The sequence below is a fragment of the Copadichromis virginalis genome, linkage group LG16 (genome assembly GCF_057382275.1).
Source record: "Copadichromis virginalis isolate Kocher_CV1m ecotype Utaka linkage group LG16, C_Virginalis_male_GT1.1, whole genome shotgun sequence".
Taxonomy (NCBI): domain Eukaryota; kingdom Metazoa; phylum Chordata; class Actinopteri; order Cichliformes; family Cichlidae; genus Copadichromis; species Copadichromis virginalis.
This window is the reverse complement of record NC_140633.1, coordinates 13,730,946-13,875,124: the sequence shown is the minus strand read 5'-3', so window position 1 is coordinate 13,875,124 and position 144,179 is coordinate 13,730,946. Positions and strand designations below refer to the sequence as shown.

Here is a 144,179-nt window from a genome sequence, read left to right as displayed (position 1 = left end):
TGTTTCTGTACATAGTCACAGGAGAAAACTCTTGACCACTACAGACTTTATTCCTGTGATACAATCTGCTATTTGACGGGGAATCAGTGTTGAATGATAAACAAACAAAGATGATCCAGTGTGGCCAGTTCTTAAGGGAACTGCTTTAAAAATAAGATTTTTGTAGCATTATTAACCCCTTGGTTTGGCCAAACGAGGATTTTTAATGAAATCACTACAACCTAAGTACCTGAAAAGTCTAACGTAAATGAACTTTTTAATAGCTTCATTTAAACATCAGCATTTTAGCATCACATTAATAACCTCTTTGGGACCTGTACTGACTGATGGAGTAATTGCATCCACGAAAAATCCATGAAAAGAAAAGCACTAGTAGAAAGAACAAACAAAACAATCCTTACAGGTCGTTTACATATAGTGTAATAAACACAAGGAATGCTAGAAAACAAATATGTTGTGAAATATTAGAAGGTTGGATTGCTGATCAATTAACCAAAAGTTCAAGAATAACTAAAATGCATTGATCTAGTAATTAAATCAACGTTTTTTAATTGAATATTATATATTTCCCCCATTTGGTTACTTTATTTTAATTATGCATAAGAAATTTTTATCTCATAATTCTTTTCCGGACACTGAAATTCCAATTGGAAGCATTGGGATCGCACATCCACCGACGAACGAACACACCATTTGCGTGAACGTCATCAATATGTGGCAAATACTGTTAAATATTTGTCACTTATTCTACAGAAAACCAAGAAGTATCCGGTAGCTAGAGTTCTGTTATCAAAATAAAATTATAACGCTAGCTGGTGGGTGGAACAGGCAGTGTTGGGGAGTAACGGAATACATGTACCGCCGTTACGTATTTAAAATACAAAATATGAGTAACTGTATTCCGTTACAGTTACCGTTTAAAAAGGTGGTATTCAGAATACAGTTACTTTGTTGAGATAAATGGATTACACGGCGGTATTTTCCTGTTTCATATTGTCGCGGGTCAGGACTGTTTGGGTTTTGTTTGACAGCTACGTTCTGTTGTTCCAGGTGGCAGCGTTACGGTTGCCATGGTTACAGGGTGACGCTCTTTCTCTGAGTGTTTCCTGGGTGAGAGAGTGGCTTTTTGTTGTTGTTGTTGTTGTGCTAAGCTAATAGGCAGAATGCTACTCTAAAGAATGTAGCCTCATGGGCAGTGTAGTCCGTGCTGCAGGGAGAATGGACTGCCATACACGTTATGGGTCTGTGAGCGCGAGGAGGGAGAAAAAGGCGAGTGGAAAAGTACGAGTTGTCATCGAGCAAAAACAGGAGCTGGAAGCATGTAAATATAATAATAACCACTGCAGCCAAGAAGAGTGCCTGACGAGCCCAGTTGTAAGTAAGCTATTAAGACTCGACTGTAGGCTGTGTTCGTGTTTTCCTCCGAAACAATAAGTTCCGTTGGAGCAGCCTTTCAACGCCTCTCTCTGTCTCTCGCTAGCAAAGTTGACCCACACAACAAAGTAAAGCTAGTTTTTGGCTACGAGCCCGACACAGACCCGAGGTATTAGTCAGAGGTCCCTTTACTAGGGTTCGGAGCCCTTCATAAATCACAGCAATAGTGCATTCACGTAGTTGTAAAAAGCATGATAATATATTAAGTAATCCAAAGTATTCAGAATACGTTACTCTCATTGAGTAACGTAACGGAATACGTTACAGAATACATTTTGGGGCATGTATTCTGTAATCTGTAATGGAATACATTTTAAAAGTAACCTTCCCAACACTGGGAACAGGCCATCATAAACAGAATAACACAATGAAATTAGATTAACGAGTGGCTTTCTGAACATACATAAAGTTTTAGTTTTGTCTGTGTGAGACTCAGAGTGTACCGTTTAGCTGCACGACCTTTATTGTGAAGCACAGTAAGCGGAAGCAGCTTGGGCTGTTGTGTGCAACTTGATGCCGGGTCCGAGCCGGACGCTGATGCGGATCTTCATCTCCAGACTTTTGGAAGTTGGGACTCTTTAAAGGTAACAAAGCCGACGCATTAAAATTAATATTGAAATGTCTGCTAAATATTACATGAATATTGGCTTTTGCTTCACCAATAAGACAGCAAACAGCTCCGTGTCGCAGTGAAGCTAACGAGCTAGTTAGCTGAGCAAGTTGTAACAGGAATAACCACAGGCGTGTTAACAATGCATGTACTTTGATGTATCGCCTTTTTGGCTTCGTCTACTGTATCAAGAAAAATATTTTTCACTAGGCTTGTTTTTCAGAATCTTCTGGAATTTTGATTAAAATATCTAAGTGCTATTATTGCTATTTATTTCTCCCTTAATCTCGTAAACAGTTCCCAAATCTACATGGATGCTCTGTTTCTGATCAAGAATAGAGAAATAGAGGCTTTTACTTTGAAAGCTACCGTTTATCAAATGTAATTACCATTTAATTAAAAGGCAGCTTCGTGGAAGCAGATGCAGCTTTCATTTAAATTTTTGTTTGTGTAAGATGTAAAATTAAATATGTTGTAGTATGTTCATTTTTCTCGAGGAAAACTGTTGTACCATAAAAATAGGCGATCCTCCTGGAGTGACCCTGAAAACAGGGAAGAAATCTGCGGATATCAAAGCAACTGTTTGAATAGTTCAAGGTGCAGGAAACTGCAATGCAAAAGACAACGGTGTAAAAAAATGCTCCTCTTTCTTTTATCTGCAGACCACTTGTCCTTCCAAAGCCTGAGGCCATATAAAAGTAGAGATAATGCTTCCATCCTTTAAGCCAATCCAAACAGGCCACATATGTAAACGACACTCCTAAGGTGACATGCTGGCTCTCCTGTAGTGACTGTATTTGTTTTTTTTTCTTGCTGTGGAAAGAAGCTGTTTGCCTCACTTACTGTGATATTAGTGAGGCAAGGGGATGGTAATGGCTACAGGGTTGGGTGGACAGGGTATTTAGAACTGATCTTTGTGTCTTTCTGCCCCAGTTCCTTTAGTTGCGGCTGCTTGTTGACTCATTGAAGGAACATTCCCGATGGCGCACAGGGTTGCCTTAAGGGCCCAACACCCTCGGTCCATCTGGCTTATGGTGCTGCCGATGCTCCTCACCGTCCTTTTGGTGGCAGTTTGGGCAGAGGGCCAGGACTACTATGAATTGCTGGGAGTCAGCAGGGAAGCGACGACCAAAGAGATACGACGGGCCTTTAAGCAGCTGGCGCTCACCATGCACCCTGACAAAAACCCTGTGAGTTACACGGACAAACCACAATCCAGAAACACAAAAAAATGACACAGTAATTCTCTGAAATCTGTCGCGTCTCTATGAAACCCTGACAAAACTGATGCTTATCGACTATTTCAGGGTGACCCCTCAGCCCACGAGAAGTTCCTGCAGGTCAATCGTGCCTATGAAGTTCTGAAGGATGAAGACCTGAGAAAGAAATATGATAAATATGGAGAAAAAGGACTGGACGAGCAGCAGGGCGGACGCTATGAGAGCTGGAACTACTACAGATATGACTTTGGTAAGTAACCAATGGGATGTTACAACACTTGAATGTTTTTACAATTGTTTGTATAGAAATCGTTTTATGAGGATATTGTAAAAAGAAAAGAATAGCTAGCTCTGCTGTGAACAAAGAGTTGTTCAGTATTTAAGTTCGTCTTTCTGTCCAGGTATATATGACGATGATTTGGAGATCATCACGCTGGACAGTGGAGACTTTGGTAAGATATAAAACATATTCTGTTTTTGCTTTAGTGTACAAATGAGAAAAACCTTCATCCTTTTTCGATTGTTTGATGTTTTCCTTTCAGAAAAAGCCAACACGTAAGAACTATGTAAATTTAAAGATTTCTCAAATTTATTTTGATTGGCTTTTGAAATCTTGTTGTTCTTGTTTAATGACAGACATCATACATTGCATAATTAACTTCAGAGGTGTCAAACACATTTTAGTTCATTGTCATACAGAGCCTGAGCTAATCTTAATTGTGCTGGAACAGAAAAACAGTGCAATGGCCCCAAACAACCAATCAACCCACCAAACAAACAAACTGTTTGTTTGTTCTTGTATAAAAACATTTTAGCACATTCTCAAATGTTCACATTTAGTTATCCACAATGAGCAGTCTGAGAGGACTGAAGAAAAATTATTTTGTCTGAAAGACAAAACACAGTACAAAGTCCAAAATCTAATCTGTAGTTCTCGCCCCTCAGTCTTATGTTTGACATCCCAGACGCACATTTATACACTTGTAATTACTATGTGCGGTTCCACACATTGTAATTGTAATAGTCCTACCCACTGTCACATAGACATCAGGTTCCATTCTTTCATGACGGATGTCTTTGTCTTCTTCTGATTTCAAATTCTCTGCTCATGAGTGAAGAGGCTCTCAGTTGTTTGTCTTGCATGCTGGATTGGTTCTAAAATGTTTTTTATCCTGAACTTATTTCATATCTTGTCATCAGACACAAAGAGCCTAATCTGGAAGTAAACCTGTCAGCAGCAAATCAAATTGAAAACACAAAGGGAATGTTTAATGGTTTTCTTGTTTGATTTTAGTTTTGGGTGAGCTGCAGGGTACAATTCAAACTTTGAAGTTTGGGAATGGCTGGTCCAACTCCAGAGTAACTGCTATTTGCTGTCTGTTTTTTTTGTGTGTGTATATATGTGCCGTAAACCTTTTTTCCTGTAAGTCTTCAGACCTTAGCATAAAGCAGAACAGCTGTGCAGCTTTCTCCAAACTGTAGTTTTACCCCACTCTTATCAGTGGGAGCAACAGTAAAAGGATTTCAAAGGCACCACGACACAAACACCGTGTGAGAAACAAGAGCGTAAACAGGTAGTGACTGACGTGTCTGTGTGTCTGCTTCAGAAGCAGCAGTGAACTCTGGAGAAATCTGGTTCATCAACTTCTATTTCCCACGATGTTCCCACTGTCACCAGCTGGCTCCGACGGTAACACTACACAAGAAACACACTAAACACACATCCTCAGTCTTGCACCCTTTTATGATTTTGTTTTCTTCTGTGTTATATATGCATCTGTTAGAAAAACATTCCTGGTTTTGTTAGTTTCTTGCTCAAGTTGTAACTTGATAATAATCACATAGACAGAGTTAGACTCTGTGTCAGACAGAGTGAGTTACTAAAATATGTACGTGTCTGTTTGCTTTGACCTTTGCATGTCACAGTGGAGGGATTTTGCCAAGGAGATGGATGGTGTGATCAGGATTGGAGCGGTGAACTGTGGAGACAACAATCATCTCTGCAGGAGGAAGGGCATCAACAGCTACCCCAGTCTGTACATATACAGATCAGGACAGGTGTGTTTGCTGCTTTTTGTAGCAAAAATGGATATAGCTCAACTTTGAAAAATGAATGTAGTACATGCACATACTGAGTTAGCTCAAGCACCTGAACACTACAAACCTGAGCAGGCACCAAGTAAAAGTTTCAATCGAACGTCGATAAATGAGTTTAACAGACTCATCAAAGTAATGACAAAAGCTTGAAACCAGTTGTATACAGTTACCAGTGTTAGTCCATAATTGAACTTTTCCTATGATAGGCAAACAGCTTATTTATCCTTTGCCTCCTTTGTTTGTTTACACTAAGCAAAAAGTGCATGTTAAGGAAAATCAGTGAGTACGTTCTCATTCAAGGGTACATTTACTTCAACTACTGATGCTGTTGGAGAACCGTGTATAGCTTTGATTGCACTCTGTTGTGGATGCGGAGACAGACAGATGGAGACCCGACAGCCGAGTGGTTATTTCTGTTAAACCTCTTTGATGTTTGCTGCTTGAGGCACATGTTTAGTTGGTGCATTGTAATGTCACTTTTCCGCTGATGAGTTTGTGCATTCACACATTCACAAAGTAAAACCCAGACATAAAAGTTTGCGCTCACTGTTTGAAAGCTTTATTTAACATGTTCCATGTTTTGTTTCTTATAATTTCTTATCAATTCTTTGCATTTCTGTAGAGACCAGAGAAATTCAATGGGGAGCGCAATAGAGACAACCTGGTTCGCTTCTCCATGCAGTTCATCACTACAACCATCACTCAGCTCTGGCAAGGTGAACTACAACCCGCGACCACACTGAGATGAGCTAACTTTGTGTTAGCGAGCAGTCTGGCTAAACTTTCAGTGAAATACAGTCTGTGGAGAGTTTTTCTGTTGTTCGAGTTTATTCCTCATCCTATACGTACTAATGTTTTTTTTTCCAGGTAACGTGTTCAGCGAGATAGAGAGCGCGTTCTCCTCAGGGCTTGGCTGGCTGATCACCTTCTGCTCTGACAGTGGAGGTAACACATGTGCACAGTCAGCTTTTTTTTTGCATGCTAACACACACATACACACACATACAAGACTCTTTATGAAAAGACAGGCAGATGTGTCACAAATCAGTCTACATAACCATGTGCTCTGATACGTGGACACACAGAGTGTACTGGTGTTATCAAGCTTGTTGTTTAAAATAAATGGTGTTTGTCTCTTTTTCAGATTGCCTGGAGCCAAGAACGAGACAGAAGCTGGCAGGAATGTTGGTGAGACAACAGCAGTAATGTTTTTACAGCTGTTTATCACAGAGACATGCTGTGTCTGCTGAATAAATGAATTCACTTTAAAGATTTGAGCCAGTAGAGCATTTTATAAAGCCATGCAGGGAGGGGCACGCAGCTTTGGTTTTCAGTCTCCCACACCCATGACTCTTACACCTGAAATACCCACTCAGAGAAATGCTTAAATCCCACCAGACACACTGCAGTGTGATTCAGAAGAATCCCTGAATCTGCTTTGTGCGCCACATCACTTACATAAAATATTTTTTATGGAAGTTGCTTCAAGCTGCACGGAGCAGATAAGGAGGACAGTAAATCAGGCATAGAGAGAATCTAGTCAAATTATAAGGCCTGGTGCAGACCACATGCTCTGCTTCTAACGATCATTCAGATTTTATGTCATTTGAAGCTGTGTGAAGAACAGAACAAAACTGCTTTAGAGATGTGATATCACAGACACACAGCAGGTGTGTTTTATGGGATTGGTTAAATTGGCCCTGGATGGATTTAGAAATTTTCAAACACTTGAAGAGGTCATTTTTTTCCTCTAAAGTACTTGAGAAGAGAGAAAAGTCAGAGAGAGAGATTTTGAAATGACAAGGAGCAGGGGCATCTTACTACACGTAAAACGGCTGCAAAAAAAAGATGTACAGGCAGAGCACAACGGTCAGCACAGCACAAAATTTGGGTCCTTCGCTCTAGTTAGCGGTCAGCGCAGCGCATGTCGCGTCCTATGTGAAAGGGCCTTGAGGATATATGTCACTAATAATGTTAACACTGTCCTACATGAAAGACAAAGACAAAAAAAAGGCTTAAATGCTAAATTCTACTTATGTGAATGTGTCACCAAAGAGACCGTGTGTCTAACCACAGTGTTGCTGTGTGGCTCTTTATATTTTTCAAATGATAAGCTTTATTTGGGGCTGATGAATGACAGGCAAATGTTTTCTCTGAGGGGTTGTGTGTCATCTTCATGCATTTGTCCTCTAACCTTTTGAAGTGAGGACGTACTTTGGATTTCCAGCTTGTCATTCCAATCTAATAGCTGCGAGGAACAGCCTTGTAAATGATGTCTGTGTGTGACCGACAGACCTATGACAGTTAGTGTCGTCTAGGCAATTTGATTGAATCCTATAAAGGTAGCTCACTATCCTCAAGTTATGTTTCATTTGTAACGTACATTGTGTAATGTTAAAAATCTTTTAAAAAAATCTAACTTTTATTTGTAGTTCTATCATGACAAGTTTATTAGTAGCTGTGATGCTGATGTATGTGTTGTAATAAATACTACAGCGCCTGTTTGATCTCTTTATAACTGCTAAGTGTTTGTGTCTGAATGTAGGATGGTCTGGTTAAGGTGGGATGGATGGACTGCACAGCAGATGAACAGATCTGTGCAAGTTTCCAGGTAAGGGTCAGAAGTACTATAGTAATGGTACTTGCATGAGATATCTGTGTAGTTGGGTTTATATACAATGTAAGTGGGAGTATCATCTGCAAAGATGGGGGTAAATGGTTTCTACATAGTGCTTTTCTACTTTACCTCAGCACCCAAAGCACTTTATACAGCATGCCTCGTTCACCCTTTTTTCCACACATTCACACTCCAATGAGACAACAACGTGGTGTTCAGTATTTTACCCAAGAATAGTTTGACATGCAGACTGGAGCAACTAGGGAACAAACCAAACCTTCCAATTAGTAAATTAGTAGATGACCTGCAATACCCCCTGAGCTACAGCCAGGAGGGAGGATGATATTTTGTCAACACATAGTGCTCTGCTTAGAACTGACTTTAGACTGATTTAGTTATTTCCAGCAGTATCGCCTGCTTGGCTAATCTTTCTGTTGTGTTTCAGGTGACCAGTGGAGCAACTGCTTTATTCCCACCTGGAAGTGCTTTGAATAAACCAGACAGTGTACTTGTAAGACGAAGAACACACTACTGTCTGTGCTAATACTGTGTATAGTACTGGAATACTGACTCTATGTGTATGTGTTTCAGTGGCTGAATACTCTGGACAGTAAAGAAATTTATAATCAGGTCATCAACCATCTACCTGATTTGGAACTTCTCACCAGCGACAGTTTCCAGGTATTCTGACTCCAGATGCACAGTCCACCTGTGCATAATACAATTACTTGTATTGTATTACAGCGCAATTCAATATAATACAGAAGTACAATGTAAAATTGTTCTGATGCAGTGTAACTTGTTTCGTCCAGAGTAAATTGGCCCATCATCGCTGGTTAATCAGTTTTACATTTGGTAACAAAAACTCTGCCTCCAACGAGTACAAGAAGCTACAAGCTTTCCTCCGAAATGACCACATACAGGTATCTGTCTATCTGACTGTCTGTGCGTGTCTCTGCATGTATCTGTCTGCCTGCCTGTCTGACTGACTGTTTGTCCTTCCAGGTTGGCAGAGTGGACTGTATAGCGGACTCAGAGCTGTGTCAGTCTCTTTACATTCATAAACCCTGTATGGCTGTCTTTAAAGGACTGGGAATCCACGACTTTGAGATCCACCATGGTCAGTACTACATTTGCATTGTACTGGGCTCAAAATGTGGTCATAAATATTTTGTACTTGTTAAAAAGATTTGTATGTGTAAAAAAAAATTTGTGCATGCGTAAAAAAGATTTGTGTGTGTGTAAAAAAGATTTGTGTGTGTGTAAAAAAGATTTGTGCGTGCGTAAAAAAGATTTGTGCGTGCGTAAAAAAGATTTGTGCGTGCGTAAAAAAGATTTGTGCGTGTGTAAAAAAGATTTGTGCGTGTGTAAAAAAGATTTGTGTGTGCGTAAAAAAGATTTGTGTGTGTGTAAAAAAGATTTGTGTGTGTGTAAAAAAGATTTGTGCGTGTGTAAAAAAGATTTGTGCGTGTGTAAAAAAGATTTGTGCGTGTGTAAAAAAGATTTGTGCGTGCGTAAAAAAGATTTGTGCGTGCGTAAAAAAGATTTGTGCGTGCGTAAAAAAGATTTGTGTGTGGACTTAGCCAAAAAAACCCCTGAAAGTTACAACTACGAATTTTGACCCTATTTTTCTTCCTTTCATCTGATTGGTGAATGTCATGTCAATCACAAATGTAACAATCCAATCAGAGAACAGATGGGTTTGGCTGTCGGAGGGGCGCTTTTTTTGAACTGCAGGTCTTTGAAGGGAATAAATGCCCTTTTACATGCCAACCCAGCGTTTTCCTTCATCACCACGAAGGAAAACAGTCTGTGGTCGTCCGAGTTTGGTGATTTTTGTGTCACAGGACTACGTGTTTAATACAGGGACTTCCACAGCCTTTTCAACAGCGCTGCGGACGCAGGGGGGGCAGTGTTTTGGAAATGACAGTCTTCATTACAAAGCTTTCTTCGTTATGAATTAGCATACATGTTTTTATTGAACATTTGAAGAACTAGCAAAAAAACCAGAAACTCTTGTAGAGGACATAAAGTCAGAGATAGAAAAGACAAGGAGCAGGTGCATCTAGTACAGGTAGAGCTGCTGCAAAAACCCACAGAGCCCAGCAGCCAGCAACAAATTCTGGATCCTTTGCTTTTAGTTAGCAATTAGCATTAGCAGCACATCCTGCGTCCGATGTGAAAGGACTTTTATGCTGCGCACTGTGACTCACAGCAATGGTCCTGGGTCAGCCCTGACTTTGTGCTAAACTAATCCTAAAGTAATAATGGTATTTCTAACCACTGACATACCACAACTTTATCCTTTCAACAGCTGCTGAAAGTTAGGGGACCTAACTGCTATCGGATATTTATATAGAGATTACCCTTCAAGGACCTGCAGTTCAAAAAAGTGCCCCTCCGACAGCCAAACCCATCTGTTCTCTGACTGGATTGTTTAATTTGTGATTGACATGACATTGACCAATCAGCTTAAAGGAAGAAAAATAGGGTCAAAATTCGTAGTTGTAACTTTCAGGGTTTTTTTTGGCTAAGTCCACACACAAATCTTTTTTACACATACAAATCTTTTTTACAAGTACAAAACCGATTTACAAGTACAAAATATTTATGACCACATTTTGAGCCCATACATGTTGCTCTCCACTTGCATTTTATTTGTTTAAATTAGTTTGAATATCTCTGCATGTTTGAGGAGGACATGTACGTCTTGTCCAACTAGCAGTTTGTTACAAGGTTACAAGGATAGAGGAGTTCCAAAAAAGGGCTCATGTTATTATTTGAGGAGCCAGTTTGCTAAGGTTGGTTGAACAATGGCTTATTAAGTTAATCCGTTCAGAGAAGGTTTGCTCATCTGCATTAACTCGTGTGTTTTGTGTAGGCAAAGATGTGTTGTACAATATTGTGGGTTTTGCGAGGGACAGCGTTCGAGCTTTTGTCACCACTCTGGGGCCGGACAACTTTCCTTCAGACAGAAAGGAGCCGTGGCTCGTCGACTTCTTCGCTCCGGTTTGTATTTGACTACTTTAATCACAATTATGATGTTGTGCTTTATCTTTTGGTGGCAGATTTTCAAGTAGGTGGTTATTTTAGTGGTTAAAATGATTTATTAAGCTGTGACCTCAAAAGTGAACAACAAACTCTTCCCTTATTTATTTATTTACATTTGATTCACTACAAAAGAGTTTGTAGTTGTTGCATCTAAATCTTTTAGTTTTAGTTGATTAAATATTACGAGATTATAGTAGACTAAACCTAAAGTTGCTTCAGTGACTAAAATACAAAGTGTAAACCACTTTGGAACAACCAGTAAATAAATTGAAAAATATATCCATACTGTTCTCTTTCTTCTAAGCGTTGATATTTATGTTATATTTGGCTGAATGCGATTGAGAAGTTACACACAGCTGTGATAATGTGACAATTGACTGTAAAACATTGATAAAAGCCAATCGATGAGGCAAGTTACTCTTATCAGTCCAGATTGACTCACATTGATTGCATTGTCTTTTAGACGGAGTTATTTGCAAAGCTTTGGAAATCTGTCACAACACAAAATCAGGATCAAGAGTCTGAAAGTGAAAAAAAATAAATTTGAAACCCAAAAAAAGAAGTTAATGAAAACAAATAAATTATTTAAAATAAAATAATTATTAAAGAAAAAAATTGTATTTTTTTATTTTTTAAATATAAAAAATATCAGAATTTCACTTTGAAATAGCTTTTGACCCTGATGTAGCTTCACGTGACTGCATCCAGTCTGAGCTGGACTGGGATCGTTTGGAGACACGTCTCCCACCAGGCGAGCTATTTGTGCATTCTTCAGTTGCAAACAATATTCAATGCAATCACTGTTATTTTTTATTTATTTTATAATTGCAGGGTTTGACAGTTTAATACTATCTTTATTCTAGTGTGACTGAGCTATGAGCTAAGGGACCAAACGTAGCACAAGAGTAATCTGCTGGTTGCGCCAAATGTTTTTGGCACTGATGATGCAGCCAGTCAGAGTCCTTGTTTAACTTCAGGGCTGGTGGTGGTGCTACACCTACAACACAAACAGTCACTAACTCCGAGGCAGATATGGACCACTTTGTTGGGAGCATTGTGAGCTTGTAAGAGGCAAGAAAGACCCTGAAACACTGAGAACGCTGTGTGAACAAGGGCTAATTAATCAAGCTTTGTCAACCGTAGTAAAAACATTAAAAACCAAAAGTGAGAAAATGGGAGTTAAAATCAGTTTTAATCTATTACCACTTTGTGAAAACTGAAGTTTGTAAATAGCACTAGTTAAAAACCAAACTACTGACGTGATAACGACCACCGACAGCCTAAATCCTTGGTAGCTCAGATTTGAACATTGGGTAAGAATTGTCGTTGCTACTTATTAACCTCACAAACATTTGGCTCTTGCTTGCAGTGGTGCCCCCCGTGTCGAGCTTTACTGCCGGAACTGCGAAAAGCTTCAATCCAGCTAGCTGGGCAGATGAAGTTTGGCACTTTGGACTGTACCATCCATCACAACCTCTGTTCTAGAGTAAGCACACACATCCGTGTATATTGTTGATTTTTAAGCTTAAGGCTAAAATGTGCCGACCAATTAGTAATTTACTTTTCTCTTTTTTCAGTATAATATTCAGGCTTATCCCACCACAGTGATCTTTAATGGTTCTTCTGTGCATGAATATGAAGGCCATCATTCAGCTGATGGCATCCTGGAGTTTATACAGGTACTACATCAAATACAACTGAAATGGCTCCTCTTTGCCTGGATTTTTGTCATCTGTACACCGTTTGGTCAAAATGTACCTTTAAGAAATTTACAGCTCCAGCTGTAATGAGTAATCTTTTTCAAATGAATCAGTAATCTAATCAAGTAATCGGATAAGAAATACTTGAGTTTCATTTATGAGCAATAATAAAAACTCAAAAGAGATTACAGGTCTTTCAGAATGAACTGCTCATTGGTTTCCATTTTGGAAATTGCAATATTTTAAAGTTTCACTGCATGTAAAAGAAGAAACCCAGCTAAACCCTTTAGCTGTATTTGCATACCATATTAATTTCATTTTTTTTTAAGAAAACGCTTTCTTAAATGCAAATATATATATATTAAACACATTTTTATTGGCTTGTGAAAAAAAGCTTTTATTTTTATATATTTAAATATTAGTGCAATTTAATTGATACAATATTTTATATTATTTCACTTTAATCTGAAATGTTTTATGAAAGCACTTGACGTTTATATGGTTTTTTACACCCCATGTCCCCCTTTAGACTGATCCCTGTTTACTGCAGGTATTGTTTCCATCTAAAATAGGACGGCTGCTGTCAGCCTTCAGAGAGCTGAACACGGGTTCGGACGAAGTTAACGGGTCATCTGAACATTTTAATACAACTTCTGGAGATTTACTGCAGATTTTTCTGTGTAAAACAAACAGCGGTGGACGGAGCAGCTACAAACTTTGCTTTTCTTTACGTCAGAGTTTGATGATCGGGTGTTTTGATGAAGGACTCCCGCTCGCTTTCCCCCACTAAAGATTAATGCCTTTTACCATTGGTGATCACAGGAACAGCCCTGCTGTTTACGTCACTAGAAACATTTTTCTTTCATTCTACCTGAGCTCAATGTCTCAGTAACGGCTCCGTCTCTTTGCTCTTTGTGGTGTGTAAACAGACTCCGGGTCCACGTTAAACTGCCAGCATCATCATCATTGCTGCTGTTGTGTTATCAGTGTTTTTGTTTAAAACTGAGGCCTGAGTGGGCTGAATGTTGTCCGACTTTTTATTCACACGCTGCTCCTAAACACATTTATTCTGAAGGTTTGTTTTAGTCACACCTGTGTTAAGCGCTCACGTTTACATCGTTTAACACATCAGTGCAATACAGAGCCGTGCATTAACCAAAGCATCGAAGCAAAGTTTGTGTTGAGAATTTTTTTATGATCAATTTTTTTTTATTACTCAGTGAATCATTGCAGCTAAAGGGCTCATCACCACTGTCAATATTATTACAAAATAACATTTGATGCATAGTATAATTTTTTTTCATTGCTGTTTTCCTTTGGTTGCCTTTGGTCTCAAAGTGGAGTATTTAAAAGACAGTGAGATCACAAAGGGCTTCTTTCTATCTCTGCAGGACCTGGTTAATCCATCGGTCCTGATTTTGGATCCTTCAAGCTTCACAGAGAAAATTAAAGGTAAAACCTGCTCCTGACAATAATAATGGATTGCATTTATATAGCGCTTTTCGAGACCCTCAAAGTGGTTTACAATTCCACTATTCATTCACTCTCACATTCACACACTGGTGGAGGCAAACCACTGGGGCAGGCTGACAGAAGCAAGACTGCCGCACCATCGGCCCCTCTGGCCATCACCAGTAGGCGGTAGGTGAAGTGTCTTGCCCAAGGACACAACGACCAAGACAGACAGAGCTGGGGATTGAACCGGCAGCCTTCCGGTTACAAGATGAGCTTCCTAACCCCCTGAACCACGGCCGTGACAATAAACTGCTTCTTGCACAAAGGGCTAGTTGCAAAGACTTTGAACAGCACTGTTGTAAAAGAACTTGACAGCTGCAATTGCTGTTTTATGAAAACTACCCATTCCCATCTTTCAGTTTAAAGCACCATAGAGGCCGGATTATTAAAGTTAAAGTCTAACACAGTGGTCTGTTTCTCTGCTGCAGGTCGAGATGAAGGACAGATCTGGGCGGTAGATTTCTACGCTCCCTGGTGTGGTCCCTGTCAGGCTCTGATGCCTGAATGGAGACGCATGGGCCGGGTATAACTCACTTTACATGTGCCATATATAGACCATAGACACAAAATGAAAGAACACAAGAAGGAGAGCTGTATAAACTTTAAAGGTCATCTAGCTGCTTCACTCTACTGTCACCTGATCAGTAAACTTCAGTAACCCTGAGCCACTGGAAGCTCGAGCCATGACACGGCCTCCAGCTTGTTCTGCTGTTGTATGCTTTAGATGAACCTTAGTAGACACTTTTTGTATTTTGTTTTCAGAATGTACAAAGGTCTCAATTTGCCATTCATAATTTTCCTGCTCTCTCTTTGATAGATTTGTTTCTGCAGCATGACCTGTCCTTGACAGTTAATGGCATATTTCTAAAAACTGAGCTGAGATTCTTTCCTTTAAACCCATATTTATTGTATAACATAAGCTTGAATGCGATTTATTAAACAGTTAAAATAGCCAAATTGTGCCCTGGTCCAAAAATATATGAACCTTAAAGGAAAGAAATTCAGTTTAGATGTCAGTTTTAAAATTAATACCTATGACTGAATCTGCACAACTCCACAAAACAGTGAATTTGTGAAGAAAACCAGGAACATTGGGATTTTGTTTATGAGCCTAAAGCAAGTGACAGAAATCAGCAGATGAAAACAGAGGGTCAGGACTCAGCTAGCAGAAGGAGAGAGCAGCCTCTAACCTGACGCCGTCTTGGTTTCCATCCAGCTGCTTTCAGGTCAGATCCTGGTCGGTTCGGTCGACTGTCAGCGCTTTCAGTCGTTCTGTCAGAGCCAGAGTGTGAGAGCATACCCAGAAATCCGCCTGTACCCTGGAAACAGCCGGCAGCCAGATCGCTATACGTATGTAACTCACTTTACATGCTCAGATGTCGGGAAATGAATATTCCCAGGAGATGAGAATATGGATATGAGTTTCATCACAACATCTCAGATGATCAGAATTATTTGTTTTACATTCTTACATCTTCTTTTTACTTAGATTATTGATTACTGATTTCCTTTTCGCCTGCCTGTCTCTGTAGGAGTTATAATGGTTGGCACAGAGATGCCCATTCACTGAGAACATGGGCACTGAGGTGAGATGCAAGTTGCCTTTTCTTGTCTTTCTGTATTTCTTTAGGGTTTTTCTTTCTTTCTGCAGTAAAAGAACCAATGAAATGGGACGTGTACAGTGTTAATAGTTGAGTTATTCTCTTGTGTGTACAGTTTTTTACCCAGAGCCTCTGTGGACCTTACTCCAGAGACCTTCAGATCTCTGGTTCTGTCAGGTCGGGATCACTGGGTCCTGGACTTTTATGCCCCCTGGTGCGGACCCTGTCAACACTTTGCCCCGGAGTTTGAGGTCCTAGCTCGGGTGTGAAAACTTTGCTTCTCTGCATGAATCTTGTTGCTTTTTTTCTGCAGTGACTGATGAGACAAACCGAAAGTAAACTTCTCCAACAGACTGTGGGACGAAGCACAAATTAAGAGTTTCTTAAAAGTATGGTTTTCTTGTAGTCAAGAGTCCTGCAGTCATGCTTTTTGTGTGTGTGCGATTGACAGATGCTTAAAGGCGAGGTCCGGGCAGGGAAGGTTGACTGTCAGGCTCATTATCAGACCTGTCAGTTAGCTGGTATCACCGCCTACCCAACTGTCAGATTGTACCCATACCTGGGAAAAAAGAGGGTAAGCACACACACACACACACACACACACACACACACACACACACACACCGTGACTAGCACTGTCACTTCAGAGTAAGAATGTTCTAGGATTAGACTTCATGGCTGTAGCCTCTTTTTATTTTGTAAAAGTTGTGTTGCTTGCCATGTTTTTCTCCATGCTTCAGTATTTTATGTTTGTTTTTATTTTGTTTTGGTGAATCTGTCTTCTCCCAAATATTTTTGTTAATTAGGAATCAACTCCTGATTTTTCCCCATTCTAACATTTTGTCCATCAAATACCATTTAAAAAAAAGTAAAAGCAAGGTTTATAATCTAATGTTTTATATTCATCACCAAAAAAAGAGCTCAGTTTACTTTTATAAAACAAAAGAAAAGCAAAAAGCACAGCCTTCATCATCAGATTTGATGGGAAAGAATCAGTTATGGATTGACTTAATAGTGGAAAAGATTATAATGTGTGTGTATGTGTGTGTTCTGACAGCATGAACAGAGTGGGGAGCATATCAATAGCCGAGACGCTAACGTGATCGCTGACACCGTCAGACAGCGGCTACAACAGCTGTTGCCACGGTTACACAATAAGCCAAAGGTAAGTGCCGGTTAACTTCAAGCACAAATCAACCCAGCCGCTGAACTGGAGTCTGACACGTTTGTATGTTGTAGGATGAGCTGTGATGGAAGCGGGCGGTACTGTGAGGAAGATGAGCCACCTGATTGGTCAGGTAGAGACAGAAGTGAATTTGATTGGCCCAGCAAGATGATCAATCGGTCAACACTCCTTTATAGAAGCTACAGCTGGAACACTGGGACCGACTGTTACCTGCTGTGCTGAATGTACTGAACACTTCTGCCTTGTTTATGTTTGGTTTATAATTGTCTCCATTGTTTCTATTTACTCTATGAAGTAAAACTTTGGGACACTGTGTATTGATCATGTTACTGACACATACACACACACTCACCGATCCAATTGTTGACATAGTGTTGTATTTTATTGCTCATGTAAAAACAGTTTGAGAATAAAACGGTTCGTTTCTGTTAGATGTGTGTGCATCCCTGTGAGTTTTACAACCATCCCTGCAGGTTAAATTCAAAGTATACAAAGATGTTGACAAGATTCAGAAAAAAGAAATAATCACAAAGTATTAACTCTTTCAATTACTTTGTTTTTTTCTCAAGCAAAAGTGCCAAGCATTTCAATCTCATGGTTTCTCAACACTGTTGCTTTTCTGTGTGTCAAACTGAGTTTTTGGGGATTGGATAGGGGTGCATCCAGAGGGACATGAGGTGGCAATAGCCCCGCTGAAAACATGATCGTCCACCTCAATGCTCTGTATGGACCCCAGAACGTAAACACACAGCTGTAGATGTTTTCTTAGTTATTCACACTTTGACCAGCAGGTGTCACTGTTCACTCACTGTTCACTCACTGTGTCATCTGGCTGAAAACTGTAGGAGACAGGAGCTTAAGAAAAGTTGGATTGACAAGATAAATACGTGCAGACAGGGTTTATAAAGTCTCTGAAAAGAGCTCAGAATATATCAAGGATTGGGTGCCCGCTGAAATCCTCAGTAAAAAAAAAAGGTTTATACTGTTAATGCGTTAAAGTTAATTAGATCATTAATTACTTGTTATATGTAATATGTATTCCCACAGAAAAAACAAACAAATAAAACTGATGCATTTATCTTATGCTCTTGGAAATTTTACACAAATAAAAAACAAAACAAAAGCAACAAACTGTATTGAAATAATTTGGAGCTTTTTAATGGTTTGTAATGGCTGTGTATCTTAAGAAGGGCAGCAGGTGTCACTGTTGCTTCTCTGTGCAGTGACTTCCCCAGAAAAGAGTTGATCAGGAAACAGAACCTGTGCACTGATTCAACTTTTGGAACACGGGCTTATCCACAACGGACCTGAGTCACATTACATTACCATGAGAACATTACATTGTGTCACGGTTCTGTATTATGTGGTCTGAAGAAAACTAATCTACTATACTCAGTGTTGGGGAGTAACGGAATACATGTACCGCCGTTACGTATTTAAAATACAAAATATGAGTAACTGTATTCCGTTACAGTTACCGTTTAAAAAGGTGGTATTTGGAATACAGTTACTTTGTTGAATTAAATGGATTACACGGCGGTACTTTCCTGTTTCATATTGTCGCGGGTCAGGACTGTTTGGGTTTGTTTGACAGCTACGTTCTGTTGTTCCAGGTGGCAGCGTTACAGTTGCCATGGTTACAGGGTGACACTCTCTCTCTGCGTGTTTCCTGGGTGAGAGAGCGCCTTTTTGTTGTTGTTGTTGTGCTAAGCTAACAGGCAGAATGCTACAGGTATAGCTCTAAAGAATGTAGCATCATGGGCAGTATAGTCCGTGCTGCAGGGAGAATGGACTGCCATACACGTTATGTGTCCGTGAACTCGAGGAGGGAGAAAAAGGCGAGTAGAAAAGTACGAGTTGTCATCGAGCAGAAACGGGAGCTGGAAGCATGTAAATATAATAATAACCACTGCAGCCAAGAAGAGTGCCTGACGAGCCCAGTTGTAAGTAAGCTATTAAGACTCGACTGTACACCGTGTTCGTGTTTTCCTCCGAAAACAATAAGTTCCGTTGGAGCAGCCTTTCAACGCCTCTCTCTGTCTCTCGCAAGCAAAGTTGACCCAGACAACAAAGTAAAGCTATTTTTCGGCTATGAGCCCAACTCGGAACCCGCCGTATTAGTCAGAGGTCCCTTTACTACGCTTCGGAGCCGTGGACCTTCAGTAACAATAATAAATCACAGCAATAGTACATTCACATAGTTGTAAACAGCATGATAATATATTAAGTAATCCAAAGTATTCAGAATACGTTACAGAATACATTTTGGGGCATGTATTCTGTAATCTGTAATGGAATACATTTTAAAAGTAACCTTCCCGACACTGACTATACTATACTCAATAAATTAAGCTGTAGATAGCAGCTGGTCTGCTAACCTTGTGAACTGAAGCCTAAAGTTCATCCATGCCTTCGGTAAGACAGAAAAAGGTGGTGATATTAATGTTTCTGTGCATATAATTTTCATCGAATCTGTCTCTGATGATCACACTGGGAAACTGGCCAGGTTCACATTAAAGATTTCTTGATGATAATGAGAAACTCTTCTTTGTCTTCTGTAGCAGTAGGTGAGAGTCTACCTCAAAAGTAAAAATCTACTAAGCAGCAGTGATGCTTATATCTGGCTAATTTGCACCATAGTGTAAAAGATGAATGTAGCCTCTGGCTCTGAGAAGCAAAGCCAATTCAGGTAATGCCTTTTAATGGCCACCAGGGGGGGATACCTGTTGCATGAAAAACCCTGTAGAAGTCTTTGGGGAAAGGGCTCTCAGCTCTGACTGCAGTAAGCACTTTCCTGATGGGCTCACTCATTTTGGTTCATACCTAATATAACATTATTTCCATTTTATACATTTTGGTCATTCTAAGAGTCAGAAAGCAGGATTAACTGGATATACGTCTTGGCTAATGACTCATGATTTTTAAGTTGTTAGCTAACAAACGTGCTTGCTGGTTCCAGTTTGAAAACGCCAACACTGTGATGTGATGACAGTGAAAACTTTCTTCTCAAGGAGTTCACAAACCAGTGACGTCACAGTAGCTACACCCATCTAAATCCATGTGATTCGTGAAGATTATTCTTGATTTTGCTGATAACCTATTTGTTTGGCAACAAATCACATCTTGGGCATAACCAACAATTAATCTCATCCCAGTGGGAATGCGAATTTCGCAGTAATCCATCCAGTTGGTGTTGAAAACAGAAAAAAGGTCAAACATAGTCCTGTGAAAAAAATATTTTCCCAGGGCTCTGTGCGGCCCTGTGAAAGTGCATGCCATGATTCAATTGTTTGTAGAACCACCTTTAGCAGTAATTATAAGTAAGTTGAAGTAATTGCTTCTGTAGGACTTTATCAGTCTCTCATTGTTGAGGAGGAATTTTGGCCCGCTCTTCTTTACAAGGTCCCACTACAGTATTTGAGCTCTGGACTTTGACTGGGCCACTGCAACACCTCGATTCATTGATTTTTCAGCAATTGTGTTGTAGATTTGAGATGTGCTTGGGATAACTGACCTGTTGCATTACCTCATATGGGCCAAGTTTAGCTGTCAGACAGATGGCCTCACATTTGACTCTAGAACACTTTGGTTTTGGTTTGGTTCATGGTCAACTCAGTGACTGCATGGTGCCCAAGCCCTGCAGCTGCAAAACAAGCCCAAATCATCACCCCTTTACCATCGCCACTGACAGCTCCTATGAGGTGTTTGTTTTCGCTGAATGCTGAAAATGTGTTAAGACACCTGAGAATGCTGCACACCTACAAACTGCCAAAACTTCTGATTTTATAGAGTTGTTTTGATTAGCAGGACCTGGTTGCTACTTACCTTATGCGGTAGATGAAACGTGAGAGGATCACTGAGGTTAGCGTGGTTCATTTTATGGGGGACATGAAAATTAAATTACTTTATGTGTCCATGTGATCAGTGACACCTATAAAAAATATAATGCTAGGCATTTGTGTTTCAGGTCTACCTTTAGTAATTCACCTGTTACACAAACCTTACACATTATACTGTTGGACAGCATCACGTCCCTCTCTATATAAATCTGTATATAATTACATACAAGTGTAACCATCAGACATAGAAATTCTCACAGTCTGGAAAAGACCAATAGTTAAAATGTTCTCTATTACTGTAATTACCTAAATGACCTTAGATACTTTCCACTTGAACATTATTAGAGGAGGACATTTCTATGTAGTCCCCCCCTTTACCTCTTTCTCTCTCTCCGTTTTGTGGGCAGTTGGAGGTCAGCATTGACGCAGCACTGCTCCATAAACCACTGGAATCACTTACTGCGTGTGCATTCTATTGTTTCATTATGTGAAATGGAGCAACAAGTTGGACAAACACTCGCTGAGTTATTGTGGGAACCGACCTGGTAGTCCTGTGCGTGTGTGTTTTGATGATGATGTCAGATTACTTTCCGTGTTGGACGCTTGGAGATTTGGCTGGCCATATTTGAGTTGGAGAGCACCGCTTCCTGTGACGCTGTGTGCTGCATAGAACAAACTTTTACATGCCTTATCACAATGATTAACACACAAGAGAAAATCCTGCCAGAGTAGCTCTGTGTACGTTTAAGCTGTTTAATTTTAGCATTAAATAACATCATTAAGAGAAAAAAGATTCCACATTTCCATAATCATTTGTTGATGTTGTTAACACTGGAGAAATTTCATTTAACCTTTAACACCACCAAGTGTTAAACAAGACCCTGAAACCCCTATTAGCACAACTCCAAGACCACTAAATTTAAGACAACATCATGATCTGAAACACAGGAAAAAAGGATTGGACAGAAAAAACAGCGCATATATCAGACCAAATGAGGGATATGTATAATACTGGAATGAACTATAACTGAAGCACTGGTACTGGATGAAACCCTGTTAAAACTAGTGCCCCAACACCAACAAGAAATAGTGGCCAAAAAAAATTCAGAGAAGGTGACTAACAAACAGATATTTAGCCAACTATGCCAAAACATCACAAGATGGAAACACACTAGGGCTAAAAATAATAACTAATCTGAATCAGGACTGCAACATCAAAAGGTTAGAAGACCAAAATATTTGTAAAATTACAAAGTTCTGGTTGCTCACTGTCCAGACTGTCCTGTAGTTTCAAAACAAAATTTTTGTTGATTGAACTGAAATATCTAAATTAGAAAGTAAAACACAGGAAATTTTCTGACATTTAATTGTTTGTCTATTATTTTCTGTCTATTACAGTTTCGGTGTAATATGAATGGCTGTGGGGGGGGGGGTCTTTATTAGCAGAAAAAAGCTGTAAAATGTCTGATAATATAACTTAAAGTCCAAAAATGTATGTCCTCCATCATATTTTCCAAAGCTGTCTAGCGGGCTGGATTGGAGTCTTTGCTGGGTCGATTCGGGCCACCGGGCCTCATATTTGACACCGTGCATCAGAGAGTCTGATAAAACCCTAACCCATTATTGTTGGGTCTTTACCTTACAACCAGACCCCAAACGGTCCCAGTAGATGGCCACCCCTCCCTGAGCTTGATTCTGCTGGAGGTTTCTTCCTGTTAGAGGGTAGTTTTTCCTTCCCACTGTCACCAAATTCTTGCTCATAATATAATTATTGGGGTTTTCTTTGTATTACTGTAGAGTCTTTACCTTACCATACCAATCACCTCGAGGCAACCACTTTTGTGATTTGGCACTATATAAATATTATAAATACTATATTATATTGAATGTTGATAATATTGTATCAGTATCAGTGAAGCTATAGGAAAAGCTAGGGCAAAAACACCCTAGGATATGGCAATATACCAGACTACATCAGATTCATGTTGCATAGAAAAAAAATGAAAAAGGGTTAAAACATTGACGAGAAAATTGACCAAGCTAGCACTGAAACGTTGTCAAGTGCTCTTACAAAACGGGCTGAAATACAACCAAATATTTGACAGCACCAGATGTGATGACACATGAGAAAAGCCAAAGAAACATTTCTACTTGTGCTTTTTAGTTTTATTTCAATGAGTGTTTAAGAACTTGATGAACAGATGTTGGGGGGGAAAAAAAAAAAGGATTTAAAGCAGCTTTAACTTCTGTCAACAAGGTCGGCCGGTGTCAAACTCTCTGCTGTGTCAGCACTCAGGAACATGAATAGAAGCACTCAGCCTCCAGAAACAGACTACACCTTATCCCAGCACCAGGTGTGTTTTCAGTCAGGCAGTCAGCTGAAGTCAACACGGAGCACAGACCAGAGAGGACAAGAGCGTGGAGGACTAAAGCGGAGGAGGATAAGGAGGTGTAATGGCAGTAAATCCATGAAAACATTTTCTCTTCCCTCTCATGGAAACTGCAGCTGAGAAAACACTGCTGGAAATTAGTACTCAGGAACTACTGGAAGCAGTACAAACACACACACACACACACACACACACACACACACACACACACACACAGTGGCTAGTTCATGCGGCTACTGGTCTGCTTTGTTAAACTTTACTCCCATCAATAAGAAACACTGAAATTCTGAGAGTTCAGCTTTATTGCTTTTAATCTGGTGTAGTTCAAGGTGGTGAAGCCCTATATGAGCCTTTATGGTATGAATCAGCCTCAATTTTAAGGCCGATTTTTAAAACAAAACAAAAAAACCCCAAAAACAGACACACTCCAGCTTATCTTGTCTAAATGTTTAATGGTTCACACTGCTACGAGAAGTCCAGAATTCAACATATCAGGGTGTTAGTACAGAGTAGTGTGGCACTGAGTGTTAGTGTGTTTACATGAACAGAGTTACTGTGCGATAATGAGAATACTGTTTATTTGAGGCTGTGTTCAGACAGCAGCAGCAGCAAATTGCAGTTCAATTAAAAAAAAAAAGAAAAGAAAAAGACTTTGCTCACTGATCACATCTGTCAGAGTAGGGACAGCACAGGTGGGAATGGTAACAGTTTGGATGGCTGCTGTGACAACAACAACAAAAAAAGTTTTTCAAATGACTTTAAAAGTAGAGGTGATGCTCATACATTTTTCAGATGTAAGAGATTAACATCCAAGGAAAAGTCTGCAAAGCCTGCCATTCCTCTGAGAAGAAAACCACAAAACACACACACAAAAGGGAATGCTTAAGGCAAATGACGCCAACTTACCTTGGTCACACGACCAACAGTAGAGTATTTTTATTGTCAATCTGTGCAAAAGCCATTATTTTATATGCTTCATCATCATTATATCCATTCCCCAGATTTTGTGGCCAACCCAACAGCACATTATGTCAAGGTAATGCACTTCATGTGTGCTACATGTCAGTATATAGTATGTGAATATCATAATGGGAATACGTTTTTACTTTGCCTCTTGCACAAAGTCAATGGCTGCGTCCACAGAGAACTCCAATAAAAGCCTAGAGTTTAGTCGCAACAAAAATAACGTGTTACAAAGTCCCTTTTTTAATATCTACCTACAATTTTAAACGAGAAATGTTAAAACTGGTTAACCATTCCGTTTTCTAACATTTCCAACATGATTTTTTTTTTTATTATATTTTTGGATTCTACTCAGTTAGCTTTGGATGATTCTCAGCTCAAGATAATCCTTATTTTTCTTGGCCTTGGTGCAGTCTATTTTAGCTCCCTTCGCATGCCATTCAAGATCACCTTCTTCTGATTGGCTGCCCTTCATAAATAGGTTTGGACATAATGTTGGTGGAGCTTTTGTGCTCCACAAGAGATATGTACCAATACAGGATCCATGTAATACAGATTAATATTACCGAATTTAAGAGAAATGCAACAAGCACACATTTAAGGACTTTTTGTCTGCCATCGTGTGTGTTTTCTGACTCGCGACTGTCATTTTATGAATTTATCACATATTCATAATTTTTTTTAGTCAAATGATGAAAGACCCCTTGCAAATATAAAAAAGGTTTTATGGCCCACAGTTGGCTTTCACATGTACTGAGATGTGTATGTAAATGTATGAATATTTTTGGTGCAGAACGTCCAGTTTTGGATATATCAGACATAGAAACATTGACACTACCAACACTACAGTTCTGACGAGGGTGACGCCATCAGCGTTTACATCCTGTCACGAGCAGACGCAGGCATCCTTATGCACGGTGATATGGTGGATTACATTTTATTTTGGGGTGAACTCTCTCTTTAAGTTACGGTCACATTCCTCTTCTATTTAAAATTTTACTTAGAAAAAAAAAAAAGTCTTTATTGGTCACGGTGTGGGTCGCACAAATATAGTACTAATTTTTAACAGGTACCAAAACAGTAAATTCATGTTAGAATATGTTTGCTGGTCAGATTTGAGGGGAGAATAAACATTTGTTAAACAAAAGCATAATGGAACTGATGTCCTACATCTGCCCCCCACCCCCATAATGCCCACGTAAACCATCAGCCAACAAGAAATCATAATACTGAATGCCATATCAAAGCAGTAAGATTTTTGGTTTTATTCTTTACGTACAACTGCTTTAAAAAAACGGTTATAAAAAGCTTTACAAAATGTTTAAAAATGTGTTATTCATGTCTAACAAATTTGCAAAATGTGAATTTTACAGGCAATTTTAAAAAGGGCTTTTCTTTTATTTAAAACAGTGCCACACAGAGTTTTGATAATTTGTATCTCTTTATATGGTTGTTAGTCTTCAACTTGTTATCCATATCTTTGCAGTCATTTACTGTCTTTTTACACATCTATGTGACTGTTTTGAAGCTCTTTGCAGATTTTAAAGTTGGAATTTGCCAAAACAGAAGGCTGTGACCTGTGCTCATGAGGCCCATTCAGTAATCCATTGATAACTGGATCTAATGATATTCAGGAAAACAAGTTTCTGCTGCTTTCTACTCACACTGCTGTCTGAACAAAGCACAGATATCCACGTTTCATTTTCTTAGGAGCTCAGTGGAAGGCAGGTCATGGCTACAGATGTATTCAAAATGTCCAAGTCCAAATGGCTTTCGTATCATTCAAATGTTGTCCATCCCATCACCATGGTAACATGGCCAACATCCAGGATTGATAAAAACTGTAACCATGAAGAGGAGCTGTGTAGCCAACACAGCCACCGCAGGGGGAAAAAGTAAAAAATAAAAGTACATGGCTGCACGCAATTTTAAGCTCCTCCCTCTTAACTGAGTGCTTTAGGTGTACACACACGAACACACACACACACGTATACACACACACGTACACACACACACACACACACACACACACACACACACACACACACACACACACACACACACACACACACTAATTGATGTTTGTGCAAAGGAAGTAAATGACAAAACTGACTTCAAACAGTGGCAGATGAAGAGATGAACTACATTCAGCTACAACAGCCTGTAATAGTGCAATATCTACACACACACGGTCACACGCACACAAAGTCGGAAGATCTCAGTGGCGACTCTGAATTCTCCTGTGCAGCATCTGGTTCCATCTCTGGACAGAAGGAAAGACAGAAAAGTGAAAGATGATCAGCCCCATCTTTGGAGACAATAAGCAACTAAAAATACAATCCCTAATAAAGATCCTTGGTTGCTGCTCTTCACCATTGGATTGATCACTATCGCTGTCAATGTTACTTTTCTAGAGAGGGTACTACAATCAATGTATTAGTCACTGATCGCAAAGTGTGACAGCATTGTAATCATTTATGCTCAAGCCTATGGCGACTAACTTGCTGCAATCTTCCCCTAAATGATACACGTTCAAAGAAAACAAAAAAGGTAGTAAAAACAGAAAACAAAGCAAAACATGAATCTTTGTTTTTAAAAGGTTTCAGCAGAGCTGTTCAGTTTTTCCAACTGTTGAAATCTCCCTCTAAGTCTCTGGGGAATCCCGATGCTCCTGCTCTGGTACATTTCAAACATTAACAACACTACAGTGCGCTGAGCAGTTTCGGTGCATGCTGCCATGTGCAATGACAATGATGGGCGCGTGTTTCACCACAGTCACAATGCCAAATCTTCAGAGTGTGAGAAAACAAGAGCTGCAAGCCTGTTTCCAAAGAAAACTGATGATTTATTTTAAATTGCTGACTCAGTTTTGCCTGAGTAGTAATTTGCTCATAGTTGGCAGAAGATGGGGAAAAAAAAAGAAAAGAGTTGAGAGCAAAGGGTCTGAAACCAGTCAGCACTAGAGACTTTCTATTTTAACCCAAAACCAAAATCAGGTATATTTAACTACGCACCTTGACCTTCCTGCCAATTCTATCCTTCCACTTCTGAGCAATGGACCTGTCAATCAGGAGCAACCTGCAAAGACAAAATTTTAACAATGTTTGGCATAGTTTAACAGCTAGCAAAAGAAGAAACTAAAATATGACTTTTTTGAAAAAAAAGGAAAAAAGTAACATTTGGCTGTGATCAGTAATTTATCACAATAGCACCCTGCAGAGCAAAGGGACAATCGGAAGCTGTCTCAGAAAGTCTGACAGCATACTGGTTCTACGAGTGAGATTTTTCTCTAGATAAAGCACGGGCCCAGTCTCAACAAATTCTGGACTTCTATCTTACCAACTTCTTGTCAATAACTATATTATCAGTTATATCTTCCACTGCCCATACTTTGAGGTTTCACCGTCCTCGTAGCCCATAATGATGTAATCTTCTCCAGGAGTCAGCTTAGGACACAGGCAGGAGGATGAGTAGTAGAGTGTCAGCGTCATCTTGGGAATGTTGACCAGAGAAGACTTGATCACCTCCTTCACGTCCACCACAGCAGTGGGCTCCAGACCGCGATTCCTCACGTCCTTGACCCTTGCTCTGATCACTGCAGAACAAAGGCACCAGCATGGAAACTGAATATGAGATATTCAGAAATTCCTCTTACCAATGCGCACCAACCCATAAAAACACACCCTTTTGTTATGTTTTTTTAAATTCCTGGTTTAAGTGTGAATCATTATTTAATTTTTCTTGGCCTGGTACCAGACCTTATTAAACACATGCATACCACATTTTACTCGTGAAAACTTTACTGGACAGCACAGCGTGGGTAAGGAAGCTAATGGCATTGAGCAATTTGTCCAAGTCAGCAAGCAAGAAACTCAAACACTGACTAATGAAGCCTGTCTGCCTGAAAAAAAAAAAATTAAACTCCGGGGAACCTGAGTTATGGAAGGTAGTTTGACTTTGGATATCAATGCTAATGCTGAGCTATCGTTTTTCTGCCTAATGTTGGCTAATGTGGCGCCAGTGTCCGGCAGCCTTGCCTCTGTCAGTGCGCCCCAGGGTGGCTGTGGCTACAATGTACCATCACCAGTGTGTGAATGTGTGTGTGAATGTGTGTGTGAATGGGTGGATGACTGGATATGTAAAGCGCTTTGGGGTACTTCGGGACTAGTAAAGCTCTATATAAATACAGGCCATTTACAGGCCATTTTACCAATGTTAGCTACTGTAATACTAGCATCAAAGCAACTGCAACCCATCTTACATTGGAATATAGCTACACTGTACAAATCTGGCTAAGTTATAGCTAGCTAGCTAACTGTATCATTTTTGCTAACATTATCACTAGCAAAATGCAAGTGGAGACAGTCATATAATGGTACAAATCAAAAGATATAAAACTGATATTTGCACTTTCTAAACAAATAACCAGCTCAGGGCAGTTAGACAGCTAGCTATGACTTGGGTAAGTTGACCTAAATGTTACAAAACTATTAAAGATACATTTAATATTATATATCAGGGGCTAACATGACCAGGACTCCAACTGGCATGTAGTATGCAACATATGTGGTGTTTGCATGTTGATGATATACAAGTTCCCAACTTTTCTGTTGTGCATTTTATTTTATTTTATTTAAAAAAAAAAAAAAGACTTGACATGCTCACATTAGAAAATCTCAAGCGCTGACACATGAGGCTAATAGAGAGACAGTCAAGAAACGGATCTTCCAAAAAGCCCTGTGGCCTATTTTTCACAATTAAAACGTGTTTATTAGACTTACTGATTACAAACCCGTCACTTCAAAAGTAAAATAAAAAATGTATATATTAATCATCCAGCAGCACCAGCCCAGAGCACGGAATTTGCTAAACTGTCATCCTAACAAAAACAAACCTATGCAGAAGTCTCAGGGTTAACATACCAAAGAATGCAACTAACGCAGAAAAACAGACATCACTGTAAAGCAAAAAAAAAAAAAAAAAAAAAAAAAAAGAAGAAGAAGAAAAAGAAAAAGGCCACTAAACGAGGAAATGGAAGCTACACAGATGGATGAGAAGTAAGCAGAACCAGCACGGCAGGTTGGATTCCAGTGTAATATCAGAATCAGTGTTAATTAGCAAAGGGAGAATGCAAGCAGTAAGATTTATAAAGACCACCTTGTGCACTCTGGCATGCTACCAGGTTTACTAAACTTCTCTGTTTCAATTATATGGGACGGTTTTGAAAGTGGGCTCTTGTTTAATGATTGCTTGGAAAAAAATAAAAATCTAAAAGCTTTCCCAAATGGATTTTGTGGCCAAAAGCATTAGTGAGGACCACATGGAAATCTCTGCTGGATTTGCCAAATCAAGCCTGCGTGCTGTATTCATCAGGAAAAGCCTTTCTGGCCTCAAGCATTTTTGTCTCCAATTTATTTCTAGTTGGAGCACAGAATTGTTTTACTTTTATATTCAGGGAGAAAATATCTGTGTACGAGGTTGTTAAAAACCTTCTTGCGGTTAAGGTATAAAGCAAGTCAAGTACTGATTTTACAGACTTGTGAAAAGGAACAATGGGATTACTCAGATCACATTACTTTAAAGACACTGGTTCATTATTAGTGTCACCAATAGCATCTGAGCATCAAATATGATACAAGATTAGCCACCTGATGAAAGCTAAACAACAAATGACACTCTCTCTCCATAATATAGGCTTTTCCAGGTACTAAACATGAAAAACAAGATCCCAAAATCATCTCAGAGCATCCGATCTGACTTGTATCTCAGTAAAATTATACACACATATATATGAAAATGTGACCTCAAATAAATTATGCATTTACATTAAGTGTAAAAAAGAAAAGAAAAATAATACTTTAAACAAAAACTTCAGATGACTCACCATAGTTGTAGTTGTTCTTCTCATAGGTTCTCATATTCATTCTGACTGACTTACATCTGCATCTATCTATGGACACACAAATTACAACTTTTCAAATAAGCACTGACAAAGGAAAGTTTCTTCCAAGCTCCATCTTAAAAATCCACATTTCCCAGTTAAATTTGCAATGCCACATTTGAGTGAGCCAAGAAAGATCATCGTTGCAAGTTTAAATCCACTCAAGATTGTTGCTTGTCTGAGGGCATCTATGAATTTGGTTGTTCTTAAAACATGGACTGATATGACACATTCAAATTTGTTTACTTTCGTGGCCATTTGGACAGCACCCAGCATAGCTGTTGCCTCATTTTACCAATTTTTATACTTCCAATTGGCCAAATGTGGTCTGACTGTAACTATTAAGCTACACTCAGGGCCAAATATAAATATTATCAATACCACTGGTGCAGAATGATGTAAACTACACCAAAGGTCGGACAATATCTAATCTATCTGTGCTGGCCAAAGTTCTTGAAGCTCTTGTGTGTGAGCAGTTAAAGGAGTTTTTACACACCAATGCCATTTTATCTGAATATCAATCAGGCTTTAGGAAGAATCACAGTACTATCACAGCTGCAATTAGAGTGGTAAATGATATTACTATTGCACTTGATAAAAAACAACACTGTGCATCCCTTTTTATTGATTTGTCAAAAGCATTTGACACTGTTGATCACTGTATTTTAAAACTTAGACTCTTCCAGTCAGGACTCTCTGAGAGAGCAGTGGCATGGTTCTCAAACTACCTCAGTAACAGGACTCAGTGCATTAAATCTGACGGTCTATGTTCTGACTTTGTTACAGTGCACAATGGTGTGCCACAGGGTTCTGTATTAGGTCCCCTTCTATTTATCATTTACGTAAACAATCTTAGTCTACATGTGCCAGATGCAAACTTGCACTTCTATGCTGATGATACAGTTATTTACAGCTGTGGTTCAACTCTTGTCCAAGCCATTGACTCCTTGCAGAAAGCCTTTTCTGCTGTCCAGCACTCATTACTTCAGCTTAAACTTGTTCTCAACGCAGACAAAACAAAGCTCATGTTGTTTTCTAAATCAAGGAGACAAGCCCAAACAATCCCATCAGTAACCACTCTTGAAGGTAATAAAATAGAGTTGGTTCACACCTATAAATATCTGGGAATCTTAATTGATGACTCGCTTACCTTCAAACCACATGTAGAGAATCTTGTAAAAAACCTGAAGTTAAAATTGAGATTTTATTTTCAAAATAAGTTGTGTTTCTCTTTTAATACAAAGAAGCGGCTTGTTGCTGCAACATTCTTGCCTGTGCTGGATTATGGTGATATTCTACACTCAACAAAAATATAAACGCAACACCTTTGTTACTGCTCCCATTCCCCATGGGATGGATGTAGAGACCTAAAATTCATTCCAGATACACAATATAACCATCCCTCCCAAACAGTGGTCACAAATCAGTCCAAATGTGTGGTAGTGGGCACATCTGCCATATTGAGATAATCCATCCCACCTCACAGGTGTGCCACATCAGGATGCTGATCTGACATCATGAGTAGTGCACAGGTGTACCTCAGACTGCCCACAACAAAAGGCCACCCTGGAATGTGCAGTTTTGTCTCACAGCAAAATGCCACAGATGCCACAAGCAATGAGGGAGCGTGCAACTGGCATGCTGACAGCAGGAATGTCAACCAGATCTGTCGCCCGTGCATTGAATGTTCATTTCTCAACCATAAGCCGTCTCCACAGGCGTTTCAGAGAATATGGCAGCACATCCAACCGGCCTCACAACCGCAGACCTCGTGTAACCACACCAGCCCAGGACCTCCACATCCAGCAGGTTCACCTCCAAGATCGTCTGAGACCAGCCACCCAGACAGCTGCTGGAACAATTGGTTTGCACAACCAAACAATTTCTGCAAAAACTGTCAGAAACCGTCTCAGGGACGCTCAACTGCATGCCCGTCGTCCTCATCGGGGTCTTGACCTGACTCCAGCTCGTCGCCGTAACAGACTTGTGTGGGCAAATGCTCACATTCGATGGCGTCTGGCACGTTGGAGAGGTGTGCGCTTCACAGATGAATCATGGTTCACATTGTTCAGGGCAGATGGCAGCTGAGAATGTCCCAGTTCTTGCTTGGCCAGCATACTCACCGGACATGTCACCCATTGAGCAAGTTCGGGATGTGCTTGACCGGCGTATACGACAGCGTGTACCAGTTCCCACGAATATCCAACAACCTCGCACAGCCATTGAAGTGGAGTGGACCAACATTCCACAGGCCACAATTGACAATCTGATAGACTCCATGCGACGATGTGTTGCACTGCATGAGGCAAATGGTGGTCACACCAGATACTGACCGGTTCTGGGTCCCCAGACCCCCAATAGCGCAAAAAACTGCACATTCCAGGGTGGCCTTTTGTTGTGGGCAGTCTGAGGTACACCTGTGCACTACTCATGATGTCAGATCAGCATCCTGATGTGGCACACCTGTGAGGTGGGATGGATTATCTCAATATGGCAGATGTGCCCACTACCACACATTTGGACTGATTTGTGACCACTGTTTGGGAGGGATGGTTATATTGTGTATCTGGAATGAATTTTAGGTCTCTACGTCCATCCCATGGGGAATGGGAGCAGTAACAAAGGTGTTGCGTTTATATTTTTGTTGAGTGTATATATGAATGCTTCTGCTCAATGTCTTCGAATGGTTGATTCTGTGTATCATGCTTCTCTGAGGTTCATCACTAACTGTACCAGACTCACCACTGTGAGTTATACTCTCAGGTAGGATGGCCTGCTTTGGTAAGTCGGAGGAACTCTCATTTATACAGTTTTATATATAAGGCGATACTTGGGTTGCTGCCTTCTTATCTATGTTCCCTGCTTGTAATGAAACATGCTGGTCGGTATTCTCTTCGTCCGCATGGTTACTTGTTGCTTTCTGTTCCATTTGCCTGAACTGAACTTGGTAAAAGAGCTTTTGTCCATTTAGCGCCCTTGGCCTGGAACAAACTGCAGAAGGAATGGAAAATGACTGAATTCATTTCATTAAGTGCTTTTAAGTCTAAACTACGAATCCTTGAGGCCAAGTCCATAACATGTAACTGTTTCAATTAGATTGATTGTCATTTTAACTGACTTTTTTATTTTTATTTGAATTTTATTGAATTTTATTTTTTATTTTATTTGTATTCTTTCACTTATTGTTGCATGTGTGTTGTTGCTGCCTATGTTTGAGTAATTTCTGTAATTCTGAGACACCTGCTGCTGCCTATCTTGGCCAGGTCTCCCTTGAAAAAGAGGTTTTTAATCTCAATGGGATCTTCCTGGTTAAATAAAGGTTAATAAATAAATAAATAAATAACATTAGACAGAAGTTACCTCCATCTGGTCCTCTGCAGTGAAAGTCCATTGAGAAGTCTGGACTGGATTCTGTCAGGGGAATCAAACCCAGGAAAGACATGCTTTTTAGTAAAGTATTTTAACAGGTTCATAGTTAATTCATACCAGTGGTTTTCAAACTTTTGGGGTGGGACACAGAGATCTAGATCCCATTGTGCTGACCTTTTACCCATGTTGAACTAATTTTAAAATTGGTGTGTCAGATTTTCCAGCTTCTGAGGTGCGGCAGAAAACGTTTGACAACTACTGACATCGGGTAGTCTAGTGGTCAGAAAAAAAATGCAGTCGTTTCCACACACACACACACACACACACACACACACACACACACACACACACACACACACACACACACACACACACACACCAATTCATCACCGTTTGGTGTAATCTGGTTGTGAGGCCTCAAGGTCAGTTTTATTTTCTACTTTAGCCAACTTGAGGTTTTGAAACTTGATGTGATGAACGAGGGGTGGATCAGAAATCGAGGGTGACAGCTGAACTCTTTAACACAAGCAGTCATTGACTAATGATCATATCCTGGATAATGCTGGATGTAATACTGACATGATGAATGAAATTTTTTTTTTATAACATTTAGTAAAGATTTTATTCAATAATGACCCAGAATGAGACTGTGAGCCCCAAAACCCAAGTGTTTACAGATATAAGGGTCATTTTCACAGATTTCATAAGACTAGATGTTTTGGGTTTTTTTTTGCAACCCTCAGGTGTTGCCCACTACTGACCATCCTGTAGGCTTAAGGCTTTGCTTTTTAGGCCCTGGAAGATATTTTACATACAGACCATGTTAAGAAAATGGAAATGTTAAGGTTTAGCCTTACCTGGGTTACACCTGGCTGGGTCCTGGTGGTATGGATCTATGGATCAGAAAGATGGCAGTCAGAAATGAAAGAAACTTGTTCTTTTGGTTCGTGATTAAAAATGGTGGTCTTATCGGAATACAACTCAAACAGGTGGATCATTGAGCAGTGTCAGTAATGCACAAACTGCACAGAACAGTCATTATGACTTTGATATTCACTACTTCACCCCCAAGCAGAGAGGTTTCTTTCTGTTAAAAAGGGAGTTTTTCCTTTTGTGTGTGTGTTTTAGAAGCATCATAATTTTGTTAATGTTGCTTCAGAACCAACAGGGGAAGTTTACTTTCAAAAGCTTTTGAGAAAGCACTGAAAGACAGTTTGGATTTTAATGAACCTTTTCACAAAAGTATATTTTTATGAAACTGAAAAAAAAAAAGTAGAAATTGTAAAAACAATGACAATAACAACAACTATTATTATGACGATGACAACTTTATACCTAAACCTAAGTCATCATTACCCCATTGGTTGTCACATGACATGAACTGCAGTTTGAATGTCCATCTCAGTCCGCTTCCTACACCGACTTTGTTGCACATTATCGTCTCTCATCGACTTTCTAAAGCTGTTGTGGGAGCAGATTTTGGTCTTTTTTGCCTAGTTGCAAAGCTATGACATCACCACAATGTGATTAGTCAGTTGCAATAAAAGTTCCAAGAGCAACATTATTTATAGTGTATGAATACCAACAGCATTGCATATATCCTCAAGCCTTAACCTTTTAACCAAGGCACCGTCGACTAAAGTGAATAGCCCTCAGTTTGTTTTGCTTACCCTTTGAGTCAGACATCTGTTACATGTGTAAAGCGAAATTTCCTCCCTTTACACAGAAAGAAGCCAGTAGAGGTTGCTTCAAGTAGGGGGTTTTGTAGTGATATTCAACTGGAAGAAGAGGCTGGAAATTTGCGTCCCACCTGACCAGAAAAATATTTTCAACAAGAAGCTTGTGATCACTGTTACCATTGTGATCTGGACCTGGGCAAAATGGATGGTTAGACTGTCCTGGAGGTTGTGGGAAAAGGTCCAGAAGGAGGGAAAATTAACTTTGGAGATATGTGGGACTTTGGATTTCTTTATTATTATCATTTTTTTATTTATAAATGCTGCCTCCTGCAAGGTACATACGGGCAGCACCCTTCTATAAACCAAACTGAACATTTTCATCCATCTATCTCATCAGAAAGAGCAACTGTGGAAAACGTCAATGTTTCAGAAACTTCCAAAGTTGCTCTGTAAAAACAGGCTTTAGCCTTGGCATCTGTATCGATAAGCCAGGTTCTTAATACAGACCTGAGATGCTACAATAACTTTCTATCTGCAGGGTTTCTGCACCCCCCCCAAACAAACAAACAAACAAACAAAAACCAACAAGGTTATTTGGCCAGTCATTTTTTTTTCTCCTTTTCCCCCTGATATTGTAAAAACTAGATCATTATGGCAGATTAGCACATTAGCCTGTGGTGTGGCATTTAACTGCTCTGGAGGAGGTGAACTTAAAGAGATCAGACTTAAAAACTGCCTGAATGCCTTAGCCAGATTGGCCAGACAACTGCCAATACAGAGATATGTATTGCAGTTACCAATTTTTTACAGTTTACAGTTCTGCACAGAAAGTATGCCACCCTGGCGGCTGCTGTGCTACATCTATATAAGTCTACAGGGAGTGCAGAATTATTAGGCAAGTTGTATTTTTGAGGAATAATTTTATTATTGAACAACAACCATGTTCTCAATGAACCCAAAAAACTCATTAATATCAAAGCTGAATGTTTTTGGAAGTAGTTTTTAGTTTGTTTTTAGTTTTAGCTATTTTAGGGGGATATCTGTGTTTGCAGGTGACTATTACTGTGCATAATTATTAGGCAACTTAACAAAAAACAAATATACCTGTATACCCATTTCAATTATTTATTTTTACCAGTGAAACCAATATAACATCTCCACATTCACAAATATACATATCTGACATGCAAAAACAAAACAAAAACAAATCAGTGACCAATATAGCCACCTTTCTTTGCAAGGACACTCAAAAGCCTGCCATCCATGGATTCTGTCAGTGTTTTGATCTGTTCACCATCAACATTGCGTGCAGCAGCAACCACAGCCTCCCAGACACTGTTCAGAGAGGTGTACTGTTTTCCCTCCTTGTAAATCTCAACCCGAAAAGGCCCCACAAGCTCATCTTTGATGATACCAGCCCAAACCAGTACTCCACCTCCACCTTGCTGGCGTCTGAGTCGGACTGGAGCTCTCTGCCCTTTACCAATCCAGCCACGGGCCCATCCATCTGGCCCATCAAGACTCACTCTCATTTCATCAGTCCATAAAACCTTAGAAAAACCAGTCTTGAGATATTTCTTGGCCCAGTTTTGACGTTTCAGCTTGTGTGTCTTGTTCAGTGGTGGTCGTCTTTCAGCCTTTCTTACCTTGGCCATGTCTCTGAGTATTGCACACCTTGTGCTTTTGGGCACTCCAGTGATGTTGCAGCTCTGAAATATGGCCAAACTGGTGGCAAGTGGCATCTTGGCAGCTGCACGCTTGACTTTTCTCAGTTCATGGGCAGTTATTTTGCGCCTTGGTTTTTCCACACGCTTCTTGCGACCCTGTTGACTATTTTGAATGAAACGCTTGATTGTTCGATGATCACGCTTCAGAAGCTTTGCAATTTTGAGACTGCTGCATCCCTCTGCAAGATATCTCACTATTTTTGACTTTTCTGAGCCTGTCAAGTCCTTCTTTTGACCCATTTTGCCAAAGGAAAGGACGTTGCCTAATAATTATGCACACCTGATATAGGGTGTTGATGTCATTAGACCACACCCCTTCTCATTACAGCGATGCACATCACCTAATATGCTTAATTGGTAGTAGGCTTTCAAGCCTATACAGCTTGGAGTAAGACAACATGCATGTAGACGACGCCATCAACATGGCTCTACACTTCATCCTGCAGCATCTGGACTCCCCAGGAACCTACGCCAGGATCCTGTTTGTGGACTTCAGCTCTGCCTTCAACACCATCCTTCCAGACCATCTCCGAGACAAGCTTTCCCAGATGAATGTGCCTGATCCCATCTGCCGGTGGATCACTGACTTCCTGACGGACAGGAAGCAGCATGTGAGGCTGGGAAAGAATGTCTCGGACTCCCGGACCATCAGCACCGGCTCCCCTCAGGGCTGTGTTCTTTCTCCTCTGCTCTTCTCCCTGTACACCAACTGCTGCACCTCCACCCACCAGTCTGTCAAGCTAATCAAGTTTGCAGATGACACCACCGTTATTGGACTCATCTCGGACGGGGACGAGTCTGCCTACAGGAGGGAGGTTGAACGTCTGGTGTCCTGGTGCAGCCACAACAACCTGGTGCTGAATGCCCAGAAGACAGTGGAGATTATTGTGGACTTCAGGAAGCACACAGCCCCACTCCCCCCCATCATCCTGACTGACACCCCCATCACCTCTGTGGACTCATTCCGCTTCCTGGGTACCACCATCACCCAGGACCTGAAGTGGGAGCCCACCATCACCTCCGTCATCAAGAAAGCCCAGCAGAGGATGTACTTCCTGAGGCAGCTGAAGAAATTCAACCTGCCAACACGGACGATGATGCAGTTCTACACTGCAATCATCGAGTCCATCCTCACCTCCTCCATCACCGTGTGGTACGCTGGAGCCACTATCAGGGACAAACAGAGACTGCAGCGTGTTGTGCGCTCTGCTGAGAAGGTGATTGGCTGCAGACTCCCATCTCTGCAGGACCTGTACACCTCCAGGACATTGCGGCGTGCAGCTCGGATCTCAGCTGACCCTTCTCACCCTGGACACAGTCTGTTTGACCTGCTCCCCTCAGGCAGGAGGCTCCGGTCCATTCGCACCAAAACCTCTCGCCATAAGAACAGTTTCTTCCCCTCTGCTGTTGGACACATGAACAATAACCATATGACTGTTCCCACCACTAACACATGACCCTACGCTGTGTCACTGCATCATTTCATGTTTGGCACTGATCACCACCTGCACTCATGTATATATCTTTCTACGTAGCACTCTTAATTCTTATTCTCATGTATATATCTCATGTATATCTCATGCACATATCTTTCTACGTAGCACTTTTAATTCTTATCCCTACTTTTATTTTTTCATGTCTATTTAAGTGATATTTATGACACTATGTTTGCACTGAAGCACCGCAGCAATTTCCTAATGTTGTAAACCTGCTCAACATTTGGCAATAAACCCCATTCTGATTCTGATGAAGAGGATGATGTGGACAAAATACTCATTTGCCTAATAATTCTGCACTCCCTGTATATGAACCACCTTTTTAAGCTCACATCACAGAATCTCAATCAGATTCAGGTCAAGACATTGACTAGGCCACTCCATAATCTTAGTTTTGTGTTTCTTAAGCCATTCAGAGGTGGACCTTCTGCTCCTTTAGGATGTTTTGGTAGACGGCATTGTTTTATTTACCACAACAAGTCTACCAAGTCCTGAGGCAGCAAAACAGCCTCAGACCATCACACCATGACCACCAAATTTTACTCTTGGTATGTTGTTCTTTTTCTGAAATGCTCTGTTACTTTTTTACGCCAGATGTAATGGGACAGACACCTTCCAAAAAGTTAAACTTTTGTCTCGTCAGTCCACAGAGGAATTTCTCAAGATGTTTTCTGGCATAGCTGAGACAAGCTCCTTTGCTCAGCAGTGGCTTTCGTCTTGGAACTCTCCCACACAGGCAATTTTTGCCCAGTCTCTATCTTATGGTGGAATCATGAACGCTGACATTTACTGAGACAAGTGAGGCCTGCAGGTCTTTGGATGCTGTTCTGGGGTCTTCTGTGACCTATTGGATGAGTTGCTGCTGCTGCACACTTTTTCACATTAATAATAAACACCTTAATTTAGAAACTGCATTTTGTGCTTTCTTATGTCATCATTGTCTAATATCTAAATGTGTTTGATGATCTGAAACATTTAAGTGTGACAAACATACAAAAAAAATCTGGAAGGGGGCAAATACCTTTCCACACCACTTTATGTGCAGCTCTACCGAAAAATCAATAGAGGATAGGGAAAAGAGCTATGTGGGGTGGCATCCAATCACGGGAAAAGCATAATACACTGATAATGACCTGGGAATTAGCTTTATGGTACAAGTCTCTGTTCTCCTGCATCCATGTACCTCTAGACGTGCAAAGGTAACTGGGGTTGTGAGCTGGTGTTTCAATACACTGAAAAACTGCAGCTGCTTCTAGTTGTAGACATACTTCTGTAAAGCAACATGCAGACCAGAGTCCCACAGAAAATCACTGGAATGACTTAAATGATTCACCCCGACAGAACCTCAGCAAACCAACAAATTACACCAAGGGAAAATCCCAAAGCCCCGCTGAGCCAAGCCAAGCTGGGGCAGAACAGAGATATGTGGGTGTATCGTTATGGAGGTCAAGGGGATTGAGATGAAGGTTTTTTCTGGACCTGCTGGTCCTGGATCTGTTTGAAGGAGCAGAGGACAGTGAGGGTTTTATTGAGTGTAAAATGAGTGGGCCTCCTGTATCAAGGAGCTCTTTGAGAAAGTCTGTGGGAGTGAAGTTGGACAGGGAATGACTCATGTTATCTGAGAGGGAGCAGAAACAAACTGCTGAGAGTAGTATAGCATGATAGAAAACACTGATATATACTAAAAATTGCAGTGAGCGATCCTCGTCGGAGTTAGCCTCCATGTTGAGACTCTCGGGAGGGAAAAAAGAAAGAGTGCAGTTCATACCATTTAAGATGTCACTGGTTTTACTATGCAAGAACTGGAGTACGAGTCATTTTCATGTTGTCATAATTCACTCTTAAAGATATCATACATGGTATTATTTATGTGGATCACCTTTGCTATGGTTATTGCCAATGTATATATATTGTACTATTGTAAACCTACAATAACATGGAGAAACCCCAACAATCAGATGAACCCCTTATGAATAAACACTTTGGTGACAGTAGAAGACAAAACTCCCTTTTATCAGGAAGAAACCTCCAGCAGAACCAGCCACATCTGCTGGTCATGGAACATAGCTGCTCTTTATGGCACTTATGTCACTAATCTGCAGAGTCATTTTGTTACTTAATTACACATTCAAAATCAAAAGTTGTGTTGAAATTGACAGAATTCCTAAAAATATCCTGAAACTATGTTAAATAATGAAAACCCAATGTTTTAAATTAAACTCAAATGCTACAAATCTGTGAGACTGAAAAACGCTTGTGTTTAATAGCAATGAAGGGCCATCACGTGAACAAGCTCCCTCTTTGTCTTCACAAAGAAAAATATTTGCTCTTTTTGATTCAGAAAAATCTCAATAGTGAAGCAATATCTGTATTCTGAGGAGACACTCAGAATATCTTTGGTGAAAAGGCTAACCTTCCAATGCAGATAGTCCTTTCATTACTACAGACACTATGAAAGACGGACATAGCTTTCAGGTCTGAAAAATAGAAACCAATGCAAAGCAATTTAAATCTGTCTTCTTTTCTACAAGGGTCGGTGTTTTAGAAATCTGCAGGAAAATTGGCATCAGCCCTGACCTGTATGAACACTTTTCTGAGTTTATGGTTTGAGTCTCTCATTCTGAGTGATATGGAATAAAACGTCATGTCCACTTTGTAATTTTGGTCATTCTAAGTGTTGGAAAGGCAGGATTATCAAAGTCACCCCTTTCTTATCACATCTGGTCTCAAAATACTAAAAAGGCAATGGCAGAAGCAATCAGGGGCTCATGTTACTGTAGCTACATCCATCTTTCACAGTCTTCGGTCATGCTGACAGACACTGGTATGTGGTATTAGTAAGAGGTTAGAGCCTGCTACATTTTACTTCAGTGGTCAAATACATGAATTAAACAGTGTCTGGCTTCAAATAATCATCTTATGAACTTTTTATTCACAAGCTGATGTTCACTGTCCAAAAAGCTTAATAAAGATTACATTTTAAATTTGAATCAATCATTTGGTCATGCTCACTCACACCTTCATTCAGGACCTCTAAAAAGGAGCTGATTTTAAAGTTTTTTTTTATAATGTTGTTTATGATGTTTTTAATGTTTCTGCACGTCAGCCAGAGTCACTGAACAGCTTCCTGTTACCATCCTTTTACTGTCTCTTGCACTTTTAAATGAAGGACATCCTTCAAGTACCAGCATGAACATTAGCATTGGAAATAGGTCTTATTAGTTATAAAAATGGTGATTACTTGCTTAATATTTTTCCCCCCTCTTTGGATTTTGTGCTTTTTTTTAAAAGATTTTTTAATAATCTTTGTCAATGTCAACATCATTTTTGTGATGGTGAAACAAAAACAAACAAAAAACAAAACCAAAAATACAAAACAAAACAGAAACATAAGAACAATTTCCAGAATTAGGCTGTCTCGGGTCAAAATTGGCAGCCACACATATAACAGCAATAATACAAACGAATGAGTGTACCTGGTCCGTCTGCCTTGACGATGGCCTCAGGAGAGATGCAGACTCCACGGTCATAGAGTGGCAGCTCGCTGCAGGCCAGGTTGTCGGGCCAGCTGTGGTTGTAACGCTTCATCACCGGCTCACAGCCGAGCTTCGCCCGCTCGCACACTGCCTTACAGGGCTTGATTGGCTCATGCTGGAAGTCAATAGTACAGATTGGCGCGTACATGGCACATAGGAAAAAGAGCAAATCCGGACTGCAACCAGTACCTTGAAGAAGAAGGGAAACATAGGTTATATGTGCAGTTTCATTAGAGAGCATAAATGATGAGCAGCTGAAATGACAAAATAGAAATCAGTGGGGTGGCAGCTATTGAATTTAGTCCACCCGCCCTGGAGTCACTCCCCCGCCCACACCAGGTGTATCATGTACACCTGGTGTGAACTCTTATGCCATTGTACTGTTTTAAGTAGAACTTGAGATTTTTCCAGGTAAAATAAGGTAAAATAAGGTCAGTGTAGTTTCCCACTCTCACTCTGTGTATATGAGTTCCGTGTACATCCAACACCCTCCCTCCATAAACTCAATACTTTTGAGCATCCAAGCAATCAAGCGGTATAAAGACATTTTTCCATGGATTCGTATATAAAGGCAGAATCGGTGGAAAGATGTCTTTTTGCAATAAAAATAGCTGCAAATAGCTCTAAATACAGATGTTTTGCTAGAGGCAGCTGTAGTCACAATATTTATGGATTACAGCCCACATGTAAATATGCAATGTTACTCAAGAAAGTTACACAATATCTTATATGGTTAAAATAAATAAATAATGAGGACAAATTGGAGCACTTAGGAAAATATGTTGTGAACACCTGCAAGCATTTAAAAAAACAGACATTTTTAGCAAATGGTGTCCATCCTGGAAATATCTTTTTTATTTTCTTTTTAAATCCATGTGGTAGCAACACAAGTCATTGGTGATGCTGACTGGAAGCTCCTGTGACTCCTACTCTGGAGAAAGACGAGGGCATCCAAATCCTCCCAAACTAAGGGAGGATTCAGGATCACCTGGTCCAGCCCTAACTATATGCTTTAGCAAAAAGGAAAGTTTTAAGCCTAATCTTGAAAGTAGAGATAGTGTCTGTCTCCTGAATCCAAACTGGAAGCTGGTTCCACAGAAGAGGGGCCTGAAAACTGAAGGCTCTCCCTCCCATTCTACTTTTAAATACTCTAGGAACAACAAGTAGGCCTGCAGAGCGAGAGCGAAGTGCTCTAATAGGGTGATATGGTACTACAAGGTCATTAAGATTATTCTGCGTCTTTACGTTGTACAGCTGCCTCTTCTCTCATTCTCTCCCCCTCCCTCTCCTTTTGCTGCTTCAATCATGAAACTGATCAATGATCAGCTGATCGGCTCTCTTGTTTGTTTATCGCCCACTTTGCGCCAGAAAGAGGAAACCAGCGGATGTCGCGTTAAACAACAGCAGCACGTTTAAGCTTGATCAGCTGTTGTTAGAATTTATTTCATATTAATTTCTAGTATCAGCTGATGTTTGCTGGAGCCACAGCTGTAAAGCTGCTGGTCATGATGTCGGTTTGGATATGTGGTGAGAGGGAAACATAAAGATGAAACCAGGAGATGTCCTTACTGAATCATCAGAGCTGAACAGGTGATGGAGAAACAGGTTTACCTTTTAGGTGACATGAATGAGTTGAAGTTATGAACTGTTTCTGAGAGACAAATAACACCAGGATCCTTTTCTAAGTAGCTGACAGCTGGTAACTGTGCAGGGGCGGGTCTAGCAAAGTTTTGCCAGGGGGGCAGGTAGGGCATTAACAGGGAGAGGGGGGCACAAAGAAATACTTTTATTTCTTATTCTCATTTAAAATTTCTAGCTTTTATTAAATAATTATCTGAATCTTTCAACCAAAGTTTTTATCTGACGTAAAATGTATAGAAATCATACATATACCAACAAGATTGTACATCACTGTCACAACAGCGTTTGTTTTCATTCAAAGGCTTTATGACTTTTCCTATAATACCTGGTGGGCCGGTCTCTAGTTAAAATGCCCGGGCCGATTTTTGTCCCAGTCCAGCCCTGGGCACGACCGGTTGGGGTGAGAAAAGGAAGACAGAGAGGTTGTCACCAAGTGCTCATCCACTGGGAATTCTTCACCTTTTAAATGGTATTTCAGAATTACCCCATATGGAAAAGATATATATAAATCTTATAAAGTTTGTATCTGTCTTGTGTGAAACTTGTATGAAAAGCATATAAGAGTGAAAACAGATATAAGATCCCTTGAAAAATTATATAATGAAACTTGTATGTTTTGGATACTTACTAAAACAATATATGAAGGTAATGAGAAAGTGGCCACTTTCATGAGTAATCACTTATAAGTTTTTACTATTTCTTTTCCATATGGGACGTTACATGCTATGACCAAGAAGCTTTCATATCCACACTTGTTGTAGAAATATTTAAGGACGGTTGTTCAGTCTCAGCTCACTTAATTTGAGCCCTCTAGATAGACTCATGTCTTCTTCATGTCAGTGAAGACATGGTGCATTCAGGGACCCCTGGCTGAACAAACACTGGACTTTTACCATCTGCCATCCTGCTGCATGTTTCAAACAGGATGAGACCAGAAAGAGTTTAGCACTGGGTAGAGGATGGATCAGTGCTTTTATTGCAGAGTGGGTCTGAGGTTTGGCTGTACCACTTCACAGTGAAGTCACAGAAATAGCTTGAACTTGTGACCTCAAACTGCTTCCTGGTTGTTGGCCCAGAGCTCTTTCATTAGGACATTTTTCTGGTTAAAGCAGAGTCCTTTTTAACCACTTTTTAAAATCTTCATTCCGCCCACCTCAGCCAAGCTCAAAGTTCAGCCAGCACCTAAATGTATTTATTGAAGACAGACATGGATAAATTATGAACTAATATGGCAGGAAATGAGACTGCAGAAACCTCAAATAGTGAAGATTACTGATGAATGTGACCACATATGCAGTTATCAATGCTTGTCTCACATGGAAATGTGAAACGGTCGCTTATTACAAGTTAAACGACTGGGAGAAATGATCCGATTAGAGAAAAAATAAGAATGAACACCTATACATATTTCAAATTTAAATCTACCTTAGCAAAGAATTCAAAATATGGTTGTAGAAATGAATTTAAGTCAAACTGCTGGTTTGAAGTAAGAAAAAGGTTGGCTTTTACAACAAGGACGTTATTATACAGCCCTACTTTAAAGTATCTTATTCACCATTTTAAGTTAGCAAATTTTAGTATGCTAACACACCAATTGTGTGTGTGTGTGTGTATATATATATATATATATATATATATATATATATATATATATATATATATATATATATATATATATATATATATATATATATATATATATATATATATATATATATACACACACACACAATTTATCATAAAACAAAAAGTCTTGAGCCAGCGCATATTTCTGTATATTTTGAAAGATTTTCTTTGCACATTGGCTACCTTTTTCTCTTCCACCACTGCTCTATCCTCTTTCCACCTCATGTCTCATTACCTACACAGTGGTTGGGGCTCTAACACATGAAAATGTGCATGAACGGGTTTATTTATTCTGATGTTGTCACAGTTATTTCAATGGATTCTCACGTGATGACAGTGTATTCGCCAAGTGTGCAAGGATCCAACAGGCTAACAGCAACTAACAGCAGCAAGAAAGCAGCGTTTACTAACAGAAAAGGTCAGGAAATCCTCAACCACTCACACGAGTTGTCTGTCCCACAGCCGCTACCTTAGCTTCAATTAAGCACTTGAAACAGAATTCAATTGACTGCAATATACTGACATCTAGTGGTGACATTTTACACACAGTATCTCTTAAATAAATAATAAAAGAAATCCAGCCTGACACAGAACCTGAGAGCTGCATCTGGCCCTTCCACTGATCCATCTAATTCAGGGGTCCCCAATCCCAGTCCACGAGGGCCGGTGTCCCTGCAGGCTTTAGATCTCACCCTGGGTCAACACACCTGATTCACATGATTAGTTCATTACCAGGCCTCTGGAGAACTTCAAGACATGTTGAGAAGGTAATTTATCCATTTAAATCAGCTGTGATGGATCAAGGACACATCTAAAACCTGCAGGGACACCGGTCCTCGTGGACTGGGATTGGGGACCTCTGATCTACTGTTTGGCTCTTTGAGGCATCATCATAACCGGTCTCAGTAGAAGGGTGGCTGTCAAGAACCCATCCTTAAGGAAAGGGAACAGGGCAAAAAAAAAAACCAAACTGAGGCACGGAAAATTACCCAAGGCCTGGACTGGAAATCAGTGGCAACAGGTATAGTAGAGTAATGAAGACTCTTTGAAGCAAAACATTTTAATTATGGAGTTAATATGTAAGGAGTAGGTCAGGAGAGAGGTACCCTCTGAAAGTTTGGAATTTATGGTTCAAACTGCTGTTAGTATGGATGGAGGAGATCAGCCAAAGTAACCAAACCAAACCTAACTGTGGCAGCCTGCCCAAACCTTTAATCAGAACTCATATTTAGTTTAGTTAGTTTATTTTTAACCAGACAGTGATGGCATGTGTAGAGAACGTGCAGGATTGAAAAGCAATGTTACTTGCCAAATCCTACAGAGAGATAGTAATATTTGATATCCGCAGATATGCTCCGAGGCAGTTCCTGTTACAGTTTACTTAATAAATGTAAATTTTATGCATTTTGACTGAGGCGATTCTACTTCCACTGTCCTCTATAATGACCTATTCCACTTGAGTGGAAGGAGAAAAGACTATCTAAATCTAATTTGCCTAATTGTATTGGTCTGATGGATTAGAAACTTTTACTTAACTGAATTACCACATACATCAAATGGTAGTGAAAATAAAATCATAATGAGGGGAAAAAAGTTAAAGCTATTTTTTTAAGGAGCTAACTAGCCTTGATTAGCAGCTACAGTAAAACTGTAACATTTCATGTGGTTGAACTACTTTTAAATCATATAATGCAAAACCGATGTAAAGTCACCTGCAATAAAAATAACGTTTTTTGTTAACCTGACTTGCTAGAATATATATGAGTGAAATAAGTAGTGAGACGTGGCAATTTCAAAAGACAAAGAATCAAGAATAACTTTTTCTTTAATATGCGAAAGGAACCAATCCTATTTATTTCCACTGTGGGGCTAACTTATCAGGCAAACAGTCTCCCTGATGGGAGACTTTTAGATTTGGAGTTGAACGGTTATTATGTGTGGCTAAATTATTCCAGTTATCACTATTATTATTATTAGTAGTAGTAGCAGCAGTAGTAGTAGTAGCCTTAAAGGCATGCAAGGTAGTAGGGCGCGTTTTTACGTGAACTTAAGCACTGCACCGACATTCAAGTGTAAAATGAATAAGGATTATTTTGTACTTTGAGCCGCACAAAGCTACTCTCATGGAGTCTGGAAATAATAACAAAGGAGCATATCAGTCCCCTTCAATGGAAGAATACCTCCTATTATATCTAAGTAAAATTAACAGGCCCCTTTATCTTAAAAAAACAAACAAAAAACAATCCCATAATCCTACAGTTTTTACAGTTTTGCTCAGGATTTATAGCTCAACAAGCCACGCTTAAAATGAAGAGAAGGTGGTCATTTAAAATAAATGAATAATAACTTCTGTGCCATTTTCCAAGGTTCTCATTATTTCTAGTTCTGAAAAAAGATTTCTGCTCAGAAAACGCAGCACTTTCAAAACTATGTGTAAATGAGTGTTATCGGTACAGACGGCCATACTTCTAATATTTAGAAACATGAGGTCAGAGGTCTAAAGACTAAAATTTGCCAATTGGATGCAATAGGTGACCAGCTGATGTCTGCTGGCATTAAGGTCAGCTTACCTGCTAAGTGTGCAGACTCCACGGCCTGCCAAAGCTAAAACTTTTGAAAAGTGAAAGCCTCCCGGCAGGGTTAAGCATGGTCAGAACTTGCTGTCAATTACTCCACTGATTATGTTCCTGATTGATTTTTTATTTTTGCCTACAATTTACTACCAGACAACTAACATGGCCATCAAAAGTTCCCACAGTCTAAAGTGACATGTTCACAAGTCTTGTTTCTTCCTACAAAGCAAATGGACCGACATTTTGTTCACAGTGTTACAAAACAGAAAATGGAAAGAGCCGAATTGTTTTTGCACTATTTGAATGAGTGTGGTTGTGTTGTTTTGTTTGTGCTCCTTGGTCATTCGGTTATATACCCTGAATATGGAAGAAAGACAGAAAAAGGATTAATTTAGCCGACTGATTAGTTAAAACCACGAGTGTTTGACAGCTTTACTAGAAAAATGACTTTTGCCTCAGGTGTATTGTTGGTTGAATAAAAATATTTAGACTACCATCTTATTCAAAACTGCAAATAATACATAATTACAAAGATGTTTCCATCAGAAATGCCAGATACATGTACACAAGTTTGAACACTAACGCGCTGGTTTAAAAATCAGTCTTTTGTACTACAAGCTTCTCAACCAGTTAAAAATGATGCCAAACGGGCTCATTTTCAAACTTTATTATACCGCAGGTATTTTCCCCAGAAAATGGAAACAGATTTTTGTCAAGAATTTTTTAGGAAATACCAGGAATTCAATTTCCAGTATTCAAACCAACTCATGCTATGATTCTTCACGGTCAACTGGCTGGCTAATTAGAAAAAAATGGAATGTAATCCCTTGCGGCGAAACAATTGAAATTCCTGTTTTTCCTGGACAACGTCCACAGCTCGGAGATCATTTCAGAATCTTGAACGCTCTTGTAACCAAATTCATGTGAACCCAAGAGGCTGAAAATGCTCAGGTTCCTCCTCCTGTAGCCAGCTATAATTCTGATGTGTGCTGTCTTGGATTAGTGCTACAGTCAGACCAGAAAGTGGGTTGTCACTGACCAACTGTTCAAAATATGGTTGCTCCATTACAGAGTACTGCTACAGCAGCCAAAAAAGAAAGGCAGAAAAAGGTTTCCATAATCTCTAAGTGAAGCGATGGTTTCAGTGATCAGACCAGATCCAGCCCTGCTCCACCACAAAACGTCCTGACATTTTTCCTGCAGATCTGCTGGAAATACTTGGCAGTAGTTAGTATTTTATTAGTTTATATTTGATTAGCATTTATTACTAGTCAACATCTGGGGGTGAGAGATCTAAGTCTGAGGGTCAGGTGGTCAACAGCTGATATAAAAATATTACTGAATCCCAATTACATGCATATTTAAGAAGAAAGAAGGTAAATAAAGCAAAGTAAAGTATTTGACACTGATTATACCTACCCACTGCTGTGCATATAATAATAATAATAATAATAATAATAATAATAATAATCATCATTATTATTATTATTATAAAGACATCAATTTAGTTCATGATAACACTCACTAATCAGTATTTTGAGATGTGATCATCTGTTATTGCACAGAAGAAAAACAATATTTATGGTTTCCATAAGTACATTGGAAGGTTGGAAATTTGAATATATCTGATTGGGGGCATATGTCCCCTCAAATATATATGATGATTACGGCCCTGGAAAAAAAACACTTGGTAATTTTAGAGAAGTGACCTATTCAAGTGTCTGTTCTTCACTCCACTTTCTGTATGTACATTAAAGCCTCCTTACTTTAATTTCATCATTTCTGAGTTATGTGCCAAATAACATTACAGAGATGTTATGAGTGGTCAGGTGTTTATGTTAATGTCAAGGCAACGTGCAGATGATAAAAAGGTCATCCCAGGCTGTTTCAGCCTTTGCCCGACTTGTTAACTAATCTGTGTGCCCTAAAATAGCGCTTTAACTGCTTATTAGCGACTTCAAAAATCAAAAATCGTGAACAGTAAGTTAAAAATAAAGTTGTGGGGAAAACGTTTACATGTTTTCATGAGAACCTGAAAAATCACTGTGCGATTGCTTCTACGGTCAGTTAATTACACACCAGGTTCTTCAATGACTTAATTAACTGCCCAATTAAAAAAAAGTTTATTAGGGCACTGAGGGGCAGTAACTCACCCAGCAGCCCCTCAAACTGCTCGATGGCCAGCACCGCGTTGTCCTGCGTGCTGTGGTGGAGATGGTTCGGCATCTTGGTCATGTTCCAGGGCATGGACCGGCACAGCGGGATCCGCACAGTCTCGCAGGACGCCGCCCGGACCGCAGCCGGCCACAGCGCGCAGGACACGGCCAGCAGAGACACGGCGAGCCCCAGAGAGAGCATGTCGGTCGGTTCACAGAGGGTACGGGGGCACAGTGAAGTGAGGGCAGCGCAGGTCCGTGCTCCGGTGAAGACTCGCTCATTCACTTCGAGTTAAATCCCAAATTAGACGCGATTTTCCTGCTGATTGGTGCTTTTCTGCTGCTGCCGTCCGGTCCGCAGACAGCGGGAGGGAGGAGCTGCTTTCTTATGCACACTTCAACGTCCTCCTCTTCCTCTATCCCTCCTTCTCTCTCCAGCTCCCCTCCTGGACTCGTCTCACCTCTCCTCCTCTCCTTTCCCCCTTCTTATCCTCCATACTAAAAGATAGATTCCTTTTAGATGAAAAATAAACACGAGTAAAGCCGTGAAAAGCTCGTAGATGTGTGTGTGTGTCACTACATTTTACGAAATCAGTGGCTAGACCTCATACAGTTAACTTTAAGAGAAGGTAAGAGCGTGAGAAAAGTAAAATCTGTCTTTTTTTTAAATATTAGAAAACACTTGAAGTGTTATCAACGCCATCTACTGCAGAAAGTGATGTCCGTAACAAATGGGAAAATCCTTGTACCTGATCATTTTCAGACGGTAACGCCAACTTTGGATTTTGTGCTTCAGATTGCTGTCAGTATGTAGGGAGGACGCATACAGCGTGCAGCTGTCAGTAAAACACGGTGGAGGCTCTGTCATGGTTTGGACTGCATTACAGCTGATAGTGTTGTCACAACTGATGATATTATGAATGCAGATTTTGATCCAACATGCCATGTAGCATGTGAATGGCAGTGGCTTCACCTTTCAACATGTCAGTGACCCCAAACACACTGCAGTAAAACCTTGTTTAAATACACATTTCTCAAACACTCTGTAAATATAGTAAAGGTACTGTACATTGGAATAGAGAGACACAACAGAACGCTATCAGGACCCAGACCTCAACATCATTGAAGCAGTGGTGGATCATCTTCACAGAACTGAACAAAAGGCAGGAAACGTCCAAAGAAGAGCTTTGAAAGTCTTTCAAGAAACCTGGAGAACCAGTGCTAAAGACTACTTAAAGAAATGAAAGCTGCTGAAGAGAGTTCAGGCTATGTCAGAGAATAAAGGCGGTCATACCAAATGTTGACTTTTAGGATAGTTAAAAATGAACAAACTTTATTTTTGTCATACTGACTGTTCATGTATGTTTGCATATGCTTCAATAAACTGCTGCAATGCCTCAAGACATTTGAATAGTGTCATTTATAACAATATCAAATTCAAACAAGAACAAACAAAGACAATTTCACAAACTAATCTATACTGATATAACTTTCTGAACCCAGGCATTACATTTCCTGCTATGTTTGGAGTTTAGAAGTCTCAAAGTGCTCTCTTTTGAAAAGTAACCTGTGACAAAAGCTATCATGTAGGCGAAGCAAAAATGTTTTCCTCTGAGGTAAAGGGGAATAGAAGCTGAAATGATTAAAAATAAAAAATATGCATTTAAAGTACAAACACAGACACATCTTATCACAAAGTCTACAATTGATCAAGACTAGATTACAAATTGTCCACTGGAAGAAGTCTCTGTAAAACAGATTCTGTATCTGCATATGCAGAACAGATCGTCACCAGTGCATGGGCACAGAAGCATAATCTTTATGAAAATTCAAAATGTTTACAATGAAAAGCTGAATAGAGTTTGATCCAGCTCTTTGGTGTGAGCTAAACTGTGACATCCCCTCATTTGTTGTAGATCAGAGGGTGGAGTGCTACGTTATCATCTAAAGGCTACCAGGTTGAGTTAGAAAGCTCTATGACTCTATGGACACTGTTAAGTAGTACCAAAGGCCATATTATTTGTCAGACAGCACCAAAGTCAAGCAAAGTGGCCACATCCCAAAGGAAAAAAAACCCCATACAGTTATTATGAAGGAGAAAGTTAGCTATAGAGACCTGCAAACAGCCTGCTATAAAGTTTGAGATTTTGGGGACTGATTTGCTTTTGGAGCCAGACCCAGGTGGTCGTTTGAGGAACCACCCGGGTCACTGCACCTTTTTTTCAGCCCTGGGGGAGCTACGGTTGGTACTGCGAGTTAATGAAGTGTGTGAGAAAACAATAACAACAATACAGAGAAGCTTCCAATAAAAATAGGGATTCCCTGTGGAATAACTAAAGGAAACAGAGAGCAAAAGTAGGACCCACACCTGAAATTAGCAAAAAAAATGAATAAAACAAAATTTCACATTCTTTCACGTGGTTGTAGTCTTACACTGTGCTCTTACAGTTGTTGCAAAGACAATCAGGCACTTGATACGACCTGCTAACAGCAAGTACTGGGGACCTGTAACTGGTTCAGTGGTTCACTGGCCGTCGACCTTTGACCTCCGCAGGCTTGTTGCATTAACAGCTCTGTTATTGGTCCAATAAAGCTGAAAATGACGCAGCAAACTACAGCAGTGTGTGTGTGTGTGCATGTGTTGACAGCAGTAATGGTTGTCAGATGTTGGAGGAGCTTCCCATGTTAGGGTTGAGTTACAGCCAGCACGCACACACATGCACACACACACACAGACACACACACACGGACATGGTCTCTCTGGGTTTTGTGACTCATGGATCAACAAGCAGATAACTGAGTCAGCCCTTTCCCTTCTATCCTTCCTTCATTCCTTCCTTCCTCCCTTCTTCCTTTCCACCCTCCTCTCACTATTGCTTCCTTCTTCTGCTTTCTCTCCGAAGTGTGTTTTTTCTTCTGACATAAAACCCCTCTCGCATTTGGCAGGAAAATCTTATCAGAGGAATGAACACACACACACACACACACACACACACACACACACACACACACACACACACACACACACACACACACATTAACTGTTTCTTGCACAGTGAATGCACATTCCAGTGAAAGTGAAAAAACCCTGCTCATTTTCTCTCCTCTCCACTGTCTGAGAAGCAAAACAAACCCGCAACCTGACTCCGTTGCGTGAATGTGTGTTTGCACCTCTGTCCTTGTGGGATCCAGTGTAAGTTTTGGGACAGACCTCCAAAGGGGTTCAGGTTAGAATGAAGTTTAGGTGCGTGGGAATGCGCTGCTGTCACCGATGGTCCTCACAAAGATAGCCACACTAACATGTGTGCTGAGGGAATGAAAATTTCAGCCAAAAGAAAACTCTTTCTCTCTGTATGTGGACATATTCTTGGAAACTACCAGAATCTTTTCCAACAAAAATAAGACTGCAGCTGTCCACACACACACACACACACACACACACACACACACACACACACACACACACACACACACACACACACACACACAGTACAAGGACTGAAAGTAATCTGGAATGATTACTGATTTTGCTACAGAGCCTGAAATTGGAGCTAAAAACGTGAGTATTGCCCTGAGGGTGGTGTTTAAGGAGAAGTCACGGGGGCGTTAAAGGAGAACTGATTTCACATCGCACTCCCATGACACTGTCAGTTTCATGATGGATAGTTTTAAAAAGTAACTGCAGCAGAATCAGAAAAAGTGTCCTTTTTGCTTTCATATGATCTTCTTCCTTGTTGACAGCATTGCCTACATTACCCACAATGCAGTTTCATCTATCAGTGAGATTTAGTCAAAGTCAAATTTATTTATATAGCAGATTTACAGTTTTTTACAGACGCTAGGACACATTTCTCAATACTTAGGTCACTTTTGCAAAACTCTTCACACATTTCTCCTAACTGACCCTCAGCCTGGCAAAGCAGTTCATTTCACATTCAAAATGCACTACAACTACCAAAACACTTCATTCAGGTCTCAAATGAACACATTCCTCCAGAACACTAGCAAAGGTTGACAGCCGACAAACACACTTTGTCACCCACAAAACAATGACCTAAAAAACACTAACAACATGTAGCATTACACAGTGTTTACTTGTGTAAAACAAGGACACATCTCTGTTTATAATTTCAATATATGTTACTGGAATGAATCAGACATCATGTATTTATGTTTATGTATTTTTATTTTTTTGCACTAAGTAATCCCAAAATACAAGAATTTGTATACACACCATCCACTGATACACATACAATAGTAATGCTAATCTACTCGGTCTCCTCCATTTGGCCACAGGTTCTCATCCACATCACATCTTATGTCATCTAGGGCAATACACCTAGGAAAGAATCTTCTGGCATGCCAGAATTGAAGGAGTTGAAAAATTGAAGGAGTAACAACTGTGTAGATGTTCATCCACAATGAGAATAAGCTGTGGCTGGTTAAACTGCATTGTTAGATTTAAAATATGTTTCAATAAAATATTGCTGTTGAATTTTGCTGTCTTTTCAAGTTTTGCATTGTGTTATTGTTTTGACCATGAGTTTAACAGTTTTGAAAACAGTATGTAAGCACATGCAAAATGTCCTGTCCGTACAAAGCTTTTTGGCAGTTGTTGTGTCTGAGTGAGAAGATGATTCATGAAATTTGAGAGATGTAGTCATTGAATGCATTTTGAGCCAAGACAATGATAACTGGTCCTCAGTTTAGCCCACATAGACTTCTGTTGTGCTCACTGTGTGAGGAGTTTTGCAAACGTGACCTAAGTATTGGGAAATGTGTCCTAGCGTCTGTAAAAAATTGTAAAACTACAACTGTTGACCGAAGTGCTGTACATTTAAGACAATCAAAAATATAAAAACATCCAAGCCACAAAATAAAAGTGGGTTTTCAGACAGGTTTTGAAAGTGTCCACTGTTGGGGAGGTCCTGATGTGAAGGGGCAGTTTGTTCCACAATTTAGAAGCAGTCACAGCAAAGGCCCGATCTCCTCTCTACTTTAATCTGGACCTCGGGACAGCCAAGAGCATTCGATCCGCAGACCTCAGTGATCTTGCAGAAGTATACGAATTTAAAACATCAGAAAGGTATGAGCGTGCTAACCCATGCAACGCCTTAAAAACAAATAATAAAATCTTAAAATTAGTTTGAAAACTAACTGGCAGCCAGTGAAAGGATGACAGTATGGGAGATATGTGGTCTCGCTTGCGTGTGCCAGTTAGTAACCGACTGCAGCGTTTTGGACCAGCTGCAGTCGGCTAACAGATGACAGACTAACATCAGAGTAAAGTTGCAGTAAACTGTCTCTTTCGCTGGAAAGTGTAGGCAACACCAAAGAGCCAAAAACCTTCTTTATGGCTGGTAGACAAGCTGAAAAAGCAGTTTAATGTTTAATGTAAGTGTGAAGGAGGGCACACATTTTGGGATTTTATCCGTACTTTTATATACTTTAGAGATGTCCTATAGGTAAAGATGTCTGTGAAGGTTCTCAGTCATCCAGGTCATCGTAGTCAAAGGAGCTTGCAAAGAAAAGCGTCTGGACTTCTTTAAGTTGCTTGAAGACGTTTCACCTCTCATCCGAGAAGCTTCTTCAGTTCTAAGGTCAAATGGTGGAGAGTCCCTTTTGAATTTGAATTTGAATTTGAAATGGTGGAGAGTCCCTTTACATGGAGGAAGTGGAAAGGAAGGCTCTTGGCTCTTTCAAAGGAAGAGTACCCAGCCACTGGTACAGATATGTCAAATGGTGGAGAGTCCCAGATATAAACCTAGTGGGAGTTTCCCCCCACAGAGAGACAAAAGGACCCCCTGATGATCCTCTAATCGCCTGAGCCAAGGTGTGAAACTGGGTGTGGGTCCCAATCAGCCAGGGTTTCGGGTGAGTTCATTGTGAAACTTGGCCCCACCTTATCATGCGAATTCCTGAGGTCAGATGGCCCAGGATGTGAGTGGGCGTTAAGGCGTCTGGGAAGGGATCTCAAAACTGGATTATAGATGGCAGAGAGTTGGTGTCATAAACCCCCGCCTCTGTTCAAAGATGGTCGCTCACAGTGGACATAGATGGCTTCTTTCACTCCTCTTTCAAACCACCTGTCCTCTCTGTCCAAAATGTGCACATTGGCATCCTAGAAAGAGTGTCCTTTATCCTTAAGATGCAGATGGACTGCTGAGTCTTGTCCTGTGGAGGTGGCTCTTCTGTGTTGTGCCATGCGCTTGTGAAGTGGCTGTTTGGTCTCTCCAATGTAGAGGTCTGAGCATTCCTCGCTGCACTGTACAGCATACACCACATTGTTAAGTCTGTGTTTTGGCGTTTTGTCTTTCGGGTGAACCAGTTTCTGTCTGAGCGTGTTGCTGGGTCTGAAATACACTGGGATGTCATGCTTGGAGAAAACTCTCCTGAGTTTTTCTGATACACCGGCTACATAGGGGATGACAATGTTGTTGCGTCTGTCTTTCTTATCCTCCCTCGCTGGTGTCTGGTCTTCTTTTCTGTGTCTCTTTGCTGACTTTAAAAACGCCCATTTAGGATAGCCGCACGTTTTGAGTGCTTCCTTTACATGTGTGTGTTCCTTCTTTTTTCCTTCAGGCTTAGAGGGAACATGTTCTGCCCGGTGGTGTAGGGTCCTAATTACTCCAAGTTTGTGTTCCAGAGGGTGATGGGAGTCAAAGAGGAGGTACTGGTCCGTGTGTGTGGGCTTCCGGTAAATTTTGATGTTGAGTTTGCCGTTCTCTTCAATGTGCACGGCGCAGTCCAGGAAAGGCAAACAGTTGTCCTTTGTGTCTTCCCTGGTGAACTTGACATCACCGATTTAGGTTATTTTAGTATGGAAATAGTTTAAAAGCCACATCTGTGCGTGTGAATGTCAGATTGTTGATTTACTGACACACCTGCCTACAATTTGATAAAATGTACACAGACAGAGTTTTGTATGTTCAGCTGCCACACATCAGAAGCATTCTGATGTCTTTATAATATGCAAGGCCATGCTGTGTGAAGCAAGACAACAATGAGCTGGAGACGGACAGGAGCTATATTATTTCCATCATAGTGTAATATGTGCTCTGTCACATCACTATAATTAACATAAAAATACTAAGCCAGGAGGTCTCCTCTCTTCAGGAACTCACTCTGCAGGAGGGGGAGATATAGGAGAGGTGGAGGAAGATCTCAGCCTGGTCATCTATTGTCTTATGTAGTCTGGAAGATGAGTGCCGGGCTCTGTGGGGCCAGGCGGCGCTGCTGAACTGTGCCCCGGTCCGGATGGGCCTGGACCCCCTTTCCCTGGTGGGTTGCAGAGTATGGGGGTGCCTACTGGGGTCAGCAGGGGAGCTGGCCCCAGGGAGGGGTCACTTGCCCCTCCCTTCCTTCCCTACCCATCTCCAGCTGCCTCCCTCTTCCCGCTCCACCACAATCACCCACACATGCAGGGCCTTGGGGTAGTTGTTGCCCACCTTTCAATTTTAAATACACGTAGACATTGAGGGCTATCAGGAGGGGCTATGCGCTTACCTGCTGCTCTCTGGCAGGTAGCTCCATGCCCTCCTGGGTTTTAAATGCACCTTAGAACACACATGCATCAACACTACATATGAGCGGGTGGAGGGAGGTTTGGAGTCTTAACCCCCCCCCCTCCCCCGTTCTCTGCCGCCTGCTGGAGCGGGGGGGCTAGGAGGAGGAGTTGGCCGTCTGATTGGGGTCTGGAATGTGGGGCCTTCCTGCTGCTGCGGAGTCGGGGCGGTCTGCTTCTCTCCACCCCAGAGAAAAGGGTAACACTACCTGGGTCTGGGTGCAGTTTCCCCCTCCAGGGACAAGGGTACCTAGACCCGGTTTGTAGAGTACGCTTGGGGAGTGTGATCGTGTGTACAGTGTCTCTTTATGTCTGTCTCCACGTTGGTTGAGTGTGGAGTAAGTGCATATGAGAGCATGAGGGTGGGAATGGATGTTTGTATCTGTGTGTGCCTGTATGTCTGTGTCTATATGTCAGGTTGGGTATCAGACGCCACCTCTCTGGGGACATCTCAGGCCCTCCAAGGTTTGGAGGCCTATCTCCCCCTACCACCACTTCCCCTGCCAGTGGCGGACTCCCTCAGGTGTCGGTGCGTTGGTGGTTCTTTGTGTCCGGGGATGGGCGTCCAGGTACACACCGGCTCACTCCTTGGCGGCCGCTTATTGGGGCCTGGAGCCTGGGGCTTGCTGGGGCCACTTCGGGGGTGGGGTGCCCCCGGCCTCTCGGCCTGGGGCTCGGTCACTCAGGCACGGCTGGCTGCCGGCGGAGCTCACGGGCACGTCACTGCAACTCCCCCTGGCTTCTGCTCCGCGGCTGCTGAGTGAGCCCTCATCTGGGACTCTCCTCAGCTCTTTCCGGGACAGTGGCGCGGCTGCCCCTCTGTTGGTCTTCCTTGGTCTCTTGTGTTCTGGGGGCCTCTGGATGTCTGGAGTTTTGATCTCCTCCATACCTGCTTCATGCCCTGGAGGACGGGGCTGTGGCCCCCCCACACCCTCTAGCAGATCATTACATGAAGGAACCTTTTAAAAACAAGCGCGTCCATGCTCACAGGTGTACACACGGGTGATCACACCCACAAACTACACCCTTTTTGGCTCCTACCTCAAAGCACACTGTGTGCTGTCGATCTTACGTGCTGCACAATAATGTTTAATATTTAGTATTTACTGTCATATTCCCATATATCATCATGATGTTGTTTATCCCTTGTTAAATGCTTGTTTTCTTTTTTCTTTCTCAACAGGTGATCCAGGTGATTGATATATGCATTTTATGTCTGCTTATTTTGTTGGTTTTTGTTTTTTTCCCTTTATCCCCGTCCCTCTTCTCAGCTGTTTTTCTTTCCCTCTTTCTTTCTCCCCTTCTTTCCCCCATTCAAGTCTGTCCCGTATTTAGCAAGTGAAAATAAAATAAAATAAACAATAAAAGGTGAATCAAATAGACCATTACGGCAAGGCTGGGATGGTCAATTTGCTAAAGTAAATCCATTGGACATCTTTCTTCGCCTTTAGACAATAATTCTGATGGCAAAAGAGCCAAACAGGACAGGCAAAAATAAATAAATAAATAAAATAAAATACTAAGCCTTGAAAGACTTGTGTTTTATGTATTATTCATTTGATAATTCATTCTAACTGTAGCTCTTTATTTTAACAGTTCGTTGGGCGCTGCAACAGATTTGAAGTAGTTTTTCATTAATGCTGCTTAAGAAAAGCAAATATGTGGCTCCCTCTAGTGAAAAAGTAAGAAACAACATCCAACACCAACACAACCAGTCCTTTACTAATTTCCTTGAAAATATTCTGACATTACTTCTGTAATTTTATCATATAATCATATAGAAAAGCATATATTTTGCCATTGTGCTTTAGCTGCATGTGCTCTATATTAAAGTGAGGCAACAAAACAGGAAAGAGGATTTATTCATTTAGTACATAGGAAAAATGAAAAGGATTGCGCTAAAGTCTAAGTTTTTTTGTTTGTTTGTTTTTTTGTTTGTTTGTTATGCACTTGGTAAATGTGTCATTGTTAAAGTGCACAGGTGAAATTCAGACAGGCAGCAGGTTTCATGTTACACAGCAGCAGCTCACCTCCAGCAGAGTTCCTGACCTAACGGCAACCAAGTTTAGTCGGTATTAGGCATCTGAACCACACTGCATGCCTACTGTGAAAAAAAAGATGATGAAGGGACGCATCTGTTTTTCTTCTGCAAACTGAACCGGATCCTTCGCCTTCTCTGGTTTCTGGCATTTAAGCTAGACTTCCCTGAGAGAAACTAATACAAGCTGAACTGAATTACAACAATCACAGGAAACAGGTACTGTATAAAGATAGTGCATGTTATTACAGAGCATGTATGTGCTGGTTGTTGTTCCAAGGTGAGGAAATTAACATTATGATTAGGTCAGGTTATCCAAAACAAATTTAAGCTACCTAATAAAACAAGGTGGACAGAACCTAAATAGTTGATTTTTAAAAATGATTTGAATTAGATAATAATTTGCATATTTAAATTAGATGTGTTATTTTGCTTATGAAGATGTCAGGGTAAGGGCAGGTAGTCCCTGTGAGCCAACAGCACAGATGGATCTGAGCACTCTCATTTATGTGAGTGAGAATAGGTCTGCATGACCTGCCTGGTCTTCTCTGACACATAGCTCAGGCTGTTTTTAAAAATAAAGCTGGAAATTAAGAAATGGATCCTCTTTAAAAGATAACTAACATTTTTTTGTTCAGCCTGATAGGGAAATTTATTTCTTAACCAAAAGTTTTGACCAGCTCCTGTTAGATGATGTTCTATCCGGGGCATTTTTTTTTTTTTTTTTAGATCAGAAGTCATGCAGAAATGCAAATGGTGATTCTAAAGTCATAGTTGGGTTTACAAAGTTCAGGGACTTCAAAGCCACAGTCACAACTTTGAGTCTAGGCTGCAGAGCAACTGGCAGATTTTGATATGATAGCCCCGACGTCCTGATGGAGACATAATGTTAGAAGTAGCTCTCTAATAACTGTCCAGCCACACTTAATTCTAAAAGTTATCACAAGAATTTTCCATTTAATGTGTGAAAATTCAATTCTCCAAAAGATGATTCTGTTCGTTTGGACGTAGCGTTTGTGGAAGAAACATTTCTTCCACAAAACGCTACGTCCAGAATCAACTTTTGGAGATCTAATTACCTGGATGATTGATCATGCATCAAGATGCAAATTCAATTCAATTCAATTCAATTTTATTTATACAGTGCCAAATCACAACAACTGTCGCATTCAATGTGCTTTAAATTGTAAGGCAGACCCTACAATAATAAATCAAAAACCCAACAATCATATGACCCCCTATGAGTAAGCACTTTGGCAATAGTGAGAAGGAAAAACTCCCTCTTAACAGGAAGAAATGCCCAGCAGAACCAGGCTCAGGGAGGGGCGGGCATCTGCTGGGACCGGTTGGCCTAAGAGAAGGAAGACAGGATGAAAGACATGCTGTGGAAGAGAGACAGAGATTAATAACAAGTTTGATTCAGTGCAGAGGGGTCTATTAACACATAGTGAGCAAGAAAGGTGACTGGGGAAGAAATACTAATACTGATAGTGCATCATGGGAATCCCCCAGCAGCCTATACTTTTTGCAGCATAACTAAGGGAGGATTCAGGGTCACCTGGTCCAGCCCTAACTGTATGCTTTAGCAAAAAGGAAAGTTTTAAGCCTAATCTTAAAAGTAGAGATAGTGTCTGTCTCCTGAATCCAAACTGGAAGCTGGTTCCACAGAAGAGGGGCCTGAAAATTGAAGGCTCTCCCTCCCATTCTACTTTTAAATACTCTCTAGGAAGAAAAACTAACCCAGCAGTCAGAAAGCAAAGTGCTCTAATGGAGTGATATGGTACTATAAGGTCATTAAGCAACAGTGCCTTGCTGTGAGGCAAGAAGGTCCTGAGTTCAATTCCACCATCAGGTTTGCTTGGATTCTCCCCTGAGTTTAACTAATTGGTGTGTGTTATCTGGCTTCACGGATAGATAAAGTTGAATATCATCTGCATAGCAGTGAAAATGTATACTATGTCTTCTAATGATGCTGCCTAAGGGAAGCATGTATAATGTGAACAGAACTGGTCCTAGCACTGAACCCTGTGGAACTCCATAATTAACCTCAGTGTGTGAAGAGGACTCTCCATTTACATGTACAAACTGGAGTCTGTTAGATAGATATGATACAAACCACTGCAGTGCAGTACCTGTAATACCTACAGCATGTTCTAATCGCTCTAATAGGATATTATGGTCGACAGTATCGAACGCTGCACTAAGGTCTAGCAGGACAAGCACAGAGATGAGTCCACTGTCAGAGGCCATAAGAAGATCATTTGTAACCTTCACTAAAGCTGTTTCTGTGCTGTGATGAGCTCTGAAACCTGACTGAAACTCTTCAAATAAACCATTCCTCTGCAGATGATCTGTTAGCTGTTTGACAACTACTCTTTCAAGGATTTTTGATATGAAAGGAAGGTTGGAGATTGGCCTATAATTAGCTAAGACTGCTGGGTCTAGAGATGGCTTTGAATCATCTTCAACATGTGAAGATAAATTGAACAGGATGCAATGACAAAACCAGCAAGGTCACACATAAGGACACAAAAAGGAAATTACTAGCTTTCTGATTTTTGACAGCATAGAAAAGATAGTTTAGCCATATTTGGAAAGTGAAACAGACGTGATAACACCTCTCAAACTGTACCTCTGCAAATTATGTGCTGAAGAGGAAGCAAAATAGGACTCATAACAAAGCCTTGAGGCACACCACACAGTCAAAGTGAGTTGGTGAAAGTATTGTTAACCTGAAATCCAAAGATGGAGGATGATCCATCCAATCACAGCCAGAGTCAATGATGTCAATGTGAACCAAAATGGTCCAGAGTTTTAAGTACACAACTGAATTTAAACTGGACCTTTCTGGGGCATAAGGATCAAAATGGACAAAATAATGAACCAAATAAAATAATTTAGAAGACAAAATAAATAAAATGAAAGATGAACTGCAAAACAGCTGCTTCTTTCTATTCAGTAAACATCAGAAACTGGTGGTGATGTAAGAGTATTGGGGAATCATTGCATGATTGTGCAGTGCTCCGTCAGCATGATTATAGACTGAGTTCTGAACCTGATGGGGAGACAGAAAAGAAATCAAGATCAGTGTCACATGAAACCTCATAGAGGACCTAATTAAAAAGCTTTACAGCAGCTATTAAGACCACTTGTAAGTAATCCAGGGGTTTCTTGTTAAGCCACAGTGTTACATTCATTAAAAATTAAAATTCAAAGAGCTTATTTATAATCCTTAGCTCAAAAGACACGAGCAAACTTAAGGGGAGGTGCTTTCTTATTCAGCTAGTCTGTGTCAGTACTTTCTGATCTTGCTATCCTCTCTGCGCTCCCATTCCGTGTCATCAAAGATGTAAACCCTTTAAATGGCTTGGAAAAATGTGCTTTCTATTCTTCTAAAATGATGCAGGAATTTTACATGACAGCTTGCCTCAGATCGCAGGAAACTGTAAGCCCGTTCGTACACATCCGGTTCTCTAAACAGATGACATGGAGTTATTTGAAATATTCATTTACATTTATCTTTCAGGTGCAGTCCAGGTCAGTCTGAGCATGCAGTCCTTGACCGAGGAGATCCACAATTTCTCTCGGACGCGGCTGAGGAAGCAGTGCACCCGTGTGACCTCACTGAGTGGCCGTCGCATTATCGAGACTTGGAAGGGTTCAACAATCACTGTGGTCGAAGACCCCGCCCCCCCTTCAGAGAAGATGCTGGGATATGTCCCTGACACTTCCTGGGACCTGCAGGTTGGCATTGTCAAGCCCTTCCTTCTACTGGGTGAGTAACCCAAACAAATAACGCTTGTCTGAATACCTGGAAATATTGAAGAGTATGACCACTGTCAACCACTAGGCTGTGATTTCATTTGGTTAAAAGGGGTTCAGCATTTTACTGGCATTTTCCTCTGTTGGACAGCCAAGTGAAAAGCTGAGGTGAGTGGAAAACATGGTGATAGAGGAGGATGTGTTTGGAGGATATGGAAACAGACAGAGATTTTGTGTCTCTTTGGAAACATGTGATTATTCAGCTTGTGCCAAAAAAGTGAGGAAATTAAAAAAACAAAACAATTTTAGATGAATCAACCATCAGTGACTCTACACACAGAGAGAGGTTTAGAGGACAGAAACAGCAGCTAATTTAAGCTGTTCCTATACAACTACACCTGAGTCATAAAGAGCTTCAGCCACATGAAAGACAAAAGTCTGGTAATGGATAATGTGGCCTCCGGCGAGCCCTGATTCAACATTGTAGAGCCAATTTTGGATTACAATAACAGACACCAAGAAAGACTAAATCCACATAGGAACTCCTGGAGACTGGAGCAACACAAAGGCCAAATAATTTGGAAAAAAAATACAAAGGTACTAGGGGGAAGTGCTCCCCTTTTAGAGGCTTTGCTTTGACTGAAAATTACAATGTATAAATACAAATATCCTCAATATTTATTATTAGTTTTTAGCACTTGCAGAACAAACACCTAGATATGAATTTAGGAAGTACAAAAAAATAAGCAGATGAGCCCATCTCCTCTCCCTGTGTCTCCCTGTCCTGTCCTGGATGTCCCCTTCAGCCCAGCAGTGCCGATAACCACTGAGCTCGTAACATGAGCCCCTACATGTGAGGGACGGGAGGAGACGTGACCCCGGAGCTCACTGATTTAGTGGGAGACCATTGATGACCCCATGACCTGCAGTAGATGCTGGGGCATACACACAGCAGGTTTTTCATTCGGCACCCTGGAGAGAGTCAAACCACACACTAACTAGTTTTATGTATGTGTGTGTGCAGGTTCTCAGGATGCTGCACATGACTTTGGCACGCTGAGAAAACACAAGGTGAGCTTCTTTTCCTACAAGCAAGGAGTTCGTTTCAGTCACTACTATCAAAGCAAAATTATGTTTCTGTTCCTGTTTCTCTGACTGTGTAGTCATAGGTAAGCTTCATTTTATGAATATCAGTATTGTGATAGTGAAACATTATCCTCCTCAGGTGTCTCACATCCTGAATGTGGCCTTTGGGGTGGAGAATGTCTTCCCGGACCTGTTCATCTATAAGACTGTCAGTATTCTGGATCACCCCGACACCGATCTCCTCCCTCACCTCCAGGAATGCTGTGACTTCATCCAGCAGGCTCAGACTGAGGTGACATAATTTCTTATGCATGTGTTTATTATTAATGTTAATGTTAAGTTACATGTGGATTTATCTAAAGGATAAATCCATAAATAAATGTATCTATATAAAAGGTGAATTAAAACTAGTATTAAGAGGTGATTAGTAATATTGATTACATTTATTTCTACTCTGAAATTTATTTCTCCTATAATTTCTCCCAGCTGGGTCACACATTGGCCTTAACACTCATATGACTGGGTAGCGTTAGCAAGATTTAAGATTGCATGGGCCCCATGGGAGTTTCTGTTTTTTAAGGGGGCTGCAGCTCTCTTGACTTTGGGAATGGCTGCTATAGACATTAGTATGATAAACATAAATGCTAAAGGACATAACTAACATGTGATCTCATTGCTAACTACATGCTGTCTGTCTGTGGCTTTTACACTGCATGTTTTGAAAACTATTACAGATGATTAAATAGAGAGAAATAAATTTTAAAAAGAAATATTGACGAATAGGCATGGTCTACATAATAAATGAATATTTATATTAATTGTCTATTAAGCAATATTAACAGCAGAGCTGGGTACTTTTGCCGAATGAAGTACTTAGCAAACTAACTAGCTTATGGCAACAAGCAGTCAGATGTAAGGGTTTTAAACTGAGGGATGCATTAACATGCTACAAATGTTTCAACACTTCTTCCTCTCCTTGTCACCTCGTTGTGTTTCCTCTCCTTGTCGCCTCATCCTTGGTTTTAAATAATAGATGGTTAGTTTTGGTCATGTTTTATTCAACTGCTCTCAGATCAGATCTCAGTGTCATACAAGCTTTTAGCAGCGAAGCTCACCACTCACCTTAACATGACACCCCACACACACACTCACACATACACACACATAGAGTCATTACAAAGTCATTAGAGGTGTTTGATTACAGGAAGTCTATGTGTGTGTGCGCGTGTCTGTGTGTATGCGTATCCTCATAATGATATGTTTCTGTGTGTGGTAATTCCAGCTCTGATAATCAAACTGATGCTTTTACTTTGAAATGCAGACTCAAATTACTCGGTGGGCCATCTGGCTGGTAATGACGCTCGATTATGGACGCTGTCATGACGACAGCAACAGCCACAAAGGCATCATGTGACGGGGTTCATGACTGCAGGACAAATATATAAATTAATGTAACTTAATTGATACCAACTTTACTTTAGAGTTTGCATTATGACCTTTATTTTCTGAGAAATTCCTTTTCAAAATTATCTCAAATTCATCATCTATGATGATCCCAAACCCCAACCCGGAGAAAGAAAATATTTTTTTTTGCATGCCAGAGTGAGTACTTTCTTTCTCCCCTGATTGCTAATAATTTGGAGACAATATAAAATATCACATATTCTGATGATTTATATTAGAATAATAATCCACATAACGCACCACTGGGTCATCAAATCAGACTTTAATGACTGTTTTTGTAATTTTGTACCTGTTTAGAAATCTTTGTTCAAATTTGGTTGATAAAGAGGTCAGCTTTTTACAACATTGTTGAATGTGTAAAAAAACTGAAATAATCTTAATGGAGAACTGCAACTTTTTCTCCATAGCTCTTATTGTTTCTCTGCACGTTGGTCAAATCAGCTGATTTGACCAGTGAGTGCTCAGCCTGGTAACTGAGACACAGCTTATGGTGTACACCTTTCACGCGAAGGAAGATACAGACTGCAAAAGAGAAGCTAATGTGCATCCACAGACACAAACAAACAAACAAGCCTATTAACTAAAGCGCTCGTTGGAGCGTGAAGATCAGCCTGGACATCCTGACGTCAAAGCAAAGGCTCTGATCCGCTGTTTTGAATGTGGTCAATCAGGAAAAGTCAAAATTAAATATTATTAAAAACAACAACAACAACAAAACAGCGAAAGAACAGGCAGAGAGAGATGTTTAATTAGAATTATATTCTGTCAGTGAATATAATTTAATATTAATTTTCTTGTCTCTAATGCAAAGAATAAGGTGCCAAGATTAAGTTCTTTCTTTCAAATGAATAGATTTAAATAAAAAAAACAATGACATAAAATTTAAATTCTGTTCGTTAAAGTTAATGACAGAAAAATTACATCTCACTTTAGTTTACAGCATGTTACATTAAATACTTTAAGAACATGAGATCATGAAACAAGACGGGGGTCTGTGGTAATGAAACTGTTATCGTGGCCCTTTTTGTTGCCACCATGTCCAAGTTTACAATACAAAAGCTTTTAGAAGAAGTTATAAGGAGAAAACTGACCAGGGATCTGTCTGTGAACATGATTCACTGGTGTTTTTAAGTGCAACAGACAAACAAACATACAAACTAAGGATTAAGGGAAAAATCAGACACTGGGTTGCACTACAGGCATTATTAGTATTGGGGCAATGGCCCAAACAAAGCCTATTTCTCCTACTGCTACTAGAAAGTGCTCAACTCAGGTGTGACTTCACTTCCAAAGGTAAAAGCATTACAGCATAAGACAATTTTACACCGGTTTTATTTTTTTAGACCTCAAGCTTGATCTTTTCCTGATTGAGCGATTTGGGACCCCTCCTGGACCACTCCTGTGTGACTTTTTTCAAGCATGTTCCACCAGGAGCAGGGCCTGGGGTAAACCCAGAAGATGTTGGAGAGATTACATCTATCGGCTGGCTTGGTAACGCCTCGCTAGCCTTAATAAGCTGAAGAAAATGAAAGGACGAATGTAATATTGATCTTTTATAAATAGTCTATAATGTTCTTTGTGGTAGGGGCAAAGAACCAACAACACCACAAAGTTGAAAGAGGAACACACAATAAAGATTGTTTCACTGTCCCAAGTGAAAGTAGACAGCAACAACATGTGGATGTTGGCCTGTAAAGGTCTGTCTGTTACCTAGGGATTATGAGAACTACTTTTTCACAATTAGATACTAATCAAGTAGTTTTTAGAAGCTAAACTTAACCAAGCTGTGGGCAAAGATGAAAGAGTGTCAAACAGGAGCTGTGCCTTCATCACCCCACATGCCTATGGAGGAGGACTGTTACGAAATAAGAAACGCACAACATGACCTTATTAGGATATTTTGCCCCAAGTGGCAAAGAATGGAATATTGATCTTTTATAAATGATGTGGTTTTAATATTATTATTTTTGTGCGTATCTCCATTAGAAAGGCGTGGTGTTGGTCCACTGCAACGCTGGGGTGTCACGTGCACCCGCTGTGGTCACTGGCTACCTGATGTCATGCGATGGCCAGTCTTTTGATGCTGCCCTCTCATTGGTCAAATCAGCTCGGCCCACCTCCTCACCAAACCCCGGCTTCCTGGAACAACTGCGGAATTACAAAACACCAGCAATGAATGGGTCCTGAAGTACAAAGACAAAATGTTACTTTAATTACAATACTTTAGTATAAAAATATATTTGGGATAATTACAATGTATGGTCTGTTTTTTTTTAAGGAGAAGAGGGGTGGCTTATACAGAGGTACCATCCAATTAAACTTATAAACTCATTATTCATCAAAATTTCCAGCATGTTTTCTCTCTTTCCTCTTCATTGAGGCATGATTTACGTCTTTGTGTTTTATTTTTGAGGGCGATGTCTTTGTGCTTGAATGCTGTCATTTAGATTTGTATCTCTGGGGGAAATTTATTTTGACCCATCCTTATTGTTTCGGAGTGGTGGGCAGCCACAAACTCCAGAGTGTTATTTCTAACCAGAATTGAAAATAAATAAATAAGTGAATACAGATGTCAATGACTGAAACAGAAATGCTTGTTGTAACTTTTTTGCAGTTATGGCTTTGAATATGGAAGCAACAGTAACAATTTTTTTGTCATACCTGTAGAAAACAAAACTGAACTAGAGAATACAGGAAACTAAACCAATTAACAGAGCACACAGCTGAGTACGAGGGAGATTGCAGACATAAATACACACAAGGGCAAACGAGGGAACACACCACAGGAGGGAACACAGCTGAACGTGATCTAACTAACGAGATGGGGAAACAAAACTGAACATGGCGCACACTAGACAGATGACACGGAAGCTGGGAGGCAAACAGTAGCCTTTGTCTACTGCAGCATAACTAAAGGAGGATTCAGGGTCACCTGATCCAGCCCTGACTATATGCTTTAGCAAAAAGGAAAGTTTAAAGCCTAATCTTAAAAGTAGTCAGTGTTGGGAAGATTACTTCTTCAACAGATTACAGAATACATGCCCCAAAATGTATTTTGTAACGTATTCAGTTACGTTATGCAATGAGAGTAACGTATTCTGAATACTTTGGATTACTTAATATATTATCATGCTTTTTACAACTACATGAATGTACTACTGCTGTGTGATTTATTACTATTGCTGGAGGTCCGCGGCTCCGAACCGTAGTAAAGGGACCTCTGACTAATACATCGGTTCTGTGTTGGACTCATAGCTGAAAAATAGCTTTACTTTGTTGTCTGGGTCAAGTTTCAGACAGAGAGGCGTTGAAAGGCTGCTCCAACGGAACTTATTGTTTCAGAGGAAAACAGGAACACGGTGTACAGTCGAGTCTTAATAGCTTACTTGCAACTGGGCTCGTCAGGCACTCTTCTTGGCTGCAGTGGTTATTATTATATTTACATGCTTCCAGCTCCCGTTTCTGCTCGATGACAACTTCTGCTTTTCCACTCTCCTTTTTCTCCCTCCTCGCGCTCACAGACACATAATGAGTATGGCAGTCCATTCTCCAACATGTATGACGTTGCGGAGCCTTTAACTCCGCAATGTCATACATGTTGGCCAAGATATAAAGTAAGAGGCAACTAATTTGTTACAGTGACAAATCAATGACATGCAGCTTTCAGTGGCTTCAAGAGGTTTTAAGAATTTTTATGACAGAACACAGTTTTAGATGAAAGGAGAGGGATTGGTTTCATTTTGTCTTAAACGATGTTTATTTTTAGATTTCATTAGACAAGTACTGCTTGCCTTGCTTGCCCTGACCTGACGCCAGCTTGTCACTGTGTATACAGATTTATACCCCCAGAGCTTGAGTAATACAAAAACATGCACACATAAGCACACACACACACACCAAGGACCCACTTGCTTGAAAGGGTAAACGATCTCCACTCCCCCGAGAGAGTCAGTGAGCTTAACAACATCTGGGAAGAGCTACAGAGCAACACTGAGCAGCATGTGGATGAAAGCATAAGGAAGATGTATCTACAACAGGTAAAAATATATACACAGCATCCGTGTGTTTGGAGCCTCCTCCCTCCTCCTGCTGCTTCTGTGGTTACTTCTGACAATGGGCTCCTTCTGCTCGGTCCTGGACAGAAGGACGGCTGTGACAGTGATGCCTCGTGATGGCTCGCTTGTTCAGCAAGCTTCAGGTCAGACAGTCATTTTCTAGTTCTCCATACCTCCTCCATACCATCCTCTTTAAAAAACTAAATTATAGATCTTTTTAATTATCTATGTGATGAGTATGAAAAACTTTTATATGTCAAACAGAAAATCCTTTAAACATAGACTTCTTTGGATAGACTACTGATAAAATGTTTGGGTCACAAACTATGCTGCTGAGTGTAATTAGATAAACTTGATATTTAAGTATTTCTTTAAAACAGAGTGTTAGTAAGACTTGTCATATTTAGTCTTTTGTATGTTTGGTGTGACTTTATAAGATAAGTGCTAAAAAGATAGCTGCCAGAGCTTTCTTCCTGTTAAAAGGCTGTTTTTCCTTCCCATTGTTGCCAACGGCTTGCTGGGTTGTCTGATTGCCGGGTTTTCTCAGCCTCAGTACAAAATACACTGAGGCAACGTTAGTTGTGAGTTGGTGCTAACACTGAATTGAACTGAACTAAATAATGTTCAAAAAGAAAAGAACTAAAAATTACTAACAAACTTAAGTGTGCTACATGAAATCAGTTATCTCTCATAATTTTCTACTAATAGAGCAAAGGAAAGTCAACACAGTGCAGTTGGGTTCATAGGTTTTTGGATAGTGAGACAATTGTTGTTTGGTTTGCCTCTGTAGACCAACACAGTCGATTTTAAATCAAAGAATCAAAGTGTGACTGAAGTGCAGACTTTCAGCTTTGATTCGAGGGTATTAACAAAAGTATTGTGTTAACATTTTATTTTATTAATTGTTGCCATTTTTATATGTATCCCCATAGAGGCTCAACATTATCTGGACAAACTAACCAAATACTGTGTTTCCTCTGAGATACTCTGCTAGGCCTTTACTGCAGCCATCTTCAGGTGCTGCTTGTTTGTGGGTCCCTGCATCTAGTTTTGTGTTCAAGAAAAGCTGTTCACCTGGGTTGAGTCTTGGGCGATGTTGCAGTTTTCTTTGGCTCATCATCCATTTTTACTGTGAAGTGCCATCTGATCAGTTTACAGCATTTGGCTGAATCTCAGCAGAGAGTACAGCTATCACATCATCAGCAAACAGCAAGTTATCAAATTCTACTGGCAGCTGCATACATGTCCATATTATAACCTTGCCTGCCTCATGTTTTACAGATGATGTGTTATATTTCAGATTATTTTCTTTCCTTCTCCACACTTCCTATGGCTGTGGCTCAGGAGGTAGAGCAGAGGTTAAAGGCTTGTGGTTTGATCCCTGACTGCTTCATTCTGCATGCCAAAGTATCCTTGGGCAAGGTACTGAACACTGAGTTGATCCCGATGTGTTCATGAGTGAGTGGGAATGCCAGATAGAAAGCTCTTGTATAAATGTGTGAATGAGATGTTCTTGTGTGCTCGAGTAGAAAGCACTATATAGGAACCATTCCATCCACCTATTATATACATAGATATGGTTTAATCTGGGTTTCTTGTTCTTGAGTGTAATCAGTGGTGTATTTGCATTTATTAAACAGTCTTTTCCACTTGCATGGACATCTATTTGAACCTCACAATGAGAGTTACAGTGAATGCATACCACATAAGAGTTCAATATTTTGAATCAACAGCTTTCATCTTCTTAGTTTGACATGGAATAACTGGAAAAAATGCTTCATCTGGCAATTAAACTGCAGATCAGTTAGTTGTCTAAATGGTTTTGAACTTCTGAAAATGGACTCTGTATAAAATGTCTGTAATTCTAACAGTTATAAAAATACTGTTATAAAAGCTGCTGACAGAAAAACTGAAGTCTGCGCTTCAGCCACATCTTGATTGTTTGATTTGAAATCCCTTGTGGTGATGTACAGAGGCAAAGCTATAAAAATTACTTTATTGTCCAAATACATATTGATGTGATTGTAAAAAGATCTTATGTAACCTTTAGTGACTCCACATCTTTGCTCCAGCTTTATCTTTCTTAAAATATTTTTTTATAAAAAACATAAAGTTTTGATAAACAGAATCTATTTTTAAAATCTGAAAGTGACCTTTAAGGTCCACTTAATAAAATTCAGATGGTTTATTTGTCAAAGTGTCTGTCTGACAGTTAATTAACATGTTGCTCAGCTCTGTTCATGAGCTACTTGTTGCCTAAAAAGCCTTTTGACAAACAAAAAGCTGAATATATTACTGAAACACACACACACACACACACACACACACACACACACACACACACACACACACACACACACACACACACTCCTCCAGTCGCCCACATGGTCATCTTTAATTGTCTGTTTAGCGTTGGTGCTTATAGTGAAGAAACCATTAACAGTCAATTAGCCAGCTGGCCAATCAGAGGGAAAACTGTTACCCCGAGGGCTTGTTTACAACCACAAGAGCAGCTCATTTGGAGAACATGGACACAGTTATTATAATCCTACCCTTCACCTCACAAGCATGGACAGACTCTAAAACAACAGGATTCCACTTAGAAACTCTCTGTTTAACACATTTTTAAAGTATAAAAAAATCTGTCAAACTCAGTATTTTCAATATCACCAATGGCTTTTAAAGCAAACTTCTCCTTTCTCCCCCTCATCAGGTCACTCAGCTGTGAATCGGCTGCAGAATCAAATGAGGAGCGGGTGCAGTGTTGAAAACCCTGTCTATGGACCCACCAACCTCTGCATTTTGAAAACCCACAACACCTGGTAAGAATGTTGTTGCTGCTGTGTAAGATGCATGCAGGGATGAAAAATGAACCTGTTGCAGACATTTGGGGGAGAAGAAATCCTACTTAACAAACATAGTGACTTCAGTGACAAATTCTGGCTCTAGAAACAAAGCTATAGCTATTGCAGTTCTTCTATTGGCCACTTGAGACTGTCATCCTAACCCTAACCCTACCCCATTCCCAACAAACTCCCATGTTAAAAGACTCAAATTAATAGATGTAATAAATATCTTTATGATTTTTTAAATTCTATGTCATAAAGACATAGAGTGAATTTAGTGTAGAAGACGTGGTGTGGAAGATTAACCTGCACAGAGTCAACCTGAAAGAAAATCTCTGGGATAAATTAGAGTGGAGACTTCTCGTCCACGTCCAACATCTGGAAGAATAGTAAAAAATTCCCATAAACGACTGAAGGTCACAGTACTTCAGCATCTAGCTAGCGCTACAGAAGAGGGGCAAACATTAAGGGAATAACATTTTGTAGCAGGTAATTTTAGATTCAGCATTTCTAAATTCAACAAACATCAGCAAAAACACAAACAAATTTGTGTGCAGTTGTCATACAGTGTGTTGCTAGGTAAAAGTCCAGCTGATGCATTTCACAGGGAGAGAAAAGAGAGTGAGCTCATTTCAGTCAGCGATGGAGAAAGATAAGAAAGACAGGACAGGAGAGGAAGGAGAAAGACTTGATAAATTGGAAATTTAAAGCTTACATGTAAGTCCTCATGTTTTTAAATCAGATATTGGGTCTGTATGTGTCACATTAGGTTTTTTCATATTGCGAAACATGCTGTAAATCAAACTGAGGTAGACTGACTGTGTTATATGAAGGTAGTTATACTCTGCAGGTTAGTGCAGGATAAACAGGTTAGTTTGCTGTACTGTGATGGATTTAAAGTGTGCAATTGGTGCACAGTGGCTGTGGTTTCATGGTCAGAGTTAGGTTACATCACGTTGCTTAGATTCGTTCACTGAATTCCATCTTCAGACCAGCTTTATTCAGTATAATGTTAAAAAAAATTCTGTTAGTGGACAACTTATAACTTACATCTCCTTGAATTCAGTTTAGTGTAAATCTACAAAGAGCAGTAAACCTCAGACCAGCAGCAGCAGCAGCAGGTCAGCTGATCTCAGTCTGTGCATTAAGAAAATCTACTGGAGTGCTGAATAGAAATGATCGTGAGCTGTGATTCTTTTCACCATAATGAGCCATTACAACTGATTTTAGGGTTCCTCCACCCCCACCGTCATTTTGCTGTTTAGACACAAAGTCACTCTCTACAGCGTAGGCAACAGAAAATAGAGTTACTTTTATTTTCCGTCTTTTTCTTTGCTCATGTTCTATTTAACAAGTTCAAGCTCAGTACAATTAGAAATAAAAATTAGTTTAAATTAAAATTTGTATTCCTATCTACTAATATTATTTTATTATTACATTAATATAACACAAGTTTCGGTTAGCTTTACACAAAAATAGCTGGTAGAAACGTCCTTCAAGGAGCTAAGGGGCGATCGTGGCTCAAGAGTTGGGAGTTCGCCTTGTAATCGGAAGGTTGCCGGTTCGAGCCCCAGCTTGGACAGTCTCGGTCGTTGTGTCCTTGGGCAAGACACTTCACCCCATGTTTGCCTACTGGTGGTGGTCAGAGGGCCTGGTGGCGCCAGTGTCCGGCAGCCTCGCCTCTGTCAGTGCGCCCCAGGGTGGCTGTGGCTACAATGTAGCTTGCTATCACCAGTGTGTGAATGGGTGGATGACTGGATATGTAAAGCGCTTTGGGGTCCTTAGGGACTAGAAAAGCGCTATATAAATACAGGCCATTTACTTTTTACTTTCTTTATTTTTAACATAGGTATCTGTACTTCTACTTAAGTACAGAATTTCTGTATTTTTGCCACCCCTGCTGCACACTATTACACAATCCACCAAGCAGTTTTGGTGCCTGTGGTGGAGACTAGTGCTCAATTGAGGTGATCAATGTTTGCTTTCTAAGTAGCTCTTTAACTTGCTTGGCACGTTAAGACCAAGAAGCAGCCATAAGGGTTGGTGAAATTTCCAACTTGATTTAACATACATTGTACAGCCATGGGGTGGCTGTAGCTCAGGAGGTAGAGCAGGTCACCTACTGATCGGAAGGTTGGTGGTTCGAACCTCTGGCTCCTCCTTGTGCAAGAAACATCAGTGAATTTGTGTGAATGTCGTCAGAAAAGCACTCAGTTTAGAGTCAGTGCTTGTGTGATTGGGTGAATGTGGCATGTTGTATAGTAGAGTAGAAAATCAGTCAATTTACCATTGTGGCTAGACTTCTGCTTGATTATATGGTTAATTATGTCACATTATGAGGGTATTTTGCCGATTATTTGACCATGACCAGAAACTTTGATCTATCGTGATCACATAATTCCCACCAAATTGCCACTGGAACACTTTTTTAGGAAAATTGATTTGGATAACAAATTAAACGTGAATTCATAATATTTGATCTAATTACACTAATGCTATACAGTTATTGCAAAATCCCATGTCACATCTGGCCATTGGATTTTGGCCTCCTCCTCCAGGAAACTGTTTGGGAACCTCTGTTAGAGATATTATATATACTGGACACATAGCTTAAGGGCCACTCAGAAACATGTCCTTACATTTGTGTGGCTAAAGACAGAGGAAAGATTGCTGTTTTTAAAGCTTTAAAATCTTACATCCATGAGGAAATTATGGCTGTAATAATCTTTTCAGCCTCTAGAGGGAGCCATTAGCACTTTACACCGACTGTGAGATTGTACCACTTGACTGGAGAGGATTTGTGACTCTCATTTTCAGGACCATTACATCATCACTGTTTCAAAAAAACCCAACAACACACACACACACACACACACACACACACACACACACACACATCTCACTGTACAGTCTTTCTGGCAGGCACTGCGGGTGAGTGAGGGGAGGACAGATTAATGTGCCTCTTTGCTGTTTGTATCTGAATAGAGCGTAAAGTTATGTGCATTTGAATTTGGGAGGGGGTGAGGTGGAGGAGAAGGAGGAGGAGGAGGAGGGCAGTCTGTCGGCTGCAGAATTCCATCACTCTTGGCAACCGTTGTTGGGTTACCACGGAAACGCACTGCAATGTTCTCTGCTTCTCTTTTGTACTCCTCCATCACTCCTCTCTCTCTCTCTCTCTCTCCCTTACTCTATCCCATCTTTATTGCTGGTCGGCTTCCTCCTTGCGTTGCTACGGCGATGCTCTGGGACATTCAGTGGGATCATTTTGTCACTGCAGTGTCGGCGCACAGAGCTGGCACTGCGCTCCGAGATCTCTGTGAGACGTGTTTTGCTGTTTTTATGCTCCCTGTTTTGTCTCCTTCCAAATTCTCGTGACCTTTAACCCCTCCACTTCCCTTACCAATCAGTCCGAAATCAGCGCTTTGGACTGGCCGGGCTCATCAGGTGACACCACAGAAAGTTGGATGAAGTTTCGCTGAACTGAAGGCTCCGATCAGTGTTGATGTTTTCACGACTCTGTCGGACTGAGAGACGTCCGGACACTTCACAGAGACTGAACTCTGCTCGGTGAGCTCTGCCACAAACCGAGATGAACGAGGACGCGGAGGAGGCGCAGCTGCCTGAGAAGTTGCTGGAGGCTGAGGAGCAGGAGTTGCAGCAACAGGAGGGAGAACATGAGATGGAAGATGAAGTGAAGGACCAGGAGGGAGAGGGAGAGAAGGAGCAGGAGGAGGTCCATCCGCTGGAGGAAGACCTGGAGGAAGAGAAAGTGCAGCAACAGGATGGAGATACTGAAGATGTGTATGGGCAGGAGGAAGAGCTAGAACAAGAGGAGGTTGCAGCGCATGAGTGGGAAATACAAGAGAAGGTGGAGGAGGTTCTGAAGCAGCAGGAGGACGAGCTGTCTGAGCAGATGCTAAAGCCAGAAGGGGAACAGGGCCATCAAGAGGAGCAGGTACAGGAAGAAGAGAAGGAGGAGGAGGAGGTAGAGATCAAAGAGGTGCAGGAAAGTGAGCTACAGCACCTTGAAAAGGAGGAGGAGGAAGAGACTGAGGAGATGCAACAAGAAAAGGAGGTGCAGCAAAGTGAGGTGTTACAACAAAAGGAGGAGGAGGTAAAGCAGACTGAGGAGCTGCAGCAACAGCAGCAACCTCGAGAGCAGGAGGAGGAGGAGGAGGAGCAGGAGGAGGTGCAGCGTGAGGAGATGTCACGGACTGAGGAAGAGCAGAAGGAGCAACAGCAGTCTGAGGAGGTGCAGGACTTTGGGGACGCTCTGGAGCAGAATCACAACAACCAGGTCCTGATCCGGCTCAGAGGAATGTGAGTAAACACAGATCACGCAGTCAGCTGGCTGATGATGTAATGTCAGTGTGTTGATGCAATAGCACTATCGATAATTGGTGATCACGCTGTGAGGATCCGTGAGCTGCTGTAAGACTGACAGCCTCGGGGACGGCATCAGTGCGGTTGACCGGTTGCCTTGGTGATGCTGGCACGGACCGACGATGGAGGGGAAGACAAATGACAGAAAATGAGCGGGCAACGGTGGGCGTGCAACATCACTTAACACGGGAGAGAGAGCGTGTGTGTGTGTGTGTGTTTGATGAAGTCACAGCTTCTCGTCTGTCTGTCTGTCAGATTCTTTCTTAGCAGCTGACTCCTACGCTGCAGCGGAACAGCCTCGCCACATCTGTTTGAATTTGAGGCGATCACAAAAAACAAATCAAAAGCAGCAACAACAACAACAAAAAAAGAGCCCAGTGTGTTTTTTTTAATTCTCCATTGTTGCCATGGTAACAACTGAGCGTTGCGATGCAGCAAACTCTCAGCAAAGAAAGACACATCAGCAGGGAGATGGACGAAAACAGAGACAGAGATGAAGGCAGGGCATGCGAACACAAAATGTTTGAATGTCCTGTTGATGCTTCAGTCTGTGAATTACAGCCTCATTCATCACACTACGCTCATCATCACTCGCGGATCCTTTCTTTGACAAATCTGACAACACACTTTGAAATGCTCCTAAACTGAGCATTTCAAACCAGTGAATGCCCTGTAGGCATGAAGCAATGAATCCTAGTAGTCCAAGTAAGGATTTTAAGTGACTGCTGTTTAAAGTTGCCAAATTGAAATATGTACACTTTTGTTTTAGATGTGTAAATCGTCCATATAACACACAATAAACATTTTTATTATTGTAATATATAAAAAAAAGCTATGTGTTTAAACACATCTTTGCTATGGCAAGAACTGCAACTCGCAACTGCTGGTTTGAGCCTCCTGTTGAGCTGTGATGAGTTTGTATGTTCTCCCTGTGTGGCTTTTCCTCCTAGAGTATATAGACAAGCATGTTAGGCTAACTGGTGACTGTAAATTGCACCCCTTGGTATGAACATAAGAGTTGGCAGTTATCTGTCAGTCTGTTTTTATGTATTACAACATAAGATAAATTTTCTACTTCTTACTAGATGTTAAAATGAGGTAAATTCAAGCTCAAATGAACAGCAGCACAAAACATGTCACACAGTGTCGCTGCTGTTTTAACAAAAGCCAAAATTCAGTAGCTTTTAGAATTACTCTTCTTTACCATACTCTTTCAGTTCACTGAAGTTTGCCGGCACAGTTTTGATTATAACCCTTCTGCAGACGGTGGCTGAGTAGCCATTGCCGTTATACTTTTTTTGAAGTCTGCCTCCACAGGCCCATGTGCAGTTGTCGCACTGTATTGTAAAGTCTATGTGGATGGGTACACATGGTCTCAAAAACAGTGGCAGGCATTCAGACATCGGCACAGACCTTCAAACTGATTATCTGATGATGGAATTTCCGTCACTCTGACCTGAACGGACCCTTGTAGGCTCACGGATGCGGAAAGTATAATCAAAGCTCAACGCTTCAGCTGCATGATTTCAATCAGGCTGAGTTCTGGACTTTGACGGAGTCTTTGCAACACTTTGATGCTTTTCGTTTTCAGTCATTTTATTGTACATTTGCTGCTGTGCATGGGATGATTGTCACGCAGCATGATCCAGTGTAGGACAAGTCTTAGCTGTTGGACCGAGGACTTCACATTTGACTCTAGAATACTTTGGTAAACAGAGGAGTTTATAGAGTAACTGACTCAGTAACTGTAAGGTGCTCAGGTCCTGTAGCTGCACCACCACCACCACCTTGCTTGACCAGTGGTACGAGCTGTTTATGCTGATATGCTGTGTTCTGCCCCGATGCTCCAGACCAGCAAACTACTGTCATGTTTTGTAGCTCATCTGGGGTTTTATTTGCCTAATTTTAAGATCTACTGGAGACCAGATTATTTTTATTGTTTTCTTGATATGTGTTTACTTTCTTTTTACCTTGAACGTGTCTTGATCAGCATTCACGGTGCCTTCACAGACATCCAAATATCCGTGACTGTTACCACTGATGCATAATCGTACCGTCAGATCAGGCTCTGATGCATGCTCTGGATAATCCTGCTCCTCTTCAGCCTGAAGTATGCTGCTCCTACCTTTTCCAAAAACACAGAAGGACATAATTTTCTGCTTAATTCATCCAAAATGTTTTTTTTAGTTGAATAGATGGCCAAAAAATCATAAGTATTCACATCCATTCAGCATTACTTTCCAATTTTGTAACTCCCACACAGAAACTCCTCAAGCTTCAGAAACTTAATGATTTATTGACGGCAGATTACAAAAGAAGTCGTCAAATTCTTCGCAGTTTAGTTGTGACATGCTCCGTCAAGAATTAGTTTGGGTGTTTTTTTTTTTTTTTTTTTTTTACATAACTTTCCCAGTCTTTTGTGTTTGTTTGCCTGCCGTCTTTAAAGGAAGAAAGCAGCACATAAATGTGTCTAAGACAAGTGTTCTTCTTGATTTTTTTCAGTGACTCGCAGCTCACACGTTCAGTCTTCGACTGCAGTTTCACCAGAAACATTTGTCACATACAAAATATCTGGACAGTGCTGTGTTCAGTTTAGTTATAGCTCTTCGTCTGGTTTGGTCCACTTAAATCTAAGAACTTTTTACACATTTAAAGTAATAGTATAGACTAAAAAGAGTACTAATGCATATGTTTTAAAAGCTGCTGTATCTCCAGAATGGCATGGCATGGCTACAAGTGGAAAAAAAAACCCAGGTGCGTTGTGCTATCCTCTGTGAGGTTTCATTCCAATAACGTAGGTCCCCAAGGAGGAATAAATAAGAAATAAGGAGGAATGAGGAAATGATAGCTCTGTTTTTTTTTTGTTTAAACTGGTCATGTATAAGGTCAGTGTGGTACTCTAAAGCATACACTGATGTTTTAGTCAACAAATCCGTTTCCCAGCAGAGATGCTGACTTGTCACAGTAGGAAAAGAATTGATGGACCCGTTGTATTAAAGCATACCTTTACATCTCCCTGTTGTGACAAGTCTGTATGTCTGATTGAAGTGGTTTGTCCCTTTGTCTTGGTTGCATGACATGCCCATGACAGGCAGTCAGATCTTTTTCAACCAGGTCACTTTTTCCACCTTAAGCTAGTTAAAATTCTAAATCGTTTCAGTTTCAGATCTTCCTTTAGTCTAAATGGTAAATGGAAATTTTCTTATATAGTACCTGAGCACTCAAAGCACTTTATACAGCATGTCTCTCTCACCCAGTCACACACAAAATCACTTTTTTCTATGTCTAAGTGCTTTCTATCTAACATTCACACACATTCAACCCCAGTGAACACAGCGGATGCAACTCAGGGTTCAGTATCTTGCCCAAGTGCACTTTGACTTGCAGACTGGAGCAGTCAGGGATTGAACTGATTAGTAGATGACCAGCTATACTTCCTGAAGCACAGCCATGGTCATTCTTTCTAAGAATTACTAAAACTGAAAATGTCAGTTTTTTTTTTTTTCCAGAGGCTTTCTGATATTTGTCAAAGAGGTTTGGAAATTAAAATAGGGATTTGTTAGGAAAAGCTAGCTAACTTATGATCCAAGTATCCACAAAAACATCCAAGCAGTGATGCAATCAAGAACAACCAGACTTCCAATATTTCCTGCATTGGTTGTCTTAACTTCACTGCGTGCAAATACCTATGCATGTCTGGAAAATGTAGTTTATTAAATAATTTCAGCAAATAAATAGCACATCGACCAGGGAGATGGACTGTCTGTTCCATCAGCAGCGTCCTGCCCCCCTGAGCAATGCTGGTGACTCTTCTGTCTTTAGCCTCTGGCAGTAACAGTGTGGATTGTGACTGAGCAGTGGTGCTTTGATCAAAAGTTGAATCATTTACGAACATGCTACAAGTGAGCATTTAAAAGATAAGATAAGATAACGTGGTGCCAAGGAATTTGCTACATCTATTCAACAGAATAAATATATAGAACAGTAACAATAGAGATTATTATCAAGAGATTATATAAAGAAGGAAACAGAATATATACACATTTTACACATATACAGTGGTGAAATATTGCACAGATGACATTTGAATCATTATTAAATCACAAAACCTCACATTAACAGACACTGTTTGACATCTTCAGTTTAATAAATAGTAATCTAACAATTTTGAAATTGTAAGGAACACAAGGTAAAAAACAAGAACATTTTACACTTAGGTCTGTTTCTTTCTGACTTTTCCATTCTGTTCGCAAATTAGATTAGACAAAAAACATTTAACAACAAAAATAGGAAAATATATACAGTGTTGGGGAGTAACGGAATACATGTACCGCCGTTACGTATTTAAAATACAAAATATGAGTAACTGTATTCCGTTACAGTTACCGTTTAAAAAGGTGGTATTCAGAATACAGTTACTTTGTTGAGATAAATGGATTACACGGCAGTACTTTCTTGTTTCATATTGTCGCGGGTCAGGACTGTTTGGGTTTTGTTTGACAGCTACGTTCTGTTGTTCCAGGTGGCAGCGTTACGGTTGCCATGGTTACAGGGTGACGCTCTTTCTCTGCGTGTTTCCTGGGTGAGAGAGCGCCTTTTTGTTGTTGTTGTTGTGCTGAGCTAATAGGCAGAATGCTAAATGCTGTAAAGAATGTAGCCTCATGGGCAGTGTAGTCCGTGCTGCAGGGAGAATGGACTGCCATACACGTTATGTGTCTGTGAGCGCGAGGAGGGAGAAAAAGGCGAGTGGAAAACTCCGAGTTGTCATCGAGCAGAAACGGGAGCTGGAAGCATGTAAATATAATAATAACCACTGCAGCCAAGAAGAGTGCCTGACGAGCCCAGTTGTAAGTAAGCTATTAAGACTCGACTGTACACTTTGTTCGTGTTTTCCTCCGAAAACAATAAGTTCCGTTGGAGCAGCCTTTCAACGCCTCTCTCTGTCTCTCGCTAGCAGAGTTGACCCAGACAACAAAGTAAAGCTATTTTTCGGCTACGAGCCGACAGGGAGCCCGACATATTAGCCAGAGGTCCCTTTAATATGGTTCGGAGCCGCGGACCTTAAGTAATAGTCATAAATCACAGCAATAGTTGTAAAAAGCATGATAATATATTAAGTAATCCAAAGTATTCAGAATATGTTACTGTCATTGAGTAACGTAACGGAATACGTTACAGAATACATTTTGGGGCATGCATTCTGTAATCTGTAATGGAATACATTTAAAAGTAACCTTCCCAACACTGAATATATATCAAGGAAATACATTGTAATATGTCATCATTCAAACCCAGCAAAGAGGACATTACATAATAACCAGAGGTGGAAAGAGTACTAAAATATTTTACTCAAGTAAAAGTACTATTACTTTGCTGAAATTTTACTCAAGTACAAGTAAAATTACCTGTCTAAAAATGTACTCAGAGTAAAAGTTACATAGTTACTTTTTTGTCAGCAGGAGGACAGCCTCTTCTGAGTAGTGCAAAAAAGACAATGGGATAAATCTCAAAGTAGTTGTTTTTTAATTAAAAGAAAAACTTTACAAATTAAAGCTCAGTGGCAGTTAAACTGCAAGTCTATACATCAAAATGGATAATGGTCACCAAACCAACCAAACTGTCAAAACCATATAATTCTTTTACATGAGAATGTGTTCTAAACTGTCAAATAAGAGAACAAGTACTGAATTGAGCTGTACGGCAGCTGCTATAAAAATGTGTTTTCATTTTTTTAAACTTGGCCCTGCTCTGTTAATTTTGAGGAGCAATTCAATTCAATTCAATAAAACTTTATTGATCCTGAAGGTTGACCCCGAAGGAAATTGGGTTAAGGCTGCCGACCTTTGCCAGCGCCGACTTACCCTTCTGACCATACATACAGTACAGGGAGTGGAGAATTATTAGGCAAATGAGTATTTTGTCCACATCATCCTCTTCATGCATGTTGTCTTACTACTACCTACTACCTTACTACTACCAATTAAGCATATTAGGTGATGTGCATCTCTGTAATGAGAAGGGGTGTGGTCTAATGACATCAACACCCTATATCAGGTGTGCATAATTATTAGGCAACGTCCTTTCCTTTGGCAAAATGGGTCAAAAGAAGGACTTGACAGGCTCAGAAAAGTCAAAAATAGTGAGATATCTTGCAGAGGGATGCAGCAGTCTCAAAATTGCAAAGCTTCTGAAGCGTGATCATCGAACAATCAAGCGTTTCATTCAAAATAGTCAACAGGGTTGCAAGAAGCGTGTGGAAAAACCAAGGCGCAAAGTAACTGCCCATGAACTGAGAAAAGTCAAGCGTGCAGCTGCCAAGATGCCACTTGCCACCAGTTTGGCCATATTTCAGAGCTGCAACATCACTGGAGTGCCCAAAAGCACAAGGTGTGCACTACTCAGAGACATGGCCAAGGTAAGAAAGGCTGAAAGACGACTACCACTGAACAAGACACACAAGCTGAAACGTCAAGACTGGGCCAAGAAATATCTCAAGACTGGTTTTTCTAAGGTTTTATGGACTGATGAAATGAGAGTGAGTCTTGATGGGCCAGATGGATGGGCCCGTGGCTGGATTGGTAAAGGGCAGAGAGCTCCAGTCCCACTCAGACGCCAGCAAGGTGGAGGTGGAGTACTGGTTTGGGCTGGTATCATCAAAGATGAGCTTGTGGGGCCTTTTCGGGTTGAGGATGGAGTCAAGCTCAACTCCCAGTCCTACTGCCAGTTTCTGGAAGACACCTTCTTCAAGCAGTGGTACAGGAAGAAGTCTGCATCCTTCAAGAAAAACAGGATTTTCATGCAGGACAATGCTCCATCACACGCGTCCAAGTACTCCACAGCGTGGCTGGCAAGAAAGGGTATAAAAGAAGAAAAACTAATGACATGGCCACCTTGTTCACCTGATCTGAACCCCATTGAGAACCTGTGGTCCATCATCAAATGTGAGATTTACAAGGAGGGAAAACAGGACACCTCTCTGAACAGTGTCTGGGAGGCTGTGGTTGCTGCTGCACGCAATGTTGATGGTGAACAGATCAAAACACTGACAGAATCCATGGATGGCAGGCTTTTGAGTGTCCTTGCAAAGAAAGGTGGCTATATTGGTCGCTGATTTGTTTTTGTTTTGTTTTTGAATGTCAGAAATGTATATTTGTGAATGTGGAGATGTTATATTGGTGTCACTGGTAAAAATAAATAATTGAAATGGGTATATATTTGTTTTTTGTTAAGTTGCCTAATAATTATGCACAGTAATAGTCACCTGCACACACAGATATCCCCCTAAAATAGCTAAAACTAAAAACAAACTAAAAACTACTTCCAAAAACATTCAGCTTTGATATTAATGAGTTTTTTGGGTTCATTGAGAACATGGTTGTTGTTTAATAATAAAATTATTCCTCAAAAATACAACTTGCCTAATAATTCTGCACTCCCTGTACATTACACAAACATCACATGGGGAAGACAGGTCAGAGAGACATAACAATGGAAAATGCACAACATGAGGAAAGATAAGGAGAAAAAAATAACTCCCCACAGACTGAGCTCCAACAGGGAGATCAGTTTGAGATCAGAAAAAAAAAACACCTCTGCACAAAGCACGTTATTCTTTTGCCTGCAGTGTGAACATATGTGGGTTAAGTAAGAAAGTAGCCGCTTCTGTCTTCTGTCTAATTTAACTATTTCTTTAAAATAAATTATTGTTATTAACAAACAGGAAAAATGTATTTTCTTTTGGCAATTTACCGATCCTGTAAAAAAATTAAATTGCGTGGACAACAACGTGCCCAATAACAGCTTATGTCTTAATGTGATTAACTTGAGCACAGCCTTTTTGCTAAAATAAATGTACAGGTTTCATTTAACTTACCTCTACATGCTTGTGCAGGTTTGATGAGGAATTTTTAAAAGCTGCTAACTCGGTCTCTCTGGGCAAACACAGCTTACACTGCATAATAAAGCTGTTGCCTTACTTGCACTTGAAGCCGAAATGGTCCCTTAAATAAGGCCAGGGGTTCACATCGGTTTCCTCGAGTTCAGGGTCAGCATAATTCGACAGGGTTTCTTTTTTCGCTGGATCCGTACCACCGATGTCAGACTCATCTTTATCGTGACCCAACGCCAATTTGTTCTACTACCCATCATTCCCTGCAGTATTTCCGAAGCGCAATGTTGGTTTTTGTTTGTTTGTTCTTTTAATTTACTCAGTAACGGGTGTGATTGAAAATGTAGCGAAGTACAATACTTTTTAAAAAATATACTTAAGTAAAAGTAAAATTACCGACTTGAAAAATGACTTTAAAAAGTACAAATACACAAAAAAAACTACTCAATTACAGTAACGCAAGTAAATGTAATTCGTTACTTTCCACCTTTGATAATAACCATGGTAGCTGCTTCATTCAAAATTTAACAGCCCATTATAGCTAATGGGCAAATACAGACTGATGCATTTGACTGGTCTGTTTTTCCAGCTTCTCACATATGGTGATAGTTACAGAACGCTAACTTAGCATTCTGTAATGCTATCGTAGCATTAGTGAAGCCATACTGGCATATTTTGAAACAGCTGACTTTTCATCTGCCGTTAGTGTTTGTTTCAAATGGGAAAATTATGTCCAGAAATAAAATTAATAGATTTAATGATGTTAAGAGTACGTTTGCCATAGTATTTTTTTGACAGCTAAAGTTAAACTCTCCTTTATTTTATCAGCTTCTGTTCACAAAAACATTTAATAACAACATTCCCATTGTATTGTGTATGTCTGTGATACTTCTTCTAATTCACTATCTTATGGAATACCAGGCCACCACCAGTATTTGGTTTACTGACAGTATCTCTCATCAGCAGTTAAATGAAATGTGCACGGCATCATTACCATTAAACACACACATTTAATTTATGCCCCTTGGCTACTCTTGCTCTGTTTAACAGACCCTGCTTGCTATACAGCATCTTGTGTTGGTAACCGGCTGGCAACAGAGGAAAATATAACAGAAAAAAAAAGAAACAGAAATTTATCAGCAGAAGTTGGTGTGTTGGTTGAAGAAACTGATGCCAAGACAAGTGTTTCGTTTTTGCCAAATCCTCTAATAAACATTGGCAAGTGAATGTGTTCTCTGTCAACAGTGAGAGAATGAGAAACGCTAGAGGTGTAAAAATAAAGATGCAGAATTCAGCTTGTCTACTAACCTGACAAGACTGAACTCCGAGGTTAGGGGAACTCCGTCACGGGGAGTGAACACACTCCGAGGTTTGTTTAGTTTTCCGGAGGATTCTTCTGCTCAGTGAGAAAAGGTCTTAGATAAAACAACAAAGCTGGTTTTATTTTGGGTAGTGAGTAATGGCAACAGGCATCTGTAGTTTGACAGTAATGCTGCTTGTGCGTAAGCAGAAGCTCTGCATGCCTATGTGTCCCCCCTCAGTGCCTGTGCACCTAGTAAATAGATCCCCTGCTGCACCTGAATGCTAATCACACTCAAAAATTGTTGGCACCTCTGACCTAACAACTTGTGAGGCATAGTTGTAAATAAAGTAACACTCTGGGTTGCAAAGTAGCAGTGACTAAGGAGAGACCATTTGAATGAACAGTTCTCAATATGGAGCTTGATTAATAATTGTTTGGCAATTAGACTCCGATCAGTCTTTGTAGTAGAACAGAGTCCAACGCTGGTAGGAAGGATGGCAGCGAGGTGAAGCAGGTGAAGACTTGGAGGATCTCTATTCTGGCGAGGATGAGGTGGAGATTTGGAGGAGGCTGGTTGCACGAATGAGGATCTGAAAGGCAGAAAAGTAGTAAGATTTAAAGCACACAGGACAGAGCTCGCAGAAGACAAGCAAGAAAATGTTTGGGCCAAAGTGATGACAACAAAATTAAGTTTGACGCCACAGGAAAGTGGAAGTAATGTGAAGAATAGACTAGCAGCGCCAAACCCCGAGGGATGCAGGCAGACGAGTGGATATGGAGCTTCCCCATTGAAATTAGCATAATCATTATTATATGTTTCAGTCTGTTGAGTGGTGCACCACAAATGGAAATATCTCAATAAGTATGGGCTGAGAGGTTGTGAAAAACTCTATGGACATTCACGTCACATTCCTCCCTGAATAACAGTATCTCTGAACCTCCTGTCTCCCTCCCCTCAGCCCTAAACAGTCATGGCAGATGGATGCCCCTCACTAAGTCTGATTCTCCTGGAGGTTTTCTTCCTGCTAAAATGGAATTTTTCCTCCCACTGTCACTAAGTGCTTGCTCATAGGGGGTCATGTGATTGTTGGGGTTTTCTCTTTACCTTACAATATAAAGCATGTTGCATATATATATATATATATATATATATATATATATATATATAGAATTAAATTAAGTTTGACTTAGTTCAGACAGACCACAAAGCCAAGCTTACCTGCAATCCATATGCTATAGGAAGGGTGGTGAGGTTCTCAGACAAGAGCCATGCAACCGAATATAAACAAACGAAAAGACAATCTGCTTTTGAATATAGTCGTTCTGACTTTGAGTCTCTTCATATGTGCAGTTACCAAAAATGAAAAGAAAAAATAATATAAAGAGAAGCCTTGTTGTTACATTTCTTTTTCATAGACTGCAAATTTTTGTTTGATTTAAAAAAAAAAAGTATTAAGGTTACTTCATCATGTTACTGCCAGGTACATTTGTATCGCTATCATCAGAGCAGAGCAGAGCTGCTGTTCCATTTATAGACATTCTGCCTGCCACTGTTGACCTTTCCAGGCACAATCCTCCCTAAGTTTGGGGACTCTGTATTTAGAAGGGCCTTGTGACATTGACTTCTCTATTATAACCTGTGACACCTGTTAAAGCAAGTTTCTGAAATGTACAAATTATCATAAACTTTGTCCAAATTAAATAGAGCAAGCATGAATGAATACAAGATTAAGACCCATTCAAGTGGTCACAAAACCAGCTGTTTCTTTGTGTGAGCGATTGTGTCTTTGTGTTCATTACAATATTATTTCTTCCTGGCAGACATAAAGTTCATCCATAAATTAATCACAGAGCTTAAAGCTGTTTGACAAGAAAACAAAAAAGTGTGGAGATATTTATTTATTCGTTTATTTTTGAAAATTTCCCCCAGTTTCCGTGGTAACAGCAGAACATTTCGATGCAGTAAACTAGAAAAGGACAAAAAGAGAATAGAACAGCTTTTCATTTACTTTTGTTTTTTTACACATTGAGATGCATAATTTTTATTATCAGTAGGCTTTGGTGAGAAGCTGAGTGGAATTACAGAGGAAGTGTAAAGTGTAAAAACAAAAGCAAAAATAACTTTTTTGACACATTAAAGAGCAGAAATCAGCTGAGAAAGCTCAGCTATGAAAAAAACGTTCTGCCATCTGAGGATGTATTACCAGACTGTCCAGGTCAGATTAAGCAGAAACTAATCTTTATAATGGTTTTTGCATGTCTGGCTTGTTGTCATGCTTCAAAAATTAAATTTAGGACCAATCTGAAGCCACCCTGATGAGGTGGTTAAGAAACTAAACAACAAAAGGCTGATACTGTGTAGTGTGTGTGCACTGCTTCAATTTAATGGAGGTTCAGCTTTTTTCTCCAGGACACTTGGTCTAGACGTGGGCGGGTTAGATGGAGTTAACCATCACACACACACACACACACACACACACACACACACACACACACACACACACACACACACACACACACACACACACACACCCTGCAGTGATGCATTGCAAACAGAACAGTGCACCAAATAAAATACATTCCACAAGCTCAGTGTTAATGATGCAGAGAAGAAAATGTGTAGGTGAAATCACAAAACAATTGGTACAAGGACAAAGAAAAAAAAAGAGGTAAAGACGCAAAATGCAAATTCTTTCGCTGAAGGCGTCACCCTGTAAAAGTCATGATAGGGAGGTGAGTCATTCTCCAGAAACTCTCTGTCCTCACCTGTCACTATTGCTGCTGCCGCGTGCTGGAGAGTTTTCTCTGACTAAGAAAACAATGCAGCGACCTGGCACTGATCAGCGTGCCTTATACAGCTTTGTAATTCAGCTCTGATCTGCCCACGCAGGCCGGCGTACAATTACCATTCGACCATGAAATAACAGGTCTCTACAGTCGCATTTCAAAGCTGAGACGTGTCAGAGCTGTGATTAGCTGCTGGGGTCAGATTCCAGAGCTGTGACTGGCTAATTTCAGACCAAATGGAGCGTTTAGATCGTCGTCATCTACTCGTGGGGTAATCTGCTGTTCAAATTTACATTCCAATAGGTGTTTCGGTTCGGTGACGCATGATTTAATGCTTGCATTTTGGTGACATTGACTTTGTTTTGCATGGTTTTAATAGTAGTAAAATCAGGTCTATTTTGTCCCCTTTTTTCTGACCTCATAACATGTAATGAAGTGGTAACACTTTCCAAATTGGATTTGGGCATATTTATCAAAGGTGAGAAAACATGTAAATTAACATTAAAATCTTACTACTTCACCAGTACCACCTCTTTGGCCTGATTTGGAAAGAGTGATGTTGTGTAAAAAGCCCAAGGATATTTGGCATGCAGACTGGGGGAGCCAGGGATCGAACCACAAACCTTCTGATCAGCAGATGAAGGATGTATGGACACCTTTAGATTTATTAATCATGTAAATTTCCTGTACCTGTTATAGATGTCCTCAGTCCAAAGTTCAAACATTGAATGTCATATTGATGGCCAAAGTGGGTCATGGCTGGACGCCCAAATTGTGGACTTAATTTGGACGGAATTGGCTATGGACCAATGGACCCAATATAGATCAGATCTGCATGTCTATCCAACGTCCAATGTATAGTGGGAAAAAACTAAAAAGTGACACAAAAACACTTCAAAAAGACATAAAATGTCTACAAAGGGACAAAAATTTACTGCAAAGTAGCACAAAACAACTTCTAGGAGACATAAAATGACTAAAAAGTGGCAAAAAACAACATCATAAAGACACAAAATAATTCTTTGAAGGAGACACAAATATGTAATATGACTTAACCCTCTCAAGGCAGGCGTTGCCGATTTGCAACAGTTAAAAACTAACAACCTGATTACCCCACATACATATTTTATGAGTTTTCTTTTACTCAGAAGTACCACTGCAGGACTTGGTTGTGCATTAGTAACAAAAAGTTTAATTTGAGCCTGAGAGGGTTAAAATGGTGGCAAAAAATATCTGCAGACTCACGAGACATCAAAGACAAACTTTAAAGAGAAGGGAACCGAGCACAAAGAGATATAAAATAAAAAATGAGACACAAAATGACTGCAAAAAGACACAAAATAAGTAGAAAAATGACAACAAACAAACAGCAAAATAGCTAAGAGAGGCGAAAAAGAAAGAAAAGGGACCTTAAACTTCTTTTTAAAAAGTCAATATTTATTTAATATGTGTTTCCATCCCATCATGTCAAATACTGCTTGTGTTCTGGTTTCTCTCCCTGCTCCGTGTGCTTTAGTCAGCAACACGTACTTGGTTTAATTTAGGCAGCAAAAAAACTTAAAATTTGTCCCCTATACATCATTGACCTTGTGTGGTGAAAATGTAACAAAGGTGATCTTCCATACATGACACATTAGTTGTAAGAGAGCTTTTTCATTATTGCCAGAAATGTGTGTATCTGTCAGATGTCAGCATTTATAGGAATTTGGTCATTTACTTGAAAATCCATCCCAAACACACATACAACATATCATATGTTTCTTTACATGTGACACAGCTTTAACCTGCACGCCCAATATCACGATTGGAATGTTAGATTCTTTAACCTTTCATCGCTACAAAAATCTGCAGACTAATATTTCATCCAGCAAATCATTTGTCAGTACAAAGTTATATTTAGGCACCCTGTTCATTAACTTGGCCTCTGTCTTTATCAGAGAACAGTCTGCATGGACTGGCTTTGCTTTGCATCCTTCACCACATAACAGCGGTAAAATGTAATCATGTGCTTCACAGTTTCACAAAATTAACAATAAATCATTTAACAGGTGCTGCTTCCCCAGATTGGACCTTACTATGAGGCATCTGTGTTTTAGAGGGAAAGGGAAAGGTTGTCTGCACTAGCACATTTAGAAGCTTCCAACCACTTTATTGATGCAACTTTTTGGGAAAATATTCCCGCCCCCTTTGGCGTAAGACAGGAATCAACCTCAGTGAATTCAAATGTTGAGCTGGAGGCAGTGACATCATTGTCAGCCATCACGCTCAGAGAAATGAATGAGAAAAATGGAGTCTGAAATGGAGTGTGACACTAGAAATATATTCAAAGAAAAAACAACTTGACAGGGTATGTGCGATCCCTGGTTGATGTAGGACAGAAAAAGCTGACAGTAAACCCCTGAATCCCTTTTAAGTCATGATTATTCTTTGTGTAGGGTTCTAATAATTTGGGGTTTTTTGGTGATATAAACATGAATTGTGTTGTAACACAGAGTCAGTCATTCACTTAAACTGCTGTAGTTTTTTTCATTGTTAGCAGTCTATCTGCAGTTCTTCTTTGGCATGTGCCTATTACAAAAGGAAACATAGAAATGTGAGGATTCTCAGGCTGCTTATCAAGATGACATATTCATTTATGATGCCTGCAGAATATGCTACTATCCTCCGTACACTGAATCTAAAAGGAGGTGTATCATATCTATGTGTTCATATTTGGCTGTGTTATGACTCATAGGAAGCTCCATGTTTGATGCAAATTGCTGCAATCTGCTACTAACGGGTTTAAAGTACCTAAATTACCTCCATGAGCCACTGCTGTTGCTGGAACCTCTGACAGTGATGAAAAGCAACCAAATCAGCCACCAATCTCCACAAAATACCCAGAATTCATGGGTTCCTTTCACCTCCGCTCTCCATGTTCAACTCTTTGACACCCTGCTGGGACGGCTCAATTCCCAGAACGAAAACCTTTGCTCCAGTGCTTTGGAGTGCTTGTCTGAGCCACCCTTGCACACAAAATGGGTAGAAAACATGATTTGCTAACCGGTCTCTTTCAGACTTTTCAGATTTTATTGGAATGAGGGACATTTTAAAAGACTTAACACAGAGGACAAACAGTTTTTGAGTATGTTGGCCATGTATCATGTATGTATGGTTTAGCTTTATGTGTCTTCTAAGCCTTTCGAGGCAACAGCAGTTGCCATTTTTGTTGTGTAACGCTCCCGTGGTTGCATGTCATTCTCATCTGTCTCGAGGTTAATGGAAATGACAGTTTGCTTTTCGCATGCAGTGTTTGAGTTTGCTCTCTGTTATGCAGCCCCCTGACTGACTTCAGTAAATCCAAGCAGCATTTCCACCTAACGCACTGACATTAGTGCAGGTAGCTTTGGTGTGCACTCATAAACTGTATATAAATGATGGACGTGCCATCAAGGTCTAAAACGTGAATCCAATGTGCCAAAGTACCTTAAGTACCTTCTGATGGCCACTATAGGAGCAATCTGGTCTCGTAAAAAGTCTTTTAAAATACATCATGTTGTTAATTTAATGAGTAGTTCAGTACAAATGAAATATATCTGTATATACCGATATAGACATTTATTCAAGCTTCTGAATACTCTGTGGTTTATTTATTAGTTCCAATGTGAAGATGTGTTTTTGTTGATGAAGATAAGACTTTATTCAGAGAAGAAATATCTTTGTTAGTCTGCATGTTTGTTTCAAGGTGTGCCTTCTAACCTAGCCTGAAACTCACCATGTGAGTGGCCGATTTGATTAACTCTTGTTTGTTCTTGTTTGTTTACAGGCAGAAATATAAAAGTACATCGCAAAGGTAAGGCACGCACTGGCACACACATACACGCACAATTGTTTTTATGGAGAGTTGAAACAATTAGTTGTATTCTTGTGTATTTGTTTAGCGGAAAATCATTGTGACAACTGACAAGCATGAATGAAAAATTAAAAATACAAAATAGAGAAAAAAAATCAGCTTCTCTAAACTGCAGATGTTTTTGCTTTTTTCTTCTTTATAAAAGTGTAGAAGTGAAAAGTGTAGATATTTAATAACATTCCCTTGGTCTTTTGGTCTATGAAACTTACACTACCAGTCAAAAGCTTGGACACATCTTCTATTTTATAGGTTTTTCTTTATTTTCATGACTATTTAGATTGTAGATTCTCATTGAAGGCATCAGGACTATGAATGTGTATGAATTAACTCAAAACAAGTTTTATATTTTAGATTCTTCAAAATAGCCACCCTTTGCTTTAGGTCAGATGACTGTGAAAGCCAAGCTATCTGGCGCAGCACTCCATCACTCTCCTTCTTCTTCTTCAGCATGTATCTATGTATGTTGAAAGTAGTAAAAAATAAAGAAAAAATATTAAATGAGAAGATGTTTCCAAACTTTTGACTGGCAGTCTATATTTTCTGATTCATGATTAAATCCTTTCTGCAGTTGTTTTGAGTAAGTCTTTGATAATTAAGTGCACAAAGATTTTTTTCACCATAAAAGCACACTGAGCTCATTATGCATCATAAAAATATGAAAATGAATTAGCATGTTATTTTAGAATTGTGGAAACCATCATCGACACATAAAAGGTACTACTTGCTTTACCCTGAAATTTAAAAGAAAAAATAACTTTGTCTTTGTCTAAAACAGATACACTCCCAGAGGGAGGCCTTGTTTGACGTGCAACACTAAAACATGTTTCAGCTCTTTAAAAAGACCCTCCCTATTTCTTTACGTATTTTGTGTAATTTTAAAACAAATCTGACTGTAAATGTGTGTGTTCTCAGGGGATATTGCTTTTAGCTTTGAGACTGTAGACTGTAAACTTGTCATGGTCCTGGGTCATTTTGGCCCAGCGTTTTGTGTTTCCTTGAAGTTCATTTTTGTGCTTTGTGTTTATTCTGATTTTGTATTGGTTTAGGGTTGAACCTGTAGTTTGGTGTGTGTATTCAGCCCTACCTGTGTCTGTCCTTGGTGCTCTGTTCATGTCCCCGTGTTGTGTTGTAAATCAGTCTGTGTGTTCCTGCTTTACTTTGAAGGCTCATGTTCTGGATTTCCTATTCTATTTTGAAGGTCTGTGTCTGTTGTCATTGTGTTCAGCTTGTGTCCTCCGGTCCTCATGTGTATTAGGTTCAGCTGTTCTTCCCTCCTGTGTGTGATTACCTGATTACCTTGTGTGTGTATATTTAGTGGGTGTCGGTCTGTGTTCATTGTCGGCTCGTCTGCGTTCTATGGTGTTCCTGTCTCTGCGTCTCTCTGCCCCGCACCCCTTTTGTATGGTCTCAGGTTTGTCATTTAGTTCTCCCAGTTTAGGTTTCTTCAGTTGTTTTGTCATGCCTCACTGCCTGTTTCTGCCATTGTCACTTTGTAAATAAACATCACTCGTATCATCAGTCACTGCTGCATTTTGGGTCCTCCCTTTCCTCCACACCACACGGCTCACTCCGCCAGCCGTGACAGTACGAGCCGACCAAACATGGACCCAGCAGCTTTGTCTGGAGAGAGCGACCTCGCACGCATCCGACGCCTGATGGACTGGGTAACCCACGCCACCAACGCAAGGGCACAAGTGGTGGGGTTAAAAGCCATCGAAGCAATCCTGGAAGAAAATCCCTACCTCTGCCAGCTTAAGGGAGTTTCAGGCTTAATTTGCAACCTGCATAAAGCCCGGGGGGTGGTGCGAGCTCGGGAATCCACAGACTTTGTCCAGCAGCAGCGGATTACGGCCGCCCCGGAACAGCCACGTCAGCTTCTCCCGCCGGAGGTTTTGCCCGGCCCGCCGGAGGTTTTGCCCGGCCCGCCGGAGGTTTTGCCCGGCCCGCCGGAGGTTTTGCCCGGCCCGCCGGAGGTTTTGCCCGGGAGGAAGCGACGATCGCGCCGTCGGCGCGTCACCCCACAGCCGGATATTGGAACTTCAGAACTGCCGGCCGTGGTGAGTGAGAAGGACCCTTTTTCTGTCTTGGACTGTGGAACAGTTTATCCAGGGACTTTGTTTGGTGCAGCAGACGACAAGGAGAACGGTGTGTTGCTTGCTCATTCTCCTGCTGAGCTGTCTTTACCTCGTTTAGCTGCACAGCCGCAAGCAACTCGGACTCCGGTATCTCCGCTAGCCCAGTCATTCATGCCGTCTCCGTCTTCACAGACTCCCTCTGTACGGGAGGCTGCGTCCGTGCCTCCCATTTTTGACTCTTTTTCTAGTACGTATTATTTGCAGAGAGACAAACACGTTAAAAATGCAATCGTTCCTCAACAGCTGGCTAGTTTAGAGACTGTTACTTGCTCCAGGGCCTCCCCAGAGGCTGGGTTCCAGCCCCCAGCCGAGTCTGGACCCCTGGAGGTTAAGAAGCCAGCTGAGGACTGCACCGGACTGTCGCTGCCTGAGCTGAGTCACTGCTCAGTGCAGCTGCAGTCTGCTTTGTGTTTGCCAGAGGCCCGTGTGCCTGCTGGTTCTGTTGCATCCCTACCAGAGGCCCGTGCGCCTGCTGGTTCCGTTCTGTCTCTGCCAGAGGCCCGTGCGCCTGCTGGTTCTGTTCTGTCTCTGCTAGAGGCCCGTGCGCCTGCTGGTTCTGTTCTGTCCCTGCCAGAGGCCCGTGTGCCTGCTGGTTCTGTTCTGTGTGTGCCAGGGGCTCCAGTGCCCACTGGGTCTGAGACTGTTTTTGCTGGGGGGCCCGAGGAGCCCGTCCAGCCTTCTGCCTCGTCAGCTGGGGGGCCCGAGGAGCCCGTCCAGCCATCAGCTGCAGTCTCATCACCAGCTGCAGTCTCATCACCCTCGCCTGCTGCGGCCTCAGAGTCTTCGGCCTCGCCTGGTCCGGTTTCAGCATCTGCTTTGGCTTCATCCTCGTCGCCTGGTCCAGCATCTGCTTTGGCTTCATCCGGTCCAGCCTCTGCATCTTCGTCTGGTCCAGCCTCTGCATCCTCATCATCTTCGTTTGGTCCAGCCTCTGCTTTGGCTTCATCCGGTCCAGCCTCTGCATCCTCGTCCGGTCCAGCCTCTGCATCCTCGTCTGGTCCAGCCTCTGCATCCTCGTCTGGTCCAGCCTCCGTGTCTTCATCCTCGTCTGGTCCAGCCTCCGTGTCTTCATCCTCGTCTGGTCCAGCCTCCGTGTCTTCATCCTCGTCGCCTGGTCCGGCTCCAGCATCCTCATCATCCTCGCCTGGTCCAGCTTCTGCTTCAGCGTCCTCATCAGCTTCGTCTGGTCCAGCCTCCGCCTCCGCCTCGTCTGGTCCAGCCTCCGCTTCGCCTTGGGCTGCAGGGGCCACGCAGCCTTCAGGTCCCCTACTACCACCTTTACATCGTCGGTCATCTGCCAGGCCGCTTGTTGGGCATCTCCACCACCGTGGACGCCCTCCAGAATGCCCTCCTGAACGCCGCCACTGCCTTCCACGTGGCCGGCCTCCGGACTTGTTTCCACGCCGCTGTTGCCGTCCGCACGGTCAGCCCCCAGAGCCGTTTCCACGCCGCTGTTGCCGTCCGCACGGTCGGCCCCCAGAACTGTTTCCACGCCGCTGTTGCCGTCCGCACGGTCGGCCTCCAGAACTGTTTGCCCGTCGCCGCCGTTGCCGTGTGCACGGTCGGTCCCCAGAACTGTTTGCCCGTCGCCGCCGTTGCCGTGTGCACGGTCGGCCCCCAGAACTGTTTGCCCGTCGCCGCCGTTGCCGTGTGCACGGTCGGCCCCCAGAACTGTTTGCCCGTCGCCGCCGTTGCTGTGTGCACGGTCGGCCCCCTGAACTGCCTCCACTCCGCCACCGCTGCCTTCCGCTCGGTCGGCTTTTGGATCTGTGTCAGCCTCCGGGCCGGCCTCCTGAACTGTGTTTTGTCCTTGTGCTCCAGCATGTGTGTTTGTTTTGGACAGGTCACTTGGTTCGCTGGGGCTTGTTTTTGTTCGGTGTTGGTCCCTCCGTCCTGGGCCCCCGCCGCCCGCCCTGGGTTGGTCATCTGTTTTTGTTTTGGGCTGTCTGGAGTCAGCCCTTGGAAGGGGGGTACTGTCATGGTCCTGGGTCATTTTGGCCCAGCGTTTTGTGTTTCCTTGAAGTTCATTTTTGTGCTTTGTGTTTATTCTGATTTTGTATTGGTTTAGGGTTGAACCTGTAGTTTGGTGTGTGTATTCAGCCCTACCTGTGTCTGTCCTTGGTGCTCTGTTCATGTCCCCGTGTTGTGTTGTAAATCAGTCTGTGTGTTCCTGCTTTACTTTGAAGGCTCATGTTCTGGATTTCCTATTCTATTTTGAAGGTCTGTGTCTGTTGTCATTGTGTTCAGCTTGTGTCCTCCGGTCCTCATGTGTATTAGGTTCAGCTGTTCTTCCCTCCTGTGTGTGATTACCTGATTACCTTGTGTGTGTATATTTAGTGGGTGTCGGTCTGTGTTCATTGTCGGCTCGTCTGCGTTCTATGGTGTTCCTGTCTCTGCGTCTCTCTGCCCCGCACCCCTTTTGTATGGTCTCAGGTTTGTCATTTAGTTCTCCCAGTTTAGGTTTCTTCAGTTGTTTTGTCATGCCTCACTGCCTGTTTCTGCCATTGTCACTTTGTAAATAAACATCACTCGTATCATCAGTCACTGCTGCATTTTGGGTCCTCCCTTTCCTCCACACCACACGGCTCACTCCGCCAGCCGTGACAAAACTTAGGCTACATTCACACTGCAGGCGAAAGCGCGTCAAATCCGATTTTTTTGACCCTATGCGACCCATATCCGATCATAGTGTGACAGTGTGAACGGCACAAATCCGATATTTTCAAATCCGATCTGGGTCACTTTCGTATGTGGTGCTGAAGCCGATACATATCCGATGTTTTAGAAAGCGACTGCTGTTTGAACGGTCATGTCGCATTAAATCCGTCTTTTACGTCACTGACACAAGACAGACGCCAATTATCAGCGCCGGAGAAGTGCCCGATAAGACATCGCGAACGCTTCCTGGCCATCCAGCGTAGATGTCAGTGAAACTGTTGGGAAGACAACGTTGGAGAAACGTGAACATTTTATTTGTACTGTATAATCTGCAGATTCTGACAGAAATCTGCTACTATCCTTTGAAGCACCGCTCCTCTAAAACAGCAATAAGGATAATTATTAGGTTATTTACATTATTATGTAAATAACAAAATAACTTAAAGCAATAATTGGGAAACGTAAAGTCCGAAGTCTTTATATTAAGGGCCATCAGTCAAATATTGTTTGCTCTGGGTCTAAACAGAGCGCGTTGTGTGTGACATCTTCTTTTGCGCATGCGGGCCGCTTTGAGAGTTCACACTATTTTATTTGTAGTGTGAACAAGCAGACAGACAACCATTCGCATGAGCAATTTAGAGACTACCAGTTAACCTAACATAACACCACTAATTACCTGTCTTTTATCTGTGGGAGGAAGCCGGAGTACCTGGAGAGAACCCATGGAAAACATGGGGAGAACATGCAAACTCCACACAGAAAGGCCTCCGGCTATTTTCAAGTCTTACTGAATACAGGGACTTCACCTTTGTGGTTGGGGTTGTGTCTTTTACTGAAACAGTTCTAAACGCACTGCATTAGAAACCTCTAACCTACAGTGACATTTGTAAAACTCAGCAGCTACTACTACTAATAACTAATAATAACATGGAATATTTCAAGTTATTAAAAAAGAAAACAGATGGTGTTTTGTTGACACCTGAAAATGACGCACCTGAATCACAATCTCTCTAGTCTTGAAGTTATCTTTCTCACCATCTCCTACTCTGACTTCAGCTGTTACCATGGCAACTAAAACAAATTTCATCCAGTTTACAGGGTGGTGGTAGGTCACCATGGCAATGTTAAAAGGCTTGGACACAGCAGAGTCTTTAAATCACCCTGTCGACAGTCCGCTACATACAAAATATCACAAACAGCATCCTGGTTCTCTTGGCTCATCTGTCATCCTGAGCCTCAGGTACCTTGGTGTGATCTTTGATTCTGCCATGTCCCTAGAACAACACTGTCCCCACTTGATTAGAAATGGCCTTTTTCAGCTAAGAAACATCTCCAAACTGCGAACTTTGCTGTCTAAATCTGAGTTAGAAATGGTTATTCATGCTTTTACTTCATCTCGCTTAGATTATTGTAACAGTCTTTTTCTTTGTTTGAGCAAAAGGAATCTTGACCGTCTCCAGTTAGTCCAGAATGCTGCTGCAAGGCTTTTAACTAAGACACGAAAAAGAGAGCACATTACACCAGTGTTACATTCATTACACTGGCTTCCAGTACATTTTAGAATTCATTTAAAAATCTTGATACTGACTTTTAAAGCTTTGAATTGTGATGCCCCTGCCTACATTTCTGATCTTTTAGAACCCCACGTTCCCTCGCGCAGTCTGAGATCATCTAATCAAAGGTGTTGTTAGTCCCACAAACTCATTTTAAGACCAGGTGATAGATCTTTTAGAGCGGTGGCCCCCAGGTTGTGGAATGCTCTCCCTCCATCATTACGTTGCCTTGATTGTATTTATTCTTTTAAAAAGAAGCTTAAGACTCATTTATTTAGATTGGCTTTTAATTAGATTTGTGCTGTATGTTTGATTATTAATGTATTTTATGTATTTCTGTTTTATATTACTGTGAAGCACTTTGTGGTTTTTATTCTGTGAAAAGTGCCATATAAATAAATTGATTTGATTTGATTTGAAGTAGCAGGCCTAAAAAACTACAGCAAATCTACAGCAAATGAACTGTATCTGAGAGTCATGTCCTTGGGCAAAGACCTAATACAGGACCCGACAGATGCATCTGGCCTGGCCTTTCAGTTGATCTACTGATTGCCAAAGGCTCATCAGATCTCAGTGGAAGGGTGGCTGTCAAAACCTGGAATTATGAATGCAGAATAGTAGATTTTGATCCACCAGGCAATACCATCTGGAAAACTTGATGAATAGTATCAACTACTGCCAGTGGAGTAAAAGCATAACTGGATAGAAAACCACACATTAGAACAGTATCAGTCATGGATTGGCCTCCCCAGAGACAGGACGTCAACATTACTGAACCACTTCTCTTGACAGAAAATAGAAGAAAAGGCAGACAACATCCAAACAAGAGCACTAATTGTCTTTCATGAAGCCTGGAGAGCTTATAAGTGCTTTTAAATGCTTATAATTAACCTCTAATGACTTTCAAACAGTTTGCACAAATTCTGTTTCAATGAAGCCATTAGTTTGTGATATGTAACTTAATCTGATTTCATCATTTAAAAGTAAGTCATAGGTCATCCCATCTGAGAACTTTTCAAACTGGCATAAGGGCGCTGTTGGCTGGCAAAGACGCAAGGAAGATGCACTCTACAAGGCAGCGTGTTTATTTCCTGGAGGAGACTCCAGTCGTTTTCTGTGGGTGTCAGCTGACTGACAGGAGGCAGCGTGTCATGTGTCCATCTGGAGGAAGCAGATTTTCATGTTCTGGTTCTGTGGTGTGAACAGGACAGCAGCTGTGTGGGTGCTAAGAATGAAAATCCACCAGTTAGCAGGTGTGTGAAGACTGCAGGCAGACTAAAAGCATATCACTGATGTCGTGAGGTGCAGGATATCATACACATATACATTATATGTACATTTAAATCCAGTGAAGTACAGTATTTAGTATAGTAAAGCAGACGGAGCGTTACACGGGTTTTGAGTGATGCACTTCACGTTAACAGACAGTTTATTAGCGATAGTCATTCTGTATCATTCACAATACTGTTATAATGTAGGAACTACATATCTGACAACACAAACAAAATTCACCCTGATTTATGGCATACAGTTCAATTCATTTTGATTAAGTTTTGTTTAAATGACACCAATTTACAACTACAATCACCTCCAGGGGCTTTATATTGTAAGGTTAAGATCCTATAGTTTTAGAAAGAACCCTAACTATCACACAGCCCGCTATGTTCATGCCCTTGGTGACAGCAGGAAGGAAAAATTCCCTTTTAACAGAAAGAAACCTCCAGCAGACCCAGGCTCAAGGAGGGGCGGCCATCTGCTGCAACCAATTGGGGGTGATGATTAAAGATATGCTGTGGAAGAAACCAGAGATTAATACTAACTGATAATCAAATACAGACTAGTGTCACTCCTGGCCCTTCATATATAAAACACATGGTGAGTGAAAAAGGTGAATGAAGCACTTTGTAAGTGTGCTGCCTGCTGTAACCTATAATTTCCTTCGGGATTAATTGTTAGGGTTTCTGGGTCGGTGACCCAGTGTTTTGTGTTTTTGGTTATTTGATTTTGTTATTTCTTTATATTCTAGCTTTGCTTTACGGGTTTTTCTTAAGTTAAGGTCCTCTGGGTGGGGTTTGGTTAGAGTTTTAGTGTTTTGGTTTTCTGTCTGTGTTCCTTTGTTGCTGTCTTCCCTGTCTGCTGTATTTCCACGTCCAGTCAGTGTCTGTGTCTGCCCTGGTCCCACGTCTCTGTTCCCTTTGTTTTAGTGCTTGCCTGTGAGTCTGTGTTATGTTTCCGGTTTTACTTTGGAAGTCTATGTCTGATGTTAATGTGTCTGGTTTTGCTTCCCCTGGTCTCGTTAGGCCTGATTTGCCCCAGCTGTTTTTCCCTCCTGTTACTCATTCCCTGATTGCTCCCTCTGTGTATTTAAGCCCTGTGTTTCTCTGTGTCCATGTCGCGATCTACCGTTTATTTTGCTGTGTGTTTTGCCAGTCCACTGGTGTTAGTTTATTTTGAGTTTTTCCAAGTTATGTTATGTTATGTTTGCGTTCAGCATTAAAGCTGTTTTGGTTTAAATTTGTCTCTGGAGTCTGCATCTTGGGTCCTATCCCTGTCCGCACACAGCCGTCATCTAAGATTAATAAAGTATTCTGATTCTGATTCTGAAGAAGAAACGCTCAGTGCTTCACAGGAATCCCTCAGCAGCCTAAACTTATTGTAGCATAACTAAGGGAGGATTTAGGGTCACCTGGTCCAACAATAACTATAAACTTTATCAAAAAGGACATATCAACATTTTTTTAAACCAAATCTTAAAAGTAGAGATAGTGTCTGTCTCCTGAATCCAAACTCCCAAGCTGTTTCCACAAAAGAGGGGCCTGAAAGCTAGAGGCTCTGCCTTGCATACTACTTATAAATACTCTAGGAACAACAAGTAGGCCTGCAGTGCGAGAGTGAAGTGCTGTAATGGGGTGATATGGTACTATAAGGTCATTAAGATAAGATGGGGCCTGATTATTTAAGACCTTGAACAGGATTTTCAATTTGATTCTGGATTTAATAGGGAGCCTATGAAGAGAAGCCAATATAGAAGAAATCTGCTCTCTCTTTCTAGTCCCTGTCAGTACTCTTGCTGCAGCATTTTGGATTAACTTAAGTTCTTTTCAGGGAGTTTTCAGGACATCCTGATAATAAGAAATCACTAGTAGAACCAGACTCAGGGAGGAGAAGGGGAAACAATTCCAGAATCAAACATATAGAGAAACATGGTAATTGCAGCTGGACATCTGCACCCTGAACAAAGAGAAGTACCACACCTTTCACTGAGACACTTTGGAACTAGGCCTGAATGATCGGGTAATTAAAAAAAAAAAAGAGTCATGATGACACATAATTTCTGATTTCAGCTGAGAACAGACATACCGAAAGCTACCTCCTAGCTGATAAATTTAGCTCCACAGTGATAAAAATAACTCAAGTTGACACTGAGAGAAACAAAAAAGCAAAAATACTTGAAAAGAGGCAAGAGTACTTTGACAGTTCTGCAGCACAAACTACATAGTTCCGGAATGTTCAGAATTCCAGACTGTTCGGAATTCCGGAATGCGCCAAAGTTCCGGAATGTTCGGAATTCCAGAATGCACCATGGTTTCGGAATGTTCAGAATTCCGGCATGCGCCAAAGTTCCGGAATGCTCGGAATTCCGGAATGCGCCAAAGTTCCGGAATGTTCGGAATTCCGGAATGCGCCAAAGTTCCGGAATGTTCAGAATTCCGGAATGTTCGGAATTCCAGAATGCGCAAAAGTTCCGGAATGTTCGGAATTCCGGAATGCGCCATGGTTCCGGAATGTTCGGAATTCCGGAATACGCCAAAGTTCCGGAATGTTCGGATTTCCGGAATGCGCCAAAGTTCCGGAATGTTCGGAATTCCGGAATGCGCCAAAGTTCCGGAATGTTTAGAAATGTAAATATGCTGTAAATATGAGGAATGATATCCACAGCAGCCATGAAGAAAAAGAAGATACCTGACTATATTAAAGTATAAAATCAATGCCATATAACCGAATTAAAAGTGCTTATTGTGTTTGTGACTAAACTGCATCTAACAGAAAATTGAGCATAACATTAGTTCTGTCAGGCTGGACAGTAAAGCTCAGCCTGCAGTTCCATCAGATCAGCTGATGCCCAGGCTGACATTCTTCAATTTATTCTACTCACTAATATTTAAGATGCTTCACCTTCCATACAGATACTGCTGCCTCTGCAAGCTGCTTCGCAACCCAGATTCCCTCCAGCTAAAGCGTTACATGCCGTTAATTAATGCCATATGTTTTCTAATCGATGCCTGCTCTGCTGTGTTAGGGGCCTTTGTTGCATTCTTTTTACCTCTTAGCTTTCAGTGTATGCACATGGACATACAGAACAGAACTGTACAGACAAATATGAGTTACTGCAGATATAGACAACAATCTCCTTTCAAATAAAGTGGTCCTGACAGGATTTTAAATGTTACCTAGCCCTTTAACACTGGGCGTCCAACTTCTGAATAACTTTGCGTCATTTACTTGTTCTTCTACTGTTTGCTCAATTAGTATAATGCACTGTATATTTGTTTGTGCTGTCAGGCTGAAGGCGGTCTTGGAGCAGATGGACCGTGGTATGGTGGACCTGCAGGAACTCCGGAGGCACTTGGAGCTTGCAGCTGCCATGCTGGATGCTGTTTACACTGATGAGACCAGGTGAGCCTGAGCAGGCTGTTGAATGAATGGCTGTATAGAAAATAAAGCTTTATCAGCAGTTGCCAAAAATGTGACTGTTTCTCTCTGCAGGCGCCTGCTGGACACTGAAGATGAGCTCAGTGACTTGCAGGCAGAGTCGGTGCCAAGCGAGGTGCGTGACTGGCTGGCGTGCACCTTCAGCAGGAAGATGGGTGTGGCCAAGCGTCGCCCTGAAGAGAAGCCAAGATTCAGGAGCATTGTTCATGCAGTGCAGGCTGGGATATTTGTAGAGAGGTAAATGTTGCTCTGATCAGCTAAACAGAAAGCTTGTATTCACTAATAAGCATGCTAGAAATACTGCACGGAGTGTGAAGAAAAGAAATTCACAAATTGTTTCAGTCCCATAATTTCTCCAAAAGCCTGCATTCAGGTTTTGTGAATTCAAAATAAATGCTCATGAATAGAGAAAGTGTCTTCGCAACTGCACCAGCAATGAGATTCTCACTCTAACTGCTGCTAATGGCCATTAAACATAGCAGGCATTAGTTAAGCTTTGTAAATCTCATTTTAAATCATTGTTCAGTGTGTATAAAACTGCAGAAAACTTTAAGTACCTCTGCTTCACACTCCATTAGCTGTTAACAGACCTATTCAAGGATTAAAATGGCTGAAGAGCTTGGAACGAATTTATATACTGACTCACTTTCTTCCTTTATGTCCTCCCAGGTGCTCTGACCTAGAAAATAATGAAGTAACTTTGACATCGCCCATTATCTCCTTATATAATAAGACTGTTACAAAAAACAAACAAACAAAAAACATATTATGAACATGAACTGAGTCCTGCAGGACAATTCACAAACCTTTACAATATTAATAATTTGCTGCAACTTCTCAACTGATATTCGAGTTTTATGTAAGCATAACAACCCACAATCCACCCATTCATTCATCGGTTTTCATCCACTTATCCAATTTAGGGTCACAGGGGAGGAGTGAGTCAATTCAGAGTCAAAAATGAATGTTGAATTGTAAATAACTATAAGTTTTATACTTACTCAGGAAGAGACTAGCAATGTGAAAAGAGTCTGGAATGTCAATGCTGCCATTAAAACTCACCATTAGCAACGTGAAGTGCAAGGGACTCAGGCTTTCACGTTTGGTTGACCCATCAGTCCACCCTTACCTTCTCCCTGATTTCCAGAAAAATAATTACGATGAACAGTATGCCACACTCCGCAAATGAACTTCCGATAACTATACTCTCCACTTTGGGTGTTTTTGTGTGTTTGCTTGTTTTTTAAAATGACCTTACTTTACTCTTAACCCTCTCAGGCTCAAATTAAACTTTTTCTGCAGTCCTGCAGTGGTACTTTTGAGTAAAAAAAACCTCATAAAATATGTATGTGGGGTAATCAGGTTGTTAGTTTTTAATTGTTGCAAATCAGCAATGCCTGCCTCGAGAGGGTTAAGACTTCAACATACAACCACACTGTAGACAATACTGATCTTCTAATTGCACTCGCCCCTCGCTAGAACCTGATCATCTTTTTGCACACAAAGCCAGCTCCAAAGTGAAGTGGCTTTCCTAGTTTGGTTTATAGGTCCTGAACACCAGGGGATGAGTTCCAGCACTGACTGTGACTCAAATCCAGTTCCACAGCTGGACCTTGTGAATGCTCTTGCAGGTACATGTGGACCAGATTCAATGTTGAGGGATTCATATGATTACATTTCATAAAAGTTGGGTCTGACTTAGAAACTGAGGAATTCTACACTCACCCTCATACTGCAGCAACTCGTCAATCACACAGTAAAGCATACCCCATTTTATCCTGCTGTGTGACTCTAATGGGGACCATAATATTGTGCAGGCGGAAACTATCCATAGAGCTAAATGAACTAAAAACAGCTTACCATGACAGGTAATTATTAATAATTGTAGGAGCACAGAACTGTGCACACTTTGCCTTTCTCTTGCTATTGACATTTTTCTTTTGTAGTCCAGCACTTGGAGAGAGTTTTCTGGAATATTCTGACCCTGAAGGTAGAAACGATTGCGGCTGTCTCGCTGGCAGGAGGTGACATTTTATTGTATTAAACCGACATTTGATCAGAAGTTAAAACAAATAAAAACCTTTTCAGTCAGAGCTCATTTTTTTCACAGCTCAGAACCTTAAACAGAAATTGAGAAAAAAACAAAAACAAAAGAAAAATTGAAAAAAGGCTGTAGAAAAGTACACAGGTAACAAAGGCAGGGAAAGAGCAATCTGAGAAGAAAAACAGTAAGGTGGTAAAGGAAGATAAAACAGTCAAATGACAATTTATCCTGCTGTTTGACTCTAAAGACTTTTGTACTTTTGCACAAATATTTTGTGCATGAAAATATTTTTTGTACTCACCTGTACTTACTGCAACCTTTCACACTCACCGTATCATTTCACTGAATATAGAGTATTTTAGCATTTATTTTTTCAAACCAAGCTTGATTCTTGCTATTTCTCAGCTCCAAAATAACAGATCTGACCCAATCAGACCACTGTATGTGGTAACAACTGTGCTCGTCGCTCAAAGTAGGCACAGGTACAATTATATGGTAATAGTAAAATAATACTAACCCCAGACACACAGCTAGACACTACTCTGGCCAGTCGGCTCTCTGAAATGATTTCTCTGCCTCCTCAGAAGTTGTTTCCAACTCTGCCAACAAGAGTTCAAACTTCCCCACTCACATCCTGAAATATGTGTGAATGCGGTGGTGATACAGCTTCAAATCCTGGATCAAACCATTAAATTCTCCCTCTTGCTGCCTTCTTGTGAGACTTGGATGAACCCAGAATCTTTCTTTCTTTGTTTTCTTCCTCAAAATTTAACACTTTCAGTGTGTAACATTTGGACATATTACATTCAAATATTACATATCTTCCTAGTTTTGTCATTTCTATTTCTAGTTCTTAGATTTGTGTTCATTTAGTCTCCTCCCTTTCATGCTGTGGTCATCTTGGTCTTGTCTGTGTTCTCCCCAGTCCGTCATGTCTCTCATCCTCTCTGTGTCCTCATTCTGTCTTGTTCTCTGCTTCTGTTTCTCCCCTGGTCCCAGTGTCAAGCCCTTGTCTCTTAGTCTGTGTCTCAGTGTCTTTCCTGTTTTATTTTGACAGTCTCTCGTCCTGTGTTCAGTGAGTTCAGTTTCCCTTCTCCCTGTCTCATTGTGCCTGATTACTACCAGCCGTGTTTCCTCCTGTTTCCTAGCCCCTCATTAGTCTTTGTGCATTTAAGTCCCCTGTCTTCCTCTACTTGTTGTTGTGTTGTCCATGTTGCTGTGTGTTCTCCTGGGCTCCTCGTGTCCATCACTTCCTCGAGTTTTCTTCCAGTTTCGTGTTTTCATTTTCCAGCGTTAGGTTTTGTTTTTGTGAATTTAGTATCTGAGTATTTTGATACAACACATAAAAGCTGCCTCTTCTAGTTATCCCTTTGTGTTTGAGTCCTGCGTTTAGGTCCTACTCCTGCCTGCCACACAGCCAGCATTGACAGATCTGACCATTCAGATCATTATTTGGCAACAAGTGTGCTTGTAGTTCCAAGTCTGTAGAATGAATTTTTCACAAAAGCGCAGCACATTGGTGTGCACATACTTTACAAGACAAGTTTATGATGTGAGCAGGAGGTCAGGCAATTGAGAACAGTGAGTAGTTGCATTTCTGGGGAAAGAGTTTGCAAGAGGACTTGGTGGATTTTACCATGAGCCAGCGTCTAGGGCAGGGGTAGGCAACTTCAGGCCTCGAGTGCCGGTGTCCTGCAGGTTTTAGATATCACCCGGGTTAACTTAATCAAATGATTAGTTCATTACCAGGAGAACTTCAAGACATGTTGAGGAGGTCATTTAGCCATTTAAATCAGCTGTGTTGCATCAAGGACACATCTAAAACCTGCAGGACACCGGCCCTCGAGGCCTGGAGTTGCCTACCCCTAGGAGATTGCACTGCGGGTAAGTTTAATCAGAGACTTGGCAGGAGAACAAGAGCCACAATGGACTGTAGTTGACGGGCATGACCTGGGAGATGTGGAATGTGGGATGGATGTGCATGGATGCTTGAAGCTTGAGTTTAACCACTGAAAGGCTGATGACAATCTCGATCTCATATCATCCAATAAAACAGGGAGCGAGCTTGCAAGAGAGATGGCCTTAAGATGAATATCTTTAGTGGCTAATCAAACCTTTTGTCCTAGTTCATATCTGAGAGTGGGTGTTTGGAGGCAATCTGCATAGTGGCAGTGCTGATCGACTGTTCGGAGTACGGCCTCTGGGCCTAAATGCGCTATCTGCAGGTGGTGCTAGATGGAAAGAACAGATCTGCTTCTACAGACAGGCAGGTGGTAACCTAAGGATACGTTGAAAGGTGAGAGACAGTAGCAGATAAGGTGAGTGAGTTGTTCTGTACTCTACTCATGGGAACTCTGAGGACCAGATGGCTGAGTTTTGTGTCATAACAAAACGGAGCCAATTCCAACTCTTGATTGAGCCTCTTGGTCAGGCCGTCGGTCCGCAGGTGAAACCTGGAACTGAGGCTGATGTTGGCTCCCACTGCAGTGAAGATCTTCCAGACCTGGGAGGTGAACTGAGGACCCCTGTCCAAAACGATCTTCAGCGGAATGCCATGGAGCCTGAAACATGATCAATGAGCAGTTGGGTGGTTTTGGTAGCAGTGGGTAATTTCTGAAGAGCAACAAAATGAGCGAACTTTGAGAACCGGCCTATTATGGAGAGGAGATGGGTAGCCTGGTAATGAAGTCCAAAGTAACTTGGGCCTGTGAGGTGTAACTAGCGGTTTGAGTAAACCTGAGGGTTGCTGGGAGTTACTCTGACTGCGTGCAGAGATGGAACAGTTGGCTACATAATCCCTAACATCTCTTTCCATAGATGTTAGATTGAAGATGAGAGAAGGAGGTGAGCAATCAGGGCACATAGGTGGACACAGGAGAACACAGGACCCAAACAGAAAAACACCAGACATCACTCAGATCATGACAATATTTAGTCAATGATTTTTATTCTGTCACTGATAAATTAACAAACTTCTGTGAAAAAGTAGCAGGAAATGCGCATTAGGAATTTGAACAGGCCAATCACAATATTTAGTTACATTTCTAGGGAGGTGCATGCCAAGTTATGCCATAGGTTACAGTGCAGGGTTTCAGAGTGCTTGCAATTACAGCTAAACATGTGAGCCTATGAGGATTGACTCACTTTTGGTTATTTAGAAGATCTGCAGTTTATGACACGTTGAATTTACTTCATTTTTCAGCCCTTAAATGAACTAAAAACAGGAACCCAAGCTTACCATGACAGACCTTTATTGATAAAGGACTGCTGAGAAAACAGTGCTGTGCAGACTTTAGCCTTTTATTGCTATTGACATTTTTCTTCCATAGTCCAGCACCTGCAAAAGAGTTTTCTTGGATATGTGAATTGTTTTTATATGATGTTGAAGAGCCATAAACAACATGAAAAGTATACTTTTTAATGTAACTGTATCTTATCTTTACAGTAACGTCATAAATGTATTCCCTGCCACTTCACTGACATGCAGAGGTTTCTCTTAACCTCTGAGCCTAGTGCTCTATATGTTAATTTATCTTAAAACTTGTTATACATGTGCAGAAAAGCAGTGAGGCATCGCAGAATTCTGTCAAATGATTGTTTCAAAAGAACACTTTCAGATGTTTAGTCATTTCAGTTATTTTTATCTGCAGCAGAAATCTGGAACAGCTGCAGACAGAACAGAGAACAGTCATAGATTTTCTTCAAAATAAACGGCAGAACATCCGGCTGACTCCACCGCAGATGTGATTAAAGGGTCCAACATGAAGTGTAACAATGTTAGCCTGCAAGAGAGCTGGGGATGGAGATCATATAGGGAAACTGTGAAGTCCACTATTATTATATTGTAAATGACTCGCAGTGATAGAACGGTATCAGTTCATCTGCTGCAGCTTAATGACGCATGAAATCAAAAAATATCTGCTGCACCGAAGCAGCGCTCATTGTGTGTCTGTGTGTGTGTTTAGAATACGGTTACCATGACAACAAACAATCCATCCTGGTCACAAACTGTGGAGGAGGGTGGCTGGAGGGGGTCTGTGCGGGGAGTGTTTATATGCATGCCACTGCCTGTATCAATGTGTGAAATTAGTGCGTGATATTTTTATCTGTGTGTGTGACAACAGGATGTACAGACGGACGTCCAACATGGCTGGTCTGACCTATCCTCCCACAGCTTTGACAGCTCTGAAGGTAAAAATTACTGCTGCGTTCCCACTGGCAGCAGGTGACATTTTATTGTATTAAACCTGCGTTTGATTAGCAATTGAAAAAAAACAAAACCTTTTCAGTAAGAGTTCTGAGTTCAGAGCCTTAAAAGGAAATGAAGGGAGAGAAAAACAAAAAATGAAACAAAATAAAGAATGACAAAAAGACTGGAAGAGGTAAGAAAGTGTGTAAGAAGGTAGGAAACGCAGGGAAAAGAGGAACGTGAGAATGACAAGGAGGGTAAAAAAGTAAGGTAGTTGAAATGGAAAGGAGGCAATGTGAAAAGAAAAGAGGAATGAATGAGTGAATGAGTCAGGGAGGACTTGGGAATGGGAAATAAGAAATAGACAAAAAGGGGAAGAAAGTGAGAGGAAAACAAGAGGAAGAACAGGAAGTAGGAAAGAAATACGAATTGCAAAAAGAAAAGGAGACGCTAGAGAGAGACTGAGAGGGGTAATGATAAAGGAGACAGAGAAGGAAGTGAGGACCTGGTTGGGAGGAAAGGAATGAAGTAAAGATATAGCAATGAAAGGAGATAAGAGAGGACATTTGGAAGAGAAGAAAAAGTGGGATTTGGGAAGAGTATGAGGGTAAGCACAAGAAAAAGGTAAAGCTGTAAAGGGAAGGCGGAAATAAAAGGAGCTAATAAAACATCCATCCATCCCGCCAGCTAGCCAACCAGCCAGCCAACCAGCCTTTTTAAACCCTTGTCCAAGTCAGGATTGGGGGAGGGTGTTGGAGTCTATGTCCTAGCTGTCAAAGGACAAAAGGCGAGGTACAGCCTGGATAGCTTACCAGGGAAAAAAGAAAGTAAGATAAAGAAAAGAAGGGTGGAAAAACCAAAAACAGTGACTGAAAGCAGGAAACAGAAGTGCTTTGGATAGTAAGGAAGGCATGAAAATGAAATATAGACAAAAAAATGAAGCAGAGAAGGAAAAGAGGAGATAAACAATAAATGAAGGAAGCGGAGAAAGGCAAGACACTGTGGTGAAGGACAATGTAGATTTAGTACATTAATGATATATGTTTCCTCCTCTGCACTTCCTTTTGTCTACAAACTTAGAAAAAAATTGAATTATTCTAGTCCACGCTTCTTGCATGATGCAAAGCACGACCCAATGAGAGGCTTTAAATGTAATTGTGTAAGTAAATGTGATAATTAATCTGAGTTTTAGATCCTTCCTGTTTGAGCAAACATTATCAGGACAGTGCCCTCTACTGGCAGAAATCTTCATTTCACTAAGGTCTCACCAGCTTTATGTCACACCCCCCTGCTGTAATCATACCTTACATGTGAGATGGTATTTGTTGATGCATTTCTCAGGAGGTGGATCAGTGGTCCTTTGATGTCTTTGCCTTCCACGAGGCCACAGGAGAGCACGCCCTCAAGTTCCTAGTCTACGACCTTCTGACCCGCTATGACCTCATCAACAGGTTCAGGGTACTCGCAGTTTAATTTTGTTCAAATCTGGTGGTGGGCGAACTTAATACTGGGGAAAGTACATTTAGTCTTTGTGCTAACTTACAGTTTTGTGTTCAGATTCCTGTGCAGGCTCTGGTGCAGTTTGTTGAAGCGCTTGAGAACGGTTACAGCAAACACAGGAACCCCTACCACAACCTTATTCATGCCGCTGATGTCACTCAGACTGCCCACTTTCTGATGCTACACACTGGACTGATGGTAACACACACACACGTGCACATCTTTTTGTGGGGAACCTCTGGCATCCCTTTACACTGCTGTTAAAATAAACCAGATTCTTAAAAGCTGAATCCTCAAACAGTCTTTCCTAGGACCATGTCCTCATTTTCCAAAACGTTGCTGATGTCCAAACCTTAAATTAGCCCACACAAAGACAGAAGTAGATTTTCAAAAACACCTATGTGGATATCATTTTGTCACAATCTTGTTGTGCAACTGTGCTTGCCTGCACATGGCTTGCAAAGACAGTTGTCTATAGAAGCTAACTAATGATGTGTGTGTGTGTGTGCAGCACTGGCTGAGCGAGTTGGAAATTCTTGCAATGGTTTTTGCCGCAGCAATTCACGACTTTGAACACACAGGAACCACCAACAACTTCCACATCCACACCAGGTAATGTAGATGGTAACACTTCATGTAGGTTATCAGGGGATCTGATTTGACAGGGACAGTTTTTCTCAAGATAATTAACTTAAGGTAATTGATATTTGACATTTAACACTAAACACAATATAAAGTTAACAATATAAAGTTTGTCACGTAGTACATAACATATGAATTAGGCCTGTGTTTAAAGACTCATGAAAAACATCTTTATCTTACATAATAAAACAATGGGAATCTGCCAGTTCACTGGGTGAGTTGTGAATTCATCCAACAGAGTTCCAGATGCTTGATTCAAAAGCATGGTGACAGGTTTAAGGAGGCGCTAGGAATAACACAGTGGGGTTCATCTGGAGTCCCCCCACCCTTCTTTTTTTTCAAAAATTTCAGCAAGTGTGGTGAATCTTAAGTAGGGGAACAACAGGAAACCTGCTGATGTTGCGGCTTCTGTATACAAACTGCAGAAGATATCTGATTGGATGTTGTGTCTGTCTGTCAGGTCGGAAGTGGCCATTCTGTACAATGACAGGTCAGTGCTGGAGAACTATCATGTCAGCGCTGCCTACAGGCTGATGGCTGAAGAAGACATGAATATCCTGGTCAACCTGAACAAAGATGACTGGAGGTTTGCCCTTACTGCCAATTCTTGATGTTTGTGCTTCCATCTCAATGCACCTAAATGCCCTTACCCTGAGCTTTGACATCACAACTACATACAAAACTCCACCTTGTGTCCTTTGTGTTGATGTACAGAACTCCTTCTCTAAGAGACAAAGAAAGGGCTATTTTAAAATACTTACTGTTCTGATGACATTTACAGAATTCCCAGCAGATTCTGTAAAAATCAGGTGACTGAAAATATTTTAAATATGTTTCCTTGGTTAAAGTGTTTTCTATACAGCTAGTATTGTTTTCAGAAACAGAGTTTTCATCACATGATGACACAGTCCTCATGTGTTAGTGTGAAGTCTGGTTAGTGCCCCAACCTGGCATGATATATGTGAACACACACGCACACACACACACGCACACACTGTGTGTACTCATATCCTTGTGGGGACATCTCATTGACATAATGCCTTCCCTAGCCGTTTACCCAACCCTAACCAAAAATCAATGCCTAATCCTAAACTTTAATTATTTACTTGACTTGTTTTTTGAACCCAAAAGAAGTTGAGTTCCCACAGCGTCTCGACAATGTCAAGTTGACAAACTTTCAGAGGTGTGGGCTCTTTGATGAGAACTGATGGGTGATTACTGGATGTGTTTGTTTATTTATTTTTCATAGGGAGCTGAGGTCTCTGGTGATAGAGATGGTGATGTCAACAGACATGTCCTGTCATTTCCAGCAGATCAAGACCATGAGGAATGCCCTAACACAGACACACAGGTCAGAACTCTAGCCATTATTAGTGACCTTTGACCTTTGTAACTGGCTATCATTAGATCAGTGATAGCCAATGATACATTATGTTTTGTTAACAAAACATAATGTATCCATGCCTTTGTGTACTTTTCATATTTTCCACAGCTTTATTTAATAAATAAATATATTATTTTGCATAAATGTATCATTGTGACCAAACTTTTCCAGTTCAGATGGAAAAGTAAAAAGAAACGGATTCATTCTATCAGTTTATTTCCACCACATGAAAATAACGTCATGTCCTGCTGTGGCCACAAATGTTGTGTAACTGGCAAACTGGAAAAAGTCAATTTATTGTATTATTAAACAGGATATTTGCAGATCCTTAATTTCTACCACATGCAAAATTGAGGCCTTGATTGCCAATAAAATTGATTCAGGAGAGGGTCCTGCTAGCAGATAAGATATTATAGATAATGTTTTTGGTTAGTTTGTACAACATATTGGTGACTCCAGATAATGTTGGCTCATATCACTTTAGAATGTCTGCAGTCTGTCATTGGAAGAAACGATAAACCTGAAAGCCTGTAGTTATAAAATCGTGCCGTGAAAAATATCACTTATTTGTTGGCTTAGGTTTGGTGGAGGAAAGCGCACGATAACGGTCGGCTTACAGCTGTGAAAGCTAACACTGCAACAGATGTAGCAGCTAATTATGTTTAAGATGGTGCTGTGTCGATGGCATGAAATTAGTTCCTGTGTTAGCAAACAGGTGCCACCATCATGTCACCCATTTGTTAGTGAGGTCCTGTCTTAAAACCTCCAGCTGAGCATAGTAACCAAGACATACTGGGCACACATGGTGTAGTAGCTATTACCAGTCAATCACTGGGAAGTCACACTGGGAAGTAAGGCATACTCTCCTTCATCCCCCTTTCCCCTCTGAAGAAGTTGATAATTTACAAAATGAACATCATGTTGTATTCAATATGTTGCTAAACTATCAAGCTGAGACTGTAGACTGATAAAGTGAATAAGAGAACTCATCTTTTTCTCAGATTTCCTTTTGTGACCAGATTTATGCCCTGAGCTGGAGATTAGAAAGATTAAGTAAGGCTTGTTGCACATTGCTTTGAAGCTGACAGCTGGTCGCCTGCAGATGCTCCGGCTGATGTATGTCAGTCAACAATATTTTTCACTCTCACTGGTAGTCACTTTAGTGGCTCACTATAGAGGTGTAGAAAAGGTTTTTCTCCAGTAGGCCCACTTCTTGTACACTGATGGTTGTTTCGGCCGTTGTCTCTTGAAGTTGTCGTTCGCTTTCCATTGTCTCAGGTCACCACACATTGTTTTATATTGAGCCTGTGGCTAATTTAACCCTGAACTTTGTAAGACTTCTAAGAACCTTTTAGGTAAATAAAATTCTCTAAGTGAAAACATGTCTTTCTGTCTTTCTTACGTAAATAGACTTCTTCAATTTCATCTTAAAAATCTAATATTTACCATTTCTAAACCCGCTGATACTCTGAACTACAAATACTTTTCATTCTTCACACAAAAATGACTTTTCCCACTCAAACATGTAAAATTAGATTCCTCTGCAGTTTCATAAAAGATTTTCCGGCAGACTGTGCAAGGCTAGTCTATCTGACAGAGACGACCAGATCATCTGTGGGAGTGTGGTGAAAAGGCCCAACATAAGCTCCTGCAGGCTGCTGGACCAGATTGCCCTATGCGTTCCTGTAGGAGCTATCACAGGAATAGTACCAGAGTCCAGTATCTCCTCTATGTTTGTCAGTCCTGCTGGACCTGCGGAGGTGTGTCCATGTGTATCTGTGTGTCTCTGTGTGTAAGCGTGTCTGAGTGTGTATGGAGGGGGTGCTGGCAGCTGTCGTGATTCTCAGCTCACGCTTGGATGGATTTTGGGGGAAGACGCTGTCATCAGCCTGTCAACACGCTGGTTCTGCTTTTGTTGCTGCAGCAGCGGGCAGAACTGTACAGTCTGCACAATATGATCAAAATACAAAAAGGCACAGCACTGTTCACATAACATATGGGAAGCTGTAGCAGAGCAGTTTCTTTCCTTCACAAGTCATTCTCAAAAGACATTTTTGCTGATCTTCTACAGGTCCAAAAATGTAGATGCTCAGTTTTTAGTCAAGGTAATATAGTTTCTTTTTGATTGATGGATATTAATGAAATGATTTTGTTTCCTTTTCCTTTCCAGTATAGACAAAGTGAAGGTTTTGTCTCTGATGCTTCATGCTGCAGACATCAGCCATCCAGCCAAAGCATGGCCACTGCACTACCGCTGGACCCACAGTCTGATGGAGGAATTTTTTAGACAGGTACAAACATCTGTCAGTGAGGGTTCTCATTTGTGAGGATGCTCGTGGACTTTAAAATCAACTATCAAATCAAGCCAAGGAATCATCCTCTGTAAATCAATAAAACACTAAAAATCAGTGTAACACAGGCACTGTCACTGGTTGTATACTTTGTAAAAGTGTTTTAGTAAACCCTTGACTGCCATTTCCCATCATGGCTTAGCAACAATTTAGAAGGTTCTTTAAAACAGGATTTCTCCATATAATAACACAGAATTCTGATACCCTTCTCTTTGTAATGCCTACTGCAAAATTAATTTGGTGCCATGTTAAAAATAAATCAACCAGTAAAGAAAAATTAGCTAATTGTTGCTGCATTAACAAATAAAGGCAACGTTAGCCTAATTAGCCATTTAGAATTAATAAAATCTTTTTCAGTTGTCATAGCCGACATAATTGACATTATTACTAGAAACTGTATGAGCTCTGTAACAGTTACAGGTGATGACCTGGGTGCTGCAGAGCTGTTTGTTTTGTTATACAACACTTAACTTTTTTGAGTCCACCCAACGAATTCCAGTCAACTTGTATCGGTAAGAATACATTTTTGTGTTATCACTGAAGCACTCTGAAACACTGAAAGACTCTATTGCCCATGTTGTAATGATGAAGATATTTTAGCTTATTTCCATGAGGAGGATGTCTCCATTGTGTTTTATTGTTTAAGGCTCAAGCAGAAACTGAATGCAAATCCCATAAAGTTAACTTGAGTACTTGAAGACACAGTGTTATATTGTCCCACTTTCTACATTGTTTCCAGGGAGATAAAGAGGTTGAACTTGGGCTCCCCTTTTCTCCTCTCTGTGACCGTAAAGCTACGATGATTGCCCAGTCTCAGATAGGTAAGAGTCACAATGAGAAAGGACTTCATAAACTTGTGCTGGATTTGCAAACAGCTGTTGAAACTTTATTCTCATGTTTACTATCTGGTAGTGATTTATTATAAGAAAAAGAACCAGTATTAAGTTATTATTAGTAATGATGCTGTTACGTCTCCTCGAGGGCAGGAGAGGATGACACGACGACTCTGGAAACCTGGTACAGGTGTTATAAAAAAAGTTTAATGGCAGCGCTCTCACAAAATAAGTAACCCAAATTCAAACAACAAATGTGGGGGAGAAAGGGACAGTTAGGTTGTGCCAAAAAAACCACCAAAAAGGCAAAACCAAAACTTAGCTGAGCTATTATCCTAGAAAAACAAAAACAGGGGGGAAAGACCCTAAACCTCAACTCAAAACAAGCTCAAAATTACATGGGTGGCATCAACCTACTTACCTAGTGTTTCTAACAAAAAGACATCAGCCTGCAGTCTGCGTACCTAAGGGAGTGGCAAACAAAAGGAGAGGGAAAGACAACATGCAGCCTGCAGACACGTAACAGATGCGCTTGTTATATATTTTGCTCTCTCTTCTTCTATTATCCTAACATTTCTCTTGGGATTCAGGTTTCATAGACTTCATTGTGGAGCCAACCTTCAGTGTACTGATTGACACGACAGAGAAAGTGATTGGTCCTCTAATAGAGGAGGACAGGAAGGCCAGAGAGACTGGAAACAGGAGATCCAGGTACTGCTGCTATTACTGCTGTAAGTTCAGTGACTTATTCAACATGTGTATTAGACACAAGGTTTTTAACATGAACGATTCCTCAGTGAATAACCACAACAAAAGAAAAGCAACAGACTTGATAACAGCTGAAACTCTTAATCCACATCAGAACAAGTCTTTGGAAGTCCAGACCTCAGCCCGATTGAAATCTGTGGTGGCACTGTGCATAAACAGATGCCCACAAACCTCAGTCAACTAAAGCAATGTTATAAAGTATAGTGGACTCAAATACATTAACAGCAATGTGATAAACTGATAAAGTCATACAGATAATTATTACTGTAAGTTACTGCTGCAGAAGCTGGTTGTACAAACTTGTAATTGTTTTTACAACACTGCATAAAGTCATTTTTATTCATACTTGATGATTTTGGATGAAAAATCATTGAAAATAGGCTGGTCTTAGACCAGAAACTGTGAAACCCAGTCTAATCACTCAATTGTACAACTACTTATTCTTTTCTTAAAAAAAAAAAAGATTTATTTGGGGGTTTTTTTGTTTTGTCTTTATTATACAATCTTTATTAGTACAGAGAACTGACAGGAAACTATGGAGAGAGTTGCATGCAGGACATGGATGCACACCTGTACATAGCACGATGTACAGATACATGACACAAATAGTAATTGGTGTTCTTCAAGACCACATAGTGGGCAAAGAGGGTAAAATATAACTTGTTGGTACAAGAACCAGTAACAGTCCCAACCTTAAATCAGCTAAATGTCCACAGGAAATGCCTCGACTACAGCATATGTTGATCGGTGTGTGAGGGCAGGTCATCACTGCACAAAATCAAGTAACATTGTTTTTCTCATAGAAATATAAAGTTTTTGGCCATGTAGAAAAAAAGTATTGCTCATTCACCAGGTTTTATTCAATCAATGCAATATGGAATTTTCCTTAATACATTAATACATCCAAGGTGGAAAAGGCAGTCCCTCTCATCGCTTTACACCTCTCTCTCTGTTTCAGTCTAACAGGAAGCGGTTCAGTTACCGTGGAGTCAGTGCAGAGACACAGTAGTGTTCGCCATGGGAACAGTGATGATGGACAGATGGACTTTTCCCTGACAGCCATTGATCTGCTGGCACTGAAGCTGCACCTCTCTGGTGTCATTACCAGCAACAAGGACAGATGGAAAGAACTATCTGTGCACGGTACACATACAGTCACAAACAAATATTCAAGAAACTCAGAATCATTCGAGGTAAAGTTTCTACAACCAAATTTAGAAAAAAATTGTTTTATTTGGAGTGTTATTATTTTGTTTTGCGCTTTTGGACATTATAAGACAAAGCTTCCAACAATCTATAAGTGATTTCTCAAAAAACGAGATGTTTTTCAGTGTAACAAATGTCAATTGTTCAATTCTCCCAATTCTTTTGATCTTTGGGCTGAAGGAAAGACAATACTCGGTGTATAAATGCTCAATCAACAATCTTTTATTCCATACAATTCTTATACCTCAGCAGTATAATGCATCATAAAACAATATCATTCATTCACAATAAATCAGCAGTCTAATGTAATACAAATCAGTTTAATAACTGTAATAGTTATCACCTTCTTCTAAGTCAGGAGAATAATGCAAACTAAAACTACATAATGATTTCACAATCTTTAATTAGGGGTCTAACGTGGCAGATAATATAATAATCTCACACTCTTTGGAGAAAATGTTTGTCTGCACTTTTATAAAACATGCTCTTGAGAAAATTGTACCCTTATTTTAATATAAGCTACCATCTTTGTGCTTTTAGCCTTGTTGTGCTTGTTTCACACACTCAGCTGTGGACTGCTGTAATTTGTAAGACAAAAAAATTTAATAACGGTGCTGCCGATAAATATCCCAACAAAATCGATATTTTTCCACTGCGAAGTCATTTTTTCCTTGTTGACATGATCACAATACAGTGAGAGGTTAAATTGTTGAACTGAGATTTGTCCACCTTTTTCTAAAGTTTTGTGCAAGTGCCACCTGTTTACCTTTGGGTAGTCAACATTTGAGTTAGGTGTGATTTTTGGCTTAGCACCACATATCATATCTAATATACTGGGAATGTAATATAGTGGGAAAGTGTCTCATCTTCTGAGATAGATTCTGATATTGGAAACATTTGCCAGTCAGGTTGTTGTGGTGATGTATCTACACACAAGCTTTGCCATTAATGTAAATATCCACCAAATATCAGATGCAAAAAACACTGAACTGAGTGTAAACTTCTCCAACACTAGTCCTAGAAACAGCTAAGAGTCTCAAACCATCAAGGGCCCAGGCTTGAAGAAGATCCCCAGATTTGATGGAACAATTTTTTTTTCAGTTGCAAATTTGTGTATTTTCCTGTGTTTGCCTATTGTGAACAGAGCTAGCCAGCAAGGCGCAAGAAGAAAAAGAAAGTGTGGACCTCCAATCACATGCCTCAACCAGCCATCGTACTCCTGATGGACCCGCTGCCGATCAGCCACAGAACTCTGACTGCTCACCTCCTGGTGAATCTCATGACAAGTCACCAGACCAAATGTTGAATGGTATGAACTTGACAACAAACATAACAACTTCCTGACATTTAACCCTCAAACTCACCTTTAGCTGTGGTAACCTTTACAGGGGAAGCCCCAGAGGAGGAGAAAGAGGAAGATGAAGTGCCTGAAAACGCCTGACTGCCCTCTGCCAAACGTACCACTGTATTTGACTGTGGCAGACGACCCTGGCAACAGGGCGTTGCCGTGCAGAGTTCACACTCTCTGTTTAAACACAGCAGCTGACTAAGTGGTCCTTCAGTGACTGAAAAGGGCCACTAGACCTTTGTTTTTTTGGGGATTTTTTTTTACAACTGACCATGAAAATATCACATTCAGAGTGAAAAGATTCATTAGATAACAGCTTCTTAGCAGCTTCATGGCCCATTAACAGTGGTGAAAATGTGTTGTGATTTTATTAGAGATTCAGAGGAATGCTGTCTGTGAAATAGATGTCATCATTTAAATAAAAACAGAGGCAGGCAGGTCAAAACCAAAGAGTGTGGAGCGGCTTAAAAACCCTATTCAGGGAGTTGGGAGACTGAATGTCTGTTAGGAATAATAATTAACTGAGCTGTTAAGAAGCAGTTGTCGAGGTTTTGTTAATGCAGCTGAGCACAACAACAGGTGTGATGTTTTAAACTTATAATATGAGCGTGAAAAGTGATTGCTGCTCTGTTCTTTGTTCCTACTCCTTTTTATCTCACACTTCTACCCATCATGTCAAACAAAAACATGTTGGATGATGTTGCAGCAGTTGTTTATCGTACCGCCTAAGTAGCAAGCTAAATGGGGCCAATTGCATATTGGCATAATTGACTATGCTGAGATTATTAATACCATACAGAATTATTTCTTCTGGCATGCACGACTTAGGCTATTTTTTGGGGCTAAACCATACCTGGCCATTACGAACGCTTTTGGGGCAAAAATGTTAGCAGTTATTCAGCAAACTGGAACCTCTAACTTTTGGTCTTGCACTAGCATCGGCCGAGAAACTTTCCAAAATGTGTGCCAGGTGGTTGATGCCCAGTACCCCTGTGCAAGTTGTGCTTAGTGCTAATTAGCAAATGTTAGAGAGCGAAACTAAGATAAACCATAAATGCCATAAACCTTAAGCATTACACAAACAAAACTTATGTATATTACCACTATCACTGACAGCATATTAGCATTCTGATAGCATAGCTGATGGCTATTAGAGAAGCTGTAGACTACCAGGTGTGTAAAATATCCCAGCACTTTGTACAGAAGACATTACAAATGTTACATTGTAGAAAGTGATGTACAAGTTATGAAATTTTTCAGTTTATTTGCAAAGGAAAAATCCATGGACCTACTTGCATTGGTCAATTTACAGTGCTAACAAGTTAGCAATATATACCAAATGGAGGTCTCCTGTATGCAGTCTTTTAACGTAACATAAAAGGAGGCATCTACAGACCTGGATATAGTGAATATTTGCAGTCCTGGTTACACTGTAATATTTGTCCTAAATACTAACATGCGACAGAGACAGGAAGTGTTGTCAGTCACGATGCTTTTTAAATGCACAGTATAAAAATGTAATCTCAAATGTCAGTTATTTATGTTTTGTCAAGCTCAGTTTGGTTATAGAAATCGTACCACAAGCTTAATTAGCTTAGTGTTAAATGTAGCTAAGCAAAAAACCATATAGCCCTTGTGTAGAAGGACAGAGTGTGGATGTTATTCACAGCTTGTTTACACCATCAGTGATGTATTTGATTCAAGAGCATTTTATTGAAACCGAATCACTCAATTCATTTTCTTATCAAATCTCAATTACAACGTGATGAATATTATGATATAATATTCATTAACCCCGCCCTGACTTTTTCTGCTGCTGTCTAACATGCCTCCTCAAAGTAATACAAATTAAATTAAACTTTGTATTATATGCATAACTAATGTTTGCGTGCACAATGTAGTGAACATTACCTGCAGGTGACCTAGTTGCTGCTCTGCTGCAGTTCACAGATCTCACAGATCACAGAATATGGTTTGACAGCTGTCATGAGCTGCTGCTCAACACTCGAATAATCTAAAATATCACATGTTCTTGCTTTCACATTTGACAGTATACATTTCAACAAATTCTAGTTTAACATTAAACAATATGCTATTAATACACTACATGGAAACGGCATGTAATTTATTATTTCTTTTCCACTTTTGACATGAGGCTGATATTGAATTTGCTTATTTAATTAGTATCTTTTTAAATGTTTACTGGTTAGGTAGAAGGTGAAGGGGGGAGCTGTACATAAGAAAGCTAATAGAAAGGATTAGCTCCAAGGCAAGAGGCTTGGTAACTAAAGATTAACAAAGATTTAATGAGGGATTTTCTGGCTGCTAAGCCTAACCAAGTACTTTGCAATCTCCAAAAAAGACATCAGAGCTCATCTGTAGGATCAAATCAGAGTCAGTTCTGTGTTACAACTGATTGTAATAAACGGTTGATCCCAAATCTGTATCTGAGCCCTGACCGAAGAGTCTGTTTCACTTGAAAAATGTTACATACGGGAGCTAAAAAGCTATGACTGCCATTCAGCTGGCTTTACCTTTTCCATGGCTAATAGCAGTAAAAATCCAAACATAACACAGTGGCAGTTTGAACGCACAGAGAGCAGAGCAGCAGCAGTGAATCGGTGTGAATTTCTTTACATGTTTACATGTGACCTTTTTTTTAAAAACAAAACATGGGCCATCTTATCGTATTCTGGGCCAATATACCCATAGGATAGCATTACACTGTACTCTCCATCATTGTAGAGATTGTGGAGATGATGGAAAATGATAATGAACACTGAGTCCAAGGAAGTGTGATCATGAGTAAATAAATAAGATTTACCTTTAAATCGACAGGAGCCCAGAGTTCAGGCAGCTCTTGTTGTTCCTGTGCTGGGCCCCTGTTGCTCCACCTGGCTGTGAATAAAGAAAAGTGCCATAGAATCAACATGGTGACAAGAGAAACACCAGTTTCTATAGCAATGGACAATGAGTCAAAGGCCGGAGCCAAAATGGCCGAAAGTCAAAGCTCTTTAGATTCTGTGAGCACTGTGTTTGTTAATGCAATGTGTGCTATAGTTATTGTGTGCTCTTTGACTCTGTGTGTGGATGAGATTTTGAGTGTGAGTTTGTGTGAGAGAAAGTGTAAGAGTGTGCACTGTATACTGTACAGCTGTTTTCTGTATTATTGTATTAAACATTCACAAATCTGGCTCTGTCTTTGATTTTATTCAGTCTTGTTGTTTACATTTGGTGGTCAACAGACCTGTATCTGAACTTCTGGTATCTGCTTTCACTATATGGACATTCTACAGGAATGCCATTTCTGTCCAGTGCATGCATATTAAGTGACTTCAAAGACAAAAACAAAACATAATACTAAAGTAAAAAAAGATTTTAAACTAAAGATCCACTAAATCAACCTATTATACTTTCCCTTATTTTCTAATGTGCTGTGAAATTTTTCACCAGTCTCATTTCTTAGTCTTTTGTCAAACTTAAATGTTAAAACCAAATTTTAACATTAGACAAAGATAACCCGAGTAAATAGAAAGTTAAAAAGTAAAAAAAAAAAAATCATCTGGTGTAAAACTACAATTTCACCATCATACAAGAGTCTAACATGATGTGGTAGTGTGATGGTCTGTGGTTGGTTTGCTGCTCCAGGACCTGGACAACTAGCTAAAAGAAAAACCTTATGGAGACCATCCAGCCGCCAATTTGTGTCCTGAATTTCAGGTACAGTTGGATGTTATTGCAGGACAATAATGTGAAACACAGCAGTGAGTCCACTGGTTAAAAAATGGGTCAAAAAATAAAGTAAAATGAGGGTTTTTGGAGTGGCCTAGCCAAAGTGTGGACTTCTTTGCCATGCCCTTAAACAGGCCGTCCCCCTGTATCGAGATGCCAGAGAGGTGACATTCCACGATCCAGGACCTAATTTCAGTAAATGAGGACTGGACCATCAGACCACTGGTTGCTGTCTGAGTCACGTTGCACCCAACCCCTACAGCATCTTCTGTGGGTGTGGGACCACAGCATGGCTGTACCTGGCTTGGCCCAATAGGGTAAGACCTGGCCAACAAGTGTTCTCCTATGAGGTGAGGGGCCTCGTCAGGGGAGTGGCTGCGGTAACCCTTTTCAGGGTATAGGTTAATCATGTACCATAGTGTATTCTTCATAGAGCTACTGGGATTTGCTCTCATCTAGGGCAGCATAGCTCCCGGGACAACAACAGTGCCCCTGTACTAAGACTCCATACATAAAAATTAAAACAGATGTACACTATAATGAAATGCATTTATTACCTAATCTTCTTTTGTAAAAAGTGTGCACCTTTGCCTTGAACACAAAGTTTTGGATCAGTCCAGAAACCTTTTAAGAACTTGAATTTGATAGCATTTATTAGAAAGCAGCACTCATGACCTTACTCAGGTAAATATTGCCAAAAATGTCGCAATGCAATCTTTCAATTTGATGCACTAAATTTGTGCTGCCAGCAGAGAGCACTGTGACTAAACCAAATTTGTGATGTTGTGGGGATCTCATTCTATTGTTGCACAACAAATACCGGCCACCAGAGGGTAGCAGAGAACCACTGTCATTAACAAGCAGTCACACTAACACTTACCGCTCTTTATTCATTGATTAGTGTTGTGTAGAGACACTTAAGGTGTCTTCAATCACATCCAATCAGCTCTCTGACTAACAGCACCACAAGAAGCTACAGAACATGCGTGGCACGACTAAACCGTAACAATACATTGTGTTTCAAGGTAATGTATGACTAACGGATGCCTTAAAATGTAAGCTAACAATCTGCAAATTGCACTCTCAGCACCACAAAATGTTAGAATTTCTTTTGAACACTTGCAGCTCTTGTTAGTTGGATTGTAGACAGCAATATGGCATCCAACAGGAGACAGATAGAGACAACATGGTAAACATTTCGCAGAAGAGACTGACATTTTTCAGAGCTAAAATAGATTTAGTAATGCCATTCTGCTTTTCATATCACCTAATACAGGGGTGGGGGAACTCCAGGCCACACAGGCTGGTGTCCTGCAGGTTTTAGGTGTGTCCTGGATCCAACACAGCTCAACATGTCTTGAAGTTCTCCAGAGGCCTAGTAATGAACTAATCATTTGATTCAGGTGTGTTGACTCAGGGTGAGATCTACACCGGCCCTTGAGGCCTGGAGTTCCCCACCCCTGACCTGATAAGACTGCTTGCAACTTTTCTTTCTTTTTTTTTTTGCAGGTTCACAGAATTTACAGCAGATAGGTGTAAGAACACACGACTGTCATAGTCAAAGATGATTCACATTGAGACTCTGGCATGATCAAAGCTGATAGTTAGCCTATTTATAATAACTGCACCGTTAGAGTCTGTTAGTTATTTGGTGGTGTAATAAATGTCGACCTGAATCAGCAGAATTTCCCCAAAAAGCTTCTGTGAATAAGTAAGTTTCACTTTCTGAGTTCAAAGGGTCAATTTAATGGTTTACAACAGCCTTTGAAGTCTGGCCAAGTTCATTCTAATTGGGAGTACAATTCTGATGGCAGCGGTTGCCAGCAGAGGGGCCTGTGTCAGACCATACTTTTGCCAACTTAATTTAAGCAAGTGGCATAGGGTCTATCAGGGTCTCAGATCGCTTTTTGAAATTCCTAAATCTACTGTATGTTTTGGCAGACTTGCACTGATGCGTTGACTGGTTTTACTGATCCCAGAGTGGAAATTAGGTTACTGCAGCATCCAACATGTAGGGATGTAGTTTGTGACAAAGTCAAAAATAAGAGTGATGAAAAAAGACGCATAATAAAATATACTTGCTATCTAATCTCTGTAGATAGTAATGTACATCTGTGTTATGTGTTGTGTATATGTGTTGAAGCAATAGTGCGTATGTTTGTTTGTTTTTTAACTACTAATTTTGTACAACTGTCCGAAACAGCACAGGTAGTAGCTGAAATTTCAGTGAACCTCATTAACCAAAGTAAGTGTGCTATTTAATAGGACACAGGTTTAAATTGCAGTCACTTTTACCACTGTCTATTTCCCTATATCCAGATCATTGGGTCCAGTTCACTTCACCTCACCTAATGACATAAAGCAGCAGTTCCTCTGCTGAAAGAGTAATCAGTTCCATCACTGCCATGGCAGGAATGAGAAGAGGAAAAAAGCAGAAGATGCAAAAGAAGAAGAAGCTGAAAAAATATCACTGTTTCTGTGTTCTAGCACGTGTTCTCAATATCACCCTACATTTAGTCGTTTTGTATTTATCCTATTTCACTTCTCTCTCCTCAGCAAACTCAGTATGTTGGTTTGGCTTGATCAAGAATCATTTCAAAATCAGAAACTTCTATTAGAAACATGTAGCAAACTAAACCAATTGAAAACTGATGGGAAATTTAGCTCCACTGATTTTGGATGAGTTTTAATTCAGTGTGTAGCAAAGGTGAAGCTGAGGAAATGCAAGGACTGACCTCGAGCTTCTCAGGACCTGTGCTAGCCAGGTGTGTGTGTTCCTGACAACCTGACTCTGTTTCACATCGCTTCACTTAGCACCAGTTCATATAACAGTTACCTCAAGGTGCCTCAAGGTGCTTTATTTAGTGAAGTGAACAACCATATTAGAGGAAAAACCCCAACAATAACTGGGCAACAGTGGGGAAAAACTTCCTTTTTCCCCACTGTTGCCCAGGGCAGCCATCTATAATGACTAGTTGGGGAGGTTTGGGGAAAGAGAAGAGAAAAAATGAGAACATGGGGAGAAACAACAAAACTCAAACTTTAAGAGAGAGGAGACAAAAGTTAATGAATGTTGTAGTGGAGCATAAACACATGGGAGTGAAAACCAGTACCTTCATCACATCACATGTGATGCCATGGCAGGACCACAGGTGAAAATACCAACCTCATCTTTTAAGTGGATGATGTAATCATCTGCATGCTTGGATGTATTAGTGATGGGCTGGAGGAGAAGTACAGAACACTATTTGGTTATTATTTTTTGAGTAGTCTTGAAGAACTCATGACATGGTGATCAATTTCAGAAAGAAGAGCAAGCCTCTGAGGTCTGTACTTTGGGCCATTGCAGCACCTTGGCTCTTCTCTTTTTCAACTTGTTGCTGTGCTTGGGATCTTTGTTCTGCTACGTGAGCCAGCTTAGGCCAAACTTCAGCTGTTAAACAGCTAAATATTGCATTGAAATAAAGAGGAGTTTGTTGTTGACACAGTAACTGTGAGGTTCCCAGGCCACGAGGCTGCAAAATAAAAAGAACCCAAATTAAACTACTGTGCCTGACAGCTGGTATGAGGTGCTGATGTTGGTTTGGTTTTCTCCACATGTAGTGTTATGGATTATGTCCAAACATCTCCATTTTGGTCTCATTTGTCCAAAGGACATGGTAAATGGTAAATGGAGCGGTTCTTAGCTAATCTTAGCACTTAAAACACTTCATTGTCTCACCCATTCACACTAATTCATACAAGCACTTTTTCTGAGCTTTTTCTATGTAAGTGTTTTCCATTTACCATTCACAAGCATTTATACTCCAATGATGCATTAAAGAACAACTTGGGGTTAGTATCTTGCTCAGCGATATTTGCCATGCAGACTGGAGCAGATGGGGATTGAGCCATCAACCTTTTGATCACCTGCTCTGCCTCCCGAGCTACAGCCATCCCTCGTTTACCAATATGTGTGTGGAAACATTTTTAGTCTGTGCAAAAAATGAGTTTTCATGAAAAATTACTGTCAGATTTATGACGTATGCACCAGGCAATTTTGTTCTTACCGCAGTGCATACGTTGGCAACTCAGACTCATTTTAAATCAGCAGGCTCATGCTTGCTGCCTGCAGTTCGAATATCACCACCTCCATACATCCATTTCTCTGTATAAGGAAACAAGTTTACCTCCAGGTGAGTGAGAAAAAGTGGTGAAGTTACAAAAATGTGGCGAGTAAAAGAAAGCAAAGTTTTAAACACCTTTACTACTGAAGAAATCGAAACAATCGTCTCTGAGGTGGAAGCAAAAAAAAGTTTTCCATACTTTTCAAAAGTGTTTCTGCAGGTGTGACGATGGTAAAGAAAAATGAAGCTTGGGCTACAATAACAGAGACCGTTACCATTGTATCCTCTGAGACGCAGACTGTGGCTCAAGTTAAAAAGAAATGGTTTAACGTTAAAGCCAATTCAAAACAGACACAGCTAGAGTACAAGGGCCATCTGATGTGTCAGACATAAATGAGAGACCTCCAGCATTTATTGGGCAATCATACACAGTGGGATATCACCCAGACATAAGGAGGAAAGTGGTGACAAAGACTTTCATCCACAGGCAACTTTTTCCTCATTTGCGATCTCCAATTATTATTTTTTGTGTAAATAATGATCAAAATTCAAAGACATGCAGTCAGTGGGGACAGGTTAATTGGTAACTCTAAATTGCCCATAAGTGTGAATGTGAATGCAAATGGCTTTCTGTCTCTATGTGTTAGCCCTGCGGCAGATTGGCAGCCAGGGTGTACTGCCTCTCGGTCTGTTAGGAAACATATATTTTCTAGCGCTTATTTGCTGTGTATTTTGTTTTATGCATTTAATAACAGGCCAGTATATTAAAGGCCACCTTTGAGTTATAAAATGTGTCATAGGTCATTAGATTGTTTTGCAAGACTGAAAACTGAAAACATTTAAAGGATTTAAGATATCTCTCAGTTCTTTGTTTGCAGGATTATCGTTCTGTCACTTTATGTCCTTTACATGACTCAAGTGACGTTGGGGGAACACATGCCTACAAATGGCTGTCCTTCAGTGGGACGTGGATAATGTCAACTTGGGTATTTCACACAGGCTCTTATTCATGTTTAGCTTTCGTCTGCTAACCTTGGAGGTCACTTGTCCAAATGAAACCTCTTGATGTAGTTAAAACTTGACAGCTGAGGACGGACAAATGACATCTGAGTGGTAGGAACTTGGTAGAAAGCCTGGTAGAAAACTTGATTAAACCCAAAGGGACTTTATCATCAAAAGGGGAGAAAACAAAAAAGTCCACAGTGAGTCCAGTTTATAGTGTACAATTAAAGACTAATGCCCTCAAACTCACATTCATTGAGCTGGAATATCGACTGAGGTACCTCTGAACGGTCTGAGAAACAGCTAAGAAAAAACCTCAAAAACATTCAGCTCCACTGCGCAAACATCCTTCGTCTAAAAGAGAACTATCACTCCTCACTCCATACAATAAAACTTATAAATATTTCAGCAATGCTGGATTCATTGTTCCTTCATGAATTTTTGAGTTAAACATCATATTGATCCAGAAAATATTTTAACAATGACCTGATGGATTTCTGTGAAATTTGTTTCTCGCAGGGTAACACACTGCTAACCTATAACGCTCTGTTGCTTTTTCCTATTTGGAGTTTAACGTGTTGTATTGATCTGTATCACAGTGAGTATGATTTGCCATTTCTGTTTTCTTTTCCCCAGAAGTAGATTAACCAGTGTGTCCAAACCGGCATATTAGTCACTCTTCTCATTTTTAGGTTTGATTCCATTTGAACAGCAAATATTAAAATTTCTTTGATCGAAAAAGCAATGAAACTGGCCATGAAGAGATTACAGTTGCTGGGCGGAGTGGTAGGGTATTTACACAAGTACTTTTGGCTGTGCTCTTATTTCCCCACAGGTTTTCACGGTAGATGGATGCAGGCAGTTGATGTGGCACAGATTTTATGCTGGATGCATTTCCTGATGTTACCCTCACGTTTCTCTGAGCTTGGGGTCAGTACTGGGAACACACTAGCTTATGACCCCCCCAAGGCTGGCTTTGTGTCTCTGAACCAGGGATCTTCTGCATGTAAGTGATAAATAAATTCTGCATGAAATCCAGATATTCAGAATCTTCTTATGTTTACATGTAGACTCAAAGGGATAAGTACTGAACAAATCAAATCAAACTCATGGATATATGGTCAAGTTAGTTCTATTGAATGTGCACATTAAAAAAAATCATATTAACAGATGAAAGATGTTGACTCTGTCTGTTTCCATTAAATGGACCTTCTTAGACGTCCTACACAGTGTGTGATGCTGAGACATGGCAAACTGGGATAGTAAGATCTTAACTGTTGCTTCAATTATTTAAGTGAGCTGGCCTTGAGAATGAAACTCGGGGTAAAAACTGGCTCCGGTTCCTTCCACATAGCAGTTATTATAGCATCCAAAAGAAGACACGTATACATATGCAACACATTCTCACATCCGGTGTTATGACTGTGCTAATGCTGGATGGCCATTGTGAAAACAACTATGCAAGAAGAAAGTAGTTTAAAAAGATCATCAGGAGCTATCAGAGAATGACTCCTGCTGGTTATGTGAATGAAGGGCCTGTCTCACTGTTGACGCTCACCATTTCTGTTCTTTATATGGGCTAATGGTGTGACTAATGCCATCAAACTGAGAGGGAGGAAAAGGGCCTGCCACACTGAGGTTCATAATAATTGGATTTTGAATAGAGTCTTCTGGTTTGTTGCTGAAAGAGAATGTTATTCACTGTTTCATCACCCATACTTAATCCTCATTGCTCACAAACAAAGTGGTGCACCTGCACAGAAATTACGCTCATCAGGGTAAAATGGGAATAGGAAAGCGTTGAACTGGAATTCATAGAAAATTAATGTACTTTTGCTCAAAAAGAAATTGTGTATTTTTCATCACCTCTCAGTGGAAAATCTACCTAATGAAGATTTATGGACCTCAGCCAGAATGAGCTGTACTACAAGAAAGACTCCCGTACATATTCTTGTATTGATACATTTATTTATGTCCTGCACAGTAAGCACAACTAGGTTACATAGAATGGGCACTGGGCTGATTTATATTCCTTGTCCTCCAGCCTGTTTTATTATCTTCTGGCATGACACGCTTTTCTTTTGACATCAGCTATACTGGTGTTTCAAACAAACAAGAAAGACAACAATGCCAATACAGAAATAACCAACTGGTGGATCCAGTATCTAATAAGAGTAGGGAAACCACGAATGAGTATTCCCTTTTCTGACACTTAAAATCATTAAAATTTACAAAATGGGTTAATTTTTTTAATTCGACTTGACCCAAAATGAGTGATCTAGCCCAAAAACTAATGAAACTATTTGAAACTCTAAAGAAAGTGTTTGCTGAATTCAGGGCTGACAGTTGTTTCCCCATAGATTTCTATTTCATAGACGTCTTATTGCAACTACAGCCATCACCCCCTGGTGGCTACTAAAGAGAATGCTGCCTTGTCTTCACATTTCAGACCTGTAAGTTATATTCATCTTTTATACTGTCTATGCTCATCATACTCTGTTTCAAAATACCAAGATAGTGTGTGTAAAAATTCTTATTGCAAGGCTTCATAATGGGACATAAGCAACAGATTGCTACATCTTTACTGTCTGTGGCTGGGAAAGATGCTGTTTACCAGTAATATAGAGTGTGGGTGCCGGGGTATTAATCAGACTGGATCATAGTTGATGTCAAATCAGAAGCTCAACAGAAGATTTGTAGGAAAGTAAGCCACAGTGTTGGGAAGGTTACTTTTAAAATGTATTCCATTACAGAATACAGAATATATGCCCCAAAATGTATTCTGTAACGTATTCCGTTACGTTACTCAATGAGAGTAACGTATTCTGAATACTTTGGATTACTTAATATATTATCATGCTTTTTACAACTACGTGAATGCACTATTGCTGTGATTTATGAAGGGCTCCGAACCCGTAGTAAAGGGACCTCTGACTAATACGTCGGATTCCGTGTCGGGCTCGTAGCCAAAAATAGCTTTACTTTGTTGTGTGGGTCAACTTTGCTTGCGAGAGACAGAGAGAGGTGTTGAAAGGCTGCTCCAACGGAACTTATTGTTTTCGGAGGAAAACACGAACAAAGTGTACAGTCGAGTCTTAATAGCTTACTTACAACTGGGCTCGTCAGGCACTCTTCTTGGCTGCAGTGGTTATTATTATATTTACATGCTTCCAGCTCCCGTTTCTGCTCGATGATAACTCGTACCTTTCCACTCGCCTTTTTCTCCCTCCTCACGGTCACAGACACATAACGGGTATGGCAGTCCATTCTCCCTGCAACACGGACTACACTGCCCATGAGGCTACATTCTTTAGAGCTATGCTTGTAGCATTCTGCCTATTAGCTTAGCACAACAACAACAAAAAGGCGCTCTCTCACCCAGGAAACACACAGAGAAAGAGCGTCACCCTGTAACCATGGCAACCGTAACGCTGCCACCTGGAACAACAGAACGTAGCTGTCAAACAAAACCCAAACAGTCCTGACCCGCGACAAAATGAAACAGGAAAGTACCGCAGTGTAATCCATTTAATTCAACAAAGTAACTGTATTCTGAATACCACCTTTTTAAACGGTAACTGTAACGGAATACAGTTACTCATATTTTGTATTTTAAATACGTAACGGCGGTACATGTATTCCGTTACTCCCCAACACTGGTAAGCCATCAGTAAGTATTATGACACTGGCAGCAGTGATGACATATCAAAGCTAGGCTAATTGTCTGCCTGCCACCCTAACGTTAATCAGAACAAGAAGCCTTTTCTGCAAAGTTAGTAGCCTGATGTGGTTGTTATTTAATTAGTTTCAGTCTGTTTATACTGAGCTTTTGCACACATGTTACCGCTAATCATGTGACGTTAATTTGTCTGCCATTTTGGATGAGTGACAATCGTGGTGACATTGTAGGATCAAGTGAATAAAGCCCCAGTCATGCAGACCTACGGACTGATCTGTGGAAACCACATGAGTGGAAAATGAGTGCTCCCCAACCTGTTGCGATTGGTTGCTGCAGGTTAATCGTGGTCACTGAGAAAATCATTTTCAAAGCCCATAAAACCACCTGCAGACTAGTCACTGGCCCATTGTACCCACCTGCTGGTTGGAAAAAGACTCCTTGTGACTGCTTTGGTCACCAGCATATGTTGTCATAGTTTGAATGGAAGTGATGGACTTGTCTACAAACACTGGCCAGCTACGTTCCAGTGTGACACACACTGGAAATGGAGACCGTTTGCCTTCAAAGTAACAATTGTGCCCTTTGAAACCTGTGGGATGCAAAGCTGAGGTACCAGTCTTTCTATGAAGGTGAATCATTTCTGGTTTACATCATACTTTAATCAAGATGTATTAGTGCTCAGTAGTAGGTAGGGAGTATTTGCTGATTTCATCCAGCAAGAGTTAGCAACCTCCAAGAACCATTGCCAACCAGTGGGGAAAGACACAAATTTTGTCTAGCAGCTGGTGGTTGTATCACTTCCACTATGGCAGACAACTTTCGAGCAATGTGCCTCAATATAAGGTTCCATTAGAGTATTTTATCTTATTATCTTATGCAAAGAATTTGTAAAGACACATTCAGTCGTACCAAATCGAGACCTTAACTCAAATGTGTGTCATAGTGTCCTCCTTTATTTTGAGGTGCATTTAGAGTAGTGCCTTTTGGCTACCTGGGCTACAAATGTCTTGTTGTCTTTTAAGAGAAACAGAAACATCAGCATGTCTGTGAGAATATGTTGCCATGTTTGTGATTGAATGTGCACAGCATGCAAGCAGAAATGCATTTGTGCACACACGTGTGTCTGAGCATACCTGTTGTGTTCAGAGGAGAGAAAGAAAAAGAATCTGTCTCTGTCTCCGCTGAGAGCACTTGAACTCCGGTGCTTTCTGTTGCTCTTCAGATTCACCTGTGAGCTGAATTTTAATGCTTTGCAGTCTGGTGCTAAGCTCCCAGGCATGTGTCATATCACCATTCAGCATGCTTATAAGTTTAGAATGAAGAGATTCTTGTGGGAGTAGTGGCTGTAATGGGTATATGGTGGATACAGAAGATATGTGCATTTACAGACAGACTGAGATTTTATATTGAGGGTCATGTTGAATTGCATTTCTGATGGGAATAGATGACACCTTCATGACAGAGAAGTCTGACATTAACATGCTGCAAAGCCCATCTGTTTTATGCTCCAAGAATACAGTGGATTTTCTCATTAATCTCCTTAATCAAATATTTATTATCTTTCTCTTACTTGCTCAAGTCCCTCGCGAAATGGAGAGAAGGAGTCATAAGCAGCTGATTGAATTTGTAATTTAGTTTCTATCTTGAAAATTTGATACGCCTGTGCAGTATTTCGGACTGTGTTAATGCAATGAAAATATGCAGCATCTCCCCCAGAGTGTTTGCAAGTTCTCCTAATAGATGATCTGTTTGTTTCTGCCGTGCATGTGTGGACAAAATAACTGAATACATCTTTATGGTGACAGGGCAAGATGTGGTCGTCAAACCTGCTATTTCTTTAGATTTTCTGATTCCCTGTTTCGTGTTCTTATGCTGATCATAAATCAATACTTTTTCCCAACATTTATGGGTGAAAAAAGTTTAAAAAGAGTTCAATTTCGGTAGGTTTCCTGACAATTTCTTTTCACCTTAAGGGTTAGGGTTAAACCCAGACAAGGATTTGGGTAATGAATCAAATCAAGAGAAAAGTCAACCTAGTGTTTGCTACTTACTTATCTGCACTGTGTAGGACAGTAGCATGCTTCCTTGCCTTGCATCTTTGCACCCTTCAGAACAGGTTTGAGCAGCCACCCAGCCCAAGTGACCAGCATAAGTCCTGTTATTTACACATTTAACCCTATAGTATACTTTAAAGAAATTTTAAAGAAATGCAAACATTTTTTTTCTCGAAAAACGTCAACAGTTTTTAATGTGCCATAGAATGATTGCAAGTTTTTATTTTCTAATTAAAAACGTTTATTTTCTCACCAGTTATTATTTTTTATTTCATTCTGACTTTTTCTTAGTTAAGTTTCATTTACTTTCCACAGTGAGTTCTCTTGTTTCAGTTTAGTTTTACTTTAGTTTTTGTTAGCTTTAGTGTTAGTTTTAACATTTTTTATTTTCATAACTTTGACTCACAAACTTGTAGACATCCAGGTCTCAAAAAAGCATCCATCAATTCCTTTTTAGCTACAAGTTAACCAAATGTTTTTCACCCTGTTTAACAGGCTAATGAGGTATCGGATACACAACTTTGTAAATGCAATAACTCGAGAACGAGCCGACGTAGGATTTTGAAATTGATACCATACTCAAAATCTTGGACAAGGTCAAGGTCAGAGGTCAAGTTTTCTTAAAATCTTGTGAATGTTATATGTCAAGTAGAAACTTACATAGGTTCTTTTCACATTTATACCATGGGTAGATCTACTGGGAGGCTGCTGGGTAGTTAAGTTTTAGTTAACTGTAACAATCTCGCTGAGAGGTCAGCAATGTGGTGATGACCACAGACAAGGGTCAGGATTACAGAAGTGGCAGTTTTTACATCTACAGTGTATTTCATTATATGTAAACTCAGTGTGCTTACAATAGAAAATGTAAACATAAAAACCTGTGTAGGTTTACAAGTTCAAGCAGAATAAAACTTTACACACACACCTGTGCGAACAAACAGATTTTTAGTGCGTTTTTGAGAGCTGGCACAGAATTATTCCACACATGCACGAGAGGGACAAAACCGACAGAAGCTGGCAGCGGACAGAAAAGAAAGATGATGTTTTCTCCTGAAACATGGGGAGAGCTACGACAGAAATAAATACCCTAAAGTTTTCAAAAATTACACACTGTCAGGTTGGATTTTAGGGCAGTGCGCAAAACACGACAAGGCATTCAGAAAATGAATGATGCAGCCATAAAACAAATCTCAGGGGGCAACAGGATGATACTGTGCACTGATGTTATTGCACATGATGATTTTTCTCATCTTCAAGCTGCATAAGAAGGAATTAAAGAAAGTACCTGAATACAACAGTGAGGGGTTAATTGCGGAGAAGTGCAAGTCAACTGCACTTTAAACTAATCAAACAGTGATTTCTCTGCCTGTTTTCTGTGTGCAGACGTGGGCCACTGCTGAATAAGGAGACCTTAAACTGAATGCTCAACAAGACACATGCCTGCTGCTTCCTCAGGTGGTGTTTGGTTGTAAGCAGCGGGTGTTTTCTGTCTCCTGTCTGATGGCGAGGACAGAATATCAATCATTTGGTTGAGGAGTGAAGCAGCGTGTTTGATAAGCTACAGAAAAGCTGATGTATGAAATGCAAAAAAAGGTGAAACCAGCAGCTAGAATATACAGAGAAGAGAAGGAGAGTTTCATCTCTGCTTTACAAGTGTAAAACATAGCTGTGAAATAAGTGGGAAAAGTCCTGAAATGTTCAGCAGGTTTCTTTATTAAACTTTATTTTTGTGATATTTTTATTTATGACATTCTCATTTAAACAATAAAACAAATAGCAAAAAGAACTAAAAAGTAAAAAATTGAGAATCTAATAATAATTTTACAAAGACTGGGACCCAACACGCAGTTTTAGGAGTGTTTATTAACGCTGCACACATATAGTTTTCATGTTCATGCTCACGTTTCATGTTCATGGCACCTCGTCCACCAATGTTCCAGCTGACTGTACGCACTCCTCCTATCTGGTCTCCGGCTTCACTATAAAACAGCAAAAGCCCCCTTGAGCTCATTGCACCACCCCTCCCCTGCAGCTGAGTCAGGGACCACACCTCCGCCACAAATTTATACCCAGATAACTCACATTTACTCTGTTAGTTCTTCCTCATTAAAAATAAATAAATAACTAAATGCCTTAATCCTCTGAGTTGGCGATGGCCCTAACCTCCTAACCTTCACTCTAACCGTATATTTTGGAGAAGGGGAAAATGGCCATGGGAAAGAGTTTTTGATCTATTTCAGTTATAATAATTTTCTTCTTTTTATTTATTTATTTATTTTATTTTCTTCTTTTTATTTATTTATTATTTAATTTTATTCTTAATGAATAATCTAAAAAACATAAATTACATATTATGATAGTTTATGGTTAGAGTTCTTTTTCCAAGTGTTTGTTCTGGAAAACCACCTTCAGGCATGTTTTAGAAATGTAACATTGTCTTCTCTGCTTTTGAGATTTCTACATTGATCAAAGAGCTGATGCTTCTGGTAGTGTTTACATTTGTGTTGTTCAGGCTGTAAGCATGATAGCTTGAGAAATGTTGAATGAATTCTAATAAAACTGTAGGGGTGTGGAGTGGGGTCATGTTAACAATCCATTCAAATTTGCCTTAAATCCATCAAAGTCTTTAAGGTCCACTTTACAATTTATTGGATAAAAAATGGCAAAAAGCCATAGAAGTGTGGCGTGTACTGTCAACATATAGAAAGTACTTATAAAGATTTAAAATATCATGCCATATTTGACCTCTGACCTCTCCTTAAACATTAATAAATTGATCTGAAGGCCAAAGTGATAATGCGATATAGAGATATTCAAAACTATGTTACTTACTACCATTGATTGTATTGTATTGATAACACATAGGGAATGATATGTGTGGACTCTAAATATCTTTGCATTATGCCTTTATTATGTACATTAAGAGGCTATGACCATTTATAGCAAAGAAAAATGTTCACTTTATAATTATTACTAAAGATTTAAACAATGAAATTAATGCCACTCATGTAGTGTATACACATATATTAAAAAAAACCCTCTAACTATACTTTATACTAATACGACGTATCTTAAGAACTTTCGTTTCTCTAAAGATAAGCTGAGGATATAATACAGCACCAAGTGATGCCCTTACTCGGCCAGTGTTTAAATGATAGATTCAGCTGAGCTTGTTTAAAGCTGACAGAGTTCTTTGCACGAGATGCCTAAAGACACAACAGCCCAACTAGCTCATTTATCCAAATAATTATTTGAAGCTTTTTATCTCCCAAATATTGTTTGGCTATCAGGCCTTTGTTTTGACACATATAGTTTATGGTATAGATGGATGTATCCACGAAGATGGAACAGTGAAGCCGGAACAGTACCACTAAGGTCCTGGCTGCTGTGGTTTCATATTCAAACAGCATCTGCTTCTCTCAGGAAAATAAGTTTTTAAGATTGTTTCCTAGCCTGATGAGAGATCGGGCTAGGGTTCGTTTTTGAAAAGAAAGCCCCACCAATTAAATATTAGTATTCAAATAGAGGTTTCCCAAATCATCTTTGGAGTTCTACTCATGAGACCCACACTTTTGTCCAAACAAGGTGGCGAGGGCAAGGGCTTTTTTTGTTGCAGTGAAGTGAACCACCACTGGGACAAATCTGCCAGAGGGGCATTTTAAAGATGTTTTTTGTCCTTTTAGAGTAACACATTCACTGGGACTAATTACTGAGGCACAGTGGATGTGTGTTCAGCAAGAAAACACTTAAATGTTCCACAGAATGTACTGCATTTGTGCAGCATCAGTCCCCGTAAGGGAAGAAATTTACATTGCTATTCATCATTATCTCTCCCTAACTTAAAACCAAAGGCTGAGACTGATCGACCTTCAAGTCAGGCTGATTTCACTGTCTTTTAGGCCCATTATCAGCGGTTTTAAAATACCAACTTGGCTCTTATCTCCAACTTTCACAAGCGCTGCAGCTCCGTGTACACTTATAACTGGTATTTTTTGATGTCATACAGTAACTGCTGTGCAAGCATTTTTTTCTGGAAGCTACATAAATCTTAAGCATGACTGCATGCATTACAAGAAGAGACAATATGAAAGCAGGGCTGTAATTTTGCTCTCTGACACCACGGGGATGATTGCTTGTGCCGGTTGACCTTTGAGAGACCATCTAATTTGGTGCAGTACAGTTCAGAGCAAACAGCAGCGTGGTCAGCTAGACTACATGCTTTGAACACTTTGGTATGAGACACAGAAGTTTTTTGGGTTTTTTTTGTCACAGCACACATTTGGATTTGTCACGCACAGGTATAACTAACACTATCAATGACTGCTTTCTCTTTTCACCTTACGCTTTCAAGGACATTGCATTGTACCAGCTGGCTCAGTGTTAGCACTGCTTACACCCGTGCTTCAGCTGCTGGGGTAAGTCAGCATGTGTGCTGTGAGAATTCATGGCAATTTTAGCGATTTCCGGGAAAAATGATTCAATTCGAAAGTTTGTTCAGCAGTCAGAGCCAATGTTTAGCATCAGCGCACCAAAGAGGACTTTGCATCCAAGCAGCTTGTTTTCTTTCGCAGCTTTTGTCTCTGAAAGCACACTGTGTCTGTTTCCAGCTTGCATTATGCTTTTTCAGTTTTCATTGCACACATTGGACAACGGGACAATGAATAATGAAATCGCTGTTTTCACCAAAGGTGACCCAAAGAAGGTGTTTTAACTTTGTTATTGAAGAATGACTGTTGTCAGTATTTATATTTGCATAAGTAGCCATTATACAACTGCAAACCAACAGTGGACCAGGAGAAGAATTTACCTACAGGTCGGTCCATAGGCTTTTTTATTTATTTGTAAAATGACATTTTTTAATAATAATTTTTGCCTCTGCTCACCAACACAAAGGATTTTTAACCAGCATGCAGGATGTGATTGCAGATGATCAGTTTTAATTGAAAGGGATTAACAAAAGCATTTTTTATTTTTTATGAAATACCCACATTTTTATACATAGCCCCCACTGTCAGAGGCTCAAAAGTAGGGCCTGCCCCCTCATTATTTCATGGCAAATTAAGCAATTCTAAGATCTGGAGCTGATTCCAAGTGAATCATTAAGTTGTATTTGTTGGTAGTTGTTCACTGGAGCTCTCAATAAGAGATGTCAGTGCAAGTGAAGGAGAGCACCGTAATACTGAAAGACCAGAATAAACCTATCAGACAGGAAAACTTTAGAAGCGACCAAATCAATAGTCTGATACTTTGTTAAAAAGAATGAATGCACTGACCAGCTCACAGACGACAACTCAAGTTTGAAGAACAATCTTGTGTAGGTGCGCACATCCTTTTCAAGGTCTGCAATCAAGAGATGTCTTCACGAATGCAACAAGGTCCAAACAAAAGGTTACGCTCAAGCCCAGAAAGGCCTGGTGAGATTGAACCAGAAAACATCTAACACATTAATTTGGAGCCTCTGACAGTGACTGACTATGTAAACCTGTGGGTAATTCATAAACAATTAATGCAATACTGCTGTTAAACTGAACATCGGCATGCCAGTCACATCTTGCTTGTCTGGTTTAAGATCTGCTGTGTTAGTGTACAGATGTGTCTACCCAGATCTTATGATCATAGGTGACAACAGAACAAAACTGGTAAAGTCAGACACTCTTTATAAAAATCAACCTGACTCTTCGTGTCGGTCAACCCAATAAGAGATTCGTAAATTCGAGCCTAATCTGCTGGTGTTTTTTTCTTAATTTGTCAAAAATACAAACATTAATAATTAGTCAGACTTTCTGTTTTGACAACAGTGAGTGGTCGACTTCAATCAAAACATTAATCGGATCTTTAGAGAGAAAAAAAAGAGTCTTTAGGCCTGTTCTTCACCCACGCTGTGAGTGAACGGGAGTCTCAGAGTGTGTTTACACTTCCTTTACCCGACAACAGCAAGACTGATGGCTCAAAGATGATTCGTTAAATATTTGATGCTGTTTTCAGAACGTTCCCTTTCATGCAGACATGCTGGCTGTACTTGCCGCTGTGATGAGAAGTTCATCTGTGGAGTCCTGTCTCAATTAAAGTTTTTACACAGCCTCCCAACTGCAGGGTTATTACAGTCTAAGTTTTTCCTCACAGGAATCACTGCTTTGATCCAGAGTATGTACTTGTCTGTCCTACAGCTGTGCTAGTTTGTCTCTTAACTTAGTGTGAGAATTTAAACCCAATGCTACCATCAAGTCAGCTGATATTAGTATTTCAGAGTCATTTTTTTCTAATTGAGCTGAAGAGAAGAATTTCTCCTTTATAGTCAGAAGAAATTGCAGTCTTACGTACAACAAGGTGCCTTCAACATTAGATGTAGATGGCAGATTACTTTTTGACTTTACAGCTTAAAAGTTGTATCAGAATTCTCTGATAGAGTAAATTTCACATAAAGGATCTTTGCTGTGCCCTATTTACTGTGCAGGAAACTGTTCTGACAGGTGAAGAGCTGGTGAGCCCGAGGCAAAATCTTCTTCCTGGACAGGGACTGAAGAAAACCACAGAGCCCTGGAAGGGACATAGAGGAAATAATTATAAATGTCAAGAAAAAGAAAAGCACTCTTTATCTCACAACAATATAATAACAACTCTCTAAAGTCAGGTACCATATGGTAGGGCTACACAGCCCAGTATAATGAGACAGGATGTGGAGCTGCAACTCTTTCATATCCATCCATCAGCCCAGTGTTCATTTCCTGGACAAAAGCTGACCCACATGAAGCCAAGAGTAAATACAAACGGATGTTGTAGTTTGTCAAGAAGCCGAAGGATGGCTTAACAATCTCTATTGGTGACACCATTCGAACAGCAGACACATGTTAGGAAATGAGCTCTAATTCAGGTTTGGTGGGAAGTGGAGGTAAACAAAGTTTGTTACATGTCAATAGTTGCTCAGAGGTTGGTTTTCCTTCTTTTGTTCAGCTACTTCCAGCATTTCTTCTAGAGCGACAGCTGGAATTAACATCTCATGGAGAGTAGGAGCTGTGCTGCACTCTGGCGAACCGCAGATTAATTTGCTAGTAATGACCGGGTTAAATGACTTACTTAGTTTAATGTTCATCTCTTAGTAATAGTCAGACTCCAGACGTTTAAGACCCCTAACCCTAAATGGAGCCATGAGACACCAAGAGGAAACAAACAGGCTTTCCAACAGTATGAGATTTATTGCCAAGAAGCACTGTTACAACAAAGAAATAAACCACCAAACACAGTTTTCCTTACTTTTGGTATTACATTTAGACCAAGGATAGTTACCTCTACATACCACAAGATAAAACTCATATTGTGTCGTGTGGTTCAGGATAAATGAGTTTATGGATAAACCTCAAACAGGTCTTGTAACCAAACTTGCAATAATCAGAAAATAAATAGTTATATTGCACCCTGTATCTTTGAAAGTGCACTACTTCACCTCAGTGCACTTTGCAATATAAAATGAATAAATGATCAGACGCCTCCTCTATGGTATTAGTAACGGCTATGAATTTAAACATCCAAAGTGCCCAAAACTTTTGCACAGCAAGTTCTGTATATAATAAAAGCTAATGCATTTTTTCAGTTCTACCACTGAATATAATTAAAGGGATTTTTTTGGTTTTACTCTTGCTGCTCACTCATAGTGAAGCTGTTTGTGTGTTTGCAGAGATAGAAGTCCGCTTATTTTCAGGTCTGTGAAACATAACACAATTTGTCAGGTGTTGTTAGCGATTATGTAGATCAGCTGTCAGCTCTATCGTGCTGAGTGTAATGTAATCTACTTTCATAGGCATGCTTTGGCTGCCTGCTTTTGTCAGGATGTGGCGACAGATAGGAACCCAGACTTTGATATATTGCAGACAGGAGCCTTACATTTCCACTTTGTCTTTAATCGCATTAATTGAAAGACTTATATTGACAATAAATACGTTATTTTTTAAAGCATAATAATAGCACTATTTTAGGGATGGCAGTGTTGGTCTGCTGTTGGTCCAGACAGAAACCTCTGTCGAAGCTAAAGTAAAGATTTCTCACCTTTTCTCCTCCAATCATAAATTATTCTTTCAGGCTTTTGGAATCTGTATCTGTACTTAGTGTCAATGTCAGACTTCCTTACAATTCTGTACAATGTGATGGTACTACAGTATATGGCTAACATTCAGGCTTGTCTGCTTTGTGCATTATGTCAATTAAAGTCATAGATGCTGATGCAATTGAACTTAAGATAGAAGCTGCAGTGCACCTTACAGTCTAGACTGTGATCTGTGGACTGGCACACTGTACGAAACATGATGCCAATACGTTTTTAAACCATGGGACTGATCAACTTTTGATTTTTATTTGAATCTGTGCTGGTCATTCCATGTTTTCAAGCTTACCATCTTGTTCTTTTTTCCTGATGCAGTTCTGGCATAGCTGGGACTTGTGTTTTAGGTCATTATCCTGCTGTAGGATGAACCCCTGACCAACTAGGCGCATACTAGAGGGTATTGCATGGCGCTGCAGAATACTGTGGTAGCCATTTTGGTTCAGGGTGCCTCTCACTCTGTACAAGTCACTGATCCCGGATCCAGTAAAACAGACACAGACCACCACACTTTCCTCCATGTTTGACAGTTGATGGCACACACTCTGGAACCATCCTTTCGCCTACTCAACTGTGTAAAAAGATCCTGAACCAAAGATTTCAAATTTTGATTCATCAGTCCATAATACTAGTCTTCAGTAGTCCAATGGTGGTGTTTCATGGTCCGGCAAGCCTCTTTGTCTTATTCTGATGTCTTAGTAATGACTTTCTTGCTGCAACTAGTCCTGTCAAACTTGCAGCTCGAAGTCTTCTCTTCACAGTCGAAGCTTAGACTTTCTTACTAAGACCACTATTAAGCAGTGATTGCTGTTGTCCTGTGAGCCGCCTATCAGGCAAGTTGTTAACTCTCAGAAACTTGACCTCTGATTCAGTTGTGGCTTTGGACCTGCCAAACCTCTTCCTGTCAGAGTTTAGTCCAGTTTCTGAGTGCCTTGTGATATAGTGAAGGAAACTGTACTCACTGACACCTTGACTTTCTTTCAAATTTCTTTGTAGGAAAGACCTCCATTGCTGCAGAACAGTTTTAAATTGTTAACCCATTTTGTGGTCCCTGACAAAGGCCTTCTTGTTCATTCTGAAATGTACGTTATTTTTCTGTTTTAGGTAACCTTACCCTTTTTCAACCTCTGGCAGTTCACCATTTACCTTTTTTAC

General features: G+C 40.6%; 4 protein-coding genes across 5 annotated transcripts; 3 read left to right on the top strand and 1 right to left on the bottom strand.

Moving 5' to 3' along the window:
• The first annotated feature begins 1,102 nt into the window (after positions 1–1,102).
• Positions 1,103–17,462, top strand: dnajc10 (DnaJ (Hsp40) homolog, subfamily C, member 10). 2 transcript variants are annotated; one of them, XM_085435442.1, is made up of 26 exons: positions 1,103–1,374; positions 1,912–2,018; positions 2,978–3,234; positions 3,352–3,514; positions 3,666–3,716; positions 4,872–4,954; positions 5,191–5,322; positions 5,984–6,077; positions 6,229–6,306; positions 6,506–6,549; positions 7,907–7,972; positions 8,424–8,489; positions 8,570–8,659; positions 8,791–8,901; positions 8,984–9,098; positions 10,860–10,987; positions 12,399–12,515; positions 12,607–12,708; positions 14,121–14,181; positions 14,673–14,767; positions 15,461–15,594; positions 15,777–15,830; positions 15,961–16,108; positions 16,297–16,419; positions 16,903–17,010; positions 17,085–17,462. In XM_085435442.1, the coding sequence occupies exons 3-26, from the start codon at positions 3,025–3,027 to the stop codon at positions 17,094–17,096; spliced, it is 2,385 nt and encodes a 794-aa protein (XP_085291568.1). In that variant the 5' UTR covers positions 1,103–1,374; positions 1,912–2,018; positions 2,978–3,024; the 3' UTR covers positions 17,097–17,462. The 2 variants fall into 2 exon arrangements, with proteins under 2 accessions (XP_085291568.1, XP_085291567.1); XM_085435441.1 differs by having other exon boundaries at positions 1,103–2,018.
• A 7,043-nt stretch (positions 17,463–24,505) lies between these two features.
• frzb (frizzled related protein) lies at positions 24,506–50,371 on the bottom strand. The gene is made up of 8 exons (XM_085435440.1): positions 49,965–50,371; positions 41,912–42,160; positions 34,391–34,426; positions 33,525–33,575; positions 30,108–30,173; positions 27,614–27,818; positions 27,238–27,301; positions 24,506–26,486 (listed from the first exon to the last, which is right to left on the bottom strand). Exons 1-8 carry the CDS (start codon positions 50,167–50,169, stop codon positions 26,442–26,444), a joined length of 921 nt encoding a protein of 306 aa, XP_085291566.1. The 5' UTR covers positions 50,170–50,371; the 3' UTR covers positions 24,506–26,441.
• Positions 50,372–62,947: 12,576 nt separating this feature from the next.
• LOC146690404 (dual specificity protein phosphatase 19-like) lies at positions 62,948–68,435 on the top strand. Its single transcript, XM_085435439.1, has 4 exons — positions 62,948–63,344; positions 64,356–64,402; positions 64,557–64,709; positions 67,868–68,435. The coding sequence occupies exons 1-4, from the start codon at positions 63,056–63,058 to the stop codon at positions 68,066–68,068; spliced, it is 690 nt and encodes a 229-aa protein (XP_085291565.1). The 5' UTR covers positions 62,948–63,055; the 3' UTR covers positions 68,069–68,435.
• Positions 68,436–75,821: 7,386 nt separating this feature from the next.
• On the top strand, positions 75,822–123,552 carry pde1a (phosphodiesterase 1A, calmodulin-dependent). Its single transcript, XM_085435438.1, has 16 exons — positions 75,822–77,102; positions 92,949–92,975; positions 103,945–104,058; positions 104,149–104,331; positions 110,263–110,329; positions 111,669–111,785; positions 111,885–112,025; positions 112,339–112,439; positions 112,930–113,055; positions 113,719–113,820; positions 116,024–116,144; positions 116,944–117,025; positions 117,628–117,748; positions 118,764–118,948; positions 120,156–120,320; positions 120,400–123,552. The coding sequence occupies exons 1-16, from the start codon at positions 76,372–76,374 to the stop codon at positions 120,450–120,452; spliced, it is 2,436 nt and encodes an 811-aa protein (XP_085291564.1). The 5' UTR covers positions 75,822–76,371; the 3' UTR covers positions 120,453–123,552.
• Positions 123,553–144,179: the final 20,627 nt, after the last annotated feature.

Bases quoted from the DNA above. Each gene is read 5' to 3' on its own strand.
- dnajc10 (XM_085435442.1), top strand. From the start codon at position 3,025: ATGGCGCACAGGGTTGCCTTAAGGGCCCAACACCCTCGGTCCATCTGG. The intron at 4,955-5,190 runs GTAACACTACAC...TGCATGTCACAG, and splicing joins GTCACCAGCTGGCTCCGACG to TGGAGGGATTTTGCCAAGGA. The intron at 15,595-15,776 runs GTATGTAACTCA...CTGTCTCTGTAG, and splicing joins CGGCAGCCAGATCGCTATAC to GAGTTATAATGGTTGGCACA.
- frzb (XM_085435440.1), bottom strand. From the start codon at position 50,169: ATGCTCTCTCTGGGGCTCGCCGTGTCTCTGCTGGCCGTGTCCTGCGCG. The intron at 42,161-49,964 runs GTGAGTTACTGC...TTCTTCTTCAAG, and splicing joins GCAGTTTGAGGGGCTGCTGG to GTACTGGTTGCAGTCCGGAT. The intron at 30,174-33,524 runs GTAACTTCTGTC...GTGTGTCCATAG, and splicing joins CTGCAGAGGACCAGATGGAG to ATAGATGCAGATGTAAGTCA.
- LOC146690404 (XM_085435439.1), top strand. From the start codon at position 63,056: ATGGAGTTATTTGAAATATTCATTTACATTTATCTTTCAGGTGCAGTC. The intron at 64,403-64,556 runs GTGAGCTTCTTT...TATCCTCCTCAG, and splicing joins GCACGCTGAGAAAACACAAG to GTGTCTCACATCCTGAATGT. The intron at 64,710-67,867 runs GTGACATAATTT...TATCTCCATTAG, and splicing joins TCCAGCAGGCTCAGACTGAG to AAAGGCGTGGTGTTGGTCCA.
- pde1a (XM_085435438.1), top strand. From the start codon at position 76,372: ATGAACGAGGACGCGGAGGAGGCGCAGCTGCCTGAGAAGTTGCTGGAG. The intron at 104,059-104,148 runs GTGAGCCTGAGC...TTCTCTCTGCAG, and splicing joins GTTTACACTGATGAGACCAG to GCGCCTGCTGGACACTGAAG. The intron at 104,332-110,262 runs GTAAATGTTGCT...GTGTGACAACAG, and splicing joins GCTGGGATATTTGTAGAGAG to GATGTACAGACGGACGTCCA.